Raw genomic sequence first — 140,796 nt, forward strand, 5'->3', positions numbered from 1 at the left:
ATTAAGAGTTAGACTCTTGGTTTCGTCTCAGGTCATGATCTCACAGTTCATGAGTTCGAGCCCCGAGTCAGTTCATGAGTTTGAGCTCTGCATCAGGCTCTGTGCTGTCAGCTTGGGATTCTCCCTCTCTCTGCCCTTCCCCTGCTCGAGCAGCACTCGTGCTCTCTCTCTTAAAATAAATAAACGGGGGGGTGGGGGGGAGGAAGAATCATTATTTTAAAATAAAAAATAAAAAAAAAATAGAAACAAGATTTGAACCCAGGTCTTCAAATGCTAAGACTAGTTCTGGTACCAGAATTATCATTTTCCAACAGGATGATCTTCAGTAGGTAATTTAACCCACAGATAATTTAACCTCATAAGTAAAATGAGTATAATCAAAGCCTTCTCTCCATAGGTAAGTAAGTAAAGGCATTAAATACTAATAAAGCATTTGGTGCAGTGATTGGCACTCAGTAAACGTGAACTATTGATTAAGGGATTTAAGTTCTTTTATATCATTTGATTAAAGTTCTCTGACATGCCAGTGTTTTTTTCATATGTAAATGGAAATAATAATATCTCCTTTGCTGTTTTTTTAAAGTTTATTTATTTTTAATTTTTTTTTAACGTTTATTTATTTTTGAGACAGAGAGAGACAGAGCATGAACGGGGGAGGGGCAGAGAGAGAGGGAGACACAGAATCCGAAGCAGGCTCCAGGCTCTGAGCGGTCAGCCCAGAGCCCGACGCGGGGCTTGAACTCACAGACCGCGAGATCATGTCCTGAGCCGAAGTCGGACGCTTAACCGACTGAGCCACCCAGGCGCTCCTTTAAAGTTTATTTTTGAGAGAGAGAGAGACGGAGACAGAGGGAGAGAGAGAGAACACGTGCACGTGGGGGTGGGGCAGAGAGCAAGGGAGAGAGAGAATCTTAAGCAGGGTCCGTGATGCCAGCACAGAGCCCCACTTGGGGCTCCATCTCATGCACTGTGACGTCATGACCTGAGCTGAAATCAAGAGTTGGACGCTTAACCAAGTGAGTCACCCAGGGGCCCCGCCTTTGCTGTTTTGTTTTGTTTTGTTTAATTTTTATTTTTAAGTAATCTCTACACCCAATGTGGGGCTCAAACTTACAACCTGGAGGTCCAGAGTCACATACTCAAGCACCTAGATGGCTCAGTCGGTTGAGTACCCAACTTCGGCTCAGGTGATGGTCTTGTGGCCCATGAGCTTGAGCCCTACATCGGGCTTGTCCTCCTCAGCCTGTCAATGCAGAGCCCAGTTCAAATCCTCTGTTCCTCTTCCCCTGCCCCTTCCCTGCTGTACTCTCACTCTCAAAAAAAAAAAAAAAGAAAAAAAAGAGTCACCTCCTCTGCTGATTGAGCCAGCCAGGCGTCCCTCATTTGTGTGTGTGTGTTGTTTTTAATAATTAAATGAGTTAAAGCCTTTAAAGCCTCTAGTAAAGTGCTTAGCGTGTGGTAAATGGGAGGAAGGAACAGAATTGCCTTTTAAGAAATACCAAACTAAAGTCATATTTTTTTCCTCCAAAAAATTCGGTGTTGTGTAGGTGCCCATTTGTTGACTGACAAATGAGTAGATGCCAACATCACTGTAATGTACAGCATAATAAATTTCACTTTTCGTTTTTTTAAATTTCATTTTTCTAAACCACGTTGCTTTTTAGGCAATCAGAACACTTGCCTGTCCCTAGTCAGGCTTTCTAGCTTCTTAGTTGGGGATCGGCAAATCATTTTCTTTTTGCCTTAGTGTCCCTACAAAGGCTGTGGGGATTAGTCAAGACTCTCCTTTGAGATCCTGAAAGAAGGAAAGTGGCTCTGTGACTGTGGTCATAGGAACAGTCAGCTACTTCTGAGTCTCCCTACCTCTTCAATTCTTAGGACACGTACTTAGGGCACACACAATTTTTTTTACTTAGGAGTTTGTGGCTTTTTTTTTTTTTTTTCTAGATTCGTAGCTTCATTTTAGAAAGTTTGTCAAGTATTTAAGAAACACAGAGAATCACTGTTAATATTTTGTTGTCTATCATTTGGGTTTTTTTTTTTCCCCTATATGTATAAAATTGTAAAAATAAATTAATCTTATACTGTATTACACTTGCTTAAGACATTATATCATAAATATTTCCCCATGTTCTTAATAGTTTTCCCAAACAAAATTTTGTGTCTGTATAATATATCATCATATAGCTAGCTATACCATAATGCATTAAAAATGTTTTTAATGTTTTATTTTATTTTATTTTTTTAATTTTTTTTTAACGTTTATTTATTTTTGAGACAGAGACAGAGCATGAACAGGGGAGGGGCAGAGAGAGAGGGAGACACAGAATCTGAAACAGGCTCCAGGCTCTGTCAGCACAGAGCCCGACGCGGGGCTCGAACTCACGGACCGTGAGATCATGACCTGAGCCGAAGTTGGACGCTTAACCGACCAAGCCACCCAAGCGCCCCTGTTTTATTTAATTTTTGAGAGAGAGAGAGAGAGAGAAAACACAAGTGGGGGATGGGCAGAGAGAGAGGGAGACACAGAATCTGAAGGAGGCTCTGGGCTCTGAGCTGTCAGCACAGAGCCTGACGTGGGGCTGGAACCCAGGAACCTCGAGATCATGACCTGAGCCAAAGTCTGATGCTTAACGGACTGGGCTACCCAGGTGCCCCCATATTGCATTTTTTGCATCACTGGTGTATATTTAAGTTTGACCAATTTCCCACCAATAAAATAATGCTGTGGGGTATAGTTGTACATAATTTCTTATTCTTATTCCTAATTTTCTCTTTAACATAAATTCAGTGGTATTCTGGAGCCTATTTGTACTGGCTCCTGAGAGCCAGCTGTGGGCATTGCTTCACAACTACACATTTATGTTAGTAGCTTCAAATTGGCCATTGTGGGAACATTTATATCACAAAATCAGTAAAGGCTACAAATCAAGGGCTGCTCTCCCTGCCCTTGTCAGTTGTTATTTGCCAGTATCCTAGTGTATAAATTCCTCAAAGTAGTATTTCAGAAGCAAAGAATGTACGCATTTCATACACATTTTAAACATTTTGTTATTACCTTGTTGCCCTCCAGAAAGGTGAGGCATTTCTACTGGCAACTTGTGAGAATGAAGCAGAGTTGGTGTTTTAGTCAGCTTCCAGTGGAAGTGCAGATTTTAAGAGCAGAAATCAATGAAACAGACAATAGAAAAACAATATAAATCGTTGATTAAGCCAAAACCTACTTCGAGAGTATCGGCAAAATTGATAAATCTCTAGCCAGACTGATCAGGAAAAAAAAAAAGAGAGAGAAAAGACATAAATTACTAATATCTGGACTGAGACATTTCAGGGACTTGACTCTAGATACCACAGGCATTAAAGTAACAATAAGGGAGGGGCACCTGGGTGGCTCAGTCAAGTGGTTAAGTGGTTAAGCGTCAGACTCTTGGGTCATGATCTCGAGGTTCCTGAGTTTGAACCCTGCATTGGGCTCTGCACTGACAGTGTGAAGCCTGCTTGGGGTTTTCTCTCCCTCTCTCTGCTCTTTCCCCACTCGTTCTCTCTCTCAAAATACATAAATAAACTTAAAAAAATAATAAGGGTATATAGTATGAACAACTTTATGCCAGTAAATTAGATGCCAACAACCTAGATGAAATGGACAAATTCCTTGAAAGACACAAACGACCAAAGTTAATTCAAGAAGAAATAGATAACCGGAAGAGCTGTGTATCTCAGTAATGCAATGTTGGTTTAACATCAATCACTACATCAATAGACCAAAACAACAAAAACAACAAAAAACATATGATCATCTCAATAGCTACAGAAAAGGCACTTGACAAAATCCAAAATACATTCACGATCAAAACTCTCAGCAAACTAGGAAGAGAAGGGACTTTAGCCTGATAAAGGACATCTAGGAAAATCCCACAGATAACATCATATATAATGAGGAAAAATTGAATGCTTCCCCCTAAGATTGAGAAAAAGGCAAAAATGTTTTAAAATTTAATATTGTTCCAGAGACTCTAGCCAATGCAATAAGCAAGAAAAACAAATGAAACACATACAGATCAGAAAGGAATAGATAAAACTATCTTTTTTTTTTTTATTAACGTTTATTTATTTTTGAGACAGAGAGAGACAGAGCATGAATGGGGGAGGGTCAGAGAGAGAGGGAGACACAATCTGAAACAGGCTCCAGGCTCTGAGCCATCAGCACAGAGCCCGACGCGGGGCTCGAGCTCACGGACCACGAGATCATGGCCTGAGCCGAAGTCGGACGCTTAACTGACTGAGCCACCCAGGTGCCTCTAGATAAAACTATCTTTATTTGCAGAGGACAAGATTGTCTATGTGGAAAATTCTAAGGAATCTACAAAAACAGCTATTAGAACCAGTAAGTAAATTAAGCAAAATAGCAGAGTACATGGTCAATATATAAAAATCAATTGTATTCTTAAAAAAATCAATTGTATTCTTAAAAAAAAAGCAACACACAATTGGTCATTGAAATTTAAGAAACAATGCCATTGACAACATTATTCAGAATATTAAATTCTTAAGGATGAAGTCAACAAAAGATATGCAACACTGACGTCTACAGAATTAAATAAAACCTCAACAGATGAAGATACACTGTGTTCATGAATTGGAAATATCAATATTGTTAAAATATTAATTCTCCTCAAATTAAGTTATAGATCTAATGCAATCTCAATAAAAACCTTACAGATCTTTAAAATTTCCAGAATAACCATCACCTGGGTTTGAAATTATGGAAGTCATAAAGTAGTAAATGTTAGGAGCAGAGAATTCCAAGATAGATGGACCTGAATTGAATCCTAACTCTGTCTCTTCCTAACTGTGGGCCCTTGAGTAAATTATTTAATTTCTCATTGTTTAGGTTTTCTCATGTTGTTAGGTACAATTTTCATTAAAATTATGGGTTTCCCTGGGGCATCTGGATGGCTCAGGCAGTTAAGCGTCTGACTTCGGCTCAGGTCATGATCTCATGGTTCATGGGTTCAAGCCCCACATCGGGCTCTGTGCTGACAGCTCAGAGCCTGGAGCCTGTTTCAGATTCTGTGTGTGTGTCTCTCTCTCTCTGTCCCTGCCCTGCTCGCACTCTGTCTCTCTCTCTCAAAAATAAATAAAACATTAAAAAAAAAAAAACTTAAAAAAAATTATGGGTCTCCCTTAAAAGACAATGTTGTGACCACTAGTCAGGTAAAACAACAACAACAACAAAACTTTTTGGATAGGAAAACATGAAACAAAATTAAAATTTGAGAAATGAATTGTAATTTCACCAAAATTAAAAACTTCTGCTCTTCAAATAAAATGTCAAGTCTCAGATTGGAATGGTCCCAATACATGTATCTGACAAAGGTCTTGTACCAGAATATACAACAAATCCTTTACAATCGACAACTTAATTTTTAAAATAGGGCAGAAGATTTGAACAGATGAAAGAAAATATCAGAATAACTGCGAAGCCCATGAAAAGATATTCAGCATCACTAGTCATTAGAGAAATGCAAATTAAAACCACAAAAGGAAACCTCTTCCCACTCACTAGAATGACTAAAGCCGAAAAGACTAATAATACCTAAGATACCTGGAACTTTCATACATTGCTGGCGTAGTGTAAAATGTATTTTGAGAAGCAGTAATTTTTTGTTTTAATTAAAGGTTCTGTTTTGTTTTGTTCTTTGAGAGAGGGAGAGAAAACACAAGCAGGCTCTCGTATAGAGCCTGCTGCAGGGCTTGAACCCACAAATCGTGCGATCATGACCTGAGCCTAAGTCAAGAGTCAGATGCTTAACCGACTGAGCCACCTGGGCACCCCTGGAAAAAAAATTTTTTTTTATGCAGTTAAACGTACACCCACTCTGTGACACAGCAATGCCACTTCTATATATTTACCCAAGACAAAGAAAAATTTTTCCACACAAAGATCCTGCATGAATATTCCTCTTAGCTCAAGACTGGGTGGGAAAGTGCCCATCAACACATGAATGGATTAAATCAATTGTGATATATTCACTCAATGGAGTACTACTCTGCAGCAAGAGGGAATGAACCACTGATACACGCAACAGCATGGACGGATCTGCACAGACACGATTGATGCTGCACAAAAAGAAGTCAGACACAAAAGAGCACCGGCCGTTCCGATTCCATGTGTACAAGTTCTAGTACAGGCAACACTACTTCGTGGTGACAAAAATCAGAATAGTGGCTGTCTCTGACATTGAGGGAGACTGAGAAAGGAACACGAGGGAATTCTCTGGGTTATGCAAATGTTCTGTATCTCGAGAGTGTTATGGACTTCACCAGTGTGTTTGTCAAGTCATTCAACTGTACAAAGTGTGTGCCTTTTACTGTAAGTCAAACCTCAGTATGGTTGATATAAATACACATGTGGAATTTCCTCTTGGTCTGTCAGCCTGCGGTGGAGTTTAGGAAGGGACCCCCCCTCCCTGAGTCAGCTCACAATAGGGCTGTTTACAGTCAATGACCTGCCACCCACAGGCAGCTCCTGAGCAACCCCCCCCACCCCCACCCCCACCCAGGTGCGCCCCTAGCCTCAATCTGGCTCCTTCCTGGTGTCTCCAGGGCTTTTCCTGCTGGTCTCAGGACCAGGGGGAACTCTGGCACGCAACAGACATGGAGGGCCCTCTACGGAGACACACAGGGGCTGGCTTCGCAGTCAGAGATTTGGGGTTCCCATCCTAACAGCGGGGTCCAATCCTGACAGTGGGCTTCCTTCAGAAGTGTGCGACCTTGGCTGACCGACTTAACCTCTTTGACGCGTGGTGTTCCAGAAAGGCAAGGAGGATTTGTCTTTGTATCGTCAGTGCCCAGAACATTCGTCTTCTGCATGAACTCATGCCAGTGCTGGGACAGAAAGTCTGTCCTGAGTACTTGTAAAGTAAAAGTGCTAGTTATGTGCTCTCCTGGAGGCAATAGTTCTTAACATTTTAGGGGGTCACAAACACCTTTCAAAATCTGCTGAAAACCCTGTACTCTCTCCTTCCAGAAAAATACCAATATATATGCTGTTTTACAGATACATATAATTTCCATATTCCTGGAAAGCTTAATGGACCCCGAGTTAAGATCCTCTGGTTCTGGAGGGTCTCACCTAGCTCTGCAGGTTCTATCAAGCATTCTTGCAACTTGGCTACCCTTTGCTCTTCACCTAATCTCTGTCAGAGCCTCGATTCATATAACCCTTTGAGGATGGTTTGCAGATGAGGAAAATGAGACTCAGTGGCCAAATGACTTGCCCAAGACCACATAGCTAGTCATGGCTGGTGTTAAGTTTTTACTTCAGTCTCGTGCCTTCTGACTCCAACCCTCTACTCATGCCTCCAGGTGAGAATTTAATCCCCTTCGAGGGCTCTCTGAAGCCCATGGAAATAGTCTGATTACTGTAAAGCTGGTCATGATGGTAGGAATGAGTGACTCCAGGCCCATCACAAGTACAGCCCTCAGGCCCAGTTCAAGTATGTGTCATCTGCCCCTCAGTTTCTCAATTTGGCCTACAGCCTGGGCAGTGGGTGTGGAGCAGAAGAAGGAAAGAGAAACAGGAAATTATTTAGAATAAGAAGTTTCAGACTGAGTCACACACATGAAATACAACTCAGAGAGAGGCGCTGGGGTGGGAGGGGAAAAAAGAGAGGGCTCTATCCTCTCCCTGGGGGGCAAAGATGCTTGGATGGATGGACCTCTCTCCAGGCTTTGGGTGTGGCTCCCTCTACTTAAAAGGGTGGTGGGGACAGGGAGAAAGAGAGACAACTGAGGGGCTCTGGGAGGAGGGAATGGACAGTAGTCAACAAGCGTTAAGTACTTTAAGTAATTCGTATGTGTCAGGCCCTGGGCTATATGCTTCCGATGCATTACCTCATTTTACCTTCACCAAGGAGAAGACACCACTGTCGATCCCCACTTTAAAGATGAGAAAAATCAAGGCAGAGAAGTTAAATGACTTGCCCAAAGTCGCACAGATAAGCGGTCAAAATTGGATTCTAACCCAGTACTGCCTGTATGTCAAGCAAACAGTTAAACAACCAAACCAGGATAGCCTAACCCCCGAGTCTGCACTTAACCAGAACACTAGACGTTTTGGTTGCTGTTTGCTTGTAACTGAGAAGCTTGTAACTGGGAAGACACTTCACACACCATCTTTTAATGCTCACAATAGCCCTTTGACAGTTGACAGTTGAGGGAACCTCAGAGCAGTGCAGTGACTTGCCCAAGGTCACACGGCAGGTCGGTGTTGGGGCTAGAGTATGATTACAGGTCTGACTCCACATCCAGTGCTGTTCCCACTACTAACTCGCTGCTGCTTTCACAGATGAGTTGGGCAGGAGTCAAGGCAGGAGGGAACAGGTGGGGACCCACTGCATGGGCCTGGGGGCTGGGGGTGGAGGGGTGGCCCACGAGGCCCTCTTGCTCACCTCACAGGGTCTTTCTCTCACGGAGACACAGCCTTAGCGCCAACCTTTTGCCTGCTTCTGTAGCTACCTGCCCTGGGGGTGAGCAGGGGTGCTCATTTAGACTTCTCTCCTATTACTGTTGAGTCATTTCTCCCCTGAGTCCCTTGGAGGTAGTGGGAACCCCCTCAAGACATAGAAGCTACTCAGAAGACCTCAGTCAAAGTGGAAGAACTTTCCAACCGTGCGGGGACTGCCTTGTGATGTGGTGGGGTCTCCGTCACTGGGGGTATTTGAGCAGAACAGGATAACCATCTATGGGAGATTCCTGTAGTGGGCGGAGCTTGGGTCTAGGTCTTCGAGAGCCCTTTTGACTGTGAGATTCTGTGAGTCATTGTGGGATGAAGTTCAGCCTGTGCATCAGGGTGGTATACTATGAGATCTGGGGCCAAATAGACCTGGGTTCAAAACCTGACTCAGTCACCTCCTTGCTGGGGGACTGTGGGCAAGTTTTCTCTCTTAGCCTCATAAGACGGAAATTTCAATACCTACCTCATGAGATTGCTTTGAGTACAGGTTTCCTCCACTATCCGAAAGTACGAATGTTTCTATGAAAGCTTCTGTAAGCCAAAGTGACATGTAAAGTGAAGAAACAATTAACGTTAATGTATATGGAATTTTTTTTTTTTTTTTAGCTTTCCCAGACCCCAAAAATAACCTCTTAGGCTTCTCTGATACGGTAGGACCCATCTTGCTAACGGATACACAGAACAAACCGAAATCAAGCACAGATGTTCACAGACCCAGTTCAAAGCTATGGTAGCTTGTGGGAGCCTGGCTAGCTCAGTTGGTAGAGCATGCAATCTTGATCTTGGAGCCCTGAGTTCAAGGCCCAGCTGGGTGTAGAGCTTATGTAAAAAAAAGAAAAAACAAACCTATAGTGGGTTGATGCTGAGTGTAGCTCCCCTGGGAGGAGTTTGGTGGGGCTGCTTTGGGGTGAGCACTGCCTCTATAAGAGCTCACTGCAAACAAACACTCAGTACTATTTATTTTCACTTTTCGCCTTTTTCGAATCAGTGAAAATCCTCTTTTGAAAAATGGGGGTAGCTGCCTGTGTATGTCGTGCTCCGTGTAAAGAAGGAACTCAATAAATCGTTCCTACTATTATGGCCATTAAATGAACGGCCAAATCACAGATTGGCAGGTCCTTTGGCAGTCTTTTATGAGGGCTGGGTCAGAGAAATCCAAGTGTTAACCAAAGTACCAAATGTTTGGATACCTAACATATGTAGGAAACCACCCTTTCTTCTGAGGCTGCCTGTCTTAGAAACAATGGAGAACATGGTACATAAAGGGGGTAAAATGCACAAAACGCTCAGGGACTTTGAGGTCTGTGCCAACAGTTGAGAATGTGAGTCCCTGACTCAAGAGGAGACACAGAGGCTATCTAAACAGTCCCCGGCTGGGAACAAAAATCTCCTGTAAGATCCTGACAAATCTCATTAGTTCTCTGTGTGAAGCCCAGGCAATGGGGAACTCACTACCTTCTGAGACCATCTGTAGGAAACTCCCCACATTTCCCAGCGTGTTCTCCGTTGTTTTGCCAGCTGGGAACTGGAACTAACAACTACATCCTCTAATTGAGAGCCGACCCCATATCATAGGAACGTTTATGATCACATGGCTGGCTGAGGGGAAGAGTGATGACCCGGCAGATCTGTGGAACATTTAGACTTTGAACATTCTCAGAAGCACAGAGGTGGGACAGCACACTCTGTTGAGAGAGTTTCAGAATCACACAGACTCCGATTTGAGTTCTGCTCTGCCACTCACCTGTGTCCTTGGGCAAACTACTTAACCTCCAAGCCCCAATTTTCCCGTGTATGAATCGGAACTGATCATATCTCCTTCACATGAGGAGGGAAGAGTGACTTTGGAATTTAGGGACGTATGGATTCACAGTTTGTTCCCCCCAAGCCAGGTTATTTCTATCAGTGGGCTTTGCCCAGGGAGTCAGCACCTCAGTGAAGGAAATTCCTGGCTGAGATGCTGCTGGTGGCGAACTGTGTTTCTGGAATCCACTGAGGTCCTGGGGAGCTGTCTTGACTTTGTGAACATTAGAACAAGCTTAATGGTACAAGCTGCACTTTCAATTTCCTAAACGTATGCATATTCATTTGCTCATTGATCTTCAGGTGACATGGTGAGATGGACATGAATTATGTCCCATTTAGCAAGTGGGGAAACTGAGGCTCAGAGAGGCGAGTTATTTTGTGCTTTAGAGTTTAGCTGCTAAGTAAACACCTATGGGCTCCCATCCCACCCATCACCGATTCCTGGTTCTTGATTCTTCCCTTTGGTGCCTGGGGCCAATACGGATTGTTTTGGGCCTCAGAGCACCAGCTTCTCTTCCTCCTCCCCAGATGCAGTTCCAGTCTCCTGCAACTCTGAGGGTATAGTTTCTTTCTTTCTTTTTTCTTTTTTAAGTTTGTTTATTTATTTATTTGGAGAGAGAGAGCGAGCAGGGGAGGGGCAAAGAGGGAGAGAGAGAGAGAGAGAAAATCCCAAGCAGGCTCTGCACCAACAGCACGGAGCCCGACGTGGGGCTCTAACCCATGAAGTGTGAGATCATGACCTGAGCTGAAACCAAGAGTCAGGCATTTAACCGACCGGACCGCGCCACTCAGGCGCCCCAAGGACATAGGTTCTATGCTTCCCCCAGTCCCACCATCAAGTCCTTATTCCTGTTTTCTCTTGTGCTCACCCATTCAACAAATGCTAGCTAAGGACCAAAATATTGTGGGCCAGCCCTGATGCTTGGTGCTTGGGGTACAGAAATGAACAAAACACTTCCACATCCTCAAGTTCACAGTCTGATGTGTGTGTCTGGTGGGGGGAAGACATCATCAGCTTTTTCCAAACAGTGTGATGTACAAAGAAATGGAGCATGAGCGTGTCTGGGGATCCCAAAGGAGGATCACCGGAGTCTGTGGGGTTCTTGGAAGTGTCATTCAAATTTTCCTAAAGAATGAGTAGGAGTCAACCAGAACATGTCGCAGCAGAATCCAGGGGAGGCAGGAGCATGGCAAGTTCAGGTTCTGTGAGCAGCCGAAGGGCAGGTTCTGAGAGCTGATGCTCATCAGGGGCCAGATCCCACAGGACACTGTCAGCCTGAGCTCCATCTTGTGGATGATGAGGAGCCAATCCAGGCAGTTGCTGGGTCAGATTTGTCATTCTAATTGTTATTTTTTAAATGTTTGTTTATTTTTGAGAGAGAGAGAGAGAGAATGAGCAAGGGAGGGGCAGAGAGAGAGGGAGACAGAGGATCTGAAGCAGGCTCTGTGCTGCGGTGCTCAGACTCACAAACCAGGAGATCGCGACTTGAGCCAAAGTTGGATGGTTAACCGACTGAGCCACCCAGGTGCCCCCAGATTTGTAATTCTGAATGGAGGGTGTTGGGGACACAAAAGACTGGAGGGAATTAGTAGGTTGCGGCAAAGAACAAAAATATGAGGACGGGGAGGATGGAGACGGGGAGATAAATCCCCCCCAATATCTAGGAGAGAGAATTGATGGGGTCAGGATGCAGATTGGATGGGAAGTGGGGGAAGGAGTCAGGGATGATGCCCAGGATTCCAGGTGGGGCGAGGGGGTCCAGGGTGAACAACCCCGGGTGGTGGGCAGGACAGGGAATGTTGGTTTCACTGCACAGTTGGGGGAAACTGAGTCTTAGGGGAGTGGAACATACCCAGGTCAGGGGCTCAGCACTGTGTGCGTCAGTGGGTGCTCAGGAGGGTTCCTCAGCCCCTGGGACTCCACTACTGCCTTCCCTGCTCCTATGGGGAGGTGGCTAGCTCAGAATCCGCATGCTTAGGCCAATTCTGAAGCTGGGCTGCTAGGGTCAGAAACTCCTTCTATCCTAACAGGATTGATTCACTTCATGGCCCTGGTTTTCTAACCTGCAGAGTGGGAAGGCTGAGACATAACAGGAGCAAAAGCCCTGGTTCGTAAGGCTTCGAATCTTGCCAGACTGGCAGATCTCGCTCGCTGGCTGTCTCCTCTGCTGGCTCTCCCTTCTCTGTGCCGCCCCGAAGTGCTAGCATGCTCCAGGGCTCAGTGGCGGTCCCTTTTCTTCTCTGCTCTCAGTCCCCAGAACAGCACTTCTCAAACTTCGCTGTGCACACAAACCATATGCGGATCTCGTTAAAATGTAGAATCTGACTCGGTAGGTCTGGGGATGGGCCTGGGATCCTGCCTTTCTAACAAGTTCCCAGACGCCGCCGCTGCTGGTCCGTGAGCCACTCTTGGAAAAGCCCGGCCTCTTGGCTCTACAAGTTTCTTCCAAGCTAATGACTCCCAGATTTATAATTCCAATCCAGACCTCTCTCCAGAACTCCGACTTCTGGTTACGACTCTTAGTTGACATTTCTATTTGGAGATTAAAAGATATCTCCCACAGGCGTCTCAAGCCTCTGCCTCCACAACTTTCCCCTCAGTATTCAACTGCTCCAGTCAGAAATCTGGAAGATCTCACGAATCTCCGTTTTCTCTTAGCCTCTCTACCCAAACCGCCAGCAAATGCTGTCTACTTTACCTACAAAGCATATCCTACCTGCCCACCTCCTCCCCATCGCCGCTCTCACCGTCCTAGTCCAGGCCACCTCATCTCTTATCGGAGCCACTGTAGTGGCCACTGACCTGCTTCCTCTTGGAACTAAACCCTGACTCCTTACCCTGGGCCACAAAGCCCAGCATGACCGGCCCCACCTTCCTTTCCAGCCTCATCTCATGCAAACCTCCGGCCCTGATAGCACAGCCATATCGCCTTTTCTTTGGTCCTTCCCTGAACATGCTCGGGCTGTTTCCCCCTTGGGGCGTTTGTCCCGACACTACCCTGTCTCCCGGTCTTGGACAGCCCCTTATCATTCGATCTCAGCTTCTGGGTCACCTCAGAAGACCCCAGGGAGGTCTTCCTGATCATGCCATCTCGCATCTCAACTTAATTCTGCATACGTCTTATCCATAGCTGACCTCAGTTTGCCCATTTCCCTTGTTAGGAGAGAAGACCCATGAAAACAACGAATGACCTTATTTTCTACCTGGTTCGCCAGCGTCTGGAGCCGGGCCAGGGCAGGTGCTCAGAAAATACTTATTGTGGAGAAAATGTCATTCTCCTCTCTCGGCCCGTTTCCCCATCTATAAATGGAGATAATAAAAGAAGAGCATTGACCTCACAACATTAAGATCAAATGAAATATACATGTGAGACCCAGGCGCAGTGCCTGACACTTGGTCACTGGTGGCTAATAACACCGTCACTATCACCAATACCATAACGGGAACCCCCGGTGGGAGTCCCACCTGCTCCCCAAGTGACCTGAGCTCTAAGCAGCTGGGCTCGCTGGCCCTGGCCCATTGTGGCTGCAAAGTCCTCAACACCCAACAGCAGAGAGGGCAAATTCAGGGATGAGAAGAGAGGCAAGTGTGCTTCAACTCAACTGAAAGTTTATTAGGAAGGCCATGGACAGGTGAACCCTGAGATACCAGCTGAGGAAGAAATGAAAAAGAGCCCCTGCCTCTCTTGGCCAGCCCCACAGGCCTCCTGCGAACTCTGTCCTGTAGCAGACTCCAACACAAGTCGGCCAAAAAGTGCTTTCTCGATCCTCCTCCTGGGGCTGCCCAATCTCACTGCAGGGAACCCACTGGCAGGGCCGGTGTGGATGCTGGTGCCTGGAGCTGGGAGCCACGGAGTCTCGGTCCTCTCTTCTAGCAGGAAGAGGTTTAGACCCTTCCCCTGCCCCAGCAGAACAGAACGGAAAAGGAGCTGACTGCGGATAGAGCAAATTCTGCTAAACAGCCAAGGGCTTTGGAAGGTGGTGCTGGACTGCCTTGGAGGTATGTGCAGATGGCTACAGATGGCCAATCGTGGGGTTCCCCGGGGGAGGATGCCAAAGCTCTAAGGAGTCTCAGCCACAGAGAGCCCTAGTATGACTCAGTGCCCCTCCTGGGGCCTCACTGGCTATTTCTGCTCCCAGAAAGGCAAATGGATCTTGTAAAAATCCATGGCAGTTTGATGCCATTTTTCCCTTAAAAAAAAGGTAAGAGTCTGTACAGTGAATTGATTTCAACCGGCAGAGCATGAGCCGAGAAGAGTCCATCCCGGGGAAGGAGAAGGCACTTCTCACACCCTCATTGGGGGTGATCCGGGCTGGCTGCTTCCTGGGTCCCTCGGGGGCTCCGCTTCCTCTGGCCCCGTGACTCAGGCCTGCTCCCTCTGGGAAGTATGCTGCCTCCATCGAGCTAGCACCGCCCTGCGGCCTGGACGCCCTGGCCTCTCACAGGGTGGTGGACGGAAGCTTCCTCACCCGCCGCTGGGCCAGAATAGAGGACTCGATGGGCTTCAGCTGGGGGGTGGGCTTGTTGCTGTTGAGAGCAGAGTACGTAGCTGCCATGGCTCCCTGGGAGAGAGGGTGGGAGGTCAGATCACAACGGTGGGAGGTATAGGCGGGAGGGGGGACGCGTGCTCCCCAGCCTCTCTGTGTTCCACACCCGCCCAGCCATCTCTTAATTCAGCCTTGGCGTTCCTTCGTGGTCATTAGTCCTGCCTCCTCCACCACACTGGAGGCTTCAGAGTCGGAGCCTATGTCCCCCAGAGGACAGTTGACACTCTTGCATGTTAGACTGGGGCTCCCTGAGGACAGACAGATATGACACCTCCTGGCTCTGCCACCCAAGTTCTTACCCATGGAACCCTGGCCTGGACCACCAGATGCCCAGCAGCCCGGAGTGGCCATACCTTCACGAGCTGCAGGTCTTGGTGGGACAGCTGGCTCTGGGGGAGCTTGTCTTTCTGGGTGATCCATGGGTGCTGCAGCACCTGCTTAGCTGTGAGGCGCTGGTGGGGGTCCACATGCAGCATCTTGGACACCAGGTCCTGGGGGGCACAGCAAACAAGAGGGCTGGTGGGAGGAGCTGGCAGGGGAGCCCAGGCTGTGTCCCACTGGTGAGAAATGGACAAGGCGGCCATCTCCCACCATCTCCTGCCTGAACCCTTGCAGGAGCCCCTGCGATCCATGTTCCAGATCATTCCAAGGCCTCCCCAAGCACATGCCCTTCTTTGGGACTTCCTGGAACATCCTTTCCTTTCTCTTTCACCTTCTAGAAGCCACGCAGGAAGGTGGGGAGAACCTAAGACTGGGATCAGGTAGGCTCAGGTTCAAAACTTGATTCTTCTGCTGATCAACTGAGTATCCTGGGCAAATTACTTCAACCCTCCGAGCCTCAGTTTCCCCTCTGAGAAAGAGGGATAACAAATATCTGCCTCATAAGTTTGATGTGAGGTACTATTGAGTAAGGGCTTAACCCATTGCCTGGCACAGAGGCTCCCTTAACTGGAAACTTGCTAATACGGAGAGCTCAAATGTTCCCTCCCCTGAGAAGGCCTCTGTGCTTCGCATGGTCAGTAACTCTGCTCCATGCCTTTAATGCCTGCACCCCTGGAGGAGGGCCTGCCTTTCTCTGCTGCCAGACATCTCCGCTCCTTGTGTGCAAGCCCGTATCTCTCCGCACACCAGGTTCCCACAAGGCAGGGGCTGCGATTATGCAGCCTTCTGTCCCCCACAGGGCTCAGAACATGGGAAGGGCCACTGATGATCACCAAGGTGTCCAAACAAGGCAGGAGGGCAGTCCTCCTGGGAGTCTTCCACTTCGAGAAATACGGCAACAGGGATTTATGGAACATTCCACTTGGAGAAACCAGGTTGCAGGCCATCTGTTCATGAACTGCTAAAACACCCTAGGATGGGACCCTGCCTCCCCATCCCAGATGAGCTGGGCCTCACAGACTTACCTTGGCTGTCTCTGAAACTGTGTTCCAGTTTCCGCCACTCAGCGTGAACCTCCCACTGCCGATCCGGGACAGGATTTCCTCTGGTGTGTCACTGGGTCCATTGGCAAATGGAGTGTATCTGGAGGAAGGTCCACCCAGTTTGGGTCTAGCCTCTGGCCCCCATCCTGGGGCTAAGGGTGGGATGGGGGGGCTGTGTCTCCCCCCCAGGCTGAGTATTCCCCAGGGCGGTATCTTCCCCGTCCCGGTGAGGCTCCCGAAGGCAGGGCTACATCTGTATCTTCAGACCTTCCTGAGCAGAGCTGAGTCTCTCCCATCAGACCACCCCAGCCTGTGCACTAGGGCTGGAGGAATGGGCTGGGGGGAAGGGGACACTCACCCCGCCAGCATGGTGTACAGCAGAACGCCCAGGCTCCAGATGTCACAGCCTTCATCGTAGCCCTGGCGTTTCAGCACCTGGCAGGAAGGTAGGGGAGGGTGGTTAGTCAGACGTGCAGCACCAAGTGGCCCCGAACACTTGCGTGGTCCCCACAGAGGGTAAGACAAGGATCCCAACCATGGGCTGGATCCTCTCTCTCTCTCTCTCTTTTTTTTTTAAAGTTTTGTTTATTTATTTTTGAGAGACAGACAGAGAGAGTGAATGGGGGAGGGGCAGAGAGAGAGGGAGAGAGAGGGAATCCCTAGCAGGCTCTGCGCTGTCAGCACGGAGCCCGATGCGGGGCTCGAACTCACACGCCGCGATATCGTGACCTGAGCCGAAACCAAGAGTCGGACTCTTAACCAACTAAGCCACCCAGGCGCCCCAAGGCTGGATCCTCTCTTGGTACCTAGGCCAAGACCATACAGACTAGAATCCTGGATAGCGTGGGGCCTCTGTAAAGGGCACGAGGCTTCCTGTGCCAGGGCGCCTCACTCTCGCAGGTGAGGAGGCTGAAGCACTCACCTCGGGTGCCACAAAGTTGGCAGTGTAGCAAGGTGTCATGAGGAGTCCGTTCTCAGCCCGCAGCTGCTTGGCAAAGCCAAAGTCACAGATGCGCAGGCACTCAGGGTTCCCAGACTCGTCCACGTACAGGATGTTGCTGGGCTTGAGGTCCCTATGAACAACCTAGGGGCAGAGGGTCCGGTCAGTTCTCCATGTGGGCAGGCTGCCAGGGGCCCAGGTCAACTGCCAGAGGTGAGAGAGTTGAGAGTTACGAAGACGGGCCCAGAAAGGGATAGAAGGACCCAGAATTTGGAAGGAAGGGGCTGGAATGGGGCCCTTAGTGCTGCTGGTACTGCCGACTTGAATTTCATGTCAGTGTCCGCGAGGCAGCCCTCGTTTCACCTGTCCACCCCCGAACTCTCCTTATTTCTCCCTTCAGATCCGCTCATCACAGTTTATCCTAAAGACAGTTCCATTGAAACTTCCCATTGCTTGGGTCGAAATCCTAAGAGTCATTCCCAATTCCTCTTTTTTTTCTTATATTCCTCAATCAAGGCATCAGCAAATTCTGCTGTCTCTACCATTAAAATGTATCCAGAGCTGAACCACTTCTCAACCCCTCTACTGGCAGCAGTGATCCCAACCAGGGACCCTATCGTCCCTCCCTTGTATGACAGCAAACACCTCCTCACTGGTCTCCCTGCTTCTGTCCTGCCTCCTACAGTCTGTTCTAAATACAGCAGCCACAGTGAGCCTGTTGAATATAAGTCATATCACGTCATTCTGGCTGCAACCCCTCCAAGGTTTATCGTCTTAAGAGGCAAAGTCCTTACAATGGCCTAAGTGGCCCCACCTGATCTCCCGAGCCCCTCACCCACGTCTCTTGCACTCTGTTGTCCTCTAAGCACCCTCCTCCTTGCTCAATCAGCTTCAGCCACACCGGCCTCTTTGCACATCCTTCAACATGCCAAGCACACTCCTGTCTCAGGGCCTTTGCACTTACTGTTCCAGCTTTTAGGAACATTCTTTCCTCAGGCATCTGCCTCGCTTATTCTCTTGTTTCTTTCAGGTCTCAGCTCAAATGTCACCTTATCAGTGAGGCCTTCCTTGGACCATTCCATATAAAATAGGAATCACCAACCAGTACTCCTTAGTCTCCTCACCCTACTTTCTTTTTATCCATAGCATTTACCACCATTTGACATATTTATTTAATTGTTTTTCTGAATCTACCCTCTGGAATATAAGTTCCATAAGTGTTTTTGCTCACTGCTATATCTCAACATTGAGAATAGTTCCTAGCACACAGTTGGTATTCAAGGAGTATCTGTTGAGTGGATGAATGACACTTTTTTGTTTTTACTTTTTTTAAAATGTTTATTTTTGAGAGAGAGAGAGAGAGAGAGAGAGAGCATGAGCAGGGGAAGAGTAGAGAGGGGGAGACACAGAACCTGAAGCAGGGTCCAGGCTCTGAGCTGTCATCACAGAGCCCGACATGGGGCTTGAACCCACAAACCACGAGATCATGACCTGAGCTGAAGTCAGACGCTCAACCGACTGAGCCACCTAGGCGCCCCGAATGACACTTACTTCTGAGACCTGAAGCAAATGAGACCTCCGGCTCCCACCTGCTCCTCTGTAATCTGAGGGGGCTGAACCACACTCCACTTTTCATCCTCTCCCCTCCCTCGGTATGGTTCTACGTATAGCCACTCTCTCAGATCGCTGACCCTAGCCCAGAACTTTCCTGAGTCCAGGCTCATATAACTGCTTATCAGATAGAAACCACTGAATGTTCCACAGACCTTCAAACCCAACACATCCCAGACTAAACTTGGTCTTACTCTCGTGCTCCTCCTCCCATAAGCTAACAGGGCATTGTCAAAAACCTTCAATGGCTCCCTACGACCTGCAAGATAAAGCCCAAAGTCCCCTTCCTGGTGTGGGAGGCTCAGCTATCCCTTTCAGCCTCATCGTCCACGACATCTCCTCAAGTGTTCTGAGCTCAGGCCAGCAGAGGATCCTTCAACCACAAATAACTGCATCTATCTATGGAACGCCTGCTCACCTCCAGCACCCAGCACAGAGCGAGTGTTAAGTGAACTTTGTGCAATGAATAAACAAATCACACCTCTGAAACACACAGAGATCTCGCAGGTTACATTAGTTGACTCTCACGGATTAGTTGGCTTTATGAGACGATGCTTCCATAGTCCCACTTGAGTCCCAAGCCCTCCAGCAGGTGCCTGTGGGGCGGGTAGGTTGGAGGGTAGACATGGCCCAGGATAGTCCGTTTCCCCAGAGGGAACAGCGCTAGATGAGGAGGAGAGCGCTGTGCTGGTAGGGTGGTCCCAGCTACGTGCTGCAAAGTGTATCCAAACCCATGGGAAGCCCCTTCCTGGGCAGTGCCTGACCAGCTCCTAGGGCTCTCCTTCCTACTACAAGTCTGTGACCCCAAAGACAGGGCCCGGCCTCAAGGATGTAGACTCTCTTCCCTGTGGAGGGCCCAGCCAAGCTTCCCAGAGGTCAGGGAGGCTCAGCTTGGCTGAGGACACGGACTATCCTGTACAAGTGATCTTCCTGGTTCACAAAGCACTTTCCTGACCATGATCTCACGGGGGCTGTTACGTAGGTTACACCTACGTAAGTGGGCAGGGCAGGGACTGCTGGCTTCTCTTTTACAGAGAAGGAAACCGGGGCTATGAGAAGAAACTTGACTTGCTCATGTACGTAAGAAGCAGAGGTGAGACTTGAGCCCGGTTCTGACCTTCATTCCACAGCCTTTTCAGTTTAGTGTGACACAGATGACACTTTCGGGAAACAGGGATAGGGAAGTTTTCAATCTTTATCCCGCTCTAACACAACACAGAGAAACAACAAACTCCTTCAGGTGACCGTGGCTCACTATGGCAGGTAGCCCCACCGGTGACTCTGACACCGGTCCCCTAGGCGTTTGTGCAGCGGAAGGGGTAGCGGATGCTCGCATCTCTCTGCACTGAAGAGCACAACAGGCTGGGCAAGCAATGAGCGAAGCCAGGCTGAGACGGAGCCATGCCAACCCGTCTAAAGGGGCGCCTGCTACTTACTCCAGCTGACAGTCACCCACGTAGCAACCCGGGCCCAGGTTTCAAAAGCAGCCAAACTACTCAACTCAACCAAACCCCAAACAAAAAACCACCCGACATCTTGCAGGCCAAACAGAACATGTATTCAGGTCAGATGCAGCCCCCGAGTAACAGGCCGTGGCCTGTGGCAGAGTTGTGATTTCAGTCGGGCCGGAGTGTGAATCTTGGCTCTACCGGCAGTAGCTGTGTGACTTGGGGCATGTCACTTAACCTCTCGAGCCTTTGGTTTTCTCACCTGGGGTTCAGAAATGGGGTTGGTGACAGTGCCGAGGCAGGAAGGAGCACATGAGTTACGTACCAGGGATATTTAGCGCAGGGCCTGGGAGATGACAGCTGCTGTCATAGTAACTCCAGCACTCGCTGGGCTGAACCCACCAGCATGCCGGACATTAAGATGCAGTGAGTGCTTGTTGAGAAGCACTTACAGGGGCGCCTGGGTGGCTCAGTCGACCGAGCATCTGACTTCGGCTCAGGTCACGATCTCCCAATTCGCGGGTTCGAGCCCCACGCTGGGCTCTGTTTCGACAGCTGAGAGCCCGGAGCCTGCTTCGGATTCTGTGTCTCCTTCTCTCTCTGCCTCTCCCCCCACTCGCAGTCTCACTCCCAAAAATAATATGTAAATGGGGCGCCTGGGTGGCTCAGTCGGTTAAGCGTCCGACTTCGGCGCAGGTCATGATCTCACGGCTCATGGGTTCGAGCCCCGCGTCGGGCTCTGTGCTGACAGCTCAGAGCCTGGAGCCTGCTTCGGATTCTGTGTCTTCCTCTCCCTCTCCCACTCCCTGTCCACTCTCTGTCTCTCTCTCCTTCAAAAATAAACAAACATTAAAAAAATTTTAAAAATAAAACCATTATGAGAAAAAACGCCACATCTATCAGAATGGCTAGATTAAAACGACACAAAAGCCCATGCTCTGGAGGGGTGTAAGCTGGCAGAACAGCTTTGGAGAACTGTTTGGCATCACCCGCTAAAGATGAACACACACACACACACACACACACACACACACACACACACCCAGAGCAACCTGGCGGGTCACTGCACACAGTGTTAAAACACGGTCACATGTCACAGCAGCATTATTTGTCAGAGTCAAAAACTGGTAACAACCTAAACGTCCATTAGCAGTAGAATAGACAATTAAAGTATTGCCTGTTCATACAGCAGAAATGACCCAGCGATGAGGATGCACGAACTGTAGCCACACAACGCCGTGGATGAACCCCGGAGAGCCTGTGGCATGGCAGAGGCCACGTATAACAGAGTATGTTGATATACGATTCAAAAACAGGCAAAACCAATCTAAGCTATTAGCAGTTAGCTTAGAATGGTTATGCTTGGGAGGGGGCAGGGAGTAGAAGGGATTCTTGGTCTGGGTGCTGATCACCTGGCTATATCCACTTTCTGAAAATTTACTGACTTGTACGTTATGATTTGTGTTTATATAATACTTCACTAAAAAGGCAACATTAAAACAAACAGGAGGTCCCAGTGGACCCTGCTCCTGGTCACCCCCTTCCCATCCCTCTATGAGATTCCCAGCTTCTAGACCACAGAAACTGCAATTCGTAATTAGCCCAAAGAACCTCCCTCCAAATACCTCAGTGAGAGTTTCCCATTTCCTCATCATCTCCCCTGGTATTTGGAAAGGGTCAGAAACTTTATTTAAAAAAAAAAAAAAATTTTTTTTTTAACATTTATTCATTTTTGAGAGCTGGAGAGAGACAGAGCGTGAGAGGGGGAGGGGCAGAGAGAGAGAGGGAGACACAAAATCCAAAGCAGGCCCCAGGCTCTGAGCTGTTGGCACAGGGCCCGACGCAGGGCTGGAAGCCACAAACCGTGAGATCAGACCTGAGCTGAAGTCGGATGCTTAACCAACTGAGCCACCGAGGCGCTGAGGCGCCCTTAAAAGGGTCAGAAACTTTAGAGACCCATGGACTCATGGCTTTGGGGAAGAGACAACTTTCTCCCATCACAGTACCACCAAGTGGTTGTCTGTATTTGGAACTTCTTTGTCCCTAGTAGAGGGGGCAGTTCTTACTCTAGAAAGTCCTTCCTCGCTCTGAGCCTTAGGTGACCCACCGGAAACTCATTGCTTTGGCTCTGTCTTCTAAACCTTCTTGGAGGGTAACTTTAACAAGCACTCACTTGAGAACAAAGCAGGAAAAGGAAACATTTACTATCTGGCCTGACATATTTAAATATTAGTCTATTTGCACTGGCCATTTCAAAAACCAAAACCACTTCAAACAGACCATTAAAAACGGTACATGTGGTAATCAAATTGAGGCTCTGGTTCTTTTTTACAAAAGAATCCTCCCTAATAAATCCTCCCTAGTAAATCCTCCCTAATGTCTGATTAGACAGAACCAGACATTGCCATTTTTGCAAACCCTAATGAAACGATTGATTCAGGCAAAGATCCTGAAAGGATGAAGTCATTACCCATCCCTAGACTCTTACCGCCTGAGAGGACTAATGACCAAGGGGGGCACAGGGACACTGTGCCTGGGGATGTGATGTCATATGAAGTACACTGCACCTCCCATGAAATGGTTTTTTGTTGTTTTTAAAAAATGTCTATTTAATTTTGAGCACGGTGGGGGGGGGGTGGCTGGGGAGGGGCAGACTGAGAGGAAGAGAGAGAACCCCATACAGGCTCCGTGCTCTCAGTGCAGAGCCCGCCACAGGGCTTGATCTCATGAACCCTGAGATCATGACCTGAGCCGAAATCAAGAGTCAGGTGCTTAACCGACTGAATCGGGTGCCCCCGCCCCATGAAGTCTTTTCTAACTCCCCGCTCCCAAAAATAAGTTGAAGCAGAATATAATTAAGACTTTAGAAATACAGGCACCAGAGAAACAACTAAAACGATGCCCCAAGAAAGCAGACACATTCCGAATGTGGGGCATTCCAGTGGCACAGAAAAGGGAAGCTGGGGTGCCTGGGTGGCTCAGTCGATTAAGTGTTCTGCTCTTGGTTTTGGCTCAGGTCAGGATCTCACTGTTTGTGAGTTCGAATCCCACATTGGGCTCTATGCTGACAGCATGGAACCTGCTTGGGATTCTCTCTCCTCTCTCTCTCTCTGCCCCTTCCCTGTTCTCTCTCTCAAAATACATAAATAGAACATTTAACAAAAAAAGAAAAAAGAAAAGGGAGGTTTTACTATGGAGGTTATGTAGATGTACACATGTAACAAAAAAACTCATCAGACTATACACTTAAGATCTACTGTATGCAAATTTTATATCAGTATTTTTTTTTTTTTGAGAGGGCGAGAGTGTGCATACGAGCGAGCTGGAGGAAAGGGGGCAGAGAGAGGGTGAGAATCTTTTTTTTTTTAAGTTTATTTACTTATTTTGAGAGAGAGAGGGCGAGCATGAGTGGGGGAGGGGCAGAGAGAGAGGGAGAGAGAAAGACTCCCAAGCAAGTTCTGCACTCTTAGTGCAGAGCCGGGCACAGGGCTCGAATTCACGAACCATGAGACCATGACCTGAGCTCAAATCAAGATCATCTAGATGCTCAGCCAACTGAGCCACATGCCCCTGAGAGGGGGAGAGGATCTTAACAAGTTCCACGCTCAGTGCAGACCCGATGTGGGGCTCGATCCAACAACTCTGGGATCACGATCTGAGCCGAAATCAAGAGTTCGAAGCTCAGCTGACCGAGCCACCCAGGCGCCCCTTATCTCAGTTTTTGAAAAGAGACTTGAGGGAATTAACAAGTGACTGAAAGGAGTAAATCCTGCAGAGACTGGGATTCCAATACACTGATGGCAAAAAGATTTTTTGAAAGGACAACAGGGAAATGTGTCTGTTGATTGGGTACTATGTGAACACAAGTAATTGTTAATTCTGTTAGTTGTTACAAAAGAATGTCTTTTATAGAGTTACAGATACACAGCTAAGGTTATGTGAGGTCTGAGATACGCTGTAAGATGCTTTAGGGGTTGTGAGATGGGGACCCACCTCAGGCTCCACACTGAGCGTGAAGCCTGCCTGGGATTCTCTCTCGCTCTGCCCCTCCCCCGCTCGTGCTCATTCTTGCTCTCACTCTTTCTCTCTCTCTATAAAACCCTTTAATTAGAGGCATTTATGGGTCAAGGGTCATAATGTCCGCAACGCTTCTCAGTTGCATCCATAAAAAATGTATATTTATATGTAGACAAGGGTATAGAGATAGAGGCAAAGACAGAGAGAGAGAAAGCAAATGTGGCAAACTGCTAAGATTTGGTGAATTCGGAAGGGGAAATCATTTTCATTGTAATATTCTTTTAACTTTTCTATAGATTTGAATGTCTTCCTCAGTAAAAAGTTGGGAGAGATACTTCAGCAACAACAACAACAAAAAAAAAAAAAAAAAAAAAAAAGAAAGAGAGGGAGAGAGGGGACAGAAGAAAGAAGGAGAGAAGGAAGGAAGGAAACAGGGGAAGAAAAGGAAAAGAGAAGGAAAGAAAGAGAAGGAAGAAGGGAGATAAAAATCTCAACAATTCTTTAATCTGGGAGATGGGTGTCTGAAGGTTCATTATACTTTTCTCATAGCTTTGCATATGTTTAGCATTTTTGATAAAAAGTTAATTTAAAAAAAAAAAGGCACACCGGGGGCACCTGGGTGGCTCATTTGGGTAAGCTTCCGACTTTGGCTCAGGTCATGATCTCACGGTTCGTAGGCTCGAACCCCTCGTCAGGCTCTGTGCTGACCGCTCAGAGCCTGGAGCCGGCTTCGGATTCTGTGTCTCCCTCTCTCTCCCTCTCTGCCCCTCCCCTGCTCATGCTCTCTCTCTCTCTCTCTCTCTCTCTCTCAAAAATAAATAAACATTAAAAAAAAAAAAGGCACAGCAATGATCTGGCCCTATTTCCCTTGAAGTTTGTGCACCATTTTCCACGGGGCTGCCCCGGCCCACAGTGCCCTCCCGGAGCGGCGCCTTGCTTCAACCCAATCCACCCTGCGAGGTAGCAGCTCCCTCGATCCCGAGTGTGCAGACGAGGAAACAGCTCAGAGGCGAGAGCCCTTCCCAACCATATACACAGAACTTGGACACAGCCAGTTGGATTCCAGAGCCTGGATTCTTAACCCCCACAACCGTCTGACTGGAAGCGCCCCAAAACATCATCTCGTCCAGGGAGAAACTCATGCTAACTCTGTTTCCAGCTTCTATACACCATCAGGAAATTTTCCATCTCCATCCCAGGCAATGATAAAGGCCACGTCCTCTCATTTGGACAAATACCTCTTCTGTAGCACCTGCTGTGTCTTCAGCAACATTCACTCCTGCATTCACTCCCTCTGTCCCGGCAGCTGAACCCACAACCAGATTCACCTCCCTGCTGACCCTGCTGCTTCCCAGCTCAAAAACCCACTCCCTGTCTGCAGCTCCCCAACCACATCCCTCAGTGTGACCTTGGGCAAGTGACCTCACATCTCTGAGCCTTGGTCTTCTTGCCTGTAAAGGGGGGGGGGGGCCCATAACAGCACCTACCTCGTAGGGTTGATGTGAAAATCAATTGAGGTAACGTAAGGAAACAAGTTGGCACGGTGCAGGGCATACAGTAAGCACGGTGTAGACACTCCGTGTCACAATCCGGCCTCATCTCTCGCCGTTTCCCTTCCTCGTATCCGTCTGCTCACCCACCCACCATCCCTAGTCTCCCTAGGGATGGTCTGGCTGCTTGAAGACCGCTACTGCCTGGGCCAGCCCACGGTTCGTGCACTCTACTGCTGGTATGACCCCTGGCGGCCCGCCATCCCCACCGGGCGCCCCCTACCCCAGACTTACCCCCTGGGAGTGCAGGTACTCCACGGTCTTGCTGATGGTGTGTAGGACAAAGCTGGCCTCCCGCTCTGAGAAGAATTTCTGCCGCAGGATCTTGTCCAGAAGCTCCCCGCCCCGCATCAGCTCTGTCACCAGGTACACATGTTTGCCATCATCATACACCTGCCAGAGACCTCACCGTCAGGTCCCTCCCCTCCGTGCCAGGCCAGGGCCCCTCAGTTACCGGTTCACTGGGCCAGGAAAGAATAACATGAGCCTTGGACGTGGGTTCTGCTCTGTGCTTCCGTGGTCCTGGCGGGGCCTTCACCTATCTGGGCCTCTGTCCCACCCCCAGACGGGAGGAGATTGGCACTGGTCCCCCGAGGGTCGGGGAAGCTGTCAGAGGATGCCTGAGTCTGAAGTGGACGGCCTTGGGGCATCGCCAGACCCGAGGCACAGAGATCCTTCGCTCCCAGGAGCAGAGGAAAATCAGAAATCAAAGGAATGACAGTCCTGAGACAGATCCCGGAGTCAAGTTCCCAGCCCCCATCTCAGTCTCAAGGACCCCCACTCACATCTTTCAGAGTGATGATGTTGGGGTGCTGCCCATACCGCAGAAGAATCTCAATCTCTTCTGAGGGATCCCGCTTGCTCTTGTCGATGACCTGAGGAAAGGGGGTACATGGGAGATATCAGGGGGACAGTCTCCAGAGTCCCTCCCTGCCACGGAGCCCACACTGCAGGGCTTGGGGGTCTTAGCCACATGCCTTCCACCCACCCACAGAGTCTAGGGCACCAACCCATCCCCCGACTCCCACCGAAGGTCTGAGGCTACAGTGGCCTCCCTCTGGCCCAGCAGCCTAGGCCGAGACGTGGTCGAGAGGCCCACCTTGACAGCATACTCCATATTGGTGGCCTTATGGACACAGCGCTTGCACACGGAGTAGGACCCCACACCGATCGTCTCCTTTACCACGTAGCCATCGCTAAAAACCAGGTTCTTCCCATGGAGTTGCTGCAGAAGACCAACAGGTGGGGCTGGCCCTCTGCTCTAGAATGCAGGGCTCGTCCCCCAGTACCCAAGGCCTTGGCTTCTGGGCCTCAATTTTCTACTCTATACGGGCACACTCACTGGCTCCCGCACTGTGGTCAACAGAAACGCAACACACGCATCGAGGGGTCTGTGGCTCTGAGAAAGCTGGGTAGGCCTGAGAGACACGGGAGCCCTGAGCTGGGTCCCGGCTCTGCCACATCCTGTGAACTTAGACGAGTTGCCTCCCCCCTTCTGGGGCGTCACAGCCCACGTCATGACGTGTCTTAAAGTTCTGAGACATTAACAACAGCAAATGCTTCTGTGGTGCTTATGTGCGGCAGGCACTGCTCTCAGCCCTTTACGGCAGGTGACCACACGCCATATGACAGCCCTGGTTTACGCCTGTTGTCCTTGTATCCGGTCTGGTTTAATATTTGTCCCAGACAAAGATGTCCCAGTTGTAGAATAAATTACACAGTCACCTTAATTTTACACATGCAACAACCTATGGAGAAAAGTTCTATCATCACCCCCATTTACAGATGAAGAAACTGAGGCACTGGGAAGGTAAGTGTCTCACCCAAAGTCCATTACCTTGGACAATGGGCTCCAGAGTCTACCCTCATGCCTCTGAATTCTAAATCTCCCACGGAAAGTGTATTAATGGGGGACAAGTGTGAGGACACACGAGCCCTCTGCCACCCGTCCCCGTCAGGGATCTGACAGCCACCCCACAGCACCACCACCCTGGGCACCGCCTTGCATTTATTTATCCAGGCTCCACAACGTCCCTGGCTCTGTGCTAGGAAATCTGTTACATCCATGTTGCCATCCCTGTTTTACAAACGGAAAAAGTGGGGCCCAAGGAGGTTTGGAGGTCCAATGGGCTACACGGTGGCAATCAAAGGTTGAACTCTAGAGCCTGTGTTCTCTGCCTTTGTGGCTTCTGGGTAGAAAAGACAACGGAGTAGCAGTCTTCTGCCCCCTCACCTGTACCACGGAGTGCAGGGGTGCCTGCGTGGGCCGAGGCTTGCCATCATCCTCCATCAGGCCAGTGGCCACGAAGCTGAAGCCACGGAACAGCTGATGGGCGCCAGCGCTGGGAGGGATGCCTGGGGAGTCTGCAGGGGTGGGAGGGGGATGTGACCCTGAGAAGGTGCCCTTGACTCCGAGGCAGCCCAGAAAAGGGAGACCAGGGCTGTGGAGAGGGCTTGGGCAGGCCTCTCGTGCCAGACCTCAATTAGGCCATCTGTTCGTGTGCGTTTAGACCAGCCCAGGCCTGACACACAAGAAACATAAAAGACACCCCACGATGGGCATTCGGCCCAGGCCAAGACACTTCATCCCTTTCTGGAAGCTTCCCCCTTGCTTCACTGCCTCGGGTCTGCCCCTTCAGGTCCATCTTCTGCCCAGGCAGCGGGAGGGATGGTCCCAGCTGCAAATCTACCCCCTGCCAGAACCCTTCAAGTGCTCCTCTCTGCCCCAGAAGAAAGCCCAAAAGCCCAACTTCTCAGCCTGGTGACTGAGGTCCTTATGATCTTAGCCTCCTCTCTTCCCACTCTACAGCTCAGCCACGCCAGACTTCCCAGATCCTTAAAGGAGACCCTGAGCCACCGCACATGCTGTTCCCTCTGACCAGATACTCTACTGTTTGTCTGTCCTTCACGATTCAGCTGGCACACCCTCCTCTGAGAAGCCTTGCCTGAGCCTGCTCCTCCAACTCCTCACCCCTATGAAGCTGCACTTGCCACACCGCCCAGTAGAGTTTTCACACCTCTCCCCCGACCACAGTCTAGGCCATAGGAGGCGGGGCAATCCCCTCATGGCTGATCAGGGGCACACAGTAGGAAGCTGGTATGTACTGATCCGGTAAGCGAATAAAGATGAGACCAACTGCTTGCGAAGTGCTAAGCTCCCTGTCAGCAGAGCTGTGCAACCCGCAGTGAGAAGAGCAGCCCCTCTGCTAAAACCCATCCATCCGGGAAGCCTTCCAGAACTAACACTAACCCCCGATATCTGACCAGGATATTGGGATTTACCAAACTCCCTCCCAGAAGCCCCCTCCTTGGCTTCTTGCAATAACCCCAGGGACCGAGTGGGTCTGTGACCGAGCCCATGTTCTAGATGAACACACTGAGGTCCAGTGATCAGAGCAGCCAAAGGCGTTTCCCACACTTGCCCCTGACCTGTGGGCGCTGTCACCTCTGCTCTGACAGACTGTCTCCACCTCATGTTTTTGCTGGGTCAGATTCTTTAGCCCTGACGTGAGTGTGAGCCCGATGTGTTTGGTCTTCCCAGTGGGCTGGAAGATGCCTGGGGCAGGGGGCCTGACTTTTCTATTGTGGCCTTAACCACCCACTCCCCCCACCCCCTCACTCACGTACAAAGAGGCCCATAGAGCCCTGGAGTGGGAGAGTCAGGCAGAATGAGATGGGGACAAAGAGTCAGAGACCCACCCTTCAGTCTGCCCACACACCTGGGCCTGCCAGAGTCCCTGACCACCCTACATCCCAAGGGGCCCCTGACTCCCTGCTTCCCTCCTGTGCCAGCCCAAGACAAGCCAGACAACCGACATACCCTTGGGTGTGCGGGACGTGAATTCAGTGTCAAAGTAGAAGGTGTCATCAGGTTGTGCCACGGCTGGCTTGAAGGGTGGCTTGATCTCGCGACGGTACAGCTTCTGCAAGGTGAGGTGGCCACTCCGGTCACCATGGCCCATCCCCAACAACCCACCAGGAGCCTCAGGCAGGAGAAGGTAACTAGCCCTGCCTATGCAGGCTGTACAGACAGGGGCATAATTGCTTGCCCGGGGGAGGCCAGCCCTTGCTTCCAAGGCCATGCTGTCACCCTCTGCTCCACATCGGAGGAAGCCCCCTCCCACCACCGGTGAAGCCCTGACTGAGGCTGTGGGGTGGACAGACACACTCACATTCCAGTCAATGGTAGAGTAGAAGATATGCCGCTTGATTTCCTCTGCCCCATCAGGGCCGGAGCCTGAAAGAGCCCAGATGAGGGGTCTGCCCCTGGATGGTCCAACTCCCAGACACCCACCCTGTCTGCTGAGTGACCTCACCGTGGTCTGGGACCAGCGGCTGCAGCTGTCTACTGGGAGCAGGGAGGGACGATAGGCTCTCCCTGCCCCAAAGCCACCCAGCCGTCACCCCAGAGGCCTATTGCCCACTCAGCGTTTTCCACTTTCTGGAGACCGTTATGATCAAGCTCCAAATGTACTCATGGAAGAAGAAAGGCCCAGAGAGGTCAGGCAACTTGTCCAAGGCCACAGAGAACAGAAATCAGACTTATTCTGACATCTGCAGGGGACTCCCATCTCCCTCTCAACCCAGGCCTCATCTCCATTGCTTTTATCCATCCCATTGCCCTTCTCAGCCACCAGGCAGACTCTCACTCCATTCGACCCCAGGGACCTGAACTGGGACCTTACAAAGCTGGTCATGGTCCAGATGAACCCAGGATCCAAGGGGCCAAGACATACTGAAAAGCTACTACATGCCAGGCATGTTCATGCAACTTCATTCAGTCAAGGGGGATCTGGATCATCATCTCCCGTGGAGACGAGGACCCAGAGCTCTGGGAGGTGAAGTCAACTGCCTTGGGTCACTTAGCTCATAAATGGCACTCACTCAACAAATATTTATGGAGGAACCACTGTGTGCAGGGCGGTGAGGACCTGCCATGGGGACAGGATTGGGACCTGAGCCTTCTGACTCCTGAGCTCATGCCTTCTCTTGTGCCAGCAGCCTTGGCGGACCTGTGTGGGGGCCTCTGTCCTTGTCCCCAGGGGGAGTAGGGATGACTCAGTTCCTGCCTTCCCCCTATACACAGGTCACCCCCCCCGCCCCAAACACCACACATGGAGCCAGAAAGCAGGGTGGCCGGCGGCATTGTCTGCCCACACAAAGGACAACGGCCCCTTTCAGCCCCAGATGTGACGCTGTGGCCTAGGCTGCAGCTGTACCCCGCTCCCCTCCCAAGCTGGAGCTGCTTACCGAGACGGTTGGCAGGATTCCGCTTGAACAGGGCCCGCAGGAGGCTCTGGGCTTCCGTGCTCAGAAACTGGGGCATGCCTAGCTTCGCCCTAAAACAGCCCCCAGGTCTCATCAGGGCTGAGCCCGCCCCAGAGGCCCATCTCCCCTCCCCGCTCTGTCCAGGTCTAATTTCCAGCTCAATCCAGACAAACCATCCACTAACTCACCTCCCAAAGACTTCAGGGATTCCCCACCCACAGGCCCTGATGGATGAAAAGGGGGCCCCAGAAAGCATAATGCTTAGCTCAGAGGAGGGTCTCATTGATGGGGAAATCTGAGGCAGGTACAGGATATTATTCTGGCCCCCAAACTGGGGCCAGACATCAGGGGAGACCCTGAGGTGTCAGGACAGGGCTGGTGCTTACTTTAGAATCAGTGTCATGGTCTCTTTCCGGTCCTTCCCCTGGAAGGGCAGGGAGCCCGTCAGCATCTCAAACTGTACAAGACAAGGGTCTGTTAGGCTCTGGTCTCCATCTCCCATGTCCCCGACCTCCTCCCACCCAAACCACTCAGCTTCACTCCCAGGATTCCTGCTGGCCTGTGGCAGGACCACCTGGATCGAGAATTGTGACTGTCTCTGGTTCCTTTGTCAATCAGAACACTGAAAGCAGCACTAGGGGCCTGAGGCTGAGGAGAGGCCCAGTCCTGGGGCGGGGGCAGCCCAGGTGGGGCCAAGCCTGGAATCTTCCTAAGGAAGGAAACTGCAGCTGGGTGGACGTTGAGGCAGCTTGGCTGGGAGAAGACAGGAGGAAGTCTTAGAGACTATCAACCCCCTCACTGTTCAGATGAGAAAACTGAGGCCTGAGGCATGGGCTGAATGCTTTTTCCCTGTCTGGCCACTCACCATCAACACCCCATAGGACCACCAGTCTGCACTGTGGGTGTGGCCCTGGCGGTTGACGACCTCGGGGGCCATGTACTCCACGGTCCCGCAGAAGGAATAGGCTTTCTTCTCATGGTCAATGGCCTCCTTGCTCAGGCCAAAGTCTGTGGCAAGGAGGGCAAGAGGACACATCTTTAGGAACCCCCCCCCCCTTGCCTTCCTCCCTGCCAACCCCTGCACACCCAAAGCCCCCTGCCCACAGGCCTGAGGGCACCACTCCCATGGGGCTGGGGTTCACACCCACGCCATCCCAAGTCTAGGGTCTGGGGTTTTGACCACTTCCGAGTACCTGGCACAGCCTCTCGGGAAGAATGGATCCCCTAGCACTCAGCCCAGGCCCATCAAGAGCCCATCCTGACCTCCCCTGGGAATTGAGGGGGCAGGTGCCTTCTACTCACCGGTGAGTTTGATGTGGCCCTCCTCATCCAGAAGGATGCTGTAATGGAGAGATGGGAGTTGGGGCCCCTCAGCTGTGGCCCCTTGGGTTCTGGTGACACCAAGGGGGCCGTGGGGGTTGGGCCCAGCCCAGAGAAGGCGATCCACCCAGATCCATCCGGTGAATGGCAGGTGGAGCAGGGTGGTGGTGGTGCCATGCAGATGTGTGGCCTGTGTTCTTTGCTAATCCTCGGAACAACTGGATGAGGTAGGTACTATTATGGCCCTATTTTAACAACGAGGAAACTAAAGCTCAGGGAAGTCAAGCAACACCCCACGGTCACAGAGCTAAAAGGTGACGGAGACAAGATTTGAATTCAGGTCTGCCTAACTCTAAAGTCAGATCTCATTTCAGCCCAGCACCTGCCCCTGGCTGTCAAGTTACCATTTGAGGATGTTTAGATATTCAGGAAAATTCTAGAGAGGACCGTATCAAACAAAGAATGACCTTTAGTGGTGGCATCTCAGACATCGCACTGGATTAGCAAAAAAAAAAAAAAAAAAAAAAAATGTAGGCAACGTACCTGCAAGGAGGTGTCCAGCCCTTTTAACGGACACTGGTAATTAGGCAGACCCCTAAGAGGGCCCTGCTGCCACCACCACCCGTCCCACCCACCTATCCACGGGGCGGCCACACACAGGGAGACTTTGTTGGGGAGAGTTACACCCACCCCTGTCAGGAGAGACCCCAAGGCCTACCTCTGCCCTGGCTAGGGAGAGCTGGGGCTTCACTCACTTTTCAGGTTTGAGGTCTCTGTAAATGATGCCCAGGCTGTGCAGGTGGTCGAGGCCCAAAGCTAGCTCAGCCAGGTAAAACTTCACATCCTCCTCTGTGAACATAACCTACGACAGGCGGGAGGGGACGCCAGCTGTGACTGCCTCTTCCTCAGGAGCTCAGGTACTGCAGTCAGCAGCTTCCTGGTCTCGGCGGCCCACCTCGGGGAGGACCCTTAGACACCCCAGGGCCATACACCATGCTCTGTATAAAGGGGTACGAGGGGCACCTGGGTGGCTCAGTCGGTTAAGTGCCCGACTTCAGTTCAGGTCATGGTCTCGCGGTTCGTGGGTTCAAGCCCCGCGTCAGGCTCTGTGCTGACAGCTCAGAGCCCGGAGCCTGCTTCAGATTCTGGGTCTCCCTCTCTCTCTCTGCCCCTCCCCCACTCGCACTCTGTCTCTCTTTAAAAATAAACGTTAAAACAATGAAAAAATAAATAAAAATTAAAACAATATGTAAAGGGGTTTGAGGTATGACATGATTAACATATGAGTCACTCATTGTGGCGTTGTTTGGAAATAGCAAAAGGGTTGGGCAGAAGACTGGGATAAACCATCTCTCCCATGTGTAATGGAGTGCTATGCAGCCATAAACTAGAACAAGAAAACTTCCATGTTCTGATATGGATCCATCTCCATGATCTGCTATCTTGAATAAGGCAAGATATAGAACAGATACATAGATTAGTACTTTTTATGTAAGGAAATGGGGGTTGGAATTCAGAACATGTATCAGAATGGGTTGTATTACCAAAGAAACATGGGGCACTTAAACAAGAAATCAGTAAAAGTGTTTACCTATGGCGGGTAGAGGGACTGGGGTGGGAGGAAGATTTCTCAATGACATTTTTCTTTTCTTTTTTTTTTTAACATTTTATTTATTTTTGAGACAGAGAGAGAGAGAGAGCATGAACAGAGGAGGGTCAGAGAAAGAGGGAGACACAGAATCCGAAACAGGCTCCAGGCTCTGAGCTGTCAGCACAGAGCCCGACGCGGAGCTCGAACTCACGGACCGCGAGATCATGACCTGAGCCGAAGTCAGACGCTCAACCGACTGAGCCACCCAGGCGCCCCGACATTTTTCTTTTCAATCATGTGAGTGTATTGCCTATTCAAACATTAAAATAACATTTAAAAAATTTTTAGGGGTGCCTGGGTTGCTCAGTGGGTTGAACGTCTGACTTTGGCTCAGGTCATGATCTTACAGTTTGTGAGTTCGAGCCCCACGTCAGGCTCTCTGTGCTGACAGCTCAGAGCCTGGAGCCTGCTTCAGAGTCTGTGTCTCCATCTCTCTCTGTCCCTTCCCGCTTGCACTCTGTCTCTCTCTCTCACAAAAATAAATAAACATTAAAAAAATTTTTTTTAAATTTTTTTCTTTTAAAGTTTGTTTCTCTTCTGAAGTTTGACTTGTATTAATGGTCCCATTTTTATATCTGGCTCGAATTCTTTCATGTCAGTTAAAATCCTTTTGATTAACACATGGGACATAATGTTAAAATATTTAGCTTTCTGGGTGGATTTAAGCTTCTGCCCATCTTCACAGCCCTGCCCAGGGCAGCCTTAGAAGAATGGAGGCAGAGAGACGAAAGATCCCTTAGCTCCTGGGAATCAAGGAGACCCAGGGCCTGATCCTCCTCACCCATCTTGGGAGGAACGAAGGCTTTGCCAAGCTGTACGCTCTGTCCCAGCGTGACACTGGGTATCAGTTCCTGGGCCAGGGACTGCTAGGCAGGCCTGGGTGGTCCCAGGTCCAAGCCACACCAGACAGGTTGTTCACAGGGCTCTGGGATGGGATGCCTCATTGTCCCTCCAGCTCCATCTCGGGGCCCCGGGGCAGTGGGGTGTTAGCTCACCTCTTTAGAGAGCCGTGTGAAGAGGTCCCCGCCTCGCAGGAAGTCCAGAATAAGATAGAGCTTTCCCTCAGTCTGGAAGGCTGGGGAGAGGGGAAAAGGCGATGGTGGAGCCAGCTGGGTCCTGGGCCCTGCCCCTTTACTCTAAGCTCCCTTGGCCTGCTGGGGGTGGGGGCAACATACGGGGAAGGCAGTGGCCCACAGGCAAAGGCAAAGGCTGGCAGGCAGGGTGCGAACTCAAGTAGGCTGCGAACTCGAGTGGACTGCGGTCTCACCATAGTGGAGCTTCACCACAAACGGGTGGTTTACATCAGCTAGGATGTCTCTCTCCATCTTGGTCCGAACACGGTCACGCACTGGCCAGAAGAGAAAGACAGTCACTAGGAGTCTAGCCCCTCCCCCTAAAGAGTCAGCCCCAAGCCCTGTCTGAGAAGGGCTCTTCTTTTCCACGAGTTCCTCACATTACATGGCAGTACTCAGGGCTGGGCCCTTAGCCCCCTGCCCATCCCTCTCGCCCTCTCTCTCCCCCCAGCCCCCATCAAGGGCCATCCAATCCAGCCAATCTCAGCAACCTGTTTTGTCCTGTGTGCCCTTAGCCTCTGCCCCTGAGGCTCCCCCTGGGATGCCTTTACCAGACCCTTCCTCACCTGGCACAAAAATCCCTAGTTCCAGTCTGGGGGGATGGAGAGAACAGTCACTTGGGAGCTAGTTAGGCAGAGTCATTGGGCCTAAAAATCAGACTCGTGTGTCTGAGCAGACACCCCCACATACTCTTTTTTTTTTTTTTTTTTTTTTAACGAATGAAAGTCCCTAGGCATTCTGATCACCAGCAGGTTCTTCTTTGACTCAGCTTAGGCCTCATCTCCTCCAGGAAGTCTTCCTTAAACTGCCAAGCTAAATTAGGGCCCTCTCTCCTGCAGGGCTTGTGCTTTGCTCCTTCAGAGCACTTTTTGCCTTCGATTTTAATTTTTTCGTTTCCCTTACCAGGTGTGGCATGGACCATGCTGGAGTTAACTATTCCTGCCGCTGTTGGCCAAATATACCTTACATTTTTTACACTTTTGCTCGGGCCAACAGCTCCTCCTTCCCGGGGAACCCTCCCTCTACTATTTTCATTCTGGAGAACTCCTAACTGATTCTTCTCAAGGCACAGCTCAAATGGCTACTCCTTCTGTGAGGCTGCAACCCACTCTCCCCTGGGCTTCTCACTCACAGCACCAAGTGCACCACGCTGCAGGGTCGACACAGCCACTCCCGCCCCAGCCTGGGGACCTTCACAGCAGCGACCAAGTCCTTCATCCTTTTCCCTCATGGCTCCCATCACCCCTGCTGGGGAATGACTTCTACCCCTACCAGCCTGGCCTTAGGGCACCAAAACCACAGTACCCCACAGACAGCACTTTATGGGCTACATGACCCCTAAAGTCCCTAAGGCCAACACTTCTGATCCTCCCTCCCTCCCCTCAGCCAGGGCCTATTCCACCTGGTCAGGGTCACTGCCAGCCCAGAGTCCACTACCAACCACAGCAATACACTTTGTGAGCCGTGGAATTCTAGATCTGGCCTTGGGCTCCCTTCTGAACCTCCCTGCTGTCCATCTCTGTGGCCCTGCCTCAACTCACTCTCTCCTGCCTGCCCTAGCTGCTTGCCTGGACTCCCTGCCTCTTCCCCAACACCTTTCTCCACCCTGAGAGGTCTCCCTCATGAAGCAACTCTGCCCAAGTAACCTGAGTATCAGGGGTGTGAAGGCCCCTGCCACAAACATACTGCACTCACCCCCTGCCTCCTTCTAGACATTCACCTTCAGCTATGGTAATTGGTGGCTGGCTTGGGGGTGGGGGAGGGGAAGGATGCGGTTATTCCCCAGAAGTCTTTTCTTCGAAAGGGACCCCGTCTTTGCAATGGGGTGGGATAGGGAGTAAGGGGTGGCTGAGGACAGGCCTGTTTCTCTACCTTCAGACCAGGTACTCCTGGAGATAGAACTGCCTTCTCTGTCAGACCCAACACCTTGAGAGCTGGGCTGTCTCCCACAATCTGGGGCCCAGTCTGGGCTCTGCATGGGGAGGGGACCTCCACTCACCTTTCAGCGTTGCCTTCTTTAGTACCTTCATGGCATACAGGTGCCCACTGTCAGGTCGGGTGATCTTCCGCACCAGGAAGACCTGAGAAAGCAGTGGGGAAAAAGCAGAGGAGAAGCTGGGGAGGGGGGCCCAGCCCATCAGCTTCCATCCTCCAGGGCACAGGCTGACCTCTGACGTCCCCGAGTCCCAGGTTGACCTTTTGCCCTCCCTGGGTGCCAAGGTGACCTCCTGTCCCCCCCTCAGACCCAGCAACCCTTGCCCTCAGATCCTGAGCCCCAGGGTGACCCCTCATCCCCACCTCTGACATGATCAGTGTTGCCCTCCCAGTTGTGGGCTCAGAACTCACTTTGCCAAAGGATCCCTGGCCCAGAACCTTGAGCAGCTCAAAATGGGATGGGTCGGCCTTCTCAGAGCCAGCCTTGACGTGGTGCGTGATGGAGATCTCCTTGAGGATGCCCTCATCCTGATAGAGGGATAGAGCTGGTGGGCATGGTGGGTTTCATCCGGGCCGGCCAGGGGAATGGTCCCCATCCAAGCCCGCTCCCACTAGACCTCAGCAGACAGGGCCCTGCCAGCAGCACCAGACAGCTATGCTGAAGGGGCCAGCCTCCTGGCTCATCAATACCAAAAGGGCCTCAAGGGCCAGGGAGGGTCAAACTACCAAGGTGCTGAGTCAGGTGAGGCACTGCTCCTCTTGCTCCAGCTGTGCTGGCCTGGAGAGGCCCAAAGGGATGCCCAGGCACAGCCAGGTGGAGCCAACCCCAGGCTCTGGCTGAGGCCCAAAGCTCTGCGCAGGCCCTCCCTGTGGGGCTCCCCTCCCCTGCTGCAAAGGTTTTGGTTCTGCCACAATAGGAAGTAGAGTTTGTGCTCAGACTGGGGAGGTAGAGCTGGGCTTTTGTTCCTGGTCAGAATGGATGACAGGACCCTTCTGGCCAGAGGGACAGGGCTGAGATGCACAGGGACCCAAAAGTCACCAGAGGCTCCCCCGGCCAACCCAAGTGCCAGTCTGGGGTAGAAAGGAGCAGAGGCCTAGAGACTCCACGATCCACCCATAGAAACTTCCGTCATAGAAGTCTACTAAAAACCCCTTGCCCGGTCTTAGCTGTTCTAGGACCCTTCTGCCCTCCCTCCAATCTGCTGGTATTGCTCTAGAGCCCCGAAGTGCCTCCTCACTTCCCTAGGAAGCAAACCTGGGCAGGGTCCAGTCATCCAGCAGGGCCAGGCCTGGGCTTGGAGAGTCCACAGCCAACTGAGGCCAAACTGGCTGCCCAGGCACCTGCTCCAAGGGCCATAGCCAGGCCAAGACCAGACATCTGGGCACACTCACCGAGTCCTGCCTGGGGCCAGAGCCAGGGCCAGGGGCAGGCAGAGAGGTTTGGCTGATCCTGGGCCGCTGCTTCCTGGGCAGCCAGGGGAGCAGGGCCCAGAGCCGCAAGCGGGGCGGCTTGGGATCCTGCTCCATTCGCCCGGCAGGGCCGAGGCACCATGGCAGGAGCAGGCAGCGTCAGGGGCTGCCTCGGAGGTGGCCAGGCCCAAGGCGGATGTGCAGGGTGAGGGCGGGGGCTGGGCCCTGCTCAGGGCCGCCAATCACTCAGGGCCTGTGGTTTCCCAGCTCCAGGCCTACAGTCTCACCACGTTCCCTTCCTCTCTTTTCCCCCCTCCCCACTGCCTGAGGGCTGCCCTCAGGCCCTTCCCCCCAACCCTCCTTGTGGGTCCCAAAGGGAAAGCCCCAGGCCAACCCAGCTGCTGAGGGGTAGACAGGTACCCAACAGGCAAAGACAGACACCCAACATGTAGAGGCAGATAAAGAGGGTCACCCAACAGGCAGAGGCAGGCATCAATAGGTAAAGACAGATGAAGATGGGCATTTAACAGGCAGAGACGCATGCCCACAAATCAGGGATGGATAGGGATACATGTCCAGCAAGGGGAGGTAGGAAGAATACATATCCAACAAGTACCCCATAAGCAGAGGCAGGAGGGAACTCATATTTAACAAGCAGAGGTGCATGGGGACACATATCCAACAGGCAGGGACAGAAGGGGATACAAACTCAACAGGCAGAGACAGATGGGGACCCAACAGGCAGAGGCAGATGGGGGCTTGCATCCAACAGGTGGAGACAGATGGGACACGTACTCAACAGGCAGAGACAGAAGGGGACACAACCCAACAGGCACCCGACATGTGAGATGTACCCAACAGGTGAAGATAGGCACTCATCAAATGGAGACAGAAACAGGAACAGAAGCAGGTGGGTGGCAGAAAGAGACAGTGAGGCCCAAGTAGACTGACAGATACCCAAGCCATACACACAGGCAGGAAAGACATGCAGACAGTCAGACCCTGGACTCAATGGCAGAGCTCTGGGTTCTTGCTGGTCTGCCAGGGGGTGGGAAAAGAGGTGCAGAGACATCACCTGCAAACACCCAGTGTTGGGGGGGGGGGGGGGACAGTCCAGCATTTGTGGCAGACACACCTCTGAGGTCTCTTCCTATGCCAGGGCCCTGGACTAAGATAGTGGACTGAGAGGAACATCTCCTGAATGCAATCTGATGGCTTTGACTCTGATCCAAATTTCCCAAAAGCTGTTATCCCCATTTCAGAAACAGGAAACCGAGGCCCAGAGGACAGTGACTCACCCAGGCTGAAAGTGAACCAGTGGCAGAGCAGGCTTAAACTCAAATCCTTCCTCCAGTTACTGCCTGGCCTGGGGTCAGCGGGCCTCAAGTGGCCAGGAAAGGGTGGGCAGGTAAGTCAGTCAGAGCCCTGCCCTGCCCATCCAAGCCCACCCCCTCCCTCAGTACTGGGGTGGGTCCAGGGACTTCCCATTCTAGGTCTAGACCCTGACAGACACAGCCCCATCTTCAGGGGACCTTGAACAGTCACAAAAGCTGCAGCTCTAAGAAGCTGCATGCTAATCAGGCCCCTGAGTATCACCCTGTGTGGGACAGGCAGAAAGCCGGGCTCAGAGAGGGGCTGAGGTGAGCCAAAGCCACACAGCAACCCTTGCCCACCCCGCCCTGAGGTTTGAGCCTCCACTTGCCTGTCTGCCTCCGAGAACACTCCCTCGGGACAGAAGCAGTCACCCGGAAACCCCAGGGGACAAAGCCACTCCCAAACCCATTCTTTGCCCAGGGTCATGGTGACAGACGCTGCTGGAGGCAGGCCAACCCTCTGCTCACCTTTCTGGGACAGGGGAGTGAGTCTCTCTCAACCCTGGGGAAATCTGCCGGGGTCTGCATGGTGGGGCTCAAGCCGGTGGCCAGACGGCCCTGTTACTCGTCTACTTCTGCTTTTTCAGCCTTCCCGGCCCAGAAGGCAGGGTCCCTGACCCCCTCCTTCTCACTTCCCCCTCTGCAGGGAGGAGGGACAGAAGATGGGTCAGGCTCCCCTGCTGAGGAGGGGACATTGTAGACCCCAAGCCCATGACTCCGGGGGTGCCCAGGGATAAATCCTTCCTCGACTCCTCTGATCCTAAGGAGGGGAGACTAGAACACAGATAAAAGTCACAAAGCAATGAGGCAGTGACACATTGGGCATCCCAGCACCTGCAAACATCCCTTTGAGAGAATGTGCGGCAGAAGTCAGCAAGGCCACAGACTCTGAATGCCCCAGCTCAGAGTGCAGGAGCTTCTTCCCCCCATAGTGACCTTCCTATGGCTGGGCCCACCCAAAATGGCAGCCCACAGCACAGGCAGCACCGCCCCCAGCCCTGCCTTGCAGAAGCCCGCCAGTCCAGGGCCCTGGGATGGGCGGGGGGTGGGGTGGGGTGGGGTGGGGTGGGGGTGGGGGGTGGGGGGGGGGCAAAAGGGCCTAGCAAGGACCTCACAGAAGTCTGAGAGAAGGAGCAGGTAGCAGTAGGGCAGGGGTTGACCAGGCCCAGCCCCCTTCCACGTGGCCTGGCCGCACCAGTCCCACCAGTACACCCACAGGAACTGGCACGCCCACAAATATAAACAGGCTGATGATCGGAAACCATTTCCACAGACATGTGGAAACACACGCTCCCACGTACACACGGACTTCCCCTTCCAGTCCTCAAAGGGGCTCCAACGACAGCCTGATGACGGCCTGCCGCGGGTTGTGAAAGACGTCTCCTTAGACAGACAGCTCGCTGTACCCAGCTTCTGCAGGCAGGGGTCTGGAGGATGGGACGGCCCTGGGAGCCCCAAAGTGCTCTGGGCCAGAGCCAGTTGGGCCCCCCACCAACCCTCAAATCCCTCAGAAGCAAAGGAAGACTCTGTGGCCAGCAGGGTACAGGAAGGGGCAACAGGAAGGAAACAGTCTCAGAGCTGCCTTCGCTGAAGGGTATGTGCTGGGGCTGTGAGGCCTCTGGTGGCAGGAGTGGGGGAGGACAGGCACCAGACCACATCCCTTGGTCCCTGCCCCATTCCCCCCTATAGATACTTCCTCTTATCTACTTCCTCCCACAGGGCAGCTGGGAGAGAAGCCCAGAGCCCCCTGGCCTGATCCCTGGTCCCTAGGGTCCCCACCCCAGGCCTCCCTCCACCAGCTGGAGCCCAGCTGCCAATCCTGGCTGTAACGGACACCCACAGCCCCTTCCCCGGCTGGCAGTATAGGCAGGGCCTCCCAGGCCCACCCCCTCTGGGAGGACAGATAGTTCTGGCTATGTCTCCTAGCAGGCCTCTGGGGAGGTGAGGAGGGGGCCACAGTTCCCAGGTGGCCTTGCTGCACTGGGCCAGGCCTGGCATGAGTGACAAGAACTGTGCTCCTTACAAACTGAGCAAATACTGCACCAGAGTCATCCTTTCCCTCAGCCTCTACCGGTATGGGTTCTGCCAGGCCCTGTGCCTTAGCTCCGAGGCAGATACTGTCACCCCATTCCAGAGATGCGAAAACTGGACTCAGAAAGTGACTTGCCCAAGGCCACATAGCTAGAAAGGGGGACTGAAGCCTACACTCAAGCGTTTCATTATCACCCTCCCTGCGAGCCTATTTCCCCTTTGGGCATCGCTCACAGATACTGGGCTCCTGCTCGGTCCCCAAGCCAGGAAGCCAATCAGAGGAGGGGCACAGACTCAAGCCTTGTTCTCAAGCAGCTCTTGAAAATATATAACAAAACACAACTCTCAGGCTGCAGTGGAGGTGCTGTAGGTGCCCAGAGGCAGTAACTATCTGCCTAGGGTGAGGTCCAAAAGTGCCTTCCACAGAGAGGGCAGTCCAGCTAAACCCTGAGAATGAATAGGAGTTGGCCAGGCAGAAAAGAGGAAAAAAAGACACTCCATGTAGAGAGGGACCAGCATGAAGAGGCTGAGGCCAGGAGTACAGGGTAGGAAGTTAAGAACTGTCCACTCATTAGCTGAGTGCTACCAGGCAAATTCACTTCCCTGTCTGAGCCTCAGTCTCCCCCTCTGTAAAGCAGAGGTTAAAACTAAATGTTCAACCCTCGGAAGGCTGTTGCAAATAAAGCGGGCCACAGAGACAAAGGGATGTTGTAAACAGGACTTCTCCCTTGATAAGATGGGCAGTCTTCCTGCTGCAGAGTTCCCTTGGGCAGTCCGAAGGGACACAGCCCAGCCACGTGGTTCCAGGACCTGGGAGGGTGGGCTAGCTTACCCTGGCCAGTCCAAGGGAAGTTCCCCCCCAACACCTGAGGCTTCCAAGGCTCCCCGAAGTCCACAGTCACATCCTGCTTGTGCTCCGGCCAGGGTAGCATGAGGGATCCGGGATGGATCAGGGTTTCATAAACAGGAAGAGAGGAGGGGAGGGGGGAAATGCTCAGCTCTCAAAATAGACCTGCAGGCGCTTCAAAGGGGTCCAGCTCCGGAGATAGCCGGGGGAGGGGGCCTGGGATGCCTGGTCCACTGTCATGGAGGGAGGGAGGGTGAGTGGAGCCCCAGTGTGCCTGAGGGCACCAGGTGCGCAAGGGCGCGGAAGGGATCTGGGAGCTCTTGCCCTAGGCTGCTGTCTATACTATGGCTGCGAAAACCCAATCCCCCTTTCTGCCTAAAATAAATAAAATAAACACACATTACACCAAACTTGGGGGGCCTGGCTGGCTCAGTTGGTGCAGCGGGCAACTCTTGATCTCGGGGTTGTGAGTGAGAGCCCCACACTGGGTGTAGAGATTACTTAAAAATAAAATCTTTAAGGAAAAAAACAATCACACCAAACTTTGTGGGATTAATTTATGCCATGTCACATTCCCTCCTCCAGGTGGCCCTGAGGGGTGGACCCTATTCTTCTCTTACAGAAAAAGCACCTGACCCTCAGAAGGGCAAATCACTTGCCCAAGTTCTGCAGCAAACAAGAAAGAGGGGCAGGATTCTGACTTCAGAACACCTGACTCCCAAGTGCCTCTTCTTGTCTCCTCTCTGCCTGGAAGGCCCAATTCTCTCTGGAGCTGCCGAATCCTGCTTTTCGAGGCCCAGCCAAGTGCCAGTTCTGCAGAGAAGGTGGCCTGGTGCCCTACAGCCCACCGAAACTCTCCTTCCTCTGCCACACACAGCAGTGACCATCCATGTGGTCCATGCTCAGCCCTGAGCGCAGATGCCCCTGGCTGGGCTCCCCAGGACGTGCTCATCTTACCATGTCACCGGGAGAAATGTGGGTACCTGGAAAGTGCCCAAAATGGGGCCTGGCACAGAATGGAGATTCTCTGTGCCTACAGTCATGTTCTTCCCCATCACAGTGCCCACCATACAGCTTTCCTGTCTCCACCCTCTCCCTAAGTCTGCAACCTCCCTGGGGCTGGGGGTATTGACCTCATTTCAGGGTCCCCTAGTGCTGCTGCAAGGTGCACCAAAAGTCTGATGAAGCAAAGGATAAACTGGCCTGCTGCCCCTTCATTCCACTGCACAAAGCGATGAGGTCCTGACCACGGGCTGAGCGCCCCCTGGTGTGTGGAGCCCAGAAGTGGGCAATGGGGATACTGTGAGGTTCTAGGGGCAACAGAAAAGATAGATGAAGCAGATGCCTGGAAATGGTGGAACCTGGGATCACAGGGATCCGATATGCCCCCTCTTCAGCACGCAGCGTTCTCTGGGCTGGGAGAAGTGTGAGCTCTGTGGTCAAGCAAGACCTGACTCCATTGCTCACCAGCTATGTGACCTTGGGCCTCAATTTTCTCATCTGTAAAATGGGGACGGTAACGATTTCTGTATCAGGGGTGTTGTAAAAACTAAACGCAAAGCTCCTGGTATGGGTTAAGCTCTTTCTATCCCTTAAAGTGGCATTCAAAGCTCTCCTTGCCTATCCATCTCCAGCCTTGTCTCTCTTCCCATCCCAGGGTCTTCTGCCAGAGAGCAAGGGTCATAGGCTTGGGATCAAATGTAGGTTACCTGGCGGGGTAAGCTCTCACTCTTTCCCAACAAGTCCCTCTAGCTCCTGAGGTGAGAAGCTGTACTTACCCCCTGCTCCCCCAAAGCTGCAAGCTCTTCTGCAACCCCCAGAACTTAAGCCCCAAGATCTGAACATCCTGGTTCTTCTTTGAACCCCTTTATTTTGTTACTAAGCAACTAGCAAGCGCTACTTTGTGGGAGGAGATTCTCCAGACGTGGGGCCGAGGCAAACCAAGGGACCCAGTCCCCTACCACTTGGTCTGGCCTCTGGTGGCCAAGGTGGCCACAGTAACCATCAGAGGAGGGGGAAGAAGCCTACTGATCTTACCTTGCCCTATCCTGGGAAGCTCAGCTCCCTTATCTTAGGAGGATGAGATAAGACAAACATCAGGACCAGCCCTGAGTCTATTTCAAAGGTCAAGTTTATGGCAGGTGTAGCGCCCAGGCCAACCCAGATGTAGAGGGTGTGGCCACTGGAGGGAACTGAAGCTGAGTGCTCACACTGCTGGTGCTGAAGTCAGTGTGCCAGGCAGTTACTACCTCATCTGTCCTTCCCATCACTCTTGTGAGGTAGATACCATTATCCTCAATTTACAGATTGGAAATTTACACAGGAAATGGAGACTCAGAAGGGAGAAGACCTCTGGCCAAATGGTGAGGGTGGAACCAGGACTTGAACGGTCTGCTCTACTGCCAGAACCCATCCTCTGTCCTGCCCAAGCAACTTCCTAAGCACCCCTACCCCAGCCAGTAGTTCTGGAAACTCACAGCTCCTGAAAACTGAGCACAGAGATGAGAAAGCCCAGCCCAGAAAGCACAAAGGACCCACCCAAGGTCACACAACTGTCACCCAGCCCCTGGTGCTTTTGTCAACACACAAAACCAGGAACAGGGGTTGAAGGGCTAAAGGGAGGTGCCCAGGGAAGCAAAGATAGTAGGGGTGAGGGAACCAGCCTAGGGCTGGGAGATGGGAACCCAGAGAAATGGCCGATGGGCCACAGGCCAGGCACTGGGCCCTGGTTAGACATGAGAGGCCACCAGATTCCCTTCCTTCATGCACCAGCACCATATACCCAGATGATTCCAGGCCTGCATGAAAGCCCAGCTGATCTGAGCCTCTCCCATCACCCCTTCAGCCCTTTCCTTACTTCTGTGAGTGAATAAACCAAGGAAGTGGCCTGAGTAATGAGAAGCCAGAGTTCTAGCCTGGGTTCTGCTCCTGACCCTGTCTGGGCCGCAGTCCCCTCACCTAAGAAATAGGAAGGTTGAGGGGCACCTGGCTGGCTCAGTCGGTAGAGCATGTGACTCTTAATCTTGAAATTGTAAGTTCAAGCCACACGGTGGGTGTGAGATTACTTAAAAAAATAAAGTCTTAAAAAAAAAGAAAGACAGAAATAGGAAGGTTGGAACAAGTGATCTCTGTGCACAGGGTCACCTCGAGGATTCCGTGGGACCAGAGAGGAAGGCTGAGCTGGGCAGGCCTCCCTCCTCCTCCAAAGCCATGCAAATGGTCCCTTGCTCAGGGTGCCTGCCTTGATCCTCACCTTGGACGGCTGCAGTCCAGCTTCTTCCCCCGAGGTCTGTCCATTCTGGAAAAGAAAAGGGAGATAGGGAAACATTACCAGGACTTACCAGTGTGGGACAGAGCGAAAACAGACCCTGCCAGAACCCATGCCCATGGCTGCCCCCAGTAGCTAGGGAGGCCATGTAGGCAGGGGCCCTCTACCTCCATTTTCACTGTAAGGGCATAGGTATCAAAGTGCCCTCCTGGGCCAGTCCCTCACCAGCATTTCCCAATCCTCCCTCCCTGTGCTCTCAGCCTAGCAAACCCCTCATCTTTGAAGACTGAGCTTAAATGTCATCTCCCCCCAGTGAGAAGGAAAGGACGTGTGTGGCTCCCAGCTCTGCCGGAGACAAACTGCGTGATTCTGTACCAAATAACCAACAGCAAGAGGCCTCAGTCCCCTGACCTGTAACATGGGGATAGTCATACCCACCTCCCAGAATTGCTGCAGGGATGTAAGGGGACAAAGTCTGGGAAAGTCCAGCCTGGAGATGGTGGCTACCCTGTCCTTGCCCCACTCTGGGACCCCTTCCCTGTCTTTGCCAGGCAGAATTGCTGCTGCCCCACTGTGCCCCTGCGTCCCTTCACTGTACCATGTGTCACGCTGCAGGGACTATTTACACATAGGCTCGCCCTTTCTAATAAACGGGGAGTCCTGGGAGGACAGAGATTAGGACTTGGTGCTAACAGCTGCTCTCTTCTAAGCCCCTGCCACATGCCAGGCCCTGGGCTCGCTGCCTCACACCTGTGGTACCGTTAAATCCTCATGATCTGGTAGGTAGGCCCCGGCCCCATTTGGCAGAAGAAGAAACTGAGGTTCAGAGGGGCGTATTATGGCACCTAAGGTCTCATAACTGGTAAGTGGGGATTCAAAATCTGGTCTCTGACACCCAGGAGGTGCTCAAAAAAAAAAAAAAAAGGTCTGCTGAAAAGGAGCCCACACCCCAGCGGGGGAACTACCTGTAGAGAGGCAGGCAATGGGCCATTCTCTAGGTAGTCCTGCTTTCTCCATCCCCTAGACTTCGCCCTCAGGGGTACACCAAACCCAGCCCATCCCTTTCCTGTGTGATATGAGGTGAGTAACCAGGCCTTGGGAAGCAGAAAGGAGCTGTCCCCACCCCTCTTGGCAAGCAGAAGTGTGGTGAGGCAGACAGAGGCTCCTACCGGTAGCAAGACCCAGCCTAGGGCAGGTCAGGACTTTGGAGCCAGGGGCTGGGTCCACAGGGCAGCTGTGGCTTTGCTTGGCAGAAGCAGGCACAGCTGTGCTCTGCCCATTACATAATCTCCCTGCTCCTGGAGCAGCTCCTCCCTGCCGCTCCCAGGACATCCTGCCCCCATGAGCCTCTTTAATGCCCCCAGTCCTCCCCAGGGACCACTGTTCTGCAGGCCCCTCCACACACACATACATATACATGCTGTCCTCTCTCAGCGACCTGGGGAGAGGGCTGGGTTGATCAGGGCCAGGGAGGAGGGGTGGGGTGCACGGTACATTTATATATTGAGTTCCATTTCACCCAGCATTCTAGACTCTTGACATAATTCCACAATTATGGAAATGTGGAATCCACAGATGGTCACAACAGCCTACATGCACACCAGCCCCCTGCCTTCCCCATTCCAAACCCCTATCCTTCCTAAAACTCAACTGTGACCCTTGCACTTGAGCAATCAACTCTCTTGGTGATTCACTCCTTATTGAGAACCTTCTATGTACCAGGCCCCAAACCCTTCCATGACTTCTCACTGTCTATAGAATAAAGACCCAGCTTCTTGGCATGACATCCAAGGCCATCATCCCAACTGCTCAACACAGGTGATTAGTATGTGGGTTCTAGAACCTGACCTTCTGAGTTCAAATTCTGGCTTCTACTGCTGCATGACCCTGAGGTTATTTCATTTCTCAGGGCTTCAGTTTCCTCATCTGTGAAATGGGGATAAAAGTAATGTATCTCACTGGGTGGCTATAAGAAGCAAACAAAATAATGCCTATAAATATCTACACCTGACACATAACTGGTTCACAAACAATAGCCATTATTATTACTGGGCCCTCTTCTTGAGCTTAACTGAATGACCTGGGACCTTCAGAAGACCAGCTTGTTTCATATCCCCAAGCTATCTTCATGGTGGCTCCTAATACCAAGAAAACCCTTCCTGTCTTGTCCCTTTGGCAAATTCCTGGTCTTCTTTCAGGACTCACTTCCAATGTCCTCTTCTCTGTTCACAAAGCCTCAAGTCCTTTCCTCCCTCCTCTGGGCCCCACAGTACCGAGCAAGCCATAGGTTAACTCAGGAAGAAGCATAGCTTATCCATCATTACCTCCCTAGCACCCAGCTCAGGGTCCAGAGCATGGTTTGTCAAATGAAAGCTCGGCTCAGTATGAGAGCAAGAAGGCCAGAGCAGGGTCTATTACTCCTATTTTTCAGATGAAGCTCAGAGAGTTAAGGGACTTACATGAGGTCCCTCGGCTAGCATGTGACAGACATGGGGCCAAAACCCAAAGTCACATGGCTGCAAGCCTAAATCCCCAATGAGGGGTGTGATGAGGTCATGGATGTACCCAGAAGTGTGGGCTTACTGAGCAGTATCCTGCATGATTCAAGGAACCCCACAGGCCCTGTTTGGCTGCCTCCAGCCCCAGGGTCTCTGGCCTGGGTGTCATCCTCATGGAACCCCATGCCTGTAACAGCTGATGCACAAGTCTTCTAGAAGGGGATAGGCAGCCCTGGAGAAAGGACTGGGAGTGCAAAGAGACCACAGGTGAGTATCCCCCCCCAGAGCCAGGGTCCTGAGAAGGCAGGGTCCAAGTGCCTCTCTGGCCTTACTACTGCACAGACGGTGGAGAGAACACAGTTCTGCAGCAACGAAGACATACTGCCAGCCAGCTCTGCCAGCCACACACTCTGACCTTGGGTCTGTCATATCACTTCTCTGACCCTCAGTTTTCTCATCTGTATTACGAAGCCAGGTCTGTCTTGTTCACAGCCGCACTGTTGCTTAGCATAGAACTTGTCACGTGACAGTACTCAATAAATATTTGCTGAATGAATGAGTAAATGAATGAAAGGGGACAATGATCTTGACCTTGCAGTATACTAATGAAAGACCTTGTCTAAAGCATCTGGTATAGGAAGGGTTCTCTGACCTCTCCCACTCTCCCTGCTCTTCCTCAGAGAGCACTGCTCATAGGCGTGCTCTAAGGCCCCCAGACCACTGTGCCCCCTCCCCAGAACTCAGAGATGGATTCCAAAAGGCATCCTTCCTTCCCACCCAAGCAGCTCTGCCTTGAGAAGAGGGGCCCAGGGCAGCGTCTGGAGAGGCCGGGCAGCAGATGGACAAAGACAGCACGTGCCCCACAGGCAGGAAGCAGCCCCAGGAGCTGGGTTCAGAGCCCAGCACTGGCAGCCCTGCACGCTGCTGGAGGCTGGGGGCCAGGTGCCAGGGCTGGCTGGCACCACCAGCCCTCTGAAAAGGCTGGACAGAGGCCCTGCGGGACATGGAGAGTCTGCCAACATCCGGAGCCTCTTCTGGAGTACCTTCCACCTGGGCCAGTGTGATCCCAGCCCTTCCCCAACTTTGCCACCCCCACCTCCACCCCCACCCAAAAAAACTTGGTGGAAGACAGTGAGAGATCTGGGTTCCCAGTCTGTCTCTGCATTAATTCACAGGCAAGTTCTTCTCCGAGTTTAGCTGTTCCATATGAAAACGGGGGTAATAATCCCTTTTTTTTTTTTTTTTTTTTTTAAGAGGCTCTTCACCTAACACGAGGCTTGAACTCACAACCCTGAGATCAAGAGTCGCATGCTCTACTGACTGAGCCAGCCAGGCCCGGCAATAATCCCTACTTTGAGAAGTTGTTTCAAGAATTATTTTATTTTAATGAGGTGACATAAGTGAAGCAGGGTAGGTGGCATACACGGAAGCTCTGTGCACAGCAGGGCTGGGCCTAAACACAAGGTTACTGCTTTCAGCGGGGCCAGGGAAGGCCCAGGCAGAATCCTCACCCACACTTCCACCTGGGCCAGGCCCTGCCTCCCAGCAGCCCATTTTCGGCAGCGTCATGGGGAGGACAGGGCAGTCTAGATCCCAAGCCTCGGCCAAATGCCCCCACCGGCCCCTTGCCTGCCTCATTCCTGGCCGGGAGCTGGTGGCAGCGTCTGTACCTGTAGGTCAGGCTACTATATCGCTTACATGTCACCTGGCTAAGAACAGCGAGGCCCTGTTCTCCAGTGAGAACAGTCCAACCGGTGCCCTGGCTGCCCCATGGCTCCTATTACCCAAACAATAACACCCAGTCGCCTGGCACTTCTATGGAGTGGGGGAGGGGGAGAAGAGGCAGCAGCGCCCAGGGCTCTGCACCTCTCAGGCCCAGGAAGCATGAAGCTAGAACCCAGCCCTGGCCACTGGAGGAACAGAGGTGCAGAGAAGCTAAGGACCGACTGAGGGTCACACAGTCTTCCCAAGGTGAAACTCTGAGAAATCATGACCCCCCCCCCACCCCCCAATCCTAGGAAGCAAACCAGGCTTCGCCTCTCACAGAGCTCAGGTACAGTAGTACTCAAAACTGAGTTGAGTTTCCTGTTTAATCCTGGTTAAGCTGGCCCCTGCCCCAGGATTCCCCAAAGGGAAGCAGGAAGTAGTGCCCTGCGCTGGGAATCAAGCTCCTGGGTGTCTGTCTTCCTACTAGTATAACCCAAGGTAAGTCCTTGGGTTAAGTCCTTCCCAGCCTACCTTCCTCTAGGGAGGCCTAAGTCTCAGGGGCATGCCAGGGCAAAGGAATCCACCTCGGAGCGCCCCCCCCAACCTGGCCCTTATACCCCAGGGCTGCAGGGGGGGGGGGTACTGCAGAGGGCAGTTTTCCTCACCTCAGAGGGTGAGTCAGCGAGAGAACCTCCGAGAGTCGTGCAGGGCCTGTAAAAACCCCATGGCAGGGATCCCAGAGCAATTTACTCCAAATTGCACCTTCAGGTTGGTTACCTAATCCTGCCGCGCCCACCCTCCAATAGCCAGTGTCAGCCATGACCGTCCCTTTAAAGGGGTAGCACACCTGGGGTGCTGGGGACCTGGGGTCCTCAGTCTGATCACAACCTGTGGCCCTGAGAGGCAGGGTACCTGGTGGTTGCCCCAGGTAAGAGAAGGCAGAGGAGTGGAGCTAGGCAGGGGCTAGGGACCAAAGCCAGGAGAAAATCACCTTGGCTCCTGGGCTCACTGAGGTCTTCACACCCTCCCAGTATACCCCCCACATCCCCTCTGGAAAAGGAGTGTCGCCTGCCTCCTTCCCAGCATGAGGCTGAGGGGAAAGTTTTCTCAATCTGCTGGTTCAGGGTCTTGACCTTGACCCTGAGGGTCAATGGGCACAGGAAGCACTGGCCTTCTGCATCCCAGGGCCTGGCACCACAGAATCCTCAGAGGAGGGCAGGAGCTGCTTCTGGTAGAGGTTAGGTGATAGAGGCCAAATGCCCCAGGGGCCCAGCCCTTCCTAAGCAAGGGCTCCCAAGAAAGGAGGCAGGCACTGAGGTCCTCCCTGACTCCAGGAATAATCTTCACAAGGTCTAAGGGGTTTTCCCCACTCTCTTCACAGCCTGGGGTAGGGGATACAGGTGTCCTCTGGCCCTAGCCTCGGGGCAAAGAAAACCAAGTTTCAGCCCTAGACGGGCGGTGTCACCCCACATTCCACAACTGCCAAGGGTCAAGAGGGGTAATCCTGCCAGGGTCAGCAGCGGAGACGCGGGAGCTCTTGGGGTAGGACACTGGGAGACGTCAAGGAGAAGTGGGGTTCCCATGACCCTCTTCTCTTGGAGAATCCCAGACATCTGGCACCTCAGCCCTGCCCATCTGCTCTGATAGTGGAAGCTCCGACAGTTCCCGGTACGGGTCCTAGGTGTGTGGGGTGAGGTGGGCAGATCTCACGGCCCCGCGGGATCTTCTCTCCAGGCTAAAGGGGTCCTGGGCGCTTGGAGGAACTGTCCCTCGCACACACACACGCGCGCACACACACACACACACACACACACACACACACACAGACACGCGCGCGCGCGATATGCAGGGGGCGGGTGGAGCCGAAGAGAAGGCAAGTGATCGGAGTGCACTCGCGCCCTCGCGGGCGCCCGCCAGGCTGCAGCGGCTCCGCAAGCCGCCCCGCCCCTGTGGGGACCCAGGCTCGCCGGCCGCCCGCCGGCGCCCATCCTCCGCCCCGCTCACTCACCTCCGGGTCCAGCGGCACCAGCTCCATGAGCGGCCAGGGCTCCTTGAGCTGGGCGAGCGGCATCGCGCCGCCGCCGGGCCGCCCGCGCTCCTCCCGCGGCCCGGGCCGCACCGCCTCCCGGGTCCCAGGGTCCCTGGCTCTGCGCCCTCGCGCCCCCCGCCCCCCAGCGAGACCCTCACGCTCGGGCAGGGCCGCCCGCCGCCGCTGCCGCCGCGGCACTCGCACTCCGGCTCCCTCCGTCACCCGGCACCGCCGCGCCCATTGGCTACCTGCGCGAGGGGCGGGGCCGCCGAAGCCCCGCCCCAGCCCCCGCGGCGCGGCTTTCCCGGAGCGGACCCCCGCCCCCGGCGCGCGGGAGCGTTGGCCCCGCCTCTACCGCGAGCCCCTGGCCGGTGCTCTGCTACGCCTTAGAAGAGGCCTTCCTGACTCCTCCCTCCCAAACCTTGTCCTTCCTTACGGACCACGCCAGGGTCATCTGTTTCCCCTCATCTGTTAGTTTGGGATCACGCCCCAGATATTCCTTCTCCCTCCTGAGGGAGAGAAACCCCCTGTTCCCCTAGCCCTCATCCACCCCCCCCCCCCCACGCACTCATTCACACACAATGTCCCCGGGCCTGACCCAGGCAGAGGCTTGAAAAGAGCCCGGGCCCCACTCTCCTCAGGCCCTCACCTCATGAGGCCCTAGAGATCCCCCTACACGGAAGCCAACACTGGATGCCCTGGGGATCTTAGCGCCCCAGCTCCAGGTAGGTTCCTATTCTTCTGTTGCCACCATCAGTACCCACAGCCTCCCCGGGGTGATTTCTTAATACGCATTTTTTGTAATCAGTGCTTGAGGGGGCCTCTTTCAAGCCATGTCTCCCCAGAATCTCTCCAGCTTCAGGCCCAGATCCCCGTTGATTTGTGTTTGTGCCCACTCTGAGGAGGGCAGGGACCAGACTCCCAGGGTTGACAGACACTTGGGCTGCACCTGGAGTAAAAGGCCAGGGAGAAGGATTCCTCTTGGAGAGATTCAGCCTCCACCTAAAGAGCTGTTAGGGGTCCAGGTGTGGTGAGATTTATTCACAGGTGGGGCCGTGGAGGGATGGGCTTGCAGGTTTCATGGGTGGGGAAGAATGGCCAGTTCTTTGCAAAACTCTTCTAAGGCAGGGGGATGGAAATGATTGTTTATCCAAAACCTGTGAACCAGCTCTATCGACCTGTGATTTCTTTGAATTGTCACCACCACCTAGTTTACAAACCATAAAACAGCCTCCCAAAGATGAGGTGATTTACCCAAGGTCACACCACTGGTCAAGAACAGATTAGGCAGGGGCGCCTGGGTGGCTCGGTCGGTTGAGCGTCTGACTTCGGCTCAGGTCATGATCTCACGGTCAGTGAGTTCGAGCCCCGCGTCAGGCTCTGTGCTGACCGCTCAGAGCCTGGAGCCTGTTTCGGATTCTGTGTCTCCCTCTCTCTCTGCCCCTCCCCTGTTCATGCTCTGTCTCTCTCTGTCTCAAAAATAAATAAACGTTAAAAAAAATTTTTTTTAAATAAAAAAAAGAACAGATTAGGCAGATTAGGAATTTTTTCCTTTTTTTGAAAGAGAGAGAGAGAGAGAGAGAGGGAGAGAGAATAGCAAGCAGGCTCCGAGCTCTGTGCTGAGTCCGAGATGGGGCTCGATCCCATGACCGAGAGATCATGACCTGAGCCCAAATCAAGAGTTTGACGCTTAACCAACTGAGCCACCCAGGCACCTCTACACTCTGGCATTTTTAAAGTCCTGATCTGTTCTTGGGGTGCTGGGTGGCTCAGTTGGTTAAGCGTCCAACTCGATTTTGGCTCAGGTCCTGATCTCTGGGTTGGTGAGATGGAGCCCCAAGTCAGGCTCTCGCTGGCAGTGAGGGGTGTCTCCCCCTCTGTCTGCCCCTACCCCGTGGTCGCTTGCTCTCTCTAAAATAAATAAACTTAAAAAAAAATCAAAGTGTATGAGGATTTCTCCTAAATCCAGATGTTCCCCTTATTCCATGACTTTCCCAGGGTAGCAAGTTAATTGAGTTTTCAGTGGAAAAGACTATGGAACCCAACAAATTTGTTTTGAAGTAGCCCCACACCCAACATGGGGCTCGCACTCATGACCCGGAGATCAAGGCTCACATGTTCTACAGACTGAGCCAGCCAGTTGCTCCAGAACCCAACAGATCTTGATTTGAATCCTAGCCCTATCACCTGCTTAACATTGGGAAACCAACTCACTTTATGTCTCTAAACCACAGTTTCCTTATCTGTGAAAGAATTATAATGCAAATCTTTCAGGTATATGCTGAGGACTACATTCATTTTAATTCAATAAATATGTATGGCCATACATTACATGCCAGGCCCTCTTCCTGAGCATATATTGTATACCAGGACTGCTTCTAGATGCTGAGGATATAGCAATGAACAAAACAAAGTCCCCGTTCTCGTGGATTTTACATTCAGTCTGGTGTGATTAAATAGATTATCACAGCTAACATGAACCTCTTACTATGGACCAGGCACTGTTCTAAGCACTTTACCTGTCTAAACTCATTTATTTAAAAAAAAATTTTTTTTTAACATTTTATTTATTTTTGAGACAGGGAGAGACAGAGCATGAACAGGGGAGGGTCAGAGAGAGGGAGACACAGAATCTGAAACAGGCTCCAGGCTCTGAGCTGGCAGCACAGAGCCCGACGCGGGGGTCGAACTCACGGACCGTGAGATCATGACCTGAGCCGAAGTCGGACGCTTAACCGACTGAGCCACCTAGGCGCCCCCTGTCTAAACTCATTTAATCCTCACAACAACATTATGAGGTAGGTGCTGTTACTGTCTCCAGTGTACAGATGAGGAAACTGAGGACAGAAGTTAAGCATCTCAGACCCGGAGAAGGGGTCTCTCTGAGGTTGCATAGCTAGAAAATGGCAGAGCTGAGAGACAACTCTGGCAGCGTGGGCCCAGACTTTGTTCTCTTGTTCACTCACTCTCCACCTCCCCGATGAGAAAAGGCTGGGGCTAAACCAGAGGCAGCTTGGACCAGGGAATGGCAGCCATTATTAACATCGGTGTAGGTGTCAGTTCAGTTGCCTGGAACCAGTTTGCAATGCCCCAGGACCTGCTGCTCTGGGCTAACATTGTAAAATGTGGACTTACCTAGACTAAAAAATTGTTGCTGTTTATCTGAAATTCAAATTTAACTAAGCGTCCCGTATTTTGATTTGCTACAGCTAGTAGTCCTACTCAGGGTAGAGAACAGATGACACACAGGTGCCAAATATCTGACCGCAAGCCGGGAAGAGACACTGAGACCCAGAGCATTAGGGCAAAAGACTGGGTGAGGGAGATGGAGTAGATGGGCGGGGTAGAGGAGGTGAGGGGAAATCAGGAGTCATTTTGTCTTCTGTCTGCCCCTTTCCCGGGACCCCTGGCCCTCTTCCTTTCCCTTCTTATAGGAAAGGATTCCCTATCAAGTGCATCATCTCCACTTGAGGACTGAGTAGTGATCGTGCTTTTCTGTGAATAAGTTTCACTTCCTGTGTCCCTCTCCCAAGGGTATTGGAAAGGCAGTGGTGGGTCATTCTGGAAAAGGGAAGCCCGGAAGACACCCGGGCCCTGCCTGGGCAGCTTGGGCAGGTCGGCTTGCCTATCTACGTTCTAGTGAAGCAGTCACTCAGCACAGAGCTATGGAGATCTAACCAGCACCTACAAGGCGGTGATCCTGCCACAGCCTCGGCTCACAGTTGTCACTGTTTCCCTCTAGACTCCAACCACACTGACTTTCCTTCAGTTCTCTTGCCACAGGGCCTTGGAACATGCTGCTCCTTGCTCTTCTTCAGACCAGCTTGTCTCCACAATCGCTTCCTCCAGGACATCTTCCTTTAGCTTCCTGTTACACACACTCATAGCAATGGATACTTCTCAAGGTTGTACCTTTACAGGTGTTTTTGTGATTATTTGCTTAGCACTTGGCTCTTTGGTTAGTAAGCTCTGAGAGGGCAGGAGTCACGTTTTCTTGGTTCTTCATGGTCTTCCTGGCACCTGGCACACTATGTGGCACATAGTAGGTACTCTGAGAGGCTAAGTGATACTCTGGAATCATCTAGGTATGAAACGGTAAATGCAGGACTCAGACCCAGGCAATGCAACCCCATGCTCTGAAATGCTGCACTCTGAGTAGTGGATAAATGCTAGCTATTATTAATAATAATAATAATAATGGGGTTAGAACAGGCTGTTCTGGGCGGTCACTTGAGGTGTTTGTTAAATGAATGACTCATGAGAGGGCTTTGCTGGACACAAGTGAGGTTATTATTCTGTATCCTGTTGAAGAGATTTTTCTGGCATGGAGCAGGGGGGTGAACTACAGGGGCTGAGGACTGGGTTTTGGGTCTTTCGAATGCACCCTTGCACATATAGCATGTGTTTGCTCCAATGTTCAAGAGCAGAGCACAGGGCAATGCCGCAGGAGGACAGTCTGTCCATATTCTTTCTTAGCCTTTCAGTAGAGGAGGGTCTTGGCATACGTGTCTCCTGGCAGCAGGTGGAACACAATGAGAGGGATAATCATAATGGTAGTTGTCTTTAACAAGTGATTACAAAAGGCCAGAGCTTGGCTAAGAATTTAAATAATAATCACCAGCCATGAGGGCTTATTGAGAGAGTACAGTATGGCCTGCCTGGAGCTGTTTTATGGACGAGAGCTCACGCAGTCATCCCAACACCACCGAGAGATAGAAATTATTATCCCTATTTTCCAGATGAGAAAACTGAGACTCACAGAGGGACAGGATTGCCGGTGGTCAGATAGCTGGTAAGTATGGCAGCGGGTCTGGGAACCCAGTGCTCAGACTCAAAGCCAGTGCTCTTGATCATTTCACTACACTGTAAGCCCAGAAAGGGGCCCAGGGGTGGACGGGGCACAGGCAGTGGGTAGTGGAGAACAGGTGAGGGGGTGGAGTCTCTAGTCTCCCTCATCCAGGTCTGGGGGACGGGGGTGGCATCACTCCCCTGCTTGAAACGCTCCTGTGGCTCCCCAATCACATTTTGAACAAAACCCAAAGATTGCTGGGCCCCCCAGGACCCAGCCCCCTGCTCCCTCGGGCATCTCCTCTCCTACCATTTGCTCACTGCCTTCCTGCCACCAGGCATCCTGACTGCTCACTGACATGCCAGGTAGCTCCCATCTCAGGCTTTTGTTCCTGCCATCCCCTCCACATGGAATGTTCTTTTTCCAGCTCTCAGAGTTCGCTCCCTCACTACACTCACACCTCCGCTCAAATGTCACCTCTCCAGAGAGAACTGGCCCTATCTACACTAGCTCCCCATCAGTGGCATCACCTATGCTATCCTTGCTTAATGGCATGCCTCTACCAACAATCATATTGCCTATTACCTGTGTTATTGTTTCTCCCAGTAGAATAAAGCTCCATGAGGCAGGACTTGTCTGCGTTGTCTACTGCTGTATCCCTGGATACATCTGGCATATTGCAAGCCCTCAAAATATACTTTTGCATGGAGCCACACCAACCTGGGCTCTAATCCCAGCTCTCCCACCTCCTAGCTATGTAACTCTGAGCATTTAGTTAACCCCTATAGCCTCAGTTTCCGCATCTGTAAAAGGGGTGGCTGTGAGTATTAAGTTACATCGGGCAATAAAGATCTGTGTGGTGCTTGGCACAGGAAGGTGCTCAATAGAAATTAGCCCATCTCTCTTGCCCCCTAATTCTTGCCCTGGGCAAAGGAGGGGAGGGCAGGAGACTCGGACGTGGAGGATTCACTGGGGGGACTCTCTGTTGGCGTGAGAAGAGACTTCAGTTTAAAGGAAGTCGCATGACTGTGATCACAAGACTGGTAAAGAATGAGGCTAAAGATGTAGTGGTCAGAAAGGAAGAGGAGGGACAAGCGCCTGCAGATGGGACAGCCCCAGGGCTGCTGGAGAATTGGCCAGTAGTCTCCTCCACTGACCTGGAGTCTAGGGGGGATGCAGAAGCTTGTTCCTGTCTGTTAGAGAGTGTGGAAAAGGACTCGGAGGTCGAGGGACAGAAGAGGAAGCAGTGGTCATCAGTAGGTACTTATCGGGCACCAGCTATGTGGCAGGCACTGGGGATACAGCAAAGGAATAGACAGAGAAGGTGTCTGCCCTCTAGGATAGGGGTGGGTGAATTAGGGCCCATGGGCCAAGTCTGACCTACTTTTTTTTGACGTGTTATTATTTATTTTGAGAGAGAGAGCGCGAGCATGCATGCAGGAAGGGCAGAGAGAGAGGAAGAGAGAAAGAATCCCAAGCAGGCTCCGCACTGTCAGCACAGAGCCCGATGCGGGGCTAGAACTCACACACCTTGAGATCATGACCTGAGCCGAAACCAAGAGTCGGGTGCTCAACCAACTCAGCCACGCAGGCGCCCCTGATCTAGTACTTTTGCATGCCCGCGAGCTAAGAATGGTTTTTACATCTTTAAATGATTGAAAAAATTCAAGAGAAGAATATTTCATGACATGTGAGAATTATATGAAATTCAAATTTCAGGATCCACAAATAAAGTTTTATTGGCACACAGCCATGCTCCATTTACGCCATCTAGGCCTGCTTTGCACTACAACAACAGAGTCGAGTGGTTGCAACACAGACCATATGGCTTGGAAAGCCTAAAATGTTTACTAGCTGGCTCTTTAGGAAAAAGGTTTGTCAAGCCCTGCTCTAGGAACTTGCATTCTCTTGGGGGAGACAGTTAAACAAGCAGGTAAGCTAATTTGGGGATGCTTCTGAAGAGAAGAGCCAGCTGGCATAAGCATTTCCTCGTACTCTGCTTTTTCCTCAGCCACCTACCCCCTGAAGGGAAATGCTCCATCCAGCTGGGTTACGTGACAGGCACAGAAGAGCTGGGGTCATTGTGATCAGCTCTCTGCTGCTGGACCAAGAGGAGCGAGCCTTTTCCTAAAAGGAAAAAGTCACGCTCAATGATTTGCGAAGTTCAGCACCCACTGGATCCCCTTCCCCTCGCTCAGATCCTCACTGTAAGAACGACTTCTGCATAACTTCAGAGGAACGTCATCGCCTTTGTCATCAAGGCCTGCCACGGGTCCACCTGCCACCTATGTGCAGTCCTCCCTTTTATAAAAAGGCTTCTTCCACCCTACCTCATGGAGCTCTTACAGGAGGGATAAGTCACAGGTGGGGGTTATTCCCATTTCACCGAGGAGGAAACTGAGACTTAGAGAAATTACCTGAATTACCCAGGGTCACACAGCTTGAAATAGCTTGCAGATCCAGAATTAGAAAGTAGCGGAGTGTCAGCTTTGCAAGGGCCTTTGGGACTGTCTTAGTGAGACATGGAAAACTGGTGGCCTGGGGCTGAGGTGAATCAGGTAAGGGTGGTGGCGAATCTTCCATGTGCAAGAAATAAGGCGTGCATTGTCTGTGAAGAATTTAAAAACATTAATGAAACCGGGTAGGTCTGCTTTTTATTGCTATCACCATGCCTTGGCAACTCTACACAACGTTGGTGATAAAATCCTCCCTCCTGAAGAGATCTTTCTGTCAGTCTAAGTTCTAAATAATTGCTGTGCTTATTACGAGTTTTTTTTTTTAATTTTTTTTTAAATGTTTTTTATTTATTTTTGAGACAGAGAGAGACAGAGCATGAACGGGGGAGGGGCAGAGAGAGAGGGAGACACAGAATCGGAAGCAGGCTCCAGGCTCCGAGCCATCAGCCCAGAGCCCGACACGGGGCTCGAACCCACGGACCGCGAGATCGCGACCTGAGCCGAAGTCGGACGCCTAACCGACTGAGCCACCCAGGCGCCCCTTATTACGAGTTTTAAGAGTATAATATATATGTAGGCTTCAGATTAGTACATTTCCGTTACCTCATCTTTGAGAAATCATCTATATTACGTGAAGGCTAAGTTGAAGAGCTCCCAACTACACAACTGGGCCCCAACATATGCCTTCCATTGGCAAGTTCATAGCAGGTCAGAGTCACTGGGGCTCACCTCAGGAGCCCCACATCCCTCCCCAACATATGCCTTCCATTGGCAAGTTCACAGCAGGTCAGAGTCACTGGGGCTCACCTCAGGAGCCCCACATCCCTGTGTGCAAACAGCAGATGTGAACCCAACAGTGGTGGTATAGTGATTGCAAAAACAAAGGAACGACACTCGAGTGACCACAATTCTCTCACTCTGTGCAAATCCTCCTCTGAACCCTGCCCGGCTGCCTCCTTTGGAGGCACTTCATGGGCACTGTGTGTGCGTGTTCCTTTTTGTAAAAAACAAAAAAGCTTTCTGTACCTAAAAACTATTGGTCCATTACTTTTTTTCTCTTTTGTGTTGTAATTTTTATTTATTTTTTTTTAAGTCTTCATCAGTCTGAGTGTGTAATACGAAGTCCATAAAAGGAAATTTTTACTGTGTTTCTTTTCTGGTCATTATTGTTTGTTTTGTTTTAATTTTTCTTCATGTTTTATTTATTTTTGAGAGAGAGAGAGAGAGACAGAGCTCGAGTGGGGAAGGGGCAGAGAGGGAGAAGGAGACACAAAAGTGGAAGCAGACTCCAGGCTCTGAACTGTCAGCACAGAGCCTACAGCAGGGCTCAAACCCATGAACTGGGAGATCATATCCTGAGCTGAAGTCAGATGCTTAACTGACTGAGCCACCCAGGCGCCCCTATTATTTGTTTTATTTCATGATTATTATTGAAGATAATTCTGTCATGTTGGGGTTAAAAAATGATCCATTCTGGCTGTCAGATACATGAGCTTTACCACTGACCTGAAGACAGGACAAGACCCACAGACAATGACATTATCTTCTCAACCATAATCATCATTATTATTTTACTGAGCACCTACTTGGTGCCAGGCCCTGTTCTAAGCTTTGACATGTATCATCCCCTTCTTTGTGTGTGTGTGTGTGTGTGTGTGTGTGATTCAACAAATATCCTACCACATGTGAGGCACCATTGTAGGTGCTGGTCATATGTCAGTGAACAAAGTCAAATGCTTGCTGTCTCTTACCCTTGAACCACTGGGCCTGGCGGTGGGATAGGTTTTCTCCTTGTGTGCCATCTCATTTTAAAAATGAAGACAGGATGGGGCGCCTGGGTGGCTTAGTTGGTTGAGTGTCCGACATTGGCTCAGGTCATGATCTCACGGTTCGTGAGTTCGAGCCCCACATCAGGCTCTGGGCTGACAGCTCAGAGCCTGGAGCCTGCTTCCAATTCTGTGTCTCCCCCTCTCTCTGCCCCTTCCCCACTTGAGCTCTGTCTCTCTTTCTCTCAAAAATAAACATTAAAGGGGCGCCTGGGTGGCTCAGTCGGTTGAGCAGCCGACTTCGGCTCAGGTCATGATCTCGCGGTCCGTGAGTTCAAGCCCCGCGTCGGGCTCTGTGCTGACCGCTCAGAGCCTGGAGCCTGTTTCAGATTCTGTGTCTCCCTCTCTCTCTGACCTTCCCCCGTTCATGCTCTGTCTCTCTCTGTCTCAAAAATAAATAAACGTTAAAAAAAACTTAAAAAAAACATTAAAAACAATTTTTTTTAATATTGGGTCTCTTAATTGTTGAGTTTTTTTTGGTGTCCCCCTTAAAGTTTGTACCCAAGGTGATTCCTCATTAACTTTACCCTATTCCCATCTTTGCTCATCTCACCCTCACCGCCATTGAGTGAAGACGGTGCAATAACCCTCCCCATCTTACAGATAAGAAAAGTGAGGCACAGAGAGGCTAAATGATTTGTTCAAGGACACACAGATATTAAATGGTGGGACTGGCACACGAACATCTCTTACCGTAGAGCCCATGTTCTTAACCCTGATTTACATCTCTGTTTGGTCCACCCAGGTTGCTGAATAACTCCAATAACTTGCCATAGCTTTAATTTAAAGTTAAAAATATAGCTGTCCAGCCTTTTTAAAAGTCTGGCAACCTGGGCTCACATTCGTGTTTTGTAACCATCAGCAGGGGGAGTGGCAGCCCTTCTGAAATAAGGCAAGCTCATTAGATAGCCACAGCCCCCACCAAACCCTATTGTCTCAGCTTCTCGCCCACTTCACTCTGTTTACCAGCCTGCTCCTGGGGACATCTGGAGTGGGACCCCTGATCTAGCCATTTCACAAGTGGAGGAATCCAGGCTCCAGAGAGGAAGAGGCTTACCCAACTCAACATTGCACTTTTAGGACAAAGCTGGGCTCCAAGCCACGCCTCACACAGCCCCTCAGTGACAGGAGACAATTCGTGAGTGACTTTACATTTAAGGGAAGTTCGGAAAGGGAGCTCCTAGACTCAGATCCGGCTACCACTCCTTCCCTGAGCACCTCCCAATGGCTGGCACTGAGGTGGGCGTGCCCATGTCCACACACATGACTCCCAGCAACTCTGGCAGGTTGACCTTGATAATGTCCATCTTGCAGAAGAGAAACTGTGGCTTGGGAGGTCAAGTGACTTTCTCAGGATCTCACTGCAAGTTTGTGGCAGACCTGCCTAACTTCAGTTCACTAGCTCTTGACATAACACCAGAGGAACTTACTTCCTGCTCCCTCCCTGCAGCCCCCTCTCTCACTCTTGCTGAGATTTTCTTGGGCTGAGGCTGTAATCACCCTGACTAAATTTACTGTCTTCCAAGCGGATGTTACCACGGAGCCCCTGAGAAGTAATCCTGAGTTGTCAAAAACACCTGCTATATGGGGGCACCTGACTGGCTCAGTTGGTAGAGCATGCAACTCTTGATCTTGGGGTCATGGGTTCGAGCCTCACATTGGACATAGAGTTTACTTTAAAATTTTCTTTTAATTAAACCTTTAAAAAAAAAAAAAAAAAAAAAAAAAAAAAAAAAAAAAAAAGACCTGCTAGGGGCGCCTGGGTGGCTCAGTCAGTTGAGCATCCAACTTCAGTTCAGGTCATGATCTCACAGTTCGTGGATTCCAGCCTTGTGTCAGGCTCTGTGCTGACAGCTCAGGGCCCGGAGCCTGCTTTGGATTCTGTAGCTCCCTCTTTCTCTCTCTGCCCCTCCCCTGTTCACGTTCTGTCTCTCCTTCAAAAATAAATATTTTTTTTAACGTTTATTTATTTTTGAGACAGAGAGAGACAAAGCATGAACGGGAGGGGCAGAGAGAGAGGGAGACACAGAATCGGAAGCAGGCTCCAGGCTCTGAGCCATCAGCCCAGAGCCCGACGCGGGGCTCGAACTCAGGGACCGCGAAATTGGAGATCGTGACCTGAGCTGAAGTCAGACGCTCAACCGACTGAGCCACCCAGGCGCCCCAAAAATAAATATTTTTTAAAAAGTTAAAAAAAAAAAACCCAAAAGACCTGCTATATGCCAGGCATGTGCTTTTCACAAGGCTTATATTCCCTTCTTTGTGTTTATCTGCATCCTCCAAGCTTCCTACAATGAATACATTTTACTTCCGGTACAAGGAGTTGCTTGATCTAGGCCTGGAAATGATTCTACTAAAGATTTGGAGAAGTTAGAGATCAGAATCCCCAGTTCGCAATTAAGGAAACCGAGACTCAGAGGGATTGCCCAAGGTCACACAGGTTAACAAGTGATGGAATCACGATGCTGTCGGAGTCCAAGGCCTGGGCTCTTTCCACGCCACTGTTCTGCCTGCCTTTTTTTCCACACTTTGTTCCACAAAGGAGTTCAGGCAAATTATAAACATGCATAAGAGAAACCAAGCATTTATCCTGTCTTTCTTGTATAAACTGTATTTCAGGAATATCAAATAATGAATGAAGAAAATTTCTTTAGGGAAGAATTCCAAGTAATGAATGCAAAAAGGAATGACACACTTAGAAAATTACCTTTTGGGGGCACCTGGCTGGCTCGGGAGGTGGGGCAGAGCATGCAACTCTTAATCTTGGGGTGGTGAGTTTAAGCCCCACATTGGGTATAGAGATTACTTAAAAATAAATAAAAGCTTTAAAAATATATTTTAAAAAAGAAAATTACCTCTTTGTACCATTTAAGGAAATGCTGGATCATCAGTGGATGCTCAAACTAATAGATTAAACGTTGATGGGGAATTTTGTAATGAAGAGAGCAGGCCAAGAGCCCTGACTGACAGATCAGTCAGTAACAACGTTTTAACTAAATATTATGTGCCTCCAGATGTGCCTTAATAATAAGTACACAGCACAAGGGTGCCTGGGTGCTCAGTCAGTTAAGCATCCGACTTCAGCTTAGGTCATTATATCCCTGTCCGTGGGTTTGAGCCCCGCGTCGGACTCTGTGCTGACAGCTCAGAGCCTGGAGCCTGCTTGGATTCTGTGTCTCCCTCTCTTTTTACCCTGCCCCCACTCGTGCTCTGTCTCTCTCCATCTCTCAAAAATGAATAAACGTTAAAAAACTTTTAAATGTAATAAGTACACAGCACCATTGCCAATAAGTTATTCCTGCCAAAACCATTAAACCTAATATAATCAAGCCACTAGAGCCAACTGTTAGTTTACTGGAATACAAGTGACAGAAGAACAAGTTAAACTACACCATCAGGAAGCAATCAGCCAAATCTTCTGTGACTTGGGAAACTTTATAGGACAAATGCGCTGGGGGTTTTTTGTTTGTTTGTTTTTACAAATAAATAGCAGTTTTTTAAAAAAGGGAAAGAAAGGTGGAACTGTTGCAGATTAAAAGTTACTTCAGAGATATATATCAACAAATGAAGTGTGAGGGGCACCTGGGTGGCTCAGTTGGTTGAGTGTCCAACTTCAGCTCTGGTCATGATCTCACGGTTCATGAATTTGAGCCCTGCATCGGGCTCTGTGCTCACAGCTCAGAGCCTGGAGCCTGCTTTGGATTCTGTGTCTCCCTCTCTCTGCCCACCCCCCCCCCCCCCCGCATGTTCTGTCTCTCTCTCTCTCAAAAAATAAACATTAAAAAAAAATTTTTTTTTAACACAAAAAACAAACAAGCAATAAATGGAATGTGTGAACCTTACTTGAATCCTGATTGGAACAAATCAACTATTAAAGTTTGAATATGAGCTAGGCATTAAGTGACTTTAGGGAATTCATATTAGCTTTGTTAGCTATGATAGTTATGTTTGCAAAAGCCCTATCTGTTAAAGATACATGCTGAAATAATTTGGGTGAAGTGATATGATGTTTGAGATTTGCTTTATAATACTCCAGAGAGAGGGAAAAGTGAGGAGGTAATTGAAACAAAACTGGCAAGATATTGATAATTACTGAAGATGGGTGATAGGTACATAACAATTCATTTTATTCTATTTTTATGTATGTTTGAAGTGTTCCATAATAGAGAGGTTTTTTAAAGGCTGAAAGCAAATAATTAAGAAAATGGGGACAAAGAGAAAAGACAGATGAAGAAATAGAGAAGTTCTGAGCTTTTTAGCAGCCAAAGCAGAGAGAGAAACAAGAGTCATGCTAGCCAAGTATTGAGAAAGGCAACCTCTTGCCTGCAGTCTTTCGATCCCCACTCAGGCTCCATAAGAACGGGCCATAGGACTGGAACACTTCCTAACTAAGAGATAAAGACCCCACACAGCTTGTTCTGGGTTTATCACCTTGTGTGGGATTATCTTTCCTTGTCTTAAGTGCAGTGAATATTCTTTTGTCTCTTCTTAGAGTGTGCACATCATATGGCGACTGGCCAACTGCACTGCTCTGTCTGTTCTCTGGAAGGGGACAAGCCCCTTCCACCACTGCACGAGAAGAGTGAGCATAGGCAAACTGCCCTGTGTCCACCGTTGGGAGAGATCCGCTGGCCATACGGGACTAAGGCCCCAGATTGAAGGTGATCTCACTCTATCTCTTCGCTATGTGAGTGAAGCATTGTTCCATCCAATGCTTGACTGCATGTGTTTACTTTGGTGACTCAAATACCAAGACTCAATGGGTTAGAGGGTTTAGAGTTCTCCCCTGGGATTCATAACAGGTGCATAGTACTCTGCTCTCTTGGGGTTGAGAACTGGTGCACTGTACTTTGGTCGACACCAAGAGATTTAGAAAACCACCAATCCAGCACGGTTTCTTACAATAAAAAAGATTCCAGTGGTGGCAAAATTGCCACTTAACATGGCCTACCAACCAGGTCATCAGTAGGGGGGCCGGTCACCTGTCCAGACTTTGGCTATAATGAGGGACTTGCAAAGGGGTGGGCCTTAGAGAATGAGGGAGATGGAGAAAGACAGGGGAGAGGCGGGGTATTCCAAGTGGAGGGCATACAGAGAGCAAGGGCAGACATGCTATTCCATTTTTGTAAAAGAAAAAAACATCATACAAAATGCATGTGAACCCAAATAAAGCTGGACTTGATTGTTCCCTCGTCACCCAAAAGAAATTGATCCAACTCCAAAAAGCAGTCAGGAAACAAAAGTCTTCACCAAAGGTCTGCAGAGGACATTGCAAAGGAATTACACATCACATACCTCACAGCAAGACAGCCTTTCAGAATCTCCAAAATCTCTCTTCCTCAACATTCCACGCTATCAGAGTAGCTCCCCAAACCTCTTCTTTCTTCTTTTTTCTTTTTTCCACATTCCTGACCACCCAAATTCTGCCAGCTCACTCCCTTCCCATCTCCCAGGAGCAGCCTTTCCTCAGTGGGATGGGAGGAAATTTCCCCAGGTTGCTCCACTCTTTTGCTTAGGTCTGTTCCTCTCTCTGCCCTCCTTACAAAGACTCCTTAGAACTAAGTCTGGGAAGGAGGAAAAGCCATGAATATTTACATGCAACTATTTTTGTCCTGTTGCATAGAAAAAAGGTTGGAAGGAAATTCACCCAAATGTGAACAGAGACCAGCAGAGCCTTGGAACCAGATAAAGTTGGGCCCAGGTCCTGGCTCTGCTGCTTGGTAGCTGTGTGACCTTGGGAAAGCCTCACTGGAAATATTTCTGCAACCCTCAGATTGCTGTTCTGTGAATTATTCACATGGTATCTGGCATATAGTAATTTTTCTGTAAAGTGTAGCTTACAAAGTAAAGGCGTTATTTCTACCTGGTAGGAATATGGGGAATTTCATTTTATCTTTATCACTATTTTTTTTTTGCCTTTATCGCTACTTTTTAAAAATTTAACTTTTACTTACTTTAATATTTATTTCTTTTCAAGAGGGGAGACAGAGCGTGAGCTGGGCAGGGGCAGAGAGAGGAAGACACAGGATCGGAAGCAGGCTCCAGGTTCTGGGCTGTCAGCACAGAGCCCTAAGCGGGGCTTGAACTCACAGACCGCGAGATCATGACTTGAACCCAAGTCGGATGCTTAACCGACTGAGCCACTCAGGCACCCCATATTTAAAAAAAATTTTAAATGAGCACATATTTGTAACTTATAAAACACCATCAAGATTATTATTAACATAGGGCGCCTGGTTGGCTCATTCGGTTAAGGGTCAGACTTTGGCTCGGGTCATGATTTCCCGGATTTCCAGCCCGTCGTCGTGGACATGACTCCAAGACTGTCCGCACCGCAGTCCTCTCGCTGTGCGGTGAGCTCCAGCCACTACTCGGTTGGCAAGAAGGGGTTAACGGCAGCACCCTGTCTTCAGCCCTCAAAGTCCACCCTAGCCAAAGTCCTCTTTTGCAAGGGCTGCAACCGAAAGGAGCCAGGTTGCTCCTTCCTTCCTCCCGATGGGGACCGCTCAATACCTCCGCTATGGCGGGTAAGATTTGGGGGAGCCGTGAAGAAGTCTGGAAGAAGAGAAGGCCCTGGGGCTTGTGGCCCCGGAGACTTCCGTCCTCCCTGAATCTCGTTGAAATTGAAGAAGGGGGAGGGCTCTGAAGGTACAGCAGGGCGTCGCTGGGTTCTCAGGGTAGGGCCCGCCCCTCAGCGTGTGAAGGGAGGGAGCCGCTAAGTCCTCAAACACTTGGGGGACATGCCTGAGCAGTTCCTGGAATGCAGGGGAAATGAGTGCGATGACACACTGGGGGGACCTTATCAGCGGGCTCTATAAAACCCTCGCCTCCAGATCTAGCCCCCAGATTGAGTCCCAGGATATCCTGGCTGTTTCCAAGAACCCGGCCCGGAAAGTGGGTGGGGTTCCTGCCTCCTCCACTCCCCCTTCTGGCCCTTCTTGCATTTGGGCCCCAAATCCAGTCCAACCCCACCGCCAGCCCATTCACCTCCCAGTTCTACTCGACCGCGCGCTCCCTCAAATCACCACGGGTGCCCGCCCCGCCCAGGGCAGACCTCTGCCCCGCCCCCCAGTCCTGCACCTCCCCCCACAACCCCGCGCCTCATTTCCGCATAGTTCCCGCTCCCGGCACCCCGCGCGCGCCTCGCGGACTCCGAGGTCCGCTGGAACCTAAGCCCGCGGATCCCGCCCCGAGACCCCGCCCCCTACCAAGGCCCCGCCCCTCCACGTGCCCGCGCGTGCTCCGTCAGGTTCTCTGGCCTGCAAGGCGACCCCTTTGGAAGTCAATCCTTGTGTCTGTCAGTCCTCAGAGCCCCCGTTCGGCTGGTTGAGAAGGAGGGCGTTCTGAGAAGCTCGGAGAATATGCGTGCCCGAGGCGGAAGCAGAGGGTGGAGTTGACCGAGGTCAGGGCGGTGAGGGCCGCAGAGCTCGAGCCCACGCCCACCTCCTTCCCTCCGGCCGGCTCAGTTGGGCCCGGCAGGCACGGGGCCCGGGTCTGAGCGTGGATTGGCTTGGTCCCCGCCAGGTGCGCTGAGCGAGTTGGCAGCGAGGCGGGGCGGACCCCGGAACGCGGGTCAGGGTGGAGGGCGAGTCACGTGAACTGGGAATGTCCGATCAAGGATATGGAACCCAGAGCCCTAAGGGAGGTATAGACGTGAGCTCAGGCCCAGCGGCTCTCTCATCGTGAGTGCGGTGACCTGCCCTGGCGGGGATGGGGAACCGGGCCCAGGAGGCCCAACTGATGGGGCGCTGCCTCTCCAGCGCCTCCCAGGTATGGAGGAGCTCGGCTCTGCGCTGCCACCGTGTGGCCGCGGGGAGCAGCGCCCGCCTAGCACGCGGAGAGGACTCCAGGCTGAGAAAACCGACCTTGCTGACCAAGGAGCAGGCCGCCGTCGGGGGAGACCGGCTTTCGACACCCCGCCGGTCTCGAACCGGTTTCTGGGAATGGGGTTGAGGTTGCCTTGGCCGTCCTTCTTTCGGCCACTGTGAATCCGGATCAGGACCTCGTGGGACTTGGGTGTGGATACCCCAAGCCCGCCCCCATCCTGCTCACCGAGTATTTGTGAGGAAGAGCAGGATCCCTCCCAAAGGCAGCAACGCCACCAACACCCAACCAGCTTTTCCTAAGCGCCTGCTATGTGAAAGACACACAAAAATAGATAATTAAAATAAGTAGAGGGGCGCCTCCGTGGCTCATTCGGTTAAGCCTCCGACCCTTGATCTTGGGTCAGGTCATGAGCTCACGGTTTGTGAAACAGCCCAGCGTGGGGCTGTCTGTGCTGCCGGTAGAAGCCTGCTTGGGATTCGCTCTCTTACTCTCTCTGCTCCTCCCCTGCTCTTGTGTGCTCTCTCTCTCCTTCACAAAATAAATAAACATTAAAAAAATAATAAGTAGAGAAAGCCCTCTCAAATTCGTGGCTCTCCATTCTCACGAAAATGAGCAGGTAACATTTAAGGAGGGCTTGCTGTGTGCTATGCCCTTACTGAGCACTTGTATATGCATGAGGACATTAAAATCTCACCACAGCCCTCTAAGGCTAAGCTATTTAACCGATGTTCCTATTTACCAGATGAGGAGTTTGGGGTTCAGAGAGGTCAAGTAATTTGTCCAAAGTCACACAGCTAGCTAACGTTTGAATTTCTGAGTCTTGGCTTTTTAAAAACAATTTTTTAATGTTTATTTATTTCTGAGAGAGAGAGAGACAGCACAAGTGGGGGAGGGACAGAGAGGGAGACACAGAATCCAAAGCAAGCTCCAGGCTCTGAGCTGTCAGCACAGAGCCCAACATGGGACTCGAACTCATGGATTGTGAGATCACGACCTGAGCCGAGATCAAGTCAGACGCTTAAGTAACTGAGCCACCCAGGGGCCCGCCCCCCATATTCTTTTTTAAGCAAAAATTAGACATACACATGGTTTAAAGAGGTTAACACGTATTAATAAGGTTTTCTATGAAAACAGAAGGCAGCCCATCACACTCTTCCCCCATTTCTACTTTCCCTGAGGCACCTATTTTCAATTCTTTCAGCTGACTGTATTTTACATTTATCTCCATTATCTCTTAAGTAGCATGCTTGTTTTGCCTTTTTTTTTTGATGTTTCAGTTTTAAAGCACTATCTCTTGATTTTCTACCAAGGAAGATAAAGTTTTAACTCTTTCACCATCACGTGCCTCACCATACACATAATCCAACATTTTGGTTGGTTCAGTAATCCCTGTGTACGTTAGTGTATGTAAGCTATGATTACTTTCCCTTTTTGTACAACTTGCTGTTCTCCCCAGTTAATAATTGTCCTGTTTTGTCACTTGCTTAAGTTTTTATGTATCCCAGTCTCCACCAGTTATCTAAATCTCTTCCCAAAATGTTCACACCCATCAGGTGCCTCAGGTTGGTATCTCTGGGGGCGGACGGGGAGATAGAGATGTTTATTCGGGATCAACAGCTGGGAAAGGAAGTGGGCGGAAGCAGGATTGGGCAGAGGGATATGTGGGACTTTGGTGAGGCCTGGTAAAGCCTCCCCCAAACTGGCAAGGAGCTTTGGAGCAAGTGTTGCCCATCAGAGTGTCCCAAGCCCGGCTGAAATGGTCAGGCCCTTAGACCCTGCGTGGCTCAGTCACATCGTGGGGGCTGCCCCAGGGAAGAATGCTGTCTTGGGCAAGGCTGCTCTGCATCTGGGGCTGACCCTGAAGGAGTTGACAGTTGAGAGTAGTCTGCTGTCCAAACCTCCTGCTGCTGGGCAGCAAGCCCTTCCTTGAAGTGGCCTCTGGGGACACATCTCTATCTCTATCTACCACTTCATGTATTCTGTTAAGTCCATCTCCTTGAGGAAACTTCTCTCAAAGTCTTCCTGGAACTTTCTGTTCCAATCTGGAGTGTTTTCTCTTTACACCTGGCGAACAGTTAGCACTCCGGTCAGGGAAAGATCTGGAATTTGTAGGGTTTCAAGTTTTAAAGCTTCTGCAAGCTGGGGACTCTTCGAAAACGAGAATACAAAATTAGATATAATTTATTTAGATTGATAAGATAAACCAATAAATCCCTGGAGCTTTGAATCCCTTAGACACTCGGGACCTTTTCTTCTGAGATCTCATCAGGCAATCTAGCAGAAATGCTTTCTGATTACAGCTTGGCTTCTGACCACCCAGAACACTCTACAACCCCCAGCCCTCACAGGGCCCCAGGGAAGTGCAGGAACCTGGAGCTTAGGGTATAGGAGCTTCTCAGGAAGTTCTCCTCTGACCCTGGGATCTTCACAATCATTCCAGGGACTGGGCTCACCTCACACCTATGTTGGGTTCTCCTGCAATCACTTCTTTCTTGATTTACTCCATCCTCTTGCTGGAACACCCATTCCAGTAGTTTCTTAGGAAAGAAAGAAATGTCACTTCTTGGGACCTTATATGTTTGCAAATACCTTCATTTTACTTTCACCCTTAATAATATGGCTGGGTACAGAATATATTAAAAAAAAAAAAAAAACCACAACAACTCTTAGGGGCGCCTGGGTGGCTCAGTCGGTTAAGTGTCTGACTTTTGATTTTGGCTCAGGTTGTAATCTCACGGTTCATGGGCTCGAGCCTCATGTTGGCCTCTGCACTGACAGCACAGAGCCTGCTTGGGATTCTCTCTCTGTCCCTCCCCAACTCGTGCTCTCTCACTTGCTCTCTCAAGATAAATAAACTTAAAAAAAAAAAAACAAAAAACCTCTTAGAACAGGACCTGACACATAATAAGTACTATAGGAGTTTTGCTATCACTATTATAAAAAATTCTAGTTGGAGATTATTTTCTTTAAGTGTTGTTACTGAGAAGTTCAAAGGCATCCTGATTCCTGGTGCTTTGTATGGAATGTCTTTTCCACTTTGGAAGGTGTAGGATCTTCTTTTTTTCTCCAGGGTTCTGACAGGTCACAACAGTATCTTGATACTAGTCTGTTTTCATCCATGCACTGAGCACTTTGGAGATATCTTTCTTTTTTTTTTTTTTTTTTTTTTTCTTTTTATGTTTATTCATTTTTTTACAGAGAGAGACACACACAGAGAGCACAAGCAGGGGAGGGGCAGAGAGAGAGAGGGAGACACAGAATCCCAAACAGGCTCCAAGCTCCAAGCTCCTAGATCCTAGCTCCCAGCTGTCAGCACAGAGCCCGAGGTGGGGCTTGAACTCACAAGCTGTGAGATCATGACCTGAGCTGAAGTGAGACACTTAACCAACTGAGCCACCCAGGCGCCCCTGTTCTTTTTAAATAACATCCTGCTCTTGCTTCATGGATGCACGATATTCTCTTCTCTCTCTGAAGATATTAACAGTAGGTCTTTTTGGCCTGGTCAGATTACCTTTGAGAAAACTTTTTCTGATCCCCTGCCTGGAGAGCAAAATCTTGGCTGCCAGCTTTCTGGGGGGGCCAGCTGGGAAACAGCATTGGGGGGTGTCCGGCATTCACAGCATATACATTCATGTCACCGCCTGACTTGGGGAGGACGCTCCCGCCCTCCCCTGCACCTGCGGTTTCCCCATTCCGGTGAACCTTTTTCATCCTTTCCAGAGTAAACCTCCAGTCTTCTGCCAGGATTCGGGAAGGAACCTGACAATTCTGATCTTTTTTTTTTTTCCAACTTTTAATTTAAATTCTAGTTTATTAATATATATGGTAGGAGTGGTTTCCGGTGTAGAATTCAGTGATTCGTCACTTGCATATAACACCCAGTGCTCATCACAAGTGCCCTCCTTAATGCCCATCACCCATTTAGCCCACCCCCCACCCACCTCCCTTCCAGTAGCCCTCAGTTTGTCCTCTATAGTTTTATGAGTCACTTATGGTTTGCTTTCCTCCCCTCTTTTCTCCCCCTTCCCCACGTTCCTCTGTTTTGTTTCTTAAATTCCACATATAAGTGAAATCATATATTTGTCTTCCTCTGACAAACTTATTTCGCTTAGCATAATATACTCTAGCTCCATCCACGTCGTGGCAAATGGCAGGATTTCACTCCTTGATGGATGAGTAACATTCCATTGTATATATATATATATATATATACCACATCTTCTTTGTCCATTTACCAGTTGATGGACATTTGGGCTCTTAACATAATTTGACTATGATAGATAATGCTGCTATAAACATTGGGGTGCATTTGCCCCTTCAAATCAGCATTTTTGTATCCTTTTGTAAATACCTAGTAGTACAATTGCTGGGTCGTAAGGTAGTTCTATCTTTAACTTTTTGAGGAAACTCCATACTGTTTCTCGGAGTATCTGTACCAGTTTGCATTCCCACCAACAGTGTAAGAGGGTTCTCCTTTCTCCACATCCTCACCAACATCTGTTGTTTCCTGTGTTGTTGATTTTAGCCATTCTGACACGTGTGAGGTGGTACCTCACTGTGGTTTTGACAATTCTGACCTTAAAACGGTTTCTAAACTCTTTTTATTTCATACCCCGCTATATTTAAACAGGTACCTGTGTGGGGGGGGGTGGTGTCTGTGATCCTTCTTCCCCACGTCCAGCGTAGGCTAAGATTTCCTCGCATTTGCTGTGTAGTTATTCCCCAACCACCTGTTTTCCAACTTCCCGATGCTATGCTCTGGTCTCTTCCGTCATTCTCCTCGTCTTAGTGAGTTTGTGCCTTAAACAAAATCTCTTTACTGTAGTTTTGGCGGGGTTTTGGGAGGGCATGATGACATTAGGTCCACATGTTCAATCTGCCATAATTTTCAGAGCTTCCGTTTTTCCTAAACCAGTAAGCAGGTTAATAATTACAGACTGTGAAAGCTACCGAGGGAAACAAACCTGAGGCCAAGATGAACACAGCAGGCAGGAGGACTCAGACTTAAGAAACACAGATTTGTGTCTTTAAACTACTTCCCTCGTTCCTGCGAAGAGAAGAGGCCATCCAGGAACACGTGTGCAGTCAGAGCAGGTGAGGAAGCCACCGTGAAGATCAAGGTGAATGCAGGGTGGTTTGCAATGGTGATGGCTATAGGGCTGGAAGGAGCCATTTGGGACAGGTGCCATGAGGGGAGACACCGCGTCTGTTTTGTGCCCTGCTGTGTGCATGTCCAGAGCTTACCAATGTCCCTAGCTACCAGAGACACTTTATACAATGTTTGTAAATGGACACAGTGGGGTGAGGGGGAGGTGAGGAAGGGAGGAGATGAGGACTAGCAGGTTTCTCCTGCTAGTGTAGACCTTGGAGGCCAACTATGGGCTGTGCAGTGTGTGACCAAAGGGAGCCACAGAAGATGTGGGAGCAGGGGAATGACCGGGTGAGAGTGGGTCTCTACCTGCACACAGGACCAGTGTCACCATGCACCTTCCCCTTCCGGCCTGTTTTCCTTTACACCCTTTCTACTCTGATCACTCCTGCTGCTGCCTGACACATCCTCTCCCCAGCCTCACCTCTTCTGGCCACTCCTCACCTGCCCCTCCCGCCTCCCCCTTCTCCCCATCCCCGTTGGCCCCAGTCTGATCCTTCAACCATATTCTTCTTCTGCAGACTCTTACCTCAGTCTGCAATTGTGGCCATTGGTGGGATCCCGTTTAATGTCAGATTCCCCCATAGAGGGTGAGTTTGCAAGGGAGGGAATCTGCCTCTTTCGCTTGTCATTGTGCCCCTAGCACTAGGACTGGGCCTGGTATGCAGAAGTGGGCTCGGCAAATTTAAAAAAAAATTGTTCTGGTGTCTTATTGAGATACAATCGATTAGAACATCGGATTGTTTTTAAGTGTACAACATAATGATTCCATACTTACATATGTCACAAAATGACCGGGGCACCTGGGTGGCTCGGTTAAGTGTCTGACTTCGGCTCAGGTTGTGATCTCACAGTTCGTGAGTTTGAGCCCCGCCCTGGGCTGTGTGCTGACAGTTCAGAGCCAGAAGCCTGCTTCCGATTCTGTGTCTCCCTCCCTCTCTGCCCTTCCCCCATTCGTACTTTGACTCTCTCTCTCTCTCTCTCTCTCTCTCTCTCTCAAAATAAGTAAACATAAAAAAAAAAAATGATCACAATAGGTCTAGTTAACACCCATCACCACAACAGTTACAGTTTTGTTTTATTTTTTTGTGATGACAACTTTTACCATGTACTCTCTTGGCAACTTTCAAATGTACAGTACATTATCGTTACCTATAGTCACCTGCTGTACGAATAATTATTGAAAGAACCAGATGAAAACAGGTGTCATCTTGCAGAGATGGTGGGACAGAGAGGTTGAAGGGGAGACCATGGACAAGGTATGTGACCTGGGAGGGAGAGGATACAGCCTGTGCACAGGCGAGGGACAGAAGTCCTGAGAGAGGAAGTGATAGGTCTCAAGGCCTGGTAGGGCTTCCGTTGAATGAAGCCGTCCCTGAGCCATTGCTTGGCGCTGGGCCCTGGGCCTGCCCCCGAGCTCTGCAGTCTTGGGGGCGTGTGAATGTCCGTTTGACTCTGGAGTGAAACAAGCTGTGAGCCGTGCTATGGGCAGGTCACACCTGGTGAGGGCATCAGGGAGGGCTTCCTGGAGGAAGATGCCCTGGAAATGGATTTTGAAAGCCGTGGGGGACACGGCCTGGATGGGGAGGAGTGATTTGAAGGCTGCCAAGGTTCTGAGTCTGATGAGTGGTTGACTAGTGGGGCCACAGGCAGAGGCAAGGGACATGGGTTTCAGATACACTGATCAGTCCAGGGTGTTGGAGGATGCTCAAGGACCTGTGAGGGGCCAGAGTAAGAGGCAGGGTGTGGCACGCACCTCAGGCTCACTCCAGGCCACTGAGGACACCAGGCCATGATGGTCTCATTCCCCACCTTACTCCCAGCCTCTCCCCGGGTGGCCTGCCCTCATCTTCACTCAGGAGTTTCTTCCCCTCAGTTCAGCTCCCCTGAAAGTCCTCTAGGAATTTTTTGTGCTGGGCACTTTTCCAGACCTCTCTCTTATCCCCTTGTATTTGGTCATATACCCCAAATTTTAAGGATAGGTGAACTGGGGCACTGGGTTGGCTCAGTTGGTAGAACATGCAATTCTTGATCTTGGGGTTGTGAGTTTGAGCCCCACATTGGGTGTACAGATTCACTTAAAAATAAATAAACAGGGGCGTCCAGGTGGTTCAGTCAGTTAATAGTCCGACTTCTGCTCAGGTCACGATCTCAGTTTGTGAGTTTGAGCCCCGCGTCAGGCTCTGTGCTGACAGCTCAGAGCCCGGAGCCTGCTTCAGATTCTGTGTCTCCTTCTCTCTCTGCCCAGTTATGTTCTCTCTCTCAAAAATAAATAAATAAGCATTTAAAACAAACAAACAGGGGTGCCTGGGTGGCTCAGTAGGTTAAGCATCTGACTTTGGCTCAGGTCATGATCTCACTGCTCATGAGTTCGAGCCCCGTGTCAGGCTCTGTGCTGACAACTCAGAGTCTGGAGCCTGCTTCCGATTCTGTCTCTGTCTCTCTGCCCCTCCTCTGCTCGCTCTCTCTCTGTCTCTCTCTCAAATATAAAAATAAAACAAAGTAATTTTAAAACAAACAAACAAAAAAACAAACAAAGTATAACTGAGCTCACAGAGGAGAAGTGACTGCCCACAATCAGTAGAACTGATCAGGGAGTTAAATCTGGGTCTGCCGATTCTGAAGCCTGCTCTCCTCATTGCACCCTAAAAGCCAGGCAGGCAGGAAGCCTTGGGGATTAAGGGTGCTTCTCATAGCCAAAGCTCTGGGTGCCCTGTGTGTGTGTGTGTGGGGGGGGGGTCATATTGTACTACACAGAAGAAGTAAGAGCTTGAGGGACAGTGTGGTACAGTGATTAGAAGCATAGACCTAAGGGCCAGAGTGCTTGGGTTCCAGTCAGATCTGCTGCCTCCTATACCTCAATTTTGCCTTCTGCAAAATGGGATGATAATAGTACTTACCTTATTTGGGTATAGGTAAGTGTTATTATCTCCTTTCCTGAACTCCCTCTGCCCAGTGGGGGTCTGCTGTTTCTCATACTCTGGTTGGTGGTGATCACCAGGGAGTGGGGGTTTCCTCTCTGCTCTAGCCTGGAGCAGGAGGAAGGATACTTTCTTATCTCCATTTTATTAATGAGGAAGCCAGGCCTCAGAGAGGTCATACAGTCAGGGACAGAGCCAGGATTAGAAACTGGGCCTGCCCAAACCCCAAGCCTGGCATTTTCCTGCTGCACCAGCTGCGTCCCCAGCATGTTGTTGACCCCTCTGCGGGCAGGATGGAAATGCTTTCTTCATTAGGAGACCCAGAATGCTCTTTTTCCAGATCTAAGGTATGCATAAAACTCCTTATCTTCAGGAGTGAGGTTCAACCCCTACCACATCTCCAGTGCTGGGCCAGAGCCCTGCCCACCACTGGAGCTCAGGAGCTACTGACAGACCTACCCCCAGCCCCATCCCAGTGGCCCCTGGGGATGTCCAGACATGGGCAGTCAGGGCACAGAAGGCAGGCCCAAGCTGATAAGAAGAGTGGACCACGGGTGTAAATTCAGCTCTGTCACAAATTTACCGGGTGACTAGGCTAGATCACTTCATCTCCCTGAGCCCCATGTCATTCAGCTGTAAAATGGGTGAAATAAAACATCTTATTAGGGCTCTTGCAAGACTGTTGTCTTGAGGTTGGTGCCAGTAGGCGCTCAGTACATGTGTGTTGAGTGACCCAGCTGACTGATCAGATGCATATAAAAGGTTTGTTAGCACAGGGCCTGGCTTGGAAACGGTGGCCTCTGAGGATCGGCTTCTCAGTACCTGGCCCTGTCCTGTGCTGCCCCTTACGTGCAGCCTCCTCTCCAGTCCTTTTGTCCTACCTTGTGTGGGTCCTCAGTCTGCCAGGCCACCCCGCATCCCCAAACCCTGTTTGTGGTCTCTTTCCAGACAACCCTTCCCCCAGCTTCTGAACTTGACAGCTCGGAGCCTGGAGCCTGCTTCGGATTCCGTGTCTCCCACTCTCTCTCTGCCCCTCGCCCAGCTGCAGGCCCTGCACATCTCTGACCCTGCTTATGACCTCAGACCTAAAGCTTGTCTCTTTCGGTTCCTACATAGCCCGCAGTGGTAAAGGCCAGGTTGAACAACTTACAATACATTAATACCGTACAATACCGGGTATGCATGGTTGTTCAGGCTGGTCGCACCTGTGGATGCACTCAGAATGCTTGAATTCAGATCCCACCTTGACCTCTTATTTGCTCTGAGACTTTGGGGAAGTTATTTAACTTTTCTCTCCCTCAGTTTCCTCATTTATAAAATGGGATAATAATAGTATGGGCCTGACAAAGTTATAAGAAATTAGCAAGCCAGCATGGAAGTTGGATAAGAGTGGGATTTGGGTCTGTTTTGTTCATTGCTGTATCACCAGTGCCTAGCCCAGTGCCTGACACATATATGCTATTTAACAAGTATTTGTTGAACAAATCTATGGAACAGTGAGATCATGCATATAAAGTAGCACTAGTGTCTGATAGAAATACAGTGCAAGCCACTTATAATTTTGAGATTTCTAGTAGCCATGTTAGAAAAAAGTCAAAAGAAAAAGGTGAAATTAATTTTAATAATATATATTTTATTTATTAAAAATATTTTAATGTTTATTTATTTTTGAGAGACAGGAGTGTGAGTGGGGGAGGGGCAGAGAGAGCAGGGGACACAGAATCCGAAGCAGGCTCCAGGCTCCAAGCTGTCAGCACAGAGCCCGACGTGGGGCTTGAACTCAGACCGCGAGATCATGACCTGAGCCCAAGTCGGACGCTTAACCGACTGAGCCACCCAGGTGCCCCAATAATATATATTTTAACATAATGTATCCAAAATATCGTTGCAACATGAAATCAATATAAAAATTATTACTGAGATTTTTTTTTTAAATTTTTTTTTCAACGTTTTTTATTTATTTTTGGGACAGAGAGAGACAGAGCATGAACGGGGGAGGCTCAGAAAGAGAGGGAGACACAGAATCGGAAACAGGCTCCAAGCCATCAGCCCAGAGCCTGACGCGGGGCTCGAACTCACGGACCGCGAGATCATGACCTGGCTGAAGTCGGACGCTTAACCGACTGCGCCACCCAGGCGCCCCTACTGAGATTTTTTTAAAGCAGTGTCTATGCCCAACGTTGGCTTAATTTCACGACTCTGAGATCAAGAGTCACATACTCTACCCACTGAGCTAGCCAGGCACCTCTAAGATATTTTGTTCTTTTTTTTTCCTACGAAGTCTTTTTTTCTTTTTAATTATTTTTTTTAATATATGAAATTTATTGTCAAATTGGTTTCCATACAACACCCAGTGCTCATCCCAAAAGATGCCCTCTTCAATACCCGTCACCCACCCTCCCCTCCCTCCCACCCCCCCATCAACCCTCAGTTTGTTCTCAGTTTTTAAGAGTCTCTTATGCTTTGGCTCTCTCCCACTCCTACGAAGTCTTTAAAATCCGGTGTGTGTTTACTATAGCACATTTCAGCTACACAACAATAATATCGTAAAGCCATGTCCTACCAAAAAATAAAGCTGTATTTAACAGACAAATATTTTTGTGTTTAAATTTAAAATAATTAAATAAAATTTGGGGCACCTGGGTAGCTCAGTCGGTTAAGTGTCTGACTTCAACTCAGGTCATGATCTCACAGTTCCTGAGTTCGAGCCCCCAGTCGGGCGCTCTGCTGTCAGCACAGAGCCCACTTTGGATCCTTTGTCCCCTTTTCTCTGTGCCCCTCCCCCACTTGTGCTCGCTCTCTCTCTCTCTCTCTCTCTCTCAAAAATAAACATTAAATAAATAAGATAATTAAGTAAACTTAAAACTTGGGTCCTCCGTAGTACCAGCCACATTTCAAGGGCTCAGGAACCTCATGTGGTTAGTGGCTACCAGATTGGGACAGCACAGATATGAAGTGCCCGGGGACACAAGTTTCCAATGAAGTTCAGCTATTCTTATTAGTGATCTGGAAGATATCTGTACTTTGGGTTGAGTGAAACAAGAAAGTCACTGAGCACTGTGTACAACATGATTTCACTTGTGCAAAGAAACCCCCCGCCCCCAAACTATTTATATATGTTAAATATGTAACCCAGATGTTAACAGAAGTCTCCTCCCCTTATGAGAGCTCCAACCCCAATCCATGAGAGCAGCAGGAAAAAATGAAATGTGCCACAGATGCCTGCTCAGGAGAGTGGGCCCAGAACAATGGGAGGCCTTTGTGTTAGCTCCAAGAGGAGTCTGATGGAGGCGCTGGGGGACTGAATTGCTTGGGTTGGGAAGGGAGGAGGATTTTAATTTCCCCAGTCAGGGAAGAACGGGTAAGGGCCAAGGTGGTGGAATGCATGGGGCAAAGGGCCAGGGAGCACCCCTCCCCGGGAAGGATGGCTGAAAGGATATGAACCCATCACAGAGATGATGCTTAAAATTGTTTGCTACCTTGGGTACAGTGTGAACGCTTCGGGGACCCCCGAGCCCTCTGTGAAGTCTTTTTGACTGACCAATGTCTGTGTGCATGAGTTTTAGGGTAGAATCCAGAAAGAAGCTGAGCTTTTCATCTGGGTCAGGGAAAAGAAGTAAGGGCAGAAGCAAAGGCCAGGGACTGAGGAGACCGGACACATAAGGGTCCCCTTCTTTTTCCCCAATGCCATTCTTGGGACTCAGAGAGGTGACTTTCAACCTCCCATGATTCATGGAGGTGGAGGTGGGAGCCCAGCTCAGTTTGTCCGCTATATCTCAGAGGCAAAGAGGCCTCAGAAGACATCTGGACTCCTCTGTGTTTGTAAATGCCCAGGAAAAAGCCTGGAAGGGTCCACATCAACATGACTGTGGGTGCCTTTGGGAGGAGAGTGGGTTTGGAGAGGTGAAGAAGATTTTCACATTTGCCCTCTATATGTCTGTATTGAATTGTTTCAAAAAATGTTTTCATAGCAAGCGGGCAAGACCTTTATGTTTAGAAGGAAAGGAAAACACCGCCCCCGCACCTTCCTCCCAGCCTACCCAAGGGGTACCTGGCTAGTGTGGAAAATTGAGAATGTGCAGGCAGGTAAGTAGGAATAAGAAGCAGAAGTCATGAACTCACTGCCTAGCAGTGACCACTCTCCCAGTCGCTGCTGAAACTCTGGGGAAATGTCTGGCTTCTGGGCTGGCCCTCTGCAGTGCAGGCCCTATCAGGTCTCACCATTTTGCCCCAGCCCCAGAGTAACCAGAGATCAGAGTAGCCAAAAAGGTTGTTTTAGGGCCCGGGGCTGTGAGGGGTCTTAGCCTTGTGCCTGAAGTGCCCTGGTGGAAAATGGGGCCTTTGCTTTGGCATGGGGCAAGCCGTGGGCCTTGGATGGGTCTCAGTTCAATTTGGGGGCTATGCTGGGAACATGGGAGTCCCCCTGTGGTACTGAGAACCCTGCCTTCTCGTGGCATAGAGGTCAGGAGTTTGGCCAACTTACTGTGAGCAAGTTACTTAGCCATTATGGGCTTCAGTGTTCTTTTGTGTGAAATGTCGTGAGGGTTCAAAATGAGATAGTGTATGCCATACAATTAGCACAAAGAAACTTGGGTAAGGATAAGGATATTCTAAGAACCAGTCTTTGCTGAGTCTTTGCTCAGCTAAACCCTGTAGCCCTCATGAAGGAGGTGAGAGGGGATGAAGATTTTTCCTGTTAAACGTAGGGAAATCGGGGATGGGATCCCAAGGGCCAGTGTTCTGTCTGGTTGGAGCAGAAAGAGACAGTTTTCCGAGTCCCTGTCTTGGGGCAGTGGCAACTTCCAGAAGTTGAGTGGTAGAACATGGTGGGTAGTGGGGTGGCAGTTGGCAGCTTTAAGGGCTGGGGCATATCGTGGGGATCAGACCAGTGTGGAGGCAGGGGTGGCTTCTAGTCTCCATTCTGCCATTGGCGTGGTCCAGGGCACGCCACGGGACCTCAGAATGGCGTGGAGGTTTCTAGTGCAGCCTTCCTTCAGGCTCAGCCCATCCAAGTTCAGATCAGGTGTAGTCGCTTGCCAACTATGTGATTTGGGGCAAGTTACTTAACACTCCGGTGCTTCAATTCTCCCATCTGTAAAATGGGAGCCACGAGGACACTAACTTGTGAGAAGGAAACGTGATACGTCAAATAAATTACTTAGAGGGGCGCCAGGCTTATAGTGAGGGCCCGCTAACGAGGCAGACCTGCTGGTATTTCCTGTCTGTGTTGTGGATGTGGCAAGTGACCCCCGGGGGTTCTTTCTGGTTTTGGAAGTCCTCCTCTCTCATGTCTGACCCAGCTTCTTAGAGGGCAGTGTAAGGCCAGCCCCCTTCTGTTCAGTTGTACCTGCAGCCCTGAGGAATGACAAAGCTCTTGAATCACTGAGAACAGGGTCCTCGACCCTCGGCATTTTGTGTGGGAAAATGAAGGGAGTGTTTCTGCCGTGGTCAGTCAGTAATGCTTCAACTTTTCAGTCCAGGGCCCTGTGCGGACTCTGATGGTTTCCCTTCACATTTTCAAGCCCAATTCATTAATTCACACAGCAAATACTATCTGAGTATTTGCAGAACAGAGTCATGGTTCACAGAGTGGGCCCTAGAGCCAGACGGGCCTGGACTGGACTCCTGGCTGGGCCACACTGGGTCTCCAAGGCCCCGTGTCTTCACTTGTAGAATGGAGAAATTAATTAATTCCCACTTCTCAAGTTAATGTGAGGATAAAACCACACCATCTATTGAGTCATCGGGGGCTGTTTTTAGCTGCAAGTAACAGATTACCTGACAAAACCAATAAAGGCGTTTCATTCTCTCACTTAAGTGTCTGGATTTGGTAGTTTCTAGACTGGGCTGGGCAGCTATCTCAGGCTCTTTCTGCTCTGCCATCCTCAGTGTATTAACCTGATGATCCCAAAGTGGCTGCTGCAACCCAAGCTTCACATTCTCGCACGACACAGTCAAGCGGGAAGGCGGGGGTGGGGGCGGCAACAGGCCTTCTCCTCTGGAAACTCCTTTCCTTCCTCAATCTTTCTCCACCTTTGGTGGGTGCAAGAATCATCTGAACAGCTTTTAAAGCCAGAGTCCTGGGCCCCTTCTCCAGAGATTCTCACACCGTGAGTCTGGGGCAGGGCTCAAGAACTGCCCGCTAACAAGTTCACAGGGATGCTGAGGCACTGGTCCCAGAATTATTGGTGCCGTGCGTCTTACCCTGGTGCTAACTTCGGCCCTCAAGAGAGAAGAGGCTGAAGAAGGGGTTAAAATGCTGGTACTTTGTTTGGAAGGTGCAAGCCCAGGGCGCCGAAGGCGAGGAAGGGAAGAGGCAAAGCAATGAGATGTGGTGCATTATGTCCTGGCTTCTGCTTCTCAACAAGCTGCAAAGAGACATGGTAGGTCACTCAGCAAGTGGATTAATTGGTACAAAGACTTTTCTGGAAAAGTGAAAGGGGAGCTTTCGGAGAAAAGGAAGAGGCAGTTAGCCTAGTTCCCTCCCTTTCCATCCACCATTTCCTATTTTTCAACGTTTATCTCTGGGGAGCTAACGTCTCCACAGTTCTGGACTGAATTAGCCACTTGGCTGCCTCTGAGGAAGCCAGATCTCATGTCCCTAGGAGTGGTTTTTCAACCAAGTGTGAAAATGGAGGTGTGACTTAATGCAGGTGGGGCCCAAATGAGAGCACTAAAGACGCAGGTGAGGAATCTACGGGAACCCATAGGATTTGTGTCATTCATTGCAGGTAGGTGGCAACTTGTTGGGTCCAAAGCAGATTTTAAAGATTGAGCCAAGAGGATATATTGATGGACTGATAATGGAGTATGAGGGAGAGGGAGAAATTAAAGGTTTGGTGGATGATGGTGTTTACTTAGATGGGGAAAGCTTGAGGGGAAGTTACTTTGCTAGGAAAATTAATTTTTTGCCCATGTTAAATTGGTGAAGTCTATTAAGTGGTCTAACTCTGGATCTGAGGGGTAAGGTTCTATCCGGAGATCAGAATTTGAGTTACTGCCACATGCATGGTATCTAAAGTCAGAATACTGGTTTTGGACACCTAAGAAAAGAGGTTGGGTGAAAAGAGACAGGAGTAGGGCACCTGGGTGGCTTAGTCGGTTGAGTATCAGGCTCTTGATTTTGGCTCAGGTCATGATCCCAGGGTCATGGGATCGAGTCCCATGTCAGTCTCTACACTGAGCATGAAGCCTGCTTAAGATTCTCTCTCTCTCTCTCTCTCTCTCTCTCTCTCTCTCTCTCTCCCTCCCTCCCTCCCTCCCTCTCTGCCTCTGCTCCTCTTCCTCACCCTCTCAAAAAAAGAAGAAAACAGAAAGGCAGAAACTTTGGCAAGATACACACCATTGGTGGCCTGTTTAATAGATGGTGGGGGCAAAAGCCTCCTTATCTGGGTGGGTGGAGGAGAGAATGGAGGGTTGGAAATGGTGATGGAGAATATGCTTCTTTGGGGAGCTTCGCTGTAAAGGGGAGAAAAGAAATGGGGTGGTGGCTCAAGAGAGCCAAAGGAAGATGCTTTCAAGGTGTTTGCAGGTAGGAATGACCCAGCAGAGAAGAAATGGATAAGGCAAGAGAGACAGGGGACAACTTCACGTGGGTTTAGTCTCAGAACGGAGAGGGATGGGTCCAGATCACAGGTTGAAGGCTCGGACTTAGAGAAGAGAGAGGGTCCCCCCAGAGTAGGAGGGGATGTGGGGTGTGGCCGCACTACACTGTAGGTAGTAGAGGAAGAGGAAGACGAAGTCACTCCGTTCTGACTGTGTTGTCTAGAACTGAAGTTTGAAGGGAAGGCATCGAAGAGGGCGTTGGAGACGGGAGAGAAGATGAAGGTGGGAAGTAGGTTATCCGAGCGAAGAAAGGGGAGTGTTTCAGGGACACGTAACAGGAGAGCTTGGCGGCGCCGAGGGCCCACTTGAAGTGCGGTCCTACCCATGGTGTGAGTCGGGTTAGCCTGGCGGTGGGTGCTCTGCAGTGTTGAGCTGTGTGGGTGCGGGTGCCGGTGAGGTGCCGTGAGTGTGAAGAAGAGGAGGGAGCAGAGCGTGGCTTCGAGCCAGGCAATGAAATCTGAGCTGAGTCAGAAGGAGGAGAGGTGAGAGAAGAGGTGGCTGGTGGGGAAAAGGTGAAGAGGTAGGGTCAGTGAGGCTGGAAGCAGTGACTGTTATTCCATAAAGGCAGTAATAATATAAAGTTAACCACTGGACGAAAACACCCAAATCAAACAGCTAAAAGAAAAACAGAAGAAAAAGTAATAGACAACGTAAGGACTATATATAACAGACACGGAATACATGTAAATATAACACGAAACAGTATGATGGGTAGAGGCCAAACATAGTTCCCATTGTGCGTTGCTGTGTAAGAACTGAGGAATGTCTACGTCTGTCCAGCACACACTGTTGAGTGAATAAGGAGGGTGGAGAAATGTATTGTATGCTGTCTTTATAGAAAAAAGGGGAACTATGCCATACTTACGTTTAAATTTTTAAAAAGATGGGAATGATTAAATCGAACATAACAGGCCACTAAATGGGAAGGGAGGGCGTAAAGTGGAGGACAGAGGAATAGAAATTAGACTTTGAATCGATCTTGTTTTGTAGATTAGACTTGGAACTATGTCAATAGTTTACATAATTAAACTGAAATTCTTTTTTTAATTCTGTAAGGAAATGCGAGTTGACATTTTCTCATTTCTGAGATCTGTAGAAAGGACGTATTTGCATATAGAATTTCCAGGTGTAACTCAGCTTTGCTCACATGTCACAAAAGGCTTTACAGGAATATTCTCACAGTGAGATATCATATTTTCATTATTCAGGGCCACACGTTGTACTTTGACTCTCATCATGTCCCCCGAGTTAACCCACAAAGGGTGGCAGGACGCTGGAGAGCTGCCCGAAGTATGGAAGCTTTACGAGTTTGCGTGTCATCCTTGGGCAGGGGCCGTGCTAGTCCCCTCAGTAGTGTTCCAATTCTAGTATATGCTGCCACTGAAGCAAGTGCAAGAAACTCTTAAGAAATGGAAAACTAGGGGCGCCTGGGTGGCTCAGCCGGTTAAGCGTCCGACTTCGGCTCAGGTCACGATCTCGCGGTCCGTGAGTTCGAGCCCCGCGTCGGGCTCTGGGCTGATGGCTCAGAGCCTGGAGCCTGCTTCCGATTCTGTGTCTCCCTCTCTCTCTGCCCCTCCCCCGTTCATGCTCTGTCTCTCTCTGTCTCAAAAATAAATAAAAAACATTAAAAAAAATTTTTTTTAAAAGAAATGGAAAACTAAAACAGGGAGGTTAATGTAAATGCGTATCCAGTTAGTGGCAAGCCACACAGAGAGGAACTATAGCAAGTTTAATTTTTTTTAATGTTTATTTATTTTTGAGAGAGAGAGAGAGAGAGAGAGAGAGAGAGAGAGAACGGGCAGGGGAAGGACAGAGACAGAGGGAGTCATAGAATCCGAAGCAGGCGCCAGGCTCCAAGCCCAACACGGGGCTCGAACTCACGAACTGTGAGATCGTGACCTGAGCTGAAGGTGGACACTTAACCTGAACTACAAACAAAACCTTAAACTCCCTTTTGTTATTCTGATACTGTTGTGTGATATGGGTTTCACACCTGAATAACTGGGATAATCTAATGTCATAATTCAGGTTACAAACGAGAACTGGGATTCTCAATGTTGAGGAAACAATACATAAGATAGTAAAGAAAAAGCTTTTAAGTCTTCAATTTGGATAGAAAGTATGAACATGTGTTATCTTTAAAAAAAAAAAATTTTTTTTTAACGTTTTATTTATTTTTGAGACAGAGAGAGAGCATGAACAGGGGAGGGTCAGCGAGAGGGAGACACAGAATCTGAAACAGGCTCCAGGCTCTGAGCTGTCAGCACAGAGCCCGACGCGGGGCTCGAACTCACGGACTGCGAGATCATGACCTGAGCCAAAGTCGGCCACCCTGAGCCAACCGACTGAGCCACCCAGGCGCCCCTGAACATGTGTTATCTTAAAAAGAAAACGGGTCCTAGCTTTGTATCCCAAAGGCCTAGAAACGATGACCAACACAGCAGCAATGGGCATTCTAGAGCCTAGATTTTGGTCGTGCGATACCATTCACCACCAAAAGGAATGCAGGATTTTGTTTTTTTCTTAGAAATAGCTGACTCCAGGTCTGGAGCAGAAGATATACAAGATAAGGCTGGAACATCCTATCATACTAGATAACAAGGAAGTTACCAAATGCTACCTAACCTACCAAAGGATTGTATCAGAAGGGCTCAGCAGCCACTTGAAGGGTGGCCCGTTGGATAAAAATAACAATTTGAGCATCATGAAGTCGAATAAACGCGATGAATTCAAACACACAAAATATGTTTAATTCAGTGATCATGATACTTAATGATGCTAAAAAAACAATCCACTGGTCACTTTTAGAGGATGCTGGTAAACCAACTCGTTACTTTGAAAACTGGCCAAAACTCGTTACCTTGAAAACTGGGCATTGTATCCTCTTTTTCCAGTATGAACTGTAATTCCTAGTAACCAAATGGCAGACGAGTAAAAGTTTCTCTTTTCAACAATATTTCGGGTATTGTATGAAGAAGGAATGGCAAAACTAGAATATCATTTTGCAACCCTTGTTGAATTAATGAATCTACGTATTATGCTTCGATGGCTACAACATACAGAGACACCCAAATACGATGCGTCTCTTGATGAAAGCACACAATGCTGAGGTTTTCTTATCGCTGTTTCTGAATCCAATCATACCTCTGGATCTATTCCTATTTTTAATAGGAAATACAAAGGATAAAGAAAGCTATGAAATGACACCAGAGACATAATAGCAAAATCCAGACTGGGAAACAGAGATGGAGGGAATCTACAGGCTCCGAGATTACAAGAATATGCCAACCATTTACCCCACATAGACCCCATTTGGATTCCCATTCAAACAAAAAAACTACTTAAGAAAAAAAGCAATTAGAAATTTGAGAATTTAAGTATTTCATAATATTAAGGAGTTGATGTTATTTTTTGGTATGCTAATAGTATTATGTTTTAGAAGTTCCTATCCTTTAAAGACACATATAAATATTTATGGATGCAATGATACATCACCTTACTGTAAGGGGGAGGAGCCAGTGTTATAAATTAAGCAAAATTAGCTAGGAGTTTATAATTGCTGAGGCTATGTGATAGGTACATGGGGTTTTGTGGTCCTTTTTTCATATGTTCATATATATATATATATATATATGGCAGCAAAAGACTCTGTTTTTGTAAGTTTATTTATTTATTTATTGAGAGAGAGAGAGAGCACGCCTGCGGGAGGGGCACAGGGAGGGAGAGAAAGAATCCCAAGCAGGCTTCCCACTGTCAGTGCAGAGCCTGATATGCGGCTTGAATTCACAAACCGTGACATGACCTGAGCCAAAACCAAGAGTCGGACATTTAACCGACTGAGCCACCCAGGCGCCCCAGGCTTTGTCACCTTATTCTTTTGCACATATTTGAAATTTTCCATGACAAAAAAATTTTTCCAAAGCCAAGTCACCACGATTTAGGCTCTCACTGGAAATGTATGATGATGGGGAGGGAAGGAAGTATCTGGGGTAACTTTCAGGTTTCTTGCTCGAGGAATGGAATGGGTGGTGTTGTTTTACCAGATCTAGGAAAAGTAGGGGAGGTGGGTTTGTGAACAAGAAGAGTTCTATTTTGATCATGTTGACTTGGGGTGCCTGTGGTATATCTGGGTGGGACTGCACAGAAGGTTGGTGGAAATACTCAAGAGAGATGTGGGCAGGGAACGAAAATGTGAGTCACTGGATGACATCATAGGGAGAAACTGTAGAGAAGGGTGCACCAAGGGATTTGAGGAGTGGTCAACTAGACTTACAGTATCTTAGAAACTGGAGGGCCCCAGAGAGGTCTAGAACAGCTTATATATATAATTTATTTTGAGAGAGAGAGAGAAAGAGCACGCATGAGTGGGGAGGGGCAGAGGGAGAGAGAATCCCAAGCAGGCTCTGCGCTGCAGCACAGAGCTGGATGCAGCGCTCAATCTGGCAAATCACGAGATCAGGACCTGAACTGAAATCAAGTCATACGCTTAACTGAGCCACCCAGGCACCCCTAGGACAGTTTTTTTTTTTTTTTAAGTTGACTATTTTTTTTTTTTTTTAAATTTTTTTAACGTTTATTTATTTTTGGGACAGAGAGAGACAGAGCATGAACGGGGGAGGGGCAGAGAGAGAGGGAGACACAGAACTGGAAGCAGGCTCCAGGCTCTGAGCCATCAGCCCAGAGCCTGACGCAGGGCTCGAACTCACGGACCGCGAGATCGTGACCTGAGCTGAAGTCGGATGCTTAACCGACTGAGCCACCCAGGTGCCCCTGACTATTTTAATTTATTGTCAAGTTGGCTAACATTCAGTGTGTACAGTGTGCTCTTGGTTTTGGGGGTAGATTCCCATGATTCATCACTTACATACAACACCCAGTGCTCATCCTAAGTGCCCTCTTCAATGCCCATCACCCATTTTCCCCTCTCCTCCACCCTCCCATCAACCCTCAATTTGTTCTCTGTATTTAAGAGTCTCTATGGTTTGCCTCCCTCCCTCTCTGTTTCTATTTTTTTCCCCTTCCCTTCTCCCATGGTCTTCTGTTAAGTTTCTCAAGTTGAACAGCTTTTAAAAGAAAGGAATAGAGTCTTACCTCACGCTGTATACAAAAATGAACTCAAAATGTTTTAAGACTTCAATAGAAGAGCTAAAATTATTTAAAACTCTTAGAAGACACAGGTTTAAATAGTCTTTATGACCCTGGACTGGGCAACAGATTTAGATAGCACATCAAAGCACAAGCAATAAAAATTTAAGTAAACTGGACTTCACCAAAACTAAAAACTGTTTTGTGTCAAATAACACTATCAAGTAAGTGAAGAAAACCCACAGAATGGGAGAAAACACTTGTAAATTGTGACTCTGGTAAGAATCTAGTATCCAGAGTATACAAAGGGGCTCCTGGCTGGCTCAATTCGTAGAGCGTGTGCCTCTCGATCATGGGATCATGAGTTCAAGCCCCATGCTGGGCGTAAAAAGTTTACTTAAAAAAAAGGCGGGGGTGGGGGGCATGGGCACCTGGGTGGCTCCGTTGGTTAAGTGTCTGACTCTTGATCTTGGCTCAGGTCACGATTTCACGGCTATAGTTCATGAGATCGAGCCCCATGTTGGGCTCTGCACTGACAGCACAGAACCTGCTTGGGATTCTCCCTCCCTCTCTGCCTCTCCCCAGCTCATGTGCACATGCTCTCTCAACATAAATACACATTTAGGAAAAAAAAGAAAAAGGCAGAGGATTTGAATACTTAAAAAAAGTTAACAAATGTCCAATAAACATGGGAAAATGCCCAACATCTTACGATTAGGAAGATAAAAATCAAGAGGTGCCTGGGTGGCTCAGTTAAGCATCTGACTCTTGGGTTTCAGCTCAGGTTATGATCTCACAGTTTTGGGAGTTTGAGCCCCACATTGGGCTCTGCTCTGGCAGCACAGAGTCCGCTTGGGATTTTCTCTCCCTCCCCTACTTGCACCATATCTCTATCTTTCATGGAATAAACTTTTTTTTAAAAAAAAGGAAAATGCAAATCAATGCCACACCAAAATATCACTTCATACCCACCCTGATGCCTATAATTAAAAAAAGATGGGAAAATATGTGATGAGGATGTGGAGAAACTGGAACCCTCCTACATTGCCGGTGGGAATGTAAAATGGTAAAGCTGCTATGCGAAAGTGGTCTGGCCATTCCTCAAAAAATTAGAGATTCAACCCAGCATTTCTACTCCAAGGTATAAGCCTGAAAGAACTGAAAACATATGTCCACACAAAAATCTGTACACAATACAGTAGTATTCATAATAGCCCTAATGTGGAAACAACCCAAATGTTTCTCAACTGATCAACGAATGTATGAAATATGGGACAGGTTTTCCCCGCTACCCAAAAGTAGAGCATTCCAGTGAAACCTTCCCTAAGCCAAATGGTATAAAGTGAAGCAATTACCATTAATTATTAGGGAAACATTTTTGAGCTTTCCCAGACCCAAAAAATGTCAGGCTCTTCTGAGACCTTAGGATACTCTCAGTAATGGAAAACACAGGATAAATGGAGATAAAGCAGAGATACGCACACAGTTTAAAGCTTAGTGCAGTGGTTTGATGCAGAGTGTAATTCCTGGGGAAGGGGCCTTGCAGGGCCACCCCGGCTGCTCCGGGTGAGTGCTGCCTGGAGATGTGCTCATGACAAAACCAACAGCGAACACTGTATTTCCACGTTGTGCCTTTCTTTTTAGGTCTTTTGTAAAAGCAAAGTGGCATACTGTGAACTTTTAAAAAGTGGTAGATCCGTAAAGTAAGGTTATCTGACAAGTGGAACGAAAAGCACTCTGTAGCTCAGATGAACCTTAACTACCCCATGCTAGGGCACCAGTCACAGGATGACACATTCTAGGATTCCCTGTAGGAGAAAGGTCCAGAAGGGGGGAATGGGGAGTGACTGTGAAGCACGGGGTTTCTTTTTCGAGTGATGAATATTCTGGAATTAGTGCTGATTGTTGCACTGCCTTGTGAATATCCTAAAAACCACTGAATTGTGTGCTTTAAAGTGGTGAGTTTTTAATGTGGATTCTATCTCCACTTTGGACTTGTGCTCAGCAGATGCTGCAGTGAGGCCAGGCCAGGGGGTGCTTGGAGACCGTGGGACCCCAGCACAGCAGCGGCTGTCCACTCACTCACTCACTGCACCTGCCCTCTTCCATCATCTACCCCTCCCCTATTTAAGTCCAGGAACTGGCTGAATCCTAAACAGATTGTGGCTTCATCTTTCTTGCCATGATTGGTTTGGGAGTAGGCAGGCCATCCAGTTCTGCCCAAAGAAACTCAGGTTGCCGAGGGGCTTCTGGGAAATAATTCATGATTTTCAGGACAAACAGGTCTTCTGCCTCTGGATACTGGAGTGTCAAGTTGAGGCCCAGAGCAGCTGCCTTGGGAGGTGAGGTGGTTGGACAATGTACTGAGGGCAACAGGGCAGAAAAATTGGAAATAACCAGCTGGGTCCTTAGAACCACCCTACCTCAGGACTTCTCCTAGGGAGACAGATCTTCCTCCAGTTGGAAGTCATTTTCTTTTACTTAAAAGTCCAAAGCAACTATCCTAATACAGGGTATGGTGACTGTTCCCCACGGATGGGATAAAAGCTTGGGGATGGGGCCAGAGGGAGATGTGGCCATCTTATTATCGCACTATGATCAAACTTAGTTCAGGTCAAGGCTGGCACTGAGCATGATATTGTGGCGGTCTAAAATATCCTTACCATGTTTCCAAGCCCAGTGTCTTGGTTTCTAAGCCCAAGTACTCTCACGGTCCATAGCTAGGCGAGTCGAGTCAGCCAAGTGTATCCCGTGAAGGAAAAATAAAGCTCAAGCTCGCTCTACTCATCCTAATTTCTAGGTAGCAAAAATAGAGGGTTACTACTGGGTTTAACTTCAGCCAGTCACTCCACATCTGTTTTAACTAGAAGATGGGGGTTAAGACCTATACAAGATTAGCACAAAGACTGTTAAGTAAGAGTATCTGGCTGAGCTCCTAGCATGGTCTATAGCTCAACACATTTTATTGAATATGAAACCCTACAAATATTGATTAGAGGAACCCCAATTGTGGCTTTCTCAAATTCTGCAACTTCTACTCAAAGACCAAGCTGTTGTACCCCTAATAGTAGTCACGTTCCACCCTGGAAGACAACACCTCCCGAAAAAGAATTAGGAATCTATAACCTAGAACTATTTCAGCAATAAAGAAAGCAAGTGGCTGCAAATTGCCCAGGTGGACAAATTTTACTTTATCCAAAAGATGCCTCCAAAAAGAAGTCAGAAGTTATTTTTAAATAAAGCTGGGGGGTTGAATCCAGATTTTTGCTACTCACTCTATGTACACAGAACCCTGAACAAGTTTCTTCACCCGAGCTCATTTCCTCACTCATAAAAAGAGTTAACACTTGCATTACACAAGCATCCCGAGACCGACGACTGGAGGTAATACACAAAAATTTACCAAGGAAGAGCTTAATAGGATAGCTCTACTCTTTTGACTAAGGGGATACACAAAGCAATCGAAGATATTTTTTTACAGTCTCCAATTTACTTTATTTCCCCCAAACGATAGAGGTGACCTGTGAAAGTGAATTCAAACTGCAAGCAACAATTTATCTTCTTGCTAGGTCACCAAGAGGAAAGGGGTTCTCTGCAGGGTCGCTAAGCTGAAGCAATCCGAAAAGTCCTCATTAACATGTTTTTGGAGCTAGAGCAGTTCACCAGCAAGGACACGAATTTAAGAAGTCCCAGAAGACTTGCAGGTCTGTTTACGAACAGAATGTCATGATCGGTCTTACACACCCAATGGCCAGCTGTGTATAGACACAGAAGCACTTTTCCCCGACACAAGGACTAGAGCCGGACCCATTCATTTTCTCATTCTAGAGACTTTAAATGTGAATGAAGTGGAAAGGCTCTTCTGCTGTCAGCTACCAGGCCACAACCTCCGCTCTATCCAAAACTCTGCCTTTAAAAATACGCTTCAGAAGCAAGTACAGAAATCACTCCTCTGCTCCCAGCCACTCACCCCCAGTCCACTGCAGGGAGTTTTCCTAACTCCACCTAACACTGTGCTCTCCACCTACAGACGGTCTCAAAACCAGAAATGGCCATCCCTGAAACCTCCACACCTCACACCAGAATGCATCCTGTCCCGAGAGACCTGGAGAAACCAGGCTCCCCCACTCCTGGGAAAAGATTAGAGGCAGCATTCCAAGCCAAACTGTATCCAGCTTTATTAAAGATACTTTTCATAAACAATCATGGTATTTCAGGCAGGACATGGGCAGACAATCGTTAACAGTATACAACAACTTTCAAACTCCCTTCTTCAATGGACTACCAAAATCAGAAAGCCACTATAAAACCCAATGAAATCTTCATTTGATGCTCTGAACAGGGAAAGTTTAGAGTGAGGGTTGACATTTCACATTTAGCATGTTGTTTAACAACTTTTCACAAGCCGACCCTGACTTTCAGGAAATGAAATGAAAATGGCAGAATTATCAATCTGAAGCTCCACAAGCTAAAAAAGGAACTCTTTTGAGGGATGCCATCTCCATGGTGACACTGTAAAGTCCAGATTGCCTGACATACTGGGAACCATTTCTTGGGGTCAGGTTCCAACAGGTCTCTGGGTTTAAGGGAGTCAAGTCTATGTTGAAGGCAGAGGGAGAAAAGGACATAAAAAATGAATTTTAGATTTTCCACCCTACAAGGCGTTTGTGCCAAGGTGGCTAATGTGTGTCAACATCAAGGAATTGCTCCTCCTGGGAACCAAGAGGAAGTTTCTCAGAACTAGAAGGGAATGGTGTTTTTCCCCTTGAATCAATCTAGCTTCGGAGATATTCTATTAGTGACATATGCCCTTCCCCCAAAACAACAATGAAGTGTTCTGTGTGCTAACAACATAGCTTAAAAAAAAAGTAAAACAAAATTCTGCATTTTTATAAAACTTGATAAAAAATAGTATTTCAAACTGTACAGTCACCAGAAGTACACAGTTATCAAAAATGCACACACTTCACTTGGCGTCTCCGGCACCTTCAGCTTTCTGTGCCTGGAAGAAAAAGATTAATAAACATTACCACCAGTAGATTGCAAAACTAGTTGCGTTCACATTCCATCCCTAGCATCACTTTGCTCCCAGGCCCAAGTTTGGGGTCTAGATCCTTGGTTACCTTGGTAGGTAACTTTCCTTCTGGACCTTACTGTAAAATTGGGAAAGGGGGCACATTAGAAGACTGGAGTTTATTCCCAGCTTGAAAACTCTACGGTGTAGCAGGAGCTTAGGACAAGGATCTCACACTACAGTGCCCTTTATTGGACCGCAAAGGTTTTAAGAATCCAGAATTTAAGTTAAGAGAAAAACCATAAGCGAGCTCTCTAGACTGAAAAGCATACTTCAAGTGAGAGACACAGAAGAAAGGCCATAAAAGCTTTTGGGATCACTAACGGATTCAGAGCGGACTTAACAAAAAGTGAAACGGCAGGCATACCTGGTCTGTTTTGGCATCTCCATTCTCTGCTGGGTTATTCCCATCCTTGCCAGCATCAGCTTTCCCCTTTTTCCCTTTGGGTACCTTCTCTCCCTTCTAAAAAGGGGAGGGAGATAAAAAAAAAAACACAGCAGTTTCTTCTAACTTCATATTAGCAGGGTATTGTCTGTAAAGTTCTGTTAAGAAGTAGGATTATTTATCAAAAGATAACACACACACACACACACAAAACCTATAAACCCCTCCGCACTGGTAAGGCCAAATTATCTATCATTTACTGTGGTCTTTAAGTATATGTATCTTTATGTGGATGTAAAAAATAACTAAGTAAATAAAAATACTTGGGTTTTGGGGCGCCTGGGTGGCTCAGTCGGTTAAGCGTCCGACTTCGGCTCAGGTCACGATCTCGTGGTCCATGAGTTCAAGCCCCGCTCAGGCTCTGGGCTGATGGCTCAGAGCCTGGAGCCTATTTCCGATTCTGTGTCTCCCTCTCTCTCTGCCCCTCCCCCGTTCATGCTCTGTCTCTCTCTGTCTCAAAAATAAATAAACGTTAAAAAAAAAAATTTTTTTTTAAATACTTGGGTTTCAAATGTACAATTTCCTCTAAATGGAGGACATTCTCCCTGACTCTTGTTGTTCACGTATTTTTATTCTGATAAGAGTTCTTGATTAGAAAACATTACAAACGTCAGGAATAAGGCAAGCTAGCCAAACAATTTAGAAGATCCATTAATGGGGTGTCACCATGATGCTGAATTAAGATACTGAAAGACAGACCTCACTTGGTGAAAATGATCAATTCCAACGTTTTTTATTAAAAAAAAAAAAAAATATTTTGAGAGCGGACGAGATCACGAGAAGGGGAGAGTGGGGAGAGAGAGACAGACAGAATCCCAAGCAGGCTCCACACTGTCAGCGCAGAGCCTGACGCGGGGCTCCATCTCGTGACTGTGAGATCGTGACCTGAGCCGAAATCAAGAGTCAGGCGCTGAACCGACTGAGCCACCGAGACCGCCCCCCGACATAATTTTAATGCCCCGTCCAAATTAACTTTCTCACAGCTCAGGTTTGTGCCAAAGGGGACGCCGTTCTACAGCAGTACTCCTGTCGGCAACATGGGAAACTGCACAGCGTTCTGCAACACCTAGAAGCCATCTGGTGTCTCCGCTCCACTCACCTTTGCAGGGGCCTTTTTAGGTTTGGGCTCTGGCTTTGGAGGAGCAGGTTTCTTTTATTTCAGAAAAAGAAGACGACACTATTAGTATGGTGAACCAAAGAGACAACCCATCCCCAAACCACGGTACCACTGGCACAGAAGTTTCTCTTATTTCGTTAAGTTTTTCAGGCTGGCTTTCAGCTGGAATATCCGGTCTTCAGAAACCCACTTAACTAACACACGCAAGTGTCCCGCTCTCGCTACAGCCATCAGCATTTCAGAACCAGCAAATGTATCAAATGGGTGAGCGTCCACAATAGAGCGGATCATTCACAACCAGCCACTGACCCAAACCCATGGGACACAAAAGGAGATTGTTCTTAGTGCTTTTTTAGTTGCAGGGATAAACACGATAATTTAACAGCAGACACTTACAGCAGATAACCTTGCAGATCTTCTCTGTGGCTATTAAGATAACGAAAATAAAAAAAGTTAGAAATAGGGCAGTTGAACTACTCAAGAAAAATTATTAAGATTAAAAAATCCGTTTGTTCTAGACGACAGAAAAGGAGGGAGCTTAGGGTAATTCAGCACTAGGGGTATGGTTAAGCAAAGGAGCCCAAAGGCTTTGTTAAGACTCCAGAAAAGAGACGAAGAAAGACTTACCTCATCCTTCACCTTGGCTTTATCTCCTTTAGCATCCCCTTCAGCCTATAAAAAACAAACAAGACCTAAGAAAGTTGTAGCTTCTGAGGCCATTCTTAAGGACTCTCTAAGCTTAATTATCCCAAAGGAAAGAACTGAAGGGAAAGCCTTGCGCACAACTTCTCTAGGACACGCAAATCTTCCGGTTTTAGCATCCCCAGCTCCCGTGACGCTGCCCGAAGTGCTCGGAGAGGGGACTGCTCTTCTGTGTAAGCGTCGCGCCCGAAGTGGCCCAGAGAGCGCAGGGACAGCGGGTACCCGGGCCCCAGCCTGCCCAGAGTCTCCGTCGAGCCGCCCCGGGCGGCGCGCGCTAAACCGGAGCGAGAAGCGCGGAGCAGCGCGGCCCGCGCCGCCGCGCCAGGGAGAAGCAACAGCTGCAGATGGTGCAAACAAACCCCTCCGGAGGCGGGGCCCGGGCGCCGTTACCATAGCAGCCGTCGAGGGCGGGAGACTGGAGGCGCGCGCAGCCGGGGGAACTCGTGGGCGGCAGCGGCGCGCACCGGCGCGAGTCTCGTGCGCCGGGGCCGTGGGCGGAGGCGGGGCCACACTGCGAAGCCCCGCCCCAAGGGACATGGGCCCCGCCCCCTCACGGCGGCGGTTTTTTGGCGGCAGCGCGCTCCCCCGCCCGCCAAACCCGAGCGCCGCCTTCCCGCCCTTTCGGGTTTGAATTGCCCGCCCGCGGGGAGGGGAGGGGGCATGGCGATGGGGGAGGGGGCGCGGGGCGGGCACGTCGAGCCCGAGGGGAGTGGGATAAACAGCCGCCAACATGGCTCCTCCCGCCGCGGCCGCCGCTCCTCCAATATGGCCTCTGGCGCCCGCGGGCAGCCGAGCCGCGCAGGGTTAGCCCGGGGCAGCCTGACACCGTCTCGAGCTCCTGTGTAGGGCGCCTGAGCCTGTCCCGGACCGGTGCCGATCCTCGCGCCCCAAAGCCGGGGAAGCGGCAGCGGCGGCAGCAGCGGTGGTGGCGGCGGCAGTGGCGGCCCAGCGCCTGAGGGCCCTCGCGCCACGTACCTTTCTCTTGGGCATGGTGGCGACGGCGGCGGGACGTAGGCGCTGGACGCGGGGATGCAGCGGCGCGCGGGCTTTGGCCGGTCCGGGGGTCGTTCTCGCCTCCTCTTCTTCACACTGCTCGGGCTCCGGGGGGTTTATAAAGTTTTTATAGCGCTGGGAGCCCCGGACCGGTTAGAACCGGATTTCACCTCCCGCCGCCGCTCATTGGCCCAGCTGGGGTCACGTGGGCGGGGTTTAAACTCACCTCCTCTGGAGGGAGTGAGGAGGGGGGTACGGGGGGGGGGGGAGGGCGCGCGAGACGGCGGCGCGCCTAGGGGGTGGGGGCGCAGTGGGGGAGGCGCGCGTCGAAGGCAATAAACGAGGAGGGGGGGAGCGTGTGTGAGTCGGCGGGCTTTGCGTTTCGGCTCCCGCCAAGAGCTGGCTCTTGCAAACTACCAAGTTCCTTCCACCTTATGCAACCAAGCTACCCACTTCTCCAAGCCATGCGACACTTAGGGCGCATCTCGGCCGCTTTCCTTCCTGTTCCCGCTGGGGGCCCCAGAAGAAGGGTTTTAGAGGCCTGGCCGCACCACCCTTCTCCGCCGGAGGCGGGAGGAAGCGCGCGGCTTGGAGGCACAGGCTGCAATTCCCAGGGCCAAGGCTGACGCTGAAGTGGGGAAAGAGCGGGGAAGCCAGCTTGGCGCAGCCGGACGTGCATCCTTCCAAGCTGCCACTCCAAGGAATCCCTTCGTGCTCCTCACCTGGAAGGCGGTCCACTCGAGGTGGGGTGGGGGTCCGAGGGGGAGACTTGACACGCCGAGGTCCCTTTCGGGCGCAGTGGGGCAGGTAGGAGCTGTCCTTTCAGCACCCGTTTCTCAGCCGCCTCCCCAAATGCCAAGGAAGCCCCCCCACCCCAAAGCCTGTCGGGTGGCTCCCTTAGGTCCCTGTGTTCGCGGACCTCAAGACCCCGCCACAGAATGACGGAAAGCAGCCGCCTAGGCCTACCAGCACTCCCCTCCCCCTATGCTCCACCCGCTCCGGAGACATCAAGCTCAGCTGCCCCCACCCGACGCGGCCACCAAGCCTGGGCGCTGCAAACGCAGCTGGCGAAATCCCTCCTTCCACACTGGCAGGCTGGCTTCCTCTTACTTGCGCGAGGACAAGGAGGGTGGAGGAGAGAGTCCGGGGATTAGGAAACAAGTAGAGGAACAGGTGTTGCGATGGCAAAGGGCTCTTCCACTGGCTCCCCCACCCCACGCGCCCCCAAAGCTGAGGATTCTGGAGGTCGCCAAGCGCACCTGTGAGAGGGCAGGCCATTGCAGCCGCAAAACAAGGTGTTCCCTCTGCTGTACTATTTGTAAACAAGTTATACATCTAAGAATGTTTAAAATTCTATTTGAAACCCAGGAGAACACGAGAACACAATAAATATCCTCAAGTGGGGGATTGGCTCACAGGTGAGACATTTAAATAGGTCCCACTTAGTTTCTTGAGGCAAAGGATGAGCCGGTTTGTACAAATCCTACCGGTAGAAAACAATCACAATGAGTTCATATCCACTGTTTGCAGCCCCTGCTCCTTGGCAGTGGTGATCCCTCCACCCCTACCCATCCCACTCTGTGTCTCTTTCTCAGAATACAGGACCTAAGGCCAAAGAGATACCAGCTCCGTTAATCATCTGTACCCCATTCATACTGGGGCAAGTCGGACACAGAACGGAGACAGGACTCAATAGCCATGCTCACTGGGCAGATTCCGTTTGTTGCCTCCAGCCCCTCATTCCCGCCTTAATTGTAGGGCTCTGCATTATAGCCGCATAATTCATGCCTCCCTAATTAAGGCTGTCAACAGCCCCATTGTAAAGCTGGAAAATGTACAGCACCTGCTCTCTGGGAACCCTGTGCCAGGGATTGGTTGTGGGGAATGCCAGGTGTGTGTGGGGGGCTTGCCAAAGGGTGCATTGATTGGCTTCTCAATCGCAGTGTCTGGCATTTGTTTGATTCTGGGAGCAGGGATGATGGCCAAGGGGTCTCTTGTGCCAGGTATACTGGCACAGGAAGGGGAAGAGGAGACTGGAATACAGGGCAGTGGGGGATTAAAGACTATGCTCTGAGCACTGCTTGCAAGACCCCACCTCTCCCCTAGAGGGAGGTGCTGGGGAAACAGTTCGCAGAAAGTGAAATGGGAAGGCTAAACGGAGTGGTGTTTGGTCGGTGTTAAAGGCTGGTGCTTGCTGCTCCAGGCACCTGAAGCAGAGTTGCTCAGGCAGACAGCTCTTCAAAGGCACTAATCCTCTCAGCAGCTCCGAAGCAAGGCCTGGCAGGGAGAGGACACAGCCCTTGACTTGGCCTTCTCCCTGCTGGGCAGCCCTCGCCCTAACAAGCTGAGAGACTCTGCCACGCGGAGAATAAATCGTCTCGGGGGGACTTCAGGGGCCAGGTCCAAAACAAGAGAAGCCTCAAAGGCTGAGGCGGTGGGAAGCAGAGTCTGAGATGCTGAGGACAGGCGTCAGTTGGGAGAAGTGCTTGTTCCTTTGCTCCGGGTCCTGTGAGGTGTTCCGGGGAAGGAGGCCTGTGGTGGATTAGATTCACCAGGGCCTAGAGGCCCTCCTGTTACCCTGTGGCCACGAAGGGGGCTGGTCGCACAGGGGCGTGGAGCCTGGCCCCGTGCCCTGCAAGAGGAGGAGAAAAGCTTGTGTGGGCTGAGTCGACAATAGGTAATTGGATTGTAATCACCCGCCTGGCTTCTGCGCGCCATTGGGGGCGCTGAGCCTTTCAGTGAGCAATCAGCACTGTGTGGTGGGAGGGGGTAGAGATTCAATAGCAAATCCCAGGTGGAGAGCCCAGGGGGAGGAGCAGCAGATGGGCAAATTTTCTTTCTGTCTCTCCCTCCCCTCCCTTGCCCAAATAACGCTGGCTGCCTATTAGCTATTTACCAGCAGATCCAAGGTGGGGCCAAATCTTTTGTGAAAGTCGGGTGGAAGGCTAAGATGGATGGGTAAAGGGCCAGGGTTTTGGGGAGACCTCCTCCCTGAAATTCTGTTATGTTGAAGGATGTGCTGGTGGAAAAGTGAAATGCATCTAGAACACAGGTAGAGGTGGCAGAGGCGGAAGGAGCGGGCAGCGAAGAACTGGGGCTCCCTGCTCTCCAAAGCTACAGGTGACCGGAGCTGGGTTTAGTGTACTTGTGGGAGACCATCCCCTCAGTCCTCCCCAGGGGCCACTGTCCTGGGCGGCCCAAAAGGCGTATCTCTGGCCAGCAGACCTGGCCTCTGGGGCTCCCTTGCAAAGTAAAGGAAACACAGTTCATCCTTAGGAAGGAGGTACCTTTCACCAAGAAAAGAAAGGGGAGTGGGGCCCTGGAGGCAGAGGGCAGGGCAAAGTGGCAGGAGGCCAGCCCCACTCAGGCTGATGCAGTGCCCAGACGTGCCAGCCAGTCAGCCCGCTTGAGTTCCAAGGCCTGCAGGAAGCCTTGGACCCGCTCTTCCCGTCTGGCTGAGAGTTTGTGCAAGCGTGTCCGTCGGAGCTGGGCGTCCCCACTGGCCTGGAGCCCCTCTTGCAGCAGCTGCTCTGTCACTGCGGCCTGGTCCCTCTCCAGCTGCTGCCTCTTCCGCTCCTCTGCATACATGTCTCGGGCCTTCTGCTAGAGGAAAAGCAGGGATTGGGAGATCATTTTTTAGGTGTGAGTGAACTGGGATGGAGGAGGTAGGGGGTGGGGCACCAGGCGGGCCAAGCTAAGCAGAACAATGGGGAGTTTGTACCGGATTTGGAAAAGCTTGGGAGTAGGTGTGCTGAGGTGGTGCCCATGATGTATAAGCACGGCCGTGGGGGTTCTGGGTCCATCTTGGTTTGTTTTGGGTGGGAGCCTCTGTATTTCCTGAAATTCTTCTCAGGTTCACGCTTGGAAGGGAACCAGGCAAATAGGAGTCTGACTTCTGGTTCCCCCACAAACTAGCTTTGTGGCTTTGGGCAAATCCTCTCCTAACCTCATTTCTTCATCTATAAAGTGGGGGATGTGCCTACCTTGAAGAGTTTTAAGGATTAGCGATAATATATGCAAAACCCTCTCTAGCATATTAGCAGGCTCTCAAACAGAAACAGCAATTTCACAAGTTATTGTCTATTCTCTGCTGCTGGGAGGGCTCTATTCCTGCCTCGGGCAGGTCCGCTGGGTCATTTCCTTTGGCTTCCCAGGTCACTCTAAAGGTGCCGTCCTCCCAGCTCCCTAAGCTGTTTTTCAGAGTTTGGCTCCAAACTTGCCTCCTATATAGAGACTGGCCTGACTCTTACAGCAAATGATCCTCCTATGAACACTGTGAGAAACGGGTTCCGCTCTCTTAAGCCACTTGCTGTTTTCTGCCTAGTAGAATAGGTTTTAGTGTCCATAGTCCATTTTTTGTTAGAAACTCAGCACTTGAAGGCTCGGCAGAGCACCCTGGACTCCTGGAACCAGCTCTCACACAGGTGATCGTGCTCCCTGGCAGCACTTCTCGTATGTTTATGTATCTTCAGACAAACTCCTAAAAGGCAGAGACTGTGTGGCTTTTCCTCTCCGGCACTTGGGTGCCCTGTACTTGTGAAATACTTAATCGGCCGGCCAGATGATCCCAGGACGGCAGGGGAGATGCTCCCGGAGAGGGGAAAATCTCTTTGGAGCAGAACCAAGGCCTTGCTGTGCCTCACTGATGGGCTCTGCTCCTGCTGTCCTAACCGGCCGCAGAGCCTTTGCACCAGAGCTCCTTCTGCCAGACCTATTCCATGTGTGAGAAACTACACTTTGCTGCCGACCTGGCATTTCATACCCTGATGATCCTTACCACAGTCTACCTTGTATTACCGTATTTGTGTACCTGTCTGTGTCCTGCTCAGCCTGTAAACCTGGATTGCTCTGTCTTCCCCCTTTAAAGAATATCTTATGTGTGCACAAGCACTTGACCCTCACACGGGAGCTACTTTTTATCTGCTGGAGACGGACCTGGAAGTTCAGAGTGGGGAAGTGATTTGCTAGAGTCTCTCAGCAACAAAGATTTACTGCATGAATAAAGATGACAAGTGGAAATTCTGGAAAATCCCTCCCTAGGGTCCTGCATGAACCCAGGCATCCAAGGGTACTCTTCTGTTAGGGTGATGAACTCACATGTGGAGCTACAAAGACTAAAAAGGGTTTGAGAGGTCGCTGTGAATGCCTCCCGTCTTGCTGGAAGGGCTTCTTCCTGGCCTTGGTCAGGAGGAAACCCGGGTCCTGCATACAGGACCTTACTAGTGTGTGACGTACAAGATACGGTCTCAGCAATCCACGTGCTTGTGGGCCGATGAGGACACAGATCTACGTACAAAGTCCCATAATACTAGGCAGAATGTGTAAGGGTCATCAGAGAAGCAAGAAAAAGGGCGACGTAGCTCAAAGAGAGACACTGTGGCTGATGGGGGTCAAGGAACAGTGACGCCTCATGGACAGACAGAATCCGAGCTGGACATGAACCAACGCGGAGGATCTGGATAAAGGTGGGGTGCATGGGGCCGGGGCGCGGGGGCCGGGGGGGGGAGGGTCGGGCATCGGTCAGTGAGAATAGTGGCAAAGACACACGGAATGGATTGAAGAGCTTGACCAGGCCGGAGTGAGTCCTCTGCACAATGGGCAATCTGAGGAAGGATGAGGAAATGAACGCCTGACCCGCGGCTGGCATCGATGGCTAGCTGCTCTTCCATTATCACTGCTTGCAGCCAGAGCTAAATAGGTAAGTTCCGGCAGGCCAGAAAGGAGGGGAGCACCCGGCCACAGAGGGAGGAAAACATGCTGTGAGCAAAGTCACCGTGTGAGGCACAGGCTTCTTCTGAATGGCAAGCTCCAGACTGAGCGCCGGGAAGGAAGAGACTGCAGTCAAGGGAGAGAGCCTGGCCCCTAACTGCCAGGAATCAGTGATTCACTGTTAAGATGACACAGCCAGGGGAGATCCTTAAGACATTCTGTCCCACCTCCCCACTGTACAGACAAGGACACTGAGGCCAAAGTGGGGAGGGACTTGGCCTAGGTTACACACAGGGATAAAGTTCCCTCTGTTGGTTTCTCCATTACGGGAGCTTCTTGAGAGGTCTATGGGAAACGTGTGTTGTGCCTCTGGATAAGCTGCACTTTCTAGGGGTGGAGGGGAGAACCAGCGGCCTGCATATGGATGCCTGTCTGTCCAGCCTCCAAATGCTCTGGATCTACCTGCACAATTCAGAGGTGTTCTAAGTCTTCTCAGGTACTCAGTGTCAGAAAATCCGGGCTCAAGAAGTCCTAATAGTCAATTTCTCTCTCCCTGACCATACCGCCCACTGTCCCTGTATAACGGCCAGTCAGGGCATTAATAATTTCCTTAGAGACTTTTTGTACAGACCTTATGCGGTCTTGGTGCAAGAGCTCCATGGAGCTTGCTTTGAGAAATGGGGTTCTAACCTATTCATCTAAATCTCTCCTGGGCATTAAGCCTCTCTGCTCTTGTTTTCTCCTCAGCAGAGTGAGGGAACAAGATGTAATAGCCCCCCAGCACATAAATCCTTCAGTCCTCCACTACATTGCCTGGGCCTGGGCTGCAGGCATTTGGTTTCAAAACATTCATTAGCCAATGACAAGTCCTCCCGTAAGTCCTCACTTGCCGCAGTCGACATGCCCAGGTCAGTAGCACGGGGCATGCATTACTGAGGGCTGCCTGAGACAGCTACCCCTGCCAGAAATACAATGTACTGAAGCACCCCCGGGGGCTCCCTGCCTAGGGAACTGTACCAGGGACAGGATGAGCAGGGTGCCCTGAGTCTATGGCTTTTCTGGAGACAGGAGAACTCTGATGAAGAGCTCGGAGACACACGTGGGGAATGATGTTGGCCACCGTTCTCTGAAAAGGAACTCCTTTCCAGCTCTGCTCTCAGTACTTTAGGTGTATTAGCTTACTGAACCCTATCACAAACCAGTGAGGCAGGTATTATTATTAACATTACTCCTCTCGTTTTACAGAGGAGGAAAATGATACTCTGAAGGGTGACAGTCAGTCACAGAACTAGTAGGCAGCGCCATGATTCAAAGACAGGAATGTCTGAGACGACAGTTCAAGCTTTTACCTTTTCCTAAGAAGAAGATAGTGACTACCTGAATAAATAAAATAAAATAAAATAAAATAAAATAAAATAAAATAGAAATAAAATAGTTGACTGATTCAGCCTTGTGTTTAATCTCTGACAAATGCACCAAAGGAAGTTCAGTGGAGGGGATGCCTGGGTGGCTCAGTCGGTTAAGCATCCAACATTGGCTCAGGTCATGATCTTGTGGTTCGTGGGTTCGAGCCCCATATCGGGCTCTGTGCTGACAGCTCAGAGCCTGGAGCCTGCTTTGGATTCTGTGCTTCCTTCTCCCTCTGCCCCTCCCCCCTTTCAAAAATGAATAAACTTAAAACAAAAAAAAAAAGGAAGTTTAGTGAGAACATGTATCTTCTGCAACACCATTCTTACAGACTAGGTGAAACAAACACTTCAGTGACCCCTTATGGACCTTCCAACCATGCAGCTTGTAACTGAGGATCAGAGGCTCTGCACTGCCAGCCCCCCTCCCCTGCTGATGTTTTCCCTGTCCTACTGCATCTGAGTCAAGATTTGCTCCTTCTGCCAGCCCCCATTCTCTAGGGCCGATGGGTGATCACCTGGAGACTGCCAAGGTCCCCTCAGATACCAAGGTCTGGCCCCAAACAGCTTGTAGCTGAGTCCCTGCGTCCCTTAACACGCACCAGGTACGCTCATCCCAGTGAGCTGCTCTAGGTCTAGATGCCACTTTCCTGCCCTCTGCCCTGGCTTCCTGCAGGAAGAAAGACACACTGTGCTGGGCTTAGAGCTACGGCGGCTCAGATTTTAACAGTGGGAATTTGGGAGATGGGACGGGAGCACAGACATGGAGGCGGAAAACTGAACAAGGAACCGGGAAGAAGAATCCAGTTTGGTCATACAATACAGGGTACACAGAAGGGAGACACTGGAAAGATCAGCAACCTGGTCCGAGGCCAGACTGGCGAGGATGTTGTTAGTTTGGAGTCTACCCTCAGCTTCTGCTGAGGTGCTAAGATTTCTAGGAACAGAGCTCTGAGGACTCCTGGGTAGAGAAAGCCTGGCCAGGATCCCCAAAGGGGCTGCTAAAGAGTCAGGACAGTCAGTACTTCTGCTAGAACTTTGGTTTCCTCACTTTAAAAACTGCACCAGTAACGTCAGTATCTTACCTTCTTGTACTACATAGAATCTATGTCAAGGATGCCTGACGTGGTGAGAACTCAATAAATGTTTGCGGTTATGATTCACAGGTATATGACAGAACTCTTAATAGTCGTCCTCGAACATGTCCCCCCTCACCCCAGAAAACAGCAGAACTGTCCCCCCCAGCTGCCCAGGCCAAAGCCTAGATGTCTTGGTTCCTGGTAACATTAATATTTGTACTCATTTGTTTTATCCTCCAGGATACATAAGAGTTTCAGACTTACATCATCAACATGATCACTAACAAAAACCTCTTAAATAATGTTTAAATTTCCTTTTGGTTTGTACTATCCTTAGAATACATCCCCCTAAAGATGTACGGTAGAGAACTATGTTTGGGTTACGTAACTTGAATTATTTTCTCTATGGGTTATATTATTGACTTAGAGTTACTTTCATTTGTTTCTGTTTTCACATTTCTTTTTCCCCATCTCGGTCCACTCAGCCCTCCCCCTCCCTACATCACTCCCCCGCCACCCCCACCCCCCGCCTCGAAGCACATTCTCTCACCTGGACTACTGTAGGAGCTTGGTCCTTGACTCCTGCCTCCCTGAAAATCCTGAGTGATTTTTGCAAAATGTAAATCAGATCCTGTCAGTCCTTTGATCGAAATTCTTCAGTTGTGGTGCCATTGCCCACAAGGCTCTATATAACCAGAGGCCTGACTCCCTCCCAGCCTGCCCCACACCCTTCTCTCTCACGCAGGCTGGCCTGTCTGTTCTTCCACGACCCAAACTTGATAACCTCCGTATCCTTGCACTGCTGTTCCTTTTGTAGAGAATAATTCCTTACCCCCAGATTTTCACACATTTGGCTACTTCTCATCTTTTATACCATGGCATAAAAACCACCTCCTCAGAAAGGACTTCCTTGGCTGCTCCATTCAGGATCTCTTGCTTTCTTTATTACTAGCACACCACTCTACTTTCTTTGTGGCTTTATCACAATCTGAAATAATCTTACATATTTGTTTACTAGGTTATTATCTTCCTCAAGTAAGATTATAAGCTCCACGAAGGTAGGGACTCTCTAGTACCTGACTTATACTAGGCACTAGAGAAGAATGCAATGAATGAAATTGAGTCCTCTGACAGCCATGTGGGAAAGCATCTCAGAAACCCGAAATTATACAAAAGGGTTCTGAACAGCCAAACCAGAGATAAGAATATCCATACGCAAAAGCTCATGCACCAAGAATTCTCTGGGCTTCAGAGACCGTTTACTCTTACTTCATAGACATATTTCTAACAAGCTTGACTGACTGGTTTCCTTGCCTATAGCTGATTTAAATCAGTAACTAGGAAGAGAAGGTGGGATGCTGCCAAAATTAGCCTCTTGACTGGTAAAAAAAAAGATGGAAGATGTACAAAAGCATACAAGAAATCCCAAAGCCAAGTATTTGGGGAGCATCTAGCTTGGGCAAACAGTCCCCCCTTCAAGGGCATCGCTGTCCAAGGAAGTGCTTCAAGACGGCAGTTGCCATTATCATTATTAGCATCACTAGAATGTGATTATTCTAATCATCATCATCGTTAGCAAGGGCCTAGTATATAGGTGTCAAGGATTATGTACAAGACACATTTCAGAAAGTTTCCCATCAAAAAAGGATAGAACAACAAAAAGGATAGACACAAGTTTTGGTTCTTAAAGGAGCTTTGGTCATGTAGAAAATTCTGATACTCCTTCCCCACCGAGGGTGGATAATTGAGACTGTTGTTTTTCCTTTTACTTCAACAGAACTTCCTCTTTCAATTCCTCATATTCTGAGAACACTGACGAAGCATATGACCAAAGCTTCATGATTTGACGGACTTATTCCAGGAATTCTGGACTTGGGATTCACGGACAGGTTCTAGGGGTTATGTGAACTAAGTGTTTCAGTGATAGGTAGGATCCTACGCAAAATGCCACATGGTGGGTGTGATCTATGCAACTTTTCTAGGGAGATGGTCTACGGTTTTCATCAGATTCTCCAAGAGGATTAAGAAGCCTTGACTTAACATCATTGTTTCCTCCTGGCCATTATCTCTCTAGACTCCAGCACCAGCACCAGCTAAGGGTTCCAAAATCTGTGGCCTGGAGACAGTCACTCTGCCCCTCTCTTTCCATACTTGGAAAATGAAGACACCAAACCTGTGGGATTGCTGGAAGGGTTCAATGAGAAAACTTCCGCAAAAACAACGAAGTGCCTCAGGAGACCCTCAAAGTTAGCTGCCATCATCACACACACGCCCATTATGATTATTAAGAACTCTCATCGGATGCCGGCGACTCTGCCTCCGAATAAAACCTGTTTCAAGATCTGGTGATCAAAGCCGAACTTCAACTCTTGGCAGAACACAATTTTGTGTAATAGAAAGACAGTGCTATCTTGTCCTTAATCCCTTCTGGAAGAGGCTTGAATCTCGCATACTCCCACTTCTACAATCTTTGATTAGCTTAATACTGTCAGGGAATAACGGACAAGCTCCCTGAGAAGCCTTTCCTGGGTTTCTGTGGCAAAGAGACTAAAGATGTGTAAGTTGAATCCCAGTTCCGTCTCTTATTGGTTATGTGTCCTTAACAAAATAATTTCGATGGATTCACTTGCACGAGTGGGGCTGATAATACCTACGTCACTGGGATCTTGGGGGCATGCAACGAGATGGTACCTATAAAATGTTCACAGTGCCTGACCACAGTAAATAGGTTGTAGCTACTATCGTCACTAACACGCTTAGTAGCAAGTGCCTTGTGTAAGTTGTAGGTGGTCAATCAATGCTAACCTTTTCTTCTCTCACATCCAGTCAGACCAGCCCTGAGCTCTTACCTGGAGCATGCTATGGTTCATCTGGTACTGCAGGAGGGCCTCACAGAGGTTCCAAAATGTGTATTCCGGCCACAGAACGGGTTGGAACACCAAGCAGGAGTGGGAGGTCTGGTAAGCGGGGGAAGGAAGACAGTATAGTTTAGGAGCAGGTTGCTGGAACACCCTCTGGGTCAGGCTTCCAAAGGAGCGGGCTGAGCATGACCCAGGAGCCCGGAGATGAGCTGACACAGGCACCTTGAGCTGCCGCTGCCTCCGCTGCCAGCCCCAATTTACCTCACTCGTGGGGAGGGGTCATCTGAGGCACCTGCCCGCAGCGAGGCAGAACTAAAGCAAGACTAGATCAACATTCCCACCAGGATTTTTCTAAGAGCCAATTTTAGGACGATGAAATAACATCTGGATTATGTTATTGGCTCTTGGCCCTTAGAGGTCATCTGGGAGACATGTTGTCTGATAAAAGTCAGCAACGAACAAATGGTGGCTGCTGTTGTTATTTTTAAGTAGCAGAGCAGGGCACAGTGGTTAAGATCATGGGCTCTGGGGCCAGACTGCCTGGCTTTGGATCCTAGCTCCACCATTTACCATCCATTTGACCTGAGGCAAGTTACTTAACCTCTCTGGGCCTCAGTCTCCTTGACTGTAAGACTGGGTAATAAGAATACCTGGTTTTTACAGTACTGTGAAACTTAAACGAGATCATGTACGTAAAACAGACTACAGAGCTGGGTGAACTTTAATAATAATCACTGATAGACGAATCCCTTTTGGAACATCTTGACAGCCACTGCTTGATCCCCTCAGTAGTGAGGAATTCAGTGCCTCAAGAGGGACAATTTGAGTTGTCAGACAGCTTGTTATGCAAAACCAATGTCACCTTCCTTGGAACTTCTACCAAGGTCTCCGGTCTTTTCTCTGGAACAAGTTTGTTTCTTCTTCAAAGCGACATTCTTTCAAATATTTGAAGGCTAGATTACAGCTGCCTGTTATTTGTCCTCAAGGTTGTAATGACTTGTTCAGTTTGCCTTTGCCAACTATAAATTTGAAGACAGCAGGGATTATTTCTGACGTGGCCATTGCCATATTCCCAGCACAAAGGAGGAACTCTATTTTTTTCCGAGGGAATAAACTGTCACCATGCCTCCCTTTTTCAGACCACTATCCTTCACTCATTCCTTATATATGACATGAGTTCCAGATTCCTTGCCATCCAGGTTGATAGGCTCTCTTAAGTCCTCCAGTTTACCGATGCAGTCTTTTAAAACTCAGTGCCCAGGAGTAAACTTTCCAGACATGATCTGACCAGCAGAGTAGACCACAGAAACGTAAGCTGCACATGCTTTCTTTCAATAAAGCCAAAGGCTGAAAGTATCTTCAGTAGCTAAATCATTTAAGACTATAGTCCATTAAAATTTCTGGAACTTGCTTCTAAGTGGAGTCCCTCCAACCTCTCCTTGAACAAGGACTTCCTACGTCATGTGCCACTTAGGGGCCAAGTTAACAGACGATGGGGATTTTCTAGCAAACGCAAACTGATTTGGCTGTGAGCTTTAGGGGGGACCACTTACACTGGGGTAATGGAGCTGAGAGGCAACAGCAGGCCCCTAAGAAAGAGTCCGCATAGAGTTTATATTCCTTGTGGACTGTGCTTGCATAGACGCGGACATTAGTCTGAAGGAGACAGATGAGGAACTGCTCGAACCCCACGCAAGGTTCCAGCTCAGAGGCGCTGAAGTAACTGCTAGATTGCCAGGGCAGCAGCTTATGCTCAGGGACAGGGCGGAAGTCCAGTGCTTTGAACAGGGGCACAAGTGAGGTCTGCACCACAGCTGGATAGCCTTGATTTTCCTCTAGGCTCTTTAGACAGCAGGAACCACCCAGGCTGGCAAAGCCAGGGACAGATGAGGAAGGGACAGCAAATGTTCCCAGGCACAGTCTGGATACACTTCTCCAGATTCCCCCAACCCCACAACCCCGGTGCTCTGGTATTAGCACAGCTTGGGGTGGGGATGAGCCCCACTTAATCCGCCCTGTGGGCACAGTCACGGCTTTCAAGCTGACATAAACACAACGGTGGTTGCAAACGACTTACCTGCCAGAGCAAGAAGTCGCTGAGCCTCACTTCCCCAGAAGTCCGGATCAAGATGTCAGGGTGAGGGGAGTGGTTGGTATAGAGGCACTTATCAAGCAGAGACTCAGAAATATCACTAAGGTGAGTGAGGAAGAGACAAAGATAAGCACACATCTCTTTCTGGATTATTCTCGTGGTGAACTCATACTAAAGGCTTCCCAGTTTATAGAACACCATTAGCCAATACAAGCAGAAGGACCCTAACATCCAAATGAGTGCATGATTTGAGTCCTCACAACTACACAAAGTATTTCTATCTTCATTTTATAGATAGGGAAACTGAGGCTAAGAAAAAATAAATAACTTGCTCAAGGTTATTTCACTACAGGCCTAACATCGGATGCACCTATGAGACTACGTCCTTCACTTAAAACGTCTTGTTTTTTAAAATGCACATATCTGACCCTGCAATTTGATGCAATACTAACACAACTATTTTTAATAAGTATGAATCTAAATGCACTGATTGGGAAAGATGTCTCAGATCTAACGTTGAAAAAAGCAAGCCTCAGAAAATACACAATGCAGAAAACATACGCACACACTCAAATACTCACATATATGAATCTATGTATCTACAAAGAAAAAGTTTAGAAAGACACACACCATATTATTAATAGTGATCACTTCTGGAAGGTTGGATAAGAAGGAAAGACTATCTTTATGTACTTTTGTTATTGTTGGAATTTATCATAAAGAACATCTTTTAAAATTTTTAAGTCATATGGGCCCTGAAACACCACAAAAAATCCACATTACTTAGGATTTAAAAGAACAGCAATACGCCCACCCCTCCTGTGTTTGTTAAGAGCTACTTTCTCAGGCAGACAGACATTTACAAAGGTGACGGAATGGAGACAGAATGGGGACCGCCACTATGGAAAGAGGGTATTTGCAAGGCTGGTGTCTGCTGGGTCCAAGAACACTGTTTACTGGTCCTTGCCAAGCACCAAGAGGCAGAATTTGGAATCTCTAAGTGGTAAGACTTGTATCTTGGGAAGGGTCTAGCAAGTAAAAGTTCTTAGTGGGAAGATTCTTCCAGGAGCAGGGTGAAAAAGAGAGATCTGGGCAGAGTATGTAAAACAAGACTCTACACTTACCAGCAGTGTGCCTTTGGGTAAGTCATTTCATCTCTCAGAGAGAGTGCTGCAAATCAGAGGGAGCTTTTTTTTTTTTTTTTTTTTTGGTAACATCATATGGGAAACGATATTCACTTACGACTTGCAAAACGAAGGGCTCTAATTCAGATTTCCCTGATAATCTGATAGTCCTGTCTTAGCAGCATGGTCTTAATCCTCTAATTAAGAAATTTGAGACGCTGTATAATCCATGTAATTTCTCTACTCCCTTATCTTTGAAATGGGCAAATCTGTCCTACCTACTTATAGGTTGTTTTAAGGGTCAAATGAAATGAAATACATTTTTTTAAAAAGTGATCTCTAGACCCAATGTGGGGCTCAAGCCCACGACCCTGAGTCACATGCTCAACTGACTGAGCTAGCCAGGTTCCCCGAGAAGTCATCTCTATTAAATAAAGTAAAATACCAACTTTCACCTATAAAATTAGAGTAGTTCACATTAAAGAAAAAAAAAAAAAAGGCTTGACAAGAATAAGGCGAAATGGACACATCCAGACCCAAATCTGGAAGAAGCCATCTACAATGCTGACAAGAGTTAAGTTTATAGATTTCGTTGGAGCCTTATTTGTAATAAGGAGAAATTAAAAACATCCTACATAACAAACAACTAGAATGATTAAGTAAATTAAAGCAAGATATATTCTGCGGCCATTAAAAATAACTTGAAAAATTACTGAAAACATGAGGCACGTGGGGGCGCCTGGGTGGCTTAGTCAGTTAAGTGACCAGCTTAGGCTCAGGTCATGATCTCATGGCTTGTAGGTTCAAGCCCCGCGTCGAGTTCTGTGCTGACAGCTCAGAGCCTGGAGCCTCTTGGGATTCTGTGTCTCCCTCTCTCTCTGCCCCTCCCCCGCTCATGCTCTATCCCTCTCTCTCAAAAATAAACATTAAAAAAACAAACAGGCATGGAAAAGGGCTCATATTACAACATCAAGTGAACACAGCATGATTCGGGTTGCAAAGTGTTCAGTGTGATTTCTTTGGTTATAAATACTTATGTCATTACTAGATTTGTGTTCTAAAAAGATGACTCTGGCTTAACCTCCAACCATAGCTGATCACTACTTTTGTCAGCACCAGCTTGTGCCCTGTGCATCCATTACTGTGGTACACAGCACCGTGGATTACTCATTTGTGTACACGAACCACACTGTGGAGCTGCTTGAGGGCAAGCCCCTTGACACACGCATCTCTGTATTCTTGCTCTTCCAGCATAGGACCCTCTTGGGAGAGACTCCATACGTGTTTGAATAAATGAATGAATGAATCACTGAAAACAGATCTCAGAAATAAACACATGCTGGTTTTCGGAATGTGAGGAGCTTACAGGCTAAAAAAGTTTTTGAGGGGCGCCTGGGTGGCTCTGTCAGTTAAGCCTCTGACTTCAGCTCAGGTCATGATCTCACAGCTGGGGAGTTTGAGCCCTGCGTCGGGCCCTGTGCTGACAGCTCAGAGCCTGGAGCCTGCTTTGGAGTCTGGGTCTTCCTCTCTCTCTGCCCCTCCTCAGCTTGGGCGCTTCCTCTCTCTCTCAATAATAAGTAAATAAACTTAAATCAAACAAATTTTTAAAAGTAAAGACTAAAAATAACTTTTTTTTTATGACGTACCTGCAAACACCCCAGAACCCCTCACAAGTAGTAGACATCGTCATAGTTTGATGGGAAAAACCAACTCCGTTGATTAAACTCACACACAAATACTTAAGCATACAGGAAGAGCTAGAAAGATATATTTAAAATCAAAGTATTGCCAGGAACATTGGGGTGGGATCCTGGAAGATCTAAATTTTCACCTTTATATATCCAGTAGTTTGCAAATCTCTGAACGTGTATGGCCTTTGTAAAAGTATGTGTGTACCGGGGCTCTGATCGGCCCAGTGTGAGTAGAACACCAAGCTTTCTAAGGTTGTAGCCTCCTTACCCTGGTGACCCTGCCCAGCCCATGCCATGTCTGCTTGACTAATCCCATGTAGGTAAGTTACTAAGCCATGCAGGGCAAAGAAAACAAATACGGGAAAACTTACGGAGCAAGAAGAAGAAGATAAAGGTCAGTGATTATAGCAATATGTTCTGAATATCAATACACTGAACTAGGAGGCAAAATCAGGTTCTAGTTCGGGGCGTGAACACATACAAATCTACTTGCTAAATAGCATTCTTTCTTTGCAGCGTAAACGTTTGTCTCTTTATTTATTTTTTAAGTTTATTTTGAGAGAGAGAGAGAGAGAGAGAGAGAGACTGAGACTATGCAAGTGAGCAGGGGAGGGGAGGAGAGAGAAAGAGAGAGAAAATCCCAAGCAGGCTCTGCTCTGTCAGCACAAAGTTCAAAGTGGGGTTTGAACTCACGAAGTATGAGATCATGACCTGAGCCAAAACCAAGAGTCGGATGCTTAACTGACTGAGTCACCCAGGTGCCCCAACATTTGTCTCTTTAAATGAAACATTCACTGTAAAACACAATAATACTGTGAACAACTATGAAATCACCCCACAAGTCAAGAATTAGAAAATTACAATGCACGTGCATCTACTCACACATCCTTCTTCTTCTTACAGATCTCATCTTCCTGCCTGCCCTCTGCCAACTTAACCAGCATTTTCATTTTTTTCCCCCCAACAGTTCATTTTCAATCCACGACCTAATTGACCTCTCTACAGGCTTCGACCCCGTTGCTCCCACCAATGCTCCCACCCTCCCAACCTGCACCAACCAATTCCCTCTTCTCTTGGCTTCTGTAATACTGACTGTCTGGTTTTCTTCCTGCCTTTCTGGCGGCTCATCTTCTTTTCTCCTTAAGGCTCACTCTCCTCTACCCAGACAGCAGAGCTTAGAGTTTCTCGGAACTGCATTCTCAGCCCTCTCTCCTTCTCACTCTAGACTCTCCTCAATGTACTCATGTCCTCTTTGCTTCGGTTACCAACTGCTCACAGATGACCTCCACACTGATATGTCCAGTCCCCATCCCTCCTCACAACTGTCGATCTGAGAGCTATGTTCTACATCTACCATATATCCCAAATCACACTCCTGACCTTCCTCCTCATACTGCATCTGCCCTCAGGGGTCTGTGGCACAGGAAGGGCACCACTCTGCACTGTTCCAGAAGTCAAAAACCCTGCAGTCACTCATAACACATCCTTTCCCCAGACCCAGTCCATTAAGGCCTCTCGATTTTATCTATAACACTTCATGCAGTCGATTCGACCTCTTCCTCCTCCTCCTCCACCACCCCCCCCATCCCCAGTTCCATTCCGGGTAATCTATACCCGAATTATTCTAACGGCCTTTCTGCAACTGACAAACTCCTCACATTACCTCTTCTGTCCCCAGTTACTGCTTTTCCTTCCTTCTTTCACGACTTATTTCCTTGGCAAAGCCTTTCCTACCAGGTCTATTCCTCTTGCTATAAATTCTTTTTGTACTGGGGCGCCTGGGTGGCGCAGTCGGTTAAGCGTCCGACTTCAGCCAGGTCACGATCTCGCGGTCCGTGAGTTCGAGCCCCGCGTCAGGCTCTGGGCTGATGGCTCGGAGCCTGGAGCCTGTTTCCGATTCTGTGTCTCCCTCTCTCTCTCTGCCCCTCCCCCGTTCATGCTCTGTCTCTCTCTGTCCCAAAAATAAATAAAAAACGTTGAAAAAAAAAAAATTAAAAAAAAATAAAAAATAAAAAATAAATTCCTTTTGTACTATACGCCAATGCTCATATAGCATTTATCACCATTATAATTGTATATGAATGTGCAAAATAGATTATTGTCTGTTTCCTTTACCAGAGCTCCTTGAGAACAGGAAATATGTATTTTTATTCTTACCACTGTACTCCCTCTGTACAACAATGTGCTCGGCCTTTATGTGGCACTTTTAAAATGTCTGTTGAGTGAATAAATGACTGATTGAATGAATGAACTATGTGGCACAGAAAGACCACCCAGCTGTTGGAAAGGAAAAGGATTTATAGAATAATGTTAAAATCTGTCTCCTTATGGGGCACCTGGGTGGCTCAGTCTATTAAGTGTCTGACTTGATTTTTGCTCAAGTCATGATCTCATGGGTTCGTGAGATCAAGCCCTGAGTCGGGCTCTGTGCTGACAGTGCAGATCCTGCTTGGGATTCTCTCTCTCCCTCTCTCTGCCCCTTCCCTGCTCTCTTGCACACATTCATTCTCTCTCTCTCTCTCTCTTGCTCAAAACAAACAAACATTTAAAAAAAAAAACCAAGAGGGGCGCCTGGGTGGCTCAGTCGGTTAAGCGGCCGACTTCGGCTCAGGTCATGATCTCGCGGTCCGTGGGTTCGAGCCCTGCGTCGGGTTCTGTGCTGACCGCTCAGAGCCTGGAGGCTGTTTCGGATTCTGTGTCTCCCTCTCTCTCTGACCCTCCCCCATTCATGCTCTGTCTCTGTCTCAAAAATAAATAAACATTAAAAAAAAAAAAAAAAAAAAAACAAGAAACAGAAAAACACCAAAAAGCCCCCACAAAAACCCTATCTCCTTTTCTTCTAATTCTATTCTCCCTGAGCAACTTTTTGATTTTTAATTAAGTTTCCCAGGTAAATCAAATTATCCCCAAGAAGGGAATCCAGAAAATTCCTGGGTCCCAAGATCCCAGATGCTAGAGGTAAAGGACAAGAACTCTGGAATCAGACAGCATTAGAAAGGAGTCACCTCTGGCGCTGACCGGCAGACTAGCCGGGGGGATGGTCACTCTAATGCTCGGCTCAGTTTTCTCATCTATAAAATGGAGTAAAACACTCAAAGCTCTCACACAGGGGATTAATGACTGAATGAAATACAGCACATTACACACTGCCTGGGTTCTTTCTGCTGTTATTTTATTCTTGCTCTTATTAGTTTATTAATATTATTACCAAAAGTTACACTAATAATAACATGAGAGGGACCAAGTGGCTAGATGACTTCCAGCTCTAGAAAATTAGGATCTCACATGTTATTTATGAGGAACAATATTCTTTTCGAAAAATACCTGAGTCTTGCGTGAAACTGTAATATGAAGAGACCTAAGGACTATACCCCCCAACAAGCTGTGTTCCTGAAAAATCATTCTAGGAAAAACACTGCCAAAGGGCCAGGAGGATGTCTTTTTCTTCTTCTTCTTTTTTTTTTTTTTCTAAAGATTTTATTTTTAAGTAATATCTACACCCATGTGGGGCTTGAACTCACAACCCTGAGATCAAGAGTCTCATGCTCTACGAAGTCAGCCAGCCAGGCGCCCCATGGAGGCCTATTTTTTTTTTTTTTTTTAATTCCAGTACAGTTAACACACAGTGTTATATTAGCTTCAGGTGTAAGAACATCATTTTTTAGTGAATGCCTCGGACATGCTATCCGTTATACCATTTTTCTGGGGCTTCTTAGTGTTTGGTGAACACAGAAATTCTGAAGTGAGCTATAACAAGCCAATCCTAAACTCTATGGGGGGGGTGGGGGGGCAGGTGAATCATGCCCCAAATCTGTCCACATGTATCCCCGATTTGACTCCTGGCCCAAGTACATGGCGCGGGAAGTACACGCCTGGTTTCCCTACCAGTTACCACGCTAAACAACTAAGGGTACCTGGGGTCCAGCAGGCCTTGCTCCACTCCCCAGGCCATCTCTCTCACAGCATTACTGATCTCATGACGGGACGTGTATGCAAAGCAGACATTGAGGAAACACCTGAGAAAGGAAGACGAGAATAATTTAGCAGAGGACAGGGACTAAGGACTGGAGTCACTGCTTGCGGGGCACCGCTTCCCCGCAAGAGCAAAAAATACCAAATGGCAATCATGGCTATCACTGAAAGGTGAGATGATGAATTGTGTTTTCCAAGTTTTCTTAGAATGACCATGTCATTAGTTTTGTAACAAGGTGAACACTAAATGACACATACGAGCCTCCCTCCTACTGCCAACCAGCTTTCAGAGGATGTAATCTACTGTGATATTAGCACAAGCAAAGTAGAATACGAGGCAAATCTCATGCAAACTAATCCACTGCCAAACACATATTATAATCCAAAGGCACACATAATGAAGTCTGGATTACTGAACTCTCTTCGCCTCTGCACCTGCGTGACCTCCCAATATCAACCTATTCATGGGTTAAAGGAGTGGAACAGGAAAAAAATTTCTTCAAGGATCTGTCTTCAGAGACAGGGATACAGTGTAGACAAAGGTGGGGTATCAGGTCCTGGCAAGTCCGGGCCGGTCCTCAAGAACCCTGATCCAGAGCTCAAGGCCATATCCACAGCTCATCCACTCTATAGCCCTCATTTCCGCCCTGTCCTCTGACAAGTAAAATAATAATTATTATTATGTACATGTGCATATGTAAACATACATGTATATGTATATCTTGCGGGGGGATAGACACATGAAGGAAGAGAATGAAAAACTACGTATGTGCACATGTAACATGGTATTAAGGACCATCTCTGGGCTGTGCTGCAGATGCAGGAAGTCTCTAAGCATCTCAAACCCCTCTTTGCCTCTTGTACCAAATGCACACCCAGAAAGACCCAGCACGTCTCTTTAAAGCTAGCAGGGAGTCCAAGATTGATACAGGTCCCTCAGAGGAAATCTGAACACTTACTTGTTGTAGTTCTTGGTGGCCTGTACCGCCTGTGCAATCAGCTCCTGGAGATCCAAGGGCAACAAATGCAGATCGCCCAGGACCCGGATGCATACCCCATGCTTCTGCAGTTTCTCCCTGGTCAGGAAAAGGAGGCGGGGTTGGAACAGAGAGCCTGTGGAGCTGGAAAACTGATGACACTCACCTCCCGGTTTCTAAGTGCTTTCCTGTGTGTGTCAAGCACTGTTCTATGCAGTATTCTGTGCAGTATTTCACTGCATCCCCTCCACGACTCTGACAGGAGTTCAGCACATTCCCCATTCTCCAGCAGGAAACTGAGGCTCAGGCGCGATAGTCAGAGACTGCCCAAGGTCAAACGGCCATCAAGCGCGGTATCAGAAAGAACTGAGTCTGTCTGGGGTGCCCAGGTGGCTCAGTCAGTTAAGCGTCTGACTCCATTTCGGCTCAGGTCATAATCTCCCATTTTGAGAATCTGAGCCCCGCGTCGGGCTCTGCACTGACAGTGAGGAGCCTGCTTGGGAGTCTCTCTCTCCCCCCAGCCCCTCTCTCTCAAAACAAATATAAATAAACTTAAAAAAATAATTGGAAAAGAAACCCAGGTCTGTCTGATTTGAGAACCCGAACCCAAATTCTTTACCACACATTACACCGCTTCATGTGTCCTTGTGGGCAAGTTGCATTTTATGTACTTAGTCCCGTTTTGACAGGAGAATAAACTCAAGGGGAGGAGCTGTATTATTCATTACTTCTGTACCTTCTGGTGAAATATGTTAATAACAGCAACATCTAACATTAAGTTTATGTTTACTAAGTGCCAGATGTTGGTCTAAGTGCTTCACACGCATCAACACATCCCACCCTTACCCCAACCTTTGAGGCAGAGACCACTATCATTCCCCTTTTATTGACGAGGAAACTGAGGCACAGGGAGGTTAGGTTATTTGCTCAACCCCAGACAGCTGGTGGGGGGAAAGCTGAATTTGAACCTAGGGAGTCTGGTTCCAGGGCCTGTCCTCTTCATCATGGCATTTCACTGCCTCCATACCGTAATTCCCAAACTCTGCACAGTGAGCATGAATTCAGTTACCCAACCAGCTTCCCTCACCTGGGGATGCTAGGGAGAAACTCAATGACTAGCGTTTGGAAAATGGGAACTTAATAGCAAGAAGTATACTGTAAGGTGGGGTATCAGGCATGTCCTGGAGAACCCTGATCCAGAGTGCAAGGCCACACCTTAACAGCTTATCCACTCTATAACCCTCATCACTTTTCTTCGAGGGTGAAGCAAGATCTAACCACCTATTTTTGAGAATCCACTGAAGCGGCCACAGACAGGTGACTTGAGTGACATCTATAGGGAAGGAGAGGCAAAAGCCCTGGCAAGGAGCCAGGAGATCTGGGTTCCCAACCCGGTTCTGCCGTGAGCTTGCTGTGTGACCATGGGCAAGTCTTTCACTTCTGTTCATTCTAGGGTTGTTTCCCAACTGATGAAACTAAATTAGGTCAGTGGTTTTCCCAACCTTCCTTTCGCTAAGAGCTCTTTCTTCATAATAAGTGTTACTCAGAAGCCCAATATATACGACAAGTAAAATGCCAACCGGCACCCTGTGCCCTATTCCCTCTGGCTTCTTTGTATACCCACTGCTCAGAACTCTGAGGTTCTGGGGCACATTGTTGGAAAGCCACTGTTAAAATCTCTTCTTGTTCTGTCCAGGACTTTAGAACCTAAGACTGTTTCCTCTACTGCTGAATGAAGACAGTGACCTCAGTAACTCCTCTACCTCCGTGTATTTTGATCTTTCAGGAACTGTAAGATTACTTCCTGTGTTTCGGACGTCAGCGTAGTAGACCACAGCTCAGCTCTGGAGTTGGAAAGATCTTGTCTGTCTTGGCTCCGCCTATCCAATAGCTGTGTGACCCAGCAGGCAAACCTAAGCTTCTCTGGTTTTTACTTTCCTCCTCGCTACAATTGGGATGATAATATTTGTCTCATAGGATAATGTGAATATGAAATGAGAATACATGTTAGGCTCAGGACCTGGCACATAGTATAAGCACTTTAAAAAGGTGAAATTAGGGACACCTAATTCCGTGTGGCTCAGTAGGTTAAGCGTCCAACTTCGGCTCAGGTCATGATCTCACGATCCATGAGATCGAGCCCTACACCAGGCTCTGTACTGCCAGCTCAGAGCCTGGAGTCCGCTTTGGATTCTGTGTCTCCCTCTCTCTCTGCCCCTCCCCTGCTCACGCTCTGTTCTCTCCCCCCTCAAAAATGAGTAAACTTAAAAAAAATTTTTTTTAAGGTGAAATTAGTGTGAATAACAGAAGAATCTGAACCACCCCCAGCCCCTTGGGTGGGAACTCTGAGCCACACGGGCTCTGCTGGGGACCAGGAAGCAATGTCTCTGGCTGAGTCTCATCATCCAATATGGACAGAGAAGCCCGGCCACCCTCCCACCACCAGACCCAGACAGGGACAGAGATGACAAAACTGTTTAGGCCCAGCTCCACTGGTCCTCTAGGCTCTCTATTCTCTCTGTTCTCTCCCTGGTCTTGGTATGGGAGGAGCTGGGCAGAAAAGGGCTGTTATGAAGATTCTGGGACAGTCCTGGCTGGAAAGGCTTCCATGCTTTCAAGCAGATAATCTCCATCAGACTTCTTCTCTGCCCCTATCTGGCATTGCTCCCTAAGTAAGCTTAAACTTCATGACAGCTAAGAATCGTACTGACTCTTCCCGGTAAAGGCCTCTTAGACATCATCTGTCCCTTCCAAGAGAACATGCACAGCAATATAGTAACTTTTCAGGGATGACTACGTGGCAGAAAAGGACTTTTTAAATGTTTCTCTCATGCTACTCCCTGATCACGGTTTATCGGTCATGGGGTAGAAATCTGATGCAAGTGGGGTATTAATTAAGGGCTTTAGTTCATTCTGGGCTGCTGTCTTGAAGCAGAGAAAGGTGGAATGCAGAGAGAAGGAAGAGGCGCTATCTAATGGATTTCAATTCCTGGTTTCAGTTTTGCCTGAGGCTGGCTATACTCATCCTTGCATTCTGTGAAATACCTCTATATCCTCAGATAATTAAATGCCCCCTTTAAAAAAGGGGGTGGTGGTGGTGGTGGTGGAGAAAAACTAGCTTGCCATCAAAGAGACCTGACTGGGGTGCCTGGGTGGCTCAGTCAGTTAAGCGTCTGACTCTCTGTTTCAGCTTAGGTCTTGATCTTGTAGTTTGTGAGATCGAGCCCCACATCAGGCTCTGCATTGACAGCATGAAGATGTTGGAGATTCTCTCTCCCTCTCTCTCTCTCTCTCTCTGCCTCTCCTCTACACACTCTTTCTCTCTCAAAATAAAATAAATGAACATAAAAAAAAAAAAAAAAAAGAGAGAGAGAGAGACCTGACTAACATTAAAAGGGTTTAGAGGTCCCTAAATAAGCCTCAGGTAAGAGCGTTGAGGGTCAGTGTGGGGCTGGAGGTGGTGTAAGAACACACTCCCCCATCCCATGGCATCTTACTGTTCTTCCATCAAGCGGCTGAACTTCTGCCGGGCCAGATCCATTAGCCCGTCTACCTCACTCTTGGAGCGTTTGAAGTTCTCAATGCTGAACGCGTAGACCGTCACCTCTAGGATGCCCAGGTTCAAACACCAGCGCAGAGTCTGAGAGGGAGAAGGCAAGGAGCTAGGATACAAGGAAGGGAAATAAGAGATGCCTCCGCCCCGACTCAGTGTTGGAGGTGAGAGGCAGACTCTTCTCCTCCCCAAACCAGGTAAAGCTAGGACAACACCAGTGTTTCTGTCAGAATAGCAAACCAAGTAAGTAGAAAGCCACCACTTGAGAATATGAAAAATGTGAACTTAGTGAGGAGTGCTATGCTGGTATTGTTGGTTTACTGGAAAGAACTCTTCACTGAGAGAGTTCTAGGTTCTAGTCTCAGACTCCACCATGCGCTTGCTATGTGACTGTAGGCAAATCATTTAACCTCTGTGGGCCTCAGTCTCCTTATCTGTAAAACAGGAGCACAGTCCATCCCTTGCAAGGTGGCTGAAGACCGATATAAAACACCAGGTTTTATTATTCTCGGCACAACTTCATTATTCCATTAGACCGAGAGGCTGATGAGTTCTAAGAATACAGGCAGCAAGTGCACAGCCGTGTAGCAGTGAAGTCTGCAAAGGGTTTTCGCATTCATTATTTCATTCGATTCTCCCAACAGCCCCTTGAGAATGTCATGACTGTTTTCATGCTTACTTTATAGATGAGAAAACCTGAGGCTCAGACAGTAGATGAAATGTGTCAGAAGGCCACAGCCCTACTATACGAGTCCGTTCTGTGAAGTTCTAGAACAGCAAGACCTCAACTCTAGTGACAGAAATCAGAACAGTGGTTGCCTGAAGAGGGGAAGAGGAAGTGGGACAGGGTTTGACTGGGAAGGGAGGGGCACAAGGGAACTTTCTGGAGAGGTGGAAATGTTCTGTCTTGACAGGGGTACAGATTAGACAGGTAAATGCAACTGTCAACCACACACACCCCCCCCCCCCATTCTGTGCATTTCACCAGATGAAATTATACTTCAGTGAAAAGAGAAGTGAAACTCCTATGTAAAGCCGGGCCCCTGGGGCTGCTCTAATCCAGAGCCACTAAGGGCAGAGAGCGGACTAGAGCTGAGAACGGCAGTGTTGAGACAGGGAGCCTGTCTCCACAGGGGACACAGACATTCAATCAGAACTGAACTTGAAGAAGAAACAAAGCAGAAGAGCTGCCTTTCTAATCCCTTAACACACATACATGAAATTCGTTGCCACCTTGGGAAAATGACCTGTGAGAGCTTCACCCCGGAACAGGCTCAGGCTCTACACACCTTACAGGGAAGCCACCCTTCGACTGGCACATCTGGATCAGAACCTACCACTGACTGGAGTCAATATAGCTGTTAATAATCACAACTTCAACTTTTTGAGCGCTGCCTTTATGCTAAGTCCTGTGCTACGTGCTTTTCACTGTGCCATTTTGTTTATTCCTCACATCATCTCCGGAGGTAGAGATTACTGCTGTTCTCATTTTACTGACGAAGAAACTGAGGCAAAGGGAAGCTGTGTAACCTGCTGCAGGCCACAGCGCCCGGAAGCGGCAGAGCAAGGGTTACAATGAGTTCTGAGCGACTCCAGACCGTAAGCTCCTCGGCGCTAGGCAAATCTGCCTCTTACTTAGTCGCAAAAGAGAAGCTGGGGTCAGCAAACCAGAAGACCACTTCAGCGTGTTAGGGAGCCCCACAGCCACTCACTCAAGGCCAAAAAGATCAATGCTCTGGCATCAGGCCATGTTCTTGTGCTGGGAAGCTGAGGTCTATCCAGACCATATTTCCATTCTTCTTAAAGTCAGCTTCACAACAACAGACAATATTCCATTCTTCTCGTTAAATTTAACGTTTTCCAATTTACAACAGGTATTAAAACTGTAAAACGGGGCACGTGGGTGGCTCAGTCGGTTGAGCGACCGACTTCCGTTCAGGTCATGATCTCACAGTTCATGAGTTCAAGCTCCACATCGGGCTCGCTGCTGTCAGCACAGAGCCCATTTAGGATCCTCTCTCCCTCTCTCTCTCCCCTTCCCCTGCTGTGCTTGCTCAAAAACAAAAAACAAAAAACAAACATAACTGTAAAATGCCCATGACCTTTGCTTAGAGTGGTGACTCGGGCTGTCTGGCACCTTTCCTAGTGTAAGCACTAAAAGGCCTCAGGCAAATCAGGATAGGTATAGTCACCCTACCTTTGTTCCAGAAATGTCACTTCAAAAATTTATTCTAAAATTGAACTGTTTAAGGGGCGCCTGGGTGGCTATGTCAGTTAAGCACCTGACTCTTGGTTTTGGCTCAGGTCATGATCTCACGGTTCGTGAGTTCGAGCCCCGCATCGGGCTCTGTGCTGACAGCGTGGAGCCTGTTTGGGATTCTCTCTCTCTTCTTCTCTCTCTGTCAAAACAAGTAAGCTTAAAAAAAAATTATTAAAAAAAATGAACTGTTATAATGTCTGGTAATAGTGGAACAGCTAAACAACTTATGTCAGATCCTTATGATAAAATATTCCACAGGCATTAAAACATATAGGTAGAAAACCTATGTATATACACCTAGAAAAGGACTTGCCAAAATCTCGTGTAAAACAAGGTTACTGAAGATACAGATGTCATTTTTATAAATGTTAGTCACGTTAGAACATATTACAAAGACTGGGATGAGGCCCAGAAAACTATAAACTATTGATACACTAAGGTGTAAGGGAAGTCAATTTTGTTCTTGTTTCTAATATTTTGTGATGATTCACTCTGTAATTTGATTTCTGTTAATGCTGATATGAGACCCATAACAAGCAAGCAAGTGATAAAGAGCTATAAAAAAAAATACTGTCAAACCACAGCAAACTCAGCACCTGATTTTCTAGCTACAGTCCAGTTCTCCATAGACCGTTCCCTGCCACCCACACTCACCTCAGCCAGCTTGTTGAAGCCCTGTGAGTGGCCTTCCTGCCGCTCTACTTGGCACTTCTTGGCGTAGCGACGGTTTCCATCCATTATAAAGGCAACGTGTTTCGGCACTGGGCCTGCCTGGGAAGTGAGAAGACAAATGATCGGCACAGAGAGCCACGAAACCCCAAGCTGATAGGCTTGAGTTCTATGATAAAAGCCCCCTGAGGAAGGGAACTGGGTATTCTGTGCTTTGGCTCAATAAATGGGTATTAAGCACTTTTACTTATGCATGTATTTATTTATATGGAGCACTTACTATACGTCAAGTACTATGCTAGGCTTTTTATACTTCATCTAAGTTTTTTTGGTTTGTTTTTTTTTTCATATAAACCTATAAAGTAAATAGCAGTGTCTTCATTTCACAGGTGGGAAAAAAAAAGTCTCAGAGAGGTCAAGTGACTTCCACAAGTCACACAGCTAAGAAAAGGCAAAGTGGGAATTCACACGGAGGTCCGTATGCTTTTAGAACTCATTTTTAACCACATGCTCCTGACCACCACTTTGGTTTCGTGTCTCCACCTGGCAGGCACAGGAACGATATTGATGGCTGTGGTCCAGTGCAAGGGTATCCTCCACAGAAAAGAGGAATCCACTCGATCCAATCGCTGCCACACAGGAATGGGGGCCCAACGTCACTGATCTTCCAATTACATAAGAGAAGCCAAGCATCAGGACTTGTATCAAAATGTAAATGTCAAGAGCCATTTCAAAGCAAACAAAAAAGACATTTTGGGGGCCAACAAAACTTCTTATCTGGCGTATAGCAGCCTCTAGTTGTCTATCACAGCAAAAATTCACTCCTTAGCCTAATTTCACTGGCCTTAGGGCCTCTTCACTGACTGCTTCCTTTGCACCTCTCCAACAGTTTTGGCTTTTGTCCTCTACATGTAGAATTAAAAAAAAAAAAAAAAATTTTTTCCAGTCAAATCATGTAGTTTGTTCTTCCCAACAAGTGACTGCTGTAGTTCCCCAAAAAGATACTTTCTACTTGCTTGCCTGCTTGAGATCACTTGGCATGTGTGTTTGAGTGTGTATGTGGGGGGGAGGGGAGCGGGGGGAGGCTTTGCTGACTCATAAATTCACTGCTACCCACTGCTTGACAGTCTGTGGTTGAAAGACAAAAATCAGGCTGGCTGGCTTAAATCTCAAACCTGTTATATGGACAAAATATAACATTGTTGCGATTCCTAGAGAAGAAGCAGAGGCAAGATTTGGGGAAGTAAGGGGGTGTAGAAACTGGAATGATCATAGTCCTCAAATGGCTGAAAACAGCCCCAGTAATAGCAGTAATTAAGAACTGCTAGACAGAGTGCTATTTTTGGTGTTATGTTTCCTCTCATCCAACAACTATATAAAGTCACAGGGTTAATAAATGATACACTGGGACTTTTGGTCTGTTAGTCTGTCTCTAGAGCCCAAACTCTTACCCATCATTCTCTACTGCCACATCAAGGAAAGATTATTCTATCTACATCCAGAGAACAGTACAAGGAAAAATAGATCAAAGTTCCAAGTAACAAACTTCAAACTGTAAGGAAGACCTAACAGTCTATGATATTGGGAGGTCCTGGGGTTCTTGAAAGCATGAAAATTAGGACAATTACCTGCCAGAAACGTAGACCTGGAAGTTACCTTTCAATTCAGACTCTTCGGTTCCATTGCTAAATTCCACTTAACATCATGGATTACTACTCCATGTTAATAACAGGTTTTGACACAAGATTACCCAACTAACAAGCAGGCCAACTGGTGCTCACCTTTATGATGTTGGCACAGAACCGCTCCCAAAGTGACAACTCTCCTTCCTTGATCCATGACATAGCTCCTGCCCTGGCAGAGGATGAGCCCAGAACAAGAAGACACCAGCCCGGTAACCTTGGATAAACAAGAAAGAGAACAAATCACCAAAGCTTGCAAACAGCTTCAGATGACTGTGCAGAGTAGCCAGCATTAGGATCCAAAGACACTGGTCTAAGCCTATAACTCTTCACCACCCAGAGTTTATAGCGAATGAGACCTTTGGGGTAGAGGCCTTTCTCTAGTTCTGGCTTGGTGGACGTTGCTGCTATCCTCTTTTCCTTGGAAACTGCACCGACTTTTCTCGGACATCCAAGTCGCCTTCCTGCCACACCACAGTGCCTGCATCCTGATCCTTCCCCGCTTCTTCCTTCTCCATCCTCCCAGAGACCGTTTCTCATTCTGCGTTCCAACACACCAACCCCTTCAGGGGTTGCACCCGACACCTCCAACCTCAGAGGTCTCCCCATTATCATTCCCTCAATCATCTCCTCCACTAGCCCCTTTGTTTCTCCCACAGCCGCCCCCCACCCCCCGTCCCGCTCAGTCACCTCTCTCCTCTCTCGCTCACCGCTTAAACCCAGCACCTGCTCCACTCCACCCGGAACCTTCCGACTGCTCCAGTGGCTCGACACTTCCTCACGACGTGGCGCTGGAAGAATATGTCATCGCCGGGCGCTGGAACACGCCCCCTCCCGCCACCCAATGGGCGGCGTCGGGCCCTGCGCCTGCGGGCTTGGAGGAGGGGCGGTGCTAACGTTCCGGCCAAAAGTCGCACTCCCGGAGGCGGGGCAGGGAAGAGCTGCGCTCACGTGACCGAGTGGGGCGGGCGGGTTCCGGGCCACGTGCTTGGGGACCCGGCCGGGAAAGGCGGGGGTGAGATCGCCTCCGGGAGCGGAGAGGTCTGTATCTCTCCGCAGATCGGGAGGCCTCGGGCGGGCTCCCCTAAAGAGCGAGAATTCGGGGATCCCCATGCCGAAGCGCAAGGGCGTTACAGCCGCTGGTGGCAGTTTAGGACTGCTGAGGAAGGAGTTTGGGCGGTGTCCCGCACGCTGGAAGGCCTAGAGACCTGGCCCAAGTCTTTCAAATCCTGTATTTACTGTTTGCAGTTTTGTTTAGTGGATTTTAATCATTTGGCAAATTCCTAGTTCTAGTCAGTTTCACAGACCCAATTACTATCAATCCATTTTGTGCTGATTTAAAGCACTCATATTTTAAGATTTTCAGATTCAGGACCTACCCAGAGCAACTCAAAATGGGGTTGAGGCCAGAAAGCTCTGCTCTAAGAACGACTAATAAAATAACTGAGAGGCCATCGATTAACCTTGATAGAAAAATCATAGGCATTAAGCTCCGTACCAAACCTTTAAGGAAAACTGTTGCAGGAATTTGAGCACTCACAAAAGGAACTGAGTTGTTTTCTGAAAATTAGAAAAGCAGGGAAAACAAAAACCCCAACTTTACAATTTCCAAAGAACCTTGTAGTTTCTCACTTTGTAATCTCATCCGAGGAACAAGGTAAGGAAGAGTTACTGCACTGGTAACTCCCAGTTCATCATGTGTCTGATGAAAGGGTTACTTTTAACACACATGATCAAAGAAAGCCCTAGAGATGAGTAACCCACCCATGAATAGTCTTAAGCTTTTCCATCCTTCCTGCTTTGCATCCTGGGATTTAAGTTTCAGCCTAGCTGATTACTTCAGTTTTGCAGAAGACCATTTACTGAAGCCCTGTAATAGTTTGCTACTTTTAGCAGCTTCCATGGTCAGCTTTGACTTTTGGGCGTGAAATCTCTGGAGTGGATATGTAATTTCTTGGCCTTGTTCTGCTGTTTCTGTGCGCTTTGTGTAGTAAATGGCATGCCTCCAAGCAAGTTTTTTTCTTCTTAAATCCTTCCCTTGGGGGTGGGGGAACTAGATGTTTTAAAATACAATGTTCATTAGAAGGCTAGCACACTTGCACTCCAATAAAATGTTAACGTTTTTGTATAGCTAATCAGTGTTACTTCCTCTGGCCTCAATTTCCCTAGTTCCACATATTCCCCTCCCTGGGGTGCTACAGGGGGTTAATTAATTAAGATTTGTAAAAGGCTTTGAGGAGCAGGGGAGAAAGTATTAGGGTCTCATGCCCCAAGCCATGGCCCCATCCTTTCATCCCAGCCAGTGGCACAGGCAACCCCATTCTTATGCATGCCAAGCTCCTAATCCCCTCTTGAATGTGGCAGCTTCCAAGGAAAAGGACAAGAGGCCTTAACTAGAAACAAAAATCCACTGTAATGAGGTGCTAAGAGGACTGAATTTTCAGGATTCATTTCTAACAAAATGGCTGAACAGGAAACTTAATGGTTCTTCTGTGACTTCTGAGTCCCAATCCAAGAAGGTGGGAATTATGGAAGAAAAACACCCTAAATATCCAACAAGAGGACAGTTTCAGTACCAATAACTTTTTATTTATTCATTGGATTTTCCCAGGGTAAAAAGAGAAGGGAAAAGGGTCAGCATGTGTATTACAAAACAATAGCAAGTGGGGAAAGGAAGTACCCGGCACAGCAAAATCAACCACATAAACACCCCCCAGAGATGGAGTCACTAAAGCCCAAGGGGGGCTCAGTCTCCTGCAGTTCAGAAATGAGGGGAAGGGATCAGGGAAAGAACAGATAGGTACAAGCTTTCCTACCCCAACCCACCCCCATAAGTTCAAGATTTCACACAAAGCTTTGGTTTCTAGCAGTAAACATGGAGTTACATTCGTTCGTCTCCTATTAAACAATCTTGTGGCCACTTTGACATAAGTTTCTTGCACCTGCATAAAAGTTCCTGAGTGACTTGGATTATACATTCATCTTCCCTTTCTTGGTCTCCAGACCCTATTTCTACATGGAAGGCCCCCCTCATTGCTTTTGCTTCTCTCTACCCCAAGATTAGCGATTAAAGTAGGGTTGATCCATTCAAATACAAGTGTATTGCTATGAATCACATCAAGGAATGGTCTTGACACAAGATATTAGGAACAAGGGATGGAGTGTTTATAGCTTTTTCAGGGTTTAAAGGTATATGTGGGAGGGGGGCTGTTTGGGGGAGGGGGATAGGGTAGGAGTCAAGTTTTTAGAATAGAAGATCTGGTCCAAAATAGGAAATAGGGGAAGGAAACACAAAAGAAAGGATGGTTCAAGACCGCCACACTTTAAGAGGGGTCACCAAGCTATGTTCCAGATTCTCTTCCTGGTGCAGAACCTTTTGTCAAAGATGCTTTGGCTATTTTTCTCAATACAAAAAGAAGTTTGTAAACAATAAAACCCCAAAAGAACATGGAGAAGACCAACACTTTATATTTACACAAACCAGACCACCTAGCAATCACCCAATCAGCTATTCGTGAAGTCCTACAAAACCCAGACAAATACGATATAACTAGCAGTGGGGGGGGGGGGGAGGGGGGGAGCAGCGATTGGAGGAGACAAGAACCCAGGATCAGACACACATCACCCAATGCGTTCTATTGCATTTGCCCCGTTTCAACACAGTGAGGTAGGTTTGTGGTGATCTCACAGCATGTAAACGAAACCTTTTCTCCTTTAGCTACCACGACATTAATCACTGCTACAGCAGGGCAGGACACTGGCTCTGGGCACCACAACGCCATGGCTTATGGTCTCTCTGGAAGCCAATAAGAAAAGCCCAGAAGTTACAAAAGTTGAGAAATTTAGCCTTTGCTTCATACACCCATCCCTGGGCAGCTCAAGATGGGTACAGAGGTATTGTTCTTAAAGCTATTCTTACCAACTCTTTTTTTTTTTAACACACACACACACACACACACACACACACACACACACACACACTCACATACACCCTGTTGTGCATGGTAGGCCTAGCCCAATCCAGTGAAGGATGGATCTGGTATGTAAAGTGAGTCCCGTGCCCTGGGATTAGAAGTCTGGAACAGAAATCCTTTACTATACTTATAGACAGCCCTCTCCTAACCTTGGCTTTGGCTCTGCACCTTTTGGCTCGGTGCAGCCTCTTCAAACCTTCCTGTACCACCTTTTCCTGTTCGGACCAATTTCCAATCTTCCGGTAGAAAGAGATCAAGTCATGGGGGCAACTGAGCTAAAACCTAGTCTCCCATGGAACATTGAAGGCGGAGGGGTTTTTAAGAGGACACTATGGCAGAAAAGCCAGTTCTATTTGGCAAAAATGAGGTAGTTCAATAGGCTATGCACTCCAAATAGTTGTTCTCCCTGATGATAAAACAAACAGTATTCCTGCCGTGCAGACCTGAAGCTGCTGCCGACTTATCCCTGAGATCGCTCATGTACCTGAGAACACAGTGCAGGAACGAGGGCCTTAAGATTAAAATACACAAAAGTACAAAACCAGAACATTTATATTACGAAAAAAAAAAAAGTTAAAATGCACAAGATACGTCATTCGCACACAGCTAGTGCAGTTGGCATCCTGGAGAAAGTGGGGCCCAAGGTGCGGTCATCCAAGGGAGCAAATAAATAAAATTCTATCGGCCCAGAATGGGGTGAGAGTAAGCTTAGGAACAGCAGGTCTGCAGCTGTTCCCCCAACAATCCCATTGCTCGGGAGAGTTCTCAGCATCTTATCCCAAGAGCGGGGTAGGGGACAAGTTGTGGAAAAAACCCTGCCTTACCCTTGAGAGATTCCCTCCCACAGAAAGTAGTGCTCCGTGGGTTGGGCCCATCAATCTGGTCTCATGCTTGATCTTTACATTCTGGCATGGGAAAAATTATTACTACATATCCTTCTTTGAAAGGAAAACAACTTCCCTATCCAGACCACTTTCAGAAGCTGGAGATCTGGGGGGCGGAGACTCAGCTAAAGCACACGGGGAGAGATTTTCCCCAGAACACGCTCACAAGCATTTGGATAGAGCATGGTTGGAGTTCATTTGCCTCACCCCTTCCCCCTACCCTGCCAAGAAGGAAGAGGGGGTGATGCTGTGGACCCCGGCCTGAGACACATGGCAGCGCCAGCTGCCCCCTACCCACCCTGTCCCCACTTTCTCCACTCTGCCGATTGATGCCTGCTCCTCAAAACTTCCTGATCACAAAAGCATAGCCCCCACCCACTGTAGCTCAATTCTGGGCCTCTGGGAGCAGGGCAGGGCTATGGATCTCTTCTTCTTCTTCCTCCCGAAAGTAGGCTGGCTTTCCCTGTGAGCTGGGGGCCTGCTGGGCTTTCAGTGGACACGAGGCCACCATGTGGCTGATGCTCTGGCAGAAGTGGCACTTCTTAGGCTGGGGTGGCAGCTTGCATTCCTTGGCATGGTGGTCTAGACCTCCACAGTTGTAGCACCTAGTACAAAGCAGGATGGTAAAGTTGAGAAAGGAGCGAGAGCAGAAGCCTTCCTCTGAGTGAGGACACCTGGGCTCTGATCAGTTACTATACTCACTCTCCTCCCTGGAAACCAATTTCCTCACTTACAAAAGGAAGATTTAGGACTAGGACTAGATACCTCTAAGTTCTTCCCTAATCTGTAATTGTCTAGATGGGATCTTCAGATTTATGTCCACTTGAAAATTCTGAAATAATCAAGGACGGGAAGTCATGGACCCCAACTGGGAACCGCAATTCACGAGATAGGAAAGACACTACCATACGCTTAAGAAACTGTACCGGTCATTCACTAAAAAGAGAGAAAATTAAAGGAGCCAGGCAACTATATGACCTGCTCCAGCACAGAGCAAAGACCAAAGAAACTAGCCACTTGGAGACCTAGTGAAGAAGCAACAGGTACATCCACCGTCTTGTTCCCATCACTTATACTTTCCCATCTGTGATCTTCTTTGCTTCTGAAATAATTAAGTGCCCTTCTCACCTACAGCCCTTTCCTCATCTCCCATACCCTAAGGCAGAAACGCCAAACACCCACACGTTGCCAGGGACTGCAGGCTTCATTCATTGTGTCTTTGGCATCCTGGCCCAAGAAAGGGGCTAGATTGGGAGAACTCTCCCTAGTCCAGCCACCTTCCCGTCCATACCTGTCTCCCTTTGATCTGCGCTTCTGCATGTTCTTCCCTTTGGGCCGCCTCTCGCTCCCAATACAGAACACCCCACCGGGGCCCGTGACCCGGATAGATTCCAGGCCCTTAGCAGACTTCTTAAAGGTGAACTCCACGGCCTCACCCTCCTTCAGGCTCCGGAAGCCCTCCATGTGCAGCTTGCTCTGGGGAAGGGAAACATGGTAGATTTTAATGTTAGTCTCCATTCTTCCACCAAAAAACTGCTTACACGCGTTCTTTAAGGTACAAGTGTGATACTATTTCCGTGTTATCAGTAAGAAATTATCCACTCAAAGAGCTACCACAATTAAGAACAAGCAATCCATGTTACATTAACAAAGAATAATCATTACATAAACAGATGCCATAACTTTTTTGCAGCTCTTCTCATTTAGACAAAAGTAGAACAGATGGAAAATTCTTAAATGTAACAGTTACGAGAAATCAACAAATAGTGGTGCCTGGCTGGCTGGGTCAGCGGAGGATGCAACTCTTATCTCAGAGTTGTGAGTTCAAGCCCCATGCTGGGTGTAGAGTTAAAAAAAAAAAAAAAGAAAGAAAAGATAGGTGGCTCAGAAGGCTGAGCGGCTGACTTTGGCTCAGGTCATGATCTCGCAGTTCGTGGATTCGAGCCCCGCGTCGGGGTCTGTGCTGACAGCGCAGAGCCTGGAGCCTGCTTCGTATTCTGTGTCTCCTTCTCTCTCTGTTCCTCCCCTGCTCACACCCTGTCTCTCTCTCTCTCTTTTTTTTTTTTAATTTTTGTTTTTGTTTTGAGAGAGAGAGAGAGAGAGAAAGAGAGCGCGCGTGAGCGGGGAGGGGCAGAGAGAGAGGGAAACACAGAATCCAAAGCAGGCTCCAGGCTCTGAGCTGTCAGCACAGAGCCAGCGCGGGGCTGGAATGCACGAACCGTGAGATCATGACATGAGCCGAAGTCGGACGCTCAACCGACTGAGCCACCCAGGTGCCCCCCCAGATTTTGATCTTTGCACTGAGATTGTGAAAGACAATGACCTGAGTTTTAAAAACACACACTGAAATATTTAGTGATAATGGTGCTTGATACCTGTAACCTATGATTAAGACACGATGTTACTGGCAAGTTAAAGGGAAAAGACAGTATGACCAAAGCTGATGAATCAGTAAGTTTATAAGGGAAAGCCCACTAGGAGGTTCAAGTATATATAGAGAAATCAACAGGGAAGGGCAACAGTTCAATACCGTCAAGAAAATTACCTATCTGTTTTAGCTACCAAGCCAGAATTCTACACTTTTATAGCACTTGTATGCAAACTACATTCCAGAGAAATTAAATATCAAAATGTTAAAGTACGGAACAACCTGTACAAGTCAAGACAGATAGACTGATAAAACTATAAAAAGCTACCATAAATCAGTAAGAAAAAAAGAATCACAGAATATAATGCCTAATACATTTTTGGATGAATTAATGAACCAAGAGGTAAATCTGAATTGTCTGACTTGGAAAAACGACCAGGTCATACCGGTGAAGGAAAAAAGATCTAGCGTGTTTGGAACAACCCCATTAATAGACTACATGTTTATATCAAAATTTAAAAATATCGACACTTGCAGAGAGCCTGGCAGCCTTCCCCAAAATAGGGAGTTATCACATACCTAGTTGAGAGGCAATAAACGGGTCAGAAGAACCCAGGGTCCCGATTCAAAGCTCACAGTCCATTCTACCTTGCCACTTAATGCATCAACAGCAACACATTAGTGGAAGTGACAGCCTCTCCCCAGAATAGACTTCATTATAGCTTACTCCATTAGAGTAAAATATCCAAAGAGTGTGTCAAATGTCAACAAGGTGTAGTCGTAGAAAATAGGGATCAGAGAAGCAAAAGGGATCACTGTGCACCTAGTCTTGACGTGAGGGAACATGAATAAGTAGCACTCTTATATTACGCAGGTGGTGGTTGGTAGGAGGAATATTTCAAACTGGGACTTAGGTGAGACATGCTCTTTAGCCAGCCTGGATCCCCACTTTCTCAATCGTGGACATTGTTGTTTTAATTTAGATGGCATTGCTTAAGACAAAGATTCCATGGAGGTAATTGGATAAAAGAGCATAGGGCTGAGTGCCAGACACACCGTAGAGTTCACAAAATGCTGGTTGTACCAATTTTTGGCTGCATGACCTTAGTCAATCATGCAGGTCTGGACCTCAGATCCTTCAGAGAATTGGGGGAACAGTAAGTTACCCATCTAGGCCTCTAATGAAGATTATGTGGGCATGGAAACATCGGGAATGTGCTCAGCAAATATTTCATGTATTATCTGTAGCTTTTGTCCACCGGTTCCACCATAGGAATATCCTTTCCCTTCCTTTTTATTCCCCCAGGAACAGCCAGGGGACGTGATGACCTCTCCCCTCCCCCAACGCTGATGTGAGGCAAGGGGCAGAGCATTAAGGCAGGAACTAAAAACACGGCAGAAAGGTGAAGGGCCCTTTCCCCTTTCCTGTTGCACAGAATCGACCTTGATTTGAAGGCAGATATGCCTGGTCTCTTATTCAGCTGGGATAAACCAGTTGTCAGGAGGTACAATCCCAGGTCCTCCCATTTGCCTAGTGGACTCGGAGGCCGGGACACTCCTAGTTCCAGCTGTGATTCAGCAGATAAGTGATTAAGAACAAGGGTTTGGAGTCTGAGGCCTGTTTCCTCCTTTCTGTGCTAACCTATAAAATGGAGCAAGTATTAATTTTATGGTGGCCCTATGAGGTTTTATGCATGAAGAGTAGTTAACACGTAGCCTATCACACATAAATCCTCAGTGAGTGGCAATTATCATCAACCTCTTCAGACTGGATCAGGGCAGGGTAACAGTGAGAACGGAGTGTCAAGAGGCTCAAAATTTTAACTCGGGTTTTTAGTGCTAACTGTGGAAACTCAGATGGGTTTTTATACCCATCTACACCTCCTAGGCTCGCTGTGAGAACAAGAGAATACCAGTGGGGGCAATACGAAACTGACTGGTCCTCTCAGGTCACCCACTCCATCACTGGAGGATTTGAGGTTTATTTAAGACTGTCAAATTTAAGAATGTAACCCTGCAGGGACCTTACCGCAGCCAGTCGAGATTTAGACTGGTGGTCTGCAGGGGTGGCTCCCTGCACCCCCCCCCCCCACCCTGCCCCTTTCTACAACACATAGTTTGAATTCCTCTCTTATCAGATAGGTAATCGCCGTGCAGCCCCACTGAGCTGGCCTCACAGGGCCAGCATCAGAAAGGAGCCTGAAATTCTTGTTACCACCCCCACCCCACCCCCAACCACACACAAAGCAGGGCCCCGCCCCTCTCCCCATCCCCTCCAAAAAAGAAAAGGCCTGGGGGGGGGGGAGGGGCAAAGCTTGAGCTCCCCCAATAGAGCCCAGCCCCAGGAAACAAAGAGTTGACACTGGTTGGTTCTGGTGGTCAGATTCCTGGAGTTCCAGAGGCTGTAGCTTCCCCGGCTCCCCAGACTCCCCCCTACCCCACATTCATCAGTTCCTTCCTCTCCATAATGGGGTTATGGTCACTGAGAGAAATGGATAGAGACACCTTTCTTCCAGTCAAGCCTGCTGGGTTGGCCAAAGTCACCGCCAGCAGGCATCCTCACTTCTCCCTGCCCTGCCATCCCAGGCTTCCAGGGATAGGAGGACACAGGAACCCCTCTGTGTTACCTTCGGTCAAATCCTCTATGCGGGAACCCAAATGAGGGCCATTTATTCAGGTAAATTATTTTCAAGGTTGGTGGGGGAAGCAGGCTTCCTTCCTATCTTCCTCACCCAATTTGTTCAAGGCAGGAGGGCAGGCAGCCCACAAGGAGCCCACTCCGCAGGGGAGGATGGCATTTAATCAGACAGAAAACAGTTGCAAGGAGACCTTTCTTTTTTTGGATGGCAGGGAAGGACTTAGGCCAGTTAAATACTTCAACCTTCTGCTTCCTTAATACCTCACCACGGCCTCCACCACCCTTTCCCGTATCAGATACTCCATCCAGCATCGACCGCTGGCTTCAGCAGTGGCTGATACGAAAGAGCTTAGGGAACATGGTGTTGTGAAAAGCACACAGGAACCCGAGTTTCCCACAACTTGCTCTGTGGAAGTCAGACACATGCTGGTTCTTTAATCATTTGCAAAAGCCGGGGATCAGACTTCATGATAACCAGCTCCAACATTGCCCGGTTTTAGTCACATCGCTCCTTTCTACAGAAGTGGCAAGGCAGAATTTGGGGGAAACTTGCTTTGGTCCCAGCGACCAAAGGTTGCATTCCCGGTTTTTCTGCATCACTCAGGCCCATTCCAGCTCCAGACTGTCGAGTGAGTGTCTATCCATTCAGTTCCAAGTGCCTAGCCATACACAAATATTTGTGGAATAAACCAAGTTGTCCACCACCCCAAACTGCTGATATTCATCTAAGCTTACTATAGGCTGAGGAGAGCTCTAAGCACATCACATGTTGTAATGCATTGAACCTTCATATCAAGTCTGTCAGATAGGCCTCATTATGACCCCATATTACAGCTGGTCATGGAAGCAGAGAAGTAAAGCGTTCTCCAAATTCAATGCACTGATCGCCATCAGCCTGACCCTACAGCCAGTGCTATGCAGTATAATGCAAGTCATATTTGTAAATAAACATGTTAGATGTAGATATTAAAACTTTCTGATACCCACATAGAAGTAAAGGAAGCAGATGGAAGAAATGACTCAGTCCCGAATTGTCCCCATAGTCCTACCTGGGCTTCATTCCTGAAGGTAGGGTTTGGTAGGGGCTAGGAAACCAACCGGTTCTACCAGAAGCAGTTTATTTGATGATATGTCAGGGAGGGTTGAGGAAAGAGATCTGTCTGGAACCAAAGGCTGCCAGCAGAGACAACCCCCACCAGTCACCTCTGCTCAGACACAGCCAGGACTACCAGTTACTGCCTGGAGTTCTCCACCAGATGGTGCTGCTCATCAGCTGTCAGCATAAAGGCAGCCGGAGGGAGACTGGAGAGGAGAGTTGCTTGGTTTTGAACTGTGAACCAGAGATTTATCTCCCCAGCTTCTTAGGGCAGGCATCCTCGGTCCTCAGGAAGCAGTTAAGGGGACTGAACTTTCAAGGATAGGGCGCTGACTTCTCACCAGGTCCCCACCCACTCAAAGGGTGCAGAAGAAAGGGTCCTGGAGTTTTAAAGCCAGAAACCCAATTGTTCTTATGTTCTCTGCCATTTACAAAAGCCACGAACTCTTCTTGGACTTGGATTTCCTGTCTGAATTAATTTAACTCCAAGCTGAGATCATTTAAAATGAATCTGTACAAATTTCATACTGTTCCTGAAAATTCTCTCTTCCTCTCCCGTACCTCCTGACCCCAGACTTAATATAGATAATAATTGTTACTCCAGCTTGCAGGAAGAAGGGAGGGGTGGTGGTTTTGCCTAGAGCAGTTTCCCCCAAATATAACAGGGAATTCTAGTAGGGTGAGGACCTGGTGATAGTTTGGTTAGGAATGTTCAAGAAACAACCCTGCCCTGGGGAAAGTCACTAAAAAACCACTTCCGGGGCAAGGCCGTGTCACCAGCTAAAAAGGTTCCAAGTTTCTTCTATTGAAAACTTGCTCAGGATGGTGGCACAGCCTTTACTTGGGCCACGGTCAAGAAAGCATGGCTTTTCAGAAAGACAAGGACCCAAGAAGATTCCATAATGCTCAAACTCTACCAACTTTCTGAAAATCAAAATGATTCACTTACTTTAGTCTCATTTCTTTCCTATTAAGGTGAAAATGAAAAACTAACAAATGACCACCAAACCTGTGGCTTCCAGTCCATGAGCAAAAATTAGAGAGTCCTATCTGGGTCTCAACACTTTTGACATTCACTCCAGTTCATGCTGCATGAAGCGCCCAGCCCTATTCTAGACATCAGTTCAGAGAAAGAACAGTAACACTCCCTCCCTTATTATGTCCAGTCTTTCTCTCTGGAGGAAGGCCTCTACTGACCAGGACCCCAAACTTGTCCTCCCAATTCAGGAACTCCTTACTTCTTCATATTAGTTCCTTCTGCCCACCAAGTCCATACTAGGAAACTAGACAGCTAGTCCCTTTCTTCAAAGAGCTTATAGGTCAGAGGAGGAGATAAGACCAGCACATCACTAACTAGATATGAGGTGAGTAATCAGAGGCACCAACAAGGTTATAAACCAGGTGGGAAGAAATCTCCCTCTACATTCTCCCCTCCCCACCCCATCCAGAAGATTCTTAATCCAGATCCTGCCTGAGGTCGCTCTCTCCCACTCATCCTTTTCAGAAAAAGCAAGCCACGTGGCTTCAGCTGTTTCCACAGTTTCTCTGTATTGAAATTTTTTCTCCTGACCCAAACTCGGTCCCTCGGTCCGATTTGGGATCTTCTTTTGCCTCCAGGCCTTCCAATACAGTATTTTAGCTGGAAAGCCATTTTAAACATATTTGGGTTCTGAGCAGCTGTAGAAGCAGGGAGGACTTTTCTTGTTTTCAAATTTCTACCAGTCTTGGGGGTTTGGGAGTTGAGCCACAGGAAACATGAGTTAAACCAAAACTCTTAAAATGGCTATTAAGATTTCAAAATTCTTAGTGAATCTTAGGAAAATAGTTTAGTGCTTTCTTGCACCTCCGTTCCCTGTAGAACTGCGTTTCTCAATTGAGGGGGGTTTTGCCTCCCAGGGGGCATTTGGCAATGTCTGGAGACATTTTGGGTTGTCACAACCGAGGGATGCTCTGAACAAAGAGTTATCCTTCTCAGAATATGTCAACAGTGTTGAGGTTGAGAAACCTCGGTTTAAGGGCTGGCCATCTGCCAATATTAGGATTCATAAACTCACCTAACCCTGGGGACAAGCAGAGAGTTCTAGATCTGAAAATCTGTGTCTGAATAAAAGGATTGTTTAGAGAAATCTCTTCACCTTTTTCTTTTTTTCCCCTTTAAGGGGAAGGGCAAGTTTTCTTTCCTACTTATCCACTGCTGGGGGTGCATAATGCATTTGAGAAAGAAGAGTGTGTCGGGAACCAAATAAGCCCAGCCTTGGAAAGGAAAAAGTTAAATTGCTTTCCCCCCTTCTTCCTCTTTTCTTAGAAAGGGGCTTCCCGATCCTCCCTCCAGGCAGATGTTTATCTTAGGACAATTATCCTTCTCACCACATCAGGCTCCGAGGTACCCACCACCAGCAGCCAAAGGAGGGGAGGTTTTCTTGCTGAAGAGAGTGCCTTACCCCCCATGCACACACTGGGAACATTTTCCTTCCCTAGAAAAATTTTTAGGGATCATCCT

The 140,796-nt window shown here is 49.0% G+C and overlaps 4 protein-coding genes, 2 long non-coding RNA genes and 1 other non-coding gene across 13 annotated transcripts in view; 2 read left to right on the forward strand and 5 right to left on the reverse strand.

Moving 5' to 3' along the window:
* Positions 1-13,912: 13,912 nt before the first annotated feature.
* On the reverse strand, positions 13,913-66,861 carry RPS6KA1 (ribosomal protein S6 kinase A1). Of its 5 annotated transcripts, none has more exons than XM_053898780.1 (22): positions 66,639-66,861; positions 46,024-46,068; positions 37,521-37,637; positions 37,174-37,255; positions 35,369-35,449; positions 35,097-35,176; positions 33,206-33,312; positions 32,433-32,470; positions 31,996-32,138; positions 31,517-31,587; positions 31,113-31,201; positions 30,035-30,099; positions 29,683-29,785; positions 28,096-28,226; positions 26,962-27,087; positions 26,648-26,737; positions 26,097-26,255; positions 17,219-17,380; positions 16,655-16,731; positions 16,279-16,396; positions 15,226-15,363; positions 13,913-14,887 (listed from the first exon to the last, which is right to left on the reverse strand). In XM_053898780.1, the coding sequence occupies exons 1-22, from the start codon at positions 66,687-66,689 to the stop codon at positions 14,765-14,767; spliced, it is 2,196 nt and encodes a 731-aa protein (XP_053754755.1). In that variant the 5' UTR covers positions 66,690-66,861; the 3' UTR covers positions 13,913-14,764. The 5 variants fall into 5 exon arrangements, with proteins under 5 accessions (XP_053754755.1, XP_053754754.1, XP_053754756.1 ...); XM_053898779.1 differs by lacking the exon at positions 66,639-66,861 and adding an exon at positions 52,252-52,489; XM_053898781.1 differs by lacking the exon at positions 66,639-66,861 and adding an exon at positions 40,361-40,532 and having other exon boundaries at positions 46,024-46,049.
* Positions 41,196-44,340, forward strand: LOC109256783 (uncharacterized). Its single transcript, XR_002075775.2, has 2 exons — positions 41,196-41,486; positions 43,356-44,340. It is a non-coding gene; the product is annotated as an uncharacterized LOC109256783 (long non-coding RNA).
* On the forward strand, positions 52,829-58,968 carry LOC109256784 (uncharacterized). The gene is made up of 3 exons (XR_002075776.2): positions 52,829-52,997; positions 56,056-56,177; positions 57,012-58,968. It is a non-coding gene; the product is annotated as an uncharacterized LOC109256784 (long non-coding RNA).
* Positions 66,862-86,130: 19,269 nt separating the features above from the next.
* On the reverse strand, positions 86,131-86,232 carry LOC128775980 (U6 spliceosomal RNA). The gene has a single exon (XR_008420959.1). It is a non-coding gene; the product is annotated as a U6 spliceosomal RNA (small nuclear RNA).
* Positions 86,233-94,083: 7,851 nt separating this feature from the next.
* Positions 94,084-98,451, reverse strand: HMGN2 (high mobility group nucleosomal binding domain 2). The gene is made up of 6 exons (XM_019432431.2): positions 98,244-98,451; positions 97,194-97,238; positions 96,963-96,992; positions 96,549-96,599; positions 95,372-95,467; positions 94,084-94,932 (listed from the first exon to the last, which is right to left on the reverse strand). The coding sequence occupies exons 1-6, from the start codon at positions 98,256-98,258 to the stop codon at positions 94,897-94,899; spliced, it is 273 nt and encodes a 90-aa protein (XP_019287976.1). The 5' UTR covers positions 98,259-98,451; the 3' UTR covers positions 94,084-94,896.
* Positions 98,452-99,600: 1,149 nt separating this feature from the next.
* DHDDS (dehydrodolichyl diphosphate synthase subunit) lies at positions 99,601-128,166 on the reverse strand. Of its 3 annotated transcripts, none has more exons than XM_019432430.2 (9): positions 128,047-128,166; positions 127,436-127,553; positions 125,640-125,756; positions 122,670-122,812; positions 119,155-119,271; positions 118,138-118,239; positions 111,394-111,508; positions 109,305-109,412; positions 99,601-101,861 (listed from the first exon to the last, which is right to left on the reverse strand). In XM_019432430.2, exons 2-9 carry the CDS (start codon positions 127,496-127,498, stop codon positions 101,625-101,627), a joined length of 1,002 nt encoding a protein of 333 aa, XP_019287975.1. In that variant the 5' UTR covers positions 127,499-127,553; positions 128,047-128,166; the 3' UTR covers positions 99,601-101,624. The 3 variants fall into 3 exon arrangements, with proteins under 3 accessions (XP_019287975.1, XP_019287972.1, XP_019287974.1); XM_019432427.2 differs by having other exon boundaries at positions 99,601-101,864; XM_019432429.2 differs by having other exon boundaries at positions 99,601-101,864; positions 128,027-128,047.
* Positions 128,167-132,504: 4,338 nt separating this feature from the next.
* LIN28A (lin-28 homolog A) overlaps positions 132,505-140,796 on the reverse strand; it is a 17,906-nt gene continuing 9,614 nt past the window's right edge. Inside the window, exons 4-5 of the mRNA XM_019432326.2 lie at positions 133,486-133,670; positions 132,505-132,799 (exon numbers count right to left, since the gene is read on the reverse strand). Coding sequence (XP_019287871.2) covers positions 132,580-132,799; positions 133,486-133,670 — 405 coding nt within the window. The 3' untranslated portion in view covers positions 132,505-132,579. The remainder of the gene's footprint in view (positions 132,800-133,485; positions 133,671-140,796) is intronic.

The sequence above is a fragment of the Panthera pardus genome, unplaced genomic scaffold (assembly GCF_024362965.1).
Source record: "Panthera pardus isolate Hobbes unplaced genomic scaffold, ASM2436296v1 HiC_scaffold_11, whole genome shotgun sequence".
NCBI classification, from domain to species: domain Eukaryota; kingdom Metazoa; phylum Chordata; class Mammalia; order Carnivora; family Felidae; genus Panthera; species Panthera pardus.

What these genes read in the sequence shown, in the direction of transcription:
- RPS6KA1 (XM_053898777.1), bottom strand. Translation starts at nt 38,661, where the DNA reads ATGGTGCCTCGGCCCTGCCGGGCGAATGGAGCAGGATCCCAAGCCGCC. An exon ending in GGGCCACATCAAACTCACCG is followed by an intron (nt 32,139 to 32,432) that starts GTGAGTAGAAGG and finishes TCCTTGCCACAG; the next exon opens with ACTTTGGCCTGAGCAAGGAG. An exon ending in CCAACTTTGTGGCACCCGAG is followed by an intron (nt 16,732 to 17,218) that starts GTGAGTGCTTCA and finishes CCTTCCTGCCAG; the next exon opens with GTGCTGAAACGCCAGGGCTA.
- HMGN2 (XM_019432431.2), bottom strand. An exon ending in CTAAAAAGGCCCCTGCAAAG is followed by an intron (nt 95,468 to 96,548) that starts GTGAGTGGAGCG and finishes TCCCCTTTTTAG; the next exon opens with AAGGGAGAGAAGGTACCCAA. An exon ending in GAGATGCCAAAACAGACCAG is followed by an intron (nt 94,933 to 95,371) that starts GTATGCCTGCCG and finishes TTTTTCTTCCAG; the next exon opens with GCACAGAAAGCTGAAGGTGC.
- DHDDS (XM_019432427.2), bottom strand. Translation starts at nt 127,498, where the DNA reads ATGTCATGGATCAAGGAAGGAGAGTTGTCACTTTGGGAGCGGTTCTGT. An exon ending in TCTGTGCCAACATCATAAAG is followed by an intron (nt 125,757 to 127,435) that starts GTGAGCACCAGT and finishes CTCACTTCCCAG; the next exon opens with GCAGGCCCAGTGCCGAAACA. An exon ending in AGCCGCTTGATGGAAGAACA is followed by an intron (nt 119,272 to 122,669) that starts GTAAGATGCCAT and finishes TTTCCTGACCAG; the next exon opens with GGAGAAACTGCAGAAGCATG.